The sequence below is a fragment of the Rana temporaria genome, chromosome 6 (assembly GCF_905171775.1).
Source record: "Rana temporaria chromosome 6, aRanTem1.1, whole genome shotgun sequence".
Lineage (NCBI taxonomy): Eukaryota > Metazoa > Chordata > Amphibia > Anura > Ranidae > Rana > Rana temporaria.
In genome coordinates, this window is record NC_053494.1 from 95,892,275 (window position 1) to 96,036,453 (window position 144,179).

Here is a 144,179-nt window from a genome sequence, read left to right on the forward strand (position 1 = left end):
GCTGCCATATTGGCACAGATACTCATTGATGGCCCTCTGCTGCGTGTGCAGCCGCTGCAGCATGGCCAACGTAGAGTTCCACCTGGTGGGCATGTAACAGATTAGGCAGTTCTTGGGCAGGTTGTATTCCCTTTGGAGGTCTGCCAGCCAAGCACTGGCATTATATGACCGTCGGAAATGCACACAGACTTTCCTGGCCTGCTTCAGGACATCCTGTAAGCCCGGGTACCTGCCCAAGAACCGCTGCACCTCCAAATTAAGGACATCAGCAAAACAGGGCACATGGGTCAGTTGTCACTGTCGCAGGGCGGAGAGGATGTTGGTGCCTTTGTCACAAGCCACCATTTCTGGCTTAAGCTGGCGTGGCGTCAACCACCTCTGAGCCTGCCCCTGCAGAGCTGACAGAACCTCTGTCCCAGTGTGGCTCCTGTCCCCCAAGCACACCAGCTCAAGCACCACATGGCATCTCTTTGCCTGCGTAGCCCCTTGAACGCCTATGGAGCACCGCTGGTTCCGAGGACACATCAGCACAGGTGGAGGAGAGAGGTGTGTCACAACCAGTAGTAGCATTTTGGAGACGAGGTGGTGGAACAACCTCCAACAATACTGTACCTTGTCCTGCATCCTTCCCAGCTGCCAGCAGAGTCACCCAATGCGCTGTGAAAGATAGGTAACGTCCCTGTCCATGCCTGCTGGACCATGAGTCAGCGGTAATATGCACCTTACCACTGACCGCCCTGTCCAGCGAGGCATGGACATTGCCTTCCACATGCTGGTAGAGAGATGGAATTGGGGGCAGAATCTACAAACTGAAAAGGCAGCAGTTGAAGTGCTAGCAATTTAGCTAAGCTAGCATTCAACCGCTGGGCATGTGGATGGCTGGGAGAGAACTTCTTTCGGCGATGCGGCAGGGAAATTTGCCTGGTACAATCTGCCATCGGTGTACCGATAGTAGATTGCCCGCATGTCCTAGGCTGTGACACACCTAATTCTACACCTTCAGTCCTATCAGTGCAGGCTTCAGAGAGGACTGAGGGTATAGTGGGGTTGGAGATCCCAGCTGATTAGGGGCAAGGGGTGGTCCGCTTTGTTCTTTAGTGTGGGTCTTTGAGGTACGCTTGCCAACGAACTGCATGGCAGGTCGACATATGTCTGGTCAAGCAAGTGGTGCCCAAGCGGGTGATGTTTTGGCCATGCGAGATATGCTTGAGACATATGTTGCAAATAGCAGCGGTGCGATCTGATGCACTTGTCTCAAAAAAGGCCCACACCAAAGAAGTTTTGGAATAATGCTGAGTCACAGCAGTGCCCTGCATATGCGTAGCTCTGCGTTGTGATGCAGTCGGTGTGCTGCCCTTAAGCTGGCCACTGGAGGCCTGCCTCGTTGGAGATGTGCCTCCTCCACTATCAGGCACCCACATAGTCAGTGACCTCATCATCCCCTCCCTCCTCATCACTGTAGAAAACCTGGCAGTATGCTGAAGCTGGGGGAACATGACTGCCAGATTGCTGTCCTTCTTGGGCACCCCCTCTCTCTGGGCTCACGTTACTGCCTTCCTCTATCTGTGTACCATCATCGGAGCCTTCTAAACGCTGTGCATCCTCATGCATCATGTACCCAATACTGTGGTCAAACTGTTCAGGGGATTCCTCAGGAGGACATGGTGGGGCTAGGGAAGGAGTGACTGATGCCATTGAGCAGAGGGAAGAGGACGCCTTGGCAGCTGCTTTGCCAGACAAAGTACCCTGAGCCTGGGTGAGAGAGGATGAGGACGGCTTGGTCATCCACTCTACCAAGTCTTTGGCATGTTGCAGCTTAACACGGCCAGATGCCGAAAACAAGGACGAGCGTGTCCAATGGCCACGTGCTGATGAGGATGCACCGTGTCCACGACCAGCACTGTTGTCTCTAGACGCAGAGCCTGCTTGCCCTCGTGACTCCGCCTCTCCTTGTTGTCCTTCCAGACATACTAATGGCATGCAGAGGACACGTGCAGTACACACACCTCGTAGCTTTAGGTGCAAACTACAGAGGACATGTGCAGTACACACCAAGTAGCTTTAGGTGCAAACTACAGAGGACATGTGCAGTACACCAGGGCTCAAAATTTCAAGTCCTGAGCTACTAGCCAGGCCTCAAGAGTTACTCGCCACCAGTTGCCCCGACTAACCCCTACCATGCCCCCCCCCTAATCCCGTCCCTAAACCTGCCCTCATAAATTATCTATAAAATGACACTACTTTTACGTTTTTGTTTTGAATAACTTAATTCTGTTTTATGTAGAATTAATTTATAAAAATATTAACAACTTTATCCGTGCCCACCAATGCAGCCTGTGCCCGCCAATGCAGCCTGTGCCCACCATACAGCCTGTGTTCCATGCAGCCTGTGCCCACCATGCAGCCTGTGTCCACCATGCAGCCCATGTCCACTATGCAGCCCATGTCCACTATGCAGCCTGTGCCCAGCAATGCAGCCTGTGCCCTCCATGCAGCCCGTGCCCACCATGCAGCCCGTGTCCACCATGCAGCCTGTGCCCACCATGCAACCTGTGCCCCATGCAGCCTGTGTCCCACCATGCAGCCCATGCCCACCATGCAGCCTACCTGTGGATGGGAAGAGAAGAGAGCCGTCGGCTGGATGATCAGAGAAGGAAACATCACAGCTTTCATTTCAATAGCTGTGTGTTTCCCTGCGGCGCACCATCACATAAGCCCCTCCTCTTGTTCGGAGAACTTTGATACATGTCACCTGTCTTAGCCTGTGCCCACCATGCAGCCTGTGTCCCATGCAGCCTGCGTCCCATGCAGCCTGTGCCCACCATGCAGCCCATGTCCACTATGCAGCCAGGGCCCATGCAGCCTGTGCCCACCATGCAGCCCGTGCCCACCATGCAGCCCATGCTCACCATGCAGCCCGTGCCCACCATGCAACCGGTGCCCCATGCAGCCCGTGTCCCACCATGCAGCCCATGCCCACTATGCAGCCTACCTGTGGATGGGAAGAGAAGAGAGCCGTCGGCTGGATGATCAGAGAAGGAAACATCACAGATTTAATTTCAATAGCTGTGTGTTTCCCTGCGGCGCACCATCACATAAGCCCCTCCTCTTGTTCGGAGAACTGTGATACATGTCACCTGTCTTAGGATTGGACGGTGACCTGTCTATCAAAGTCCGGGAAAAATAGGAGGAGCTTATGTGACGGCGCACGGCGTGGGGAACACACAGCTGTTGAAATAAAAGCTGTGATGTTCCCTGCTCTGATCATCCAGCCGGCGGCTCTCCTCTCTTCCCCTCTGATCCGCTGTGCCCGCCCCCCCCCCCCTGGGCTCCCAAGCAGCCCTTCTCGCCAGCCCTCAAAATCCACTCGCAAAATGCGAGTGGGCGAGTGGATTTTTTGAGGGCTGCAGTACACACACTACGTAGCTTTAGGTGCAAACCAGTGCTTTAACTGGGCGGGAACGCGGCGGTACTCAGTACCGCCACTTCCAAAAATGGCCCTGGAGAGTACCAGCACCTCTCCGTGCGCCCAGTACGTAGGTTTACAGTACCGGAACGCAGCCGGTGGGCTTGTCGAGTTGCGGGCCGGTAATGTGTGTCAGACAGGCAGCGCAGTCACAATAGAAACTGTATGCCGCCCCGCTGCAGCCGACTCACTGCTGCCGAGTGCGCTCCTGGCTCCCTTGCAGCCACTGTGCCCATCAAACGCAGCCACTGTGCCATCACACGCAGCCACTGTGCCATTACACGCAGCCACTGTGCCACCACACGCAGCCACTGTGCCACCATCAATTGTCGCCACTGTGCCCCATCTAATGCAGCCACTGTGCCCATCAAATGCAGCCACTGTGCCCATCACACGCAGCCAAGGGTATTTTCATGTTCAGTATTGGGGGGGGGGGGGGCACCGGCGCCTAATAGAGTACCGGCACCTCTTTTGGCCCACTTAAAGCACTGGTGCAAACTACAGAGGACATGTGCAGTACACACCAAGTAGCTTTAAGTGCAAACTACAGAGGACATGTGCAGTACACACCAAGGAGCTTTAGGTGCAAACTGCAGAGGACACGTGCAGTACACACCAAGTAGCTTTAGGTGCAAACTTCAGAGGACAAAGGCAGTAAACACACTATGTAGCTTTAGGTGCAATCTACAGAGGACACGTGCAGTACACACCAAGTAACTTTAGGTGCTAACTACAGAGGACACAGGCAATACACCACATGAGAATACTGCAGCTAGCACAATCACCTGCCTGCCAGTAAATTAGGAATAGCTGATCTTGCTAAACTATACAGTGTATAAATATATGTACAACAGCTGGGATGCATATATATCCTCTACACAGCGCCATTCACGGATGACTTTTGAAACAATGTAAAATTTTCAAATCGCGACGCGGGAACGACGTCCATACTTAACATTGACTGCGCCTCCTAATAGCAGGAGCAACGTTACGTCGAAAACGACATGCGCAAACGACATAAAAAACTACCGCCGGGCGCACGTACGTTTGTGAATCGGCGTAAGCATGTCATTTGCATACTCTACGCTGAAAACTATGGGAGCGCCACCTAGCGGCCAGCGTGAGAATGCACCCTAAGATACGACGGCGTAAGAGACTTATGCCAGTCGTATCTTAGGCTAATGTCGGCGTATCTAGCTTCCTGAATACAGAAAGTAGATACGCCGGTGCAGCTTAGCAATTACGCGGTGTATCTATGAATAAGCCGGCGTAATTGTTCTGTGAATCTACCCCATTGTAAATAAGTAAGTTTTTCTCCTTTACTGATGGGCACTGATGGTACTGCACTGACGGGCACTGATAAGGCGGCACTGATGGGCACAGATGAGGTGGCACTGATGATGGGCACTAATATGCGGCACGGATAAGCGACATGGATGGGCACAGATAGGCGGCATGGATGGGCACTGATAGGTGGTATGGATGAGCATAGATGGGCACTCTTATGTGGCACTAATGTATGTTGTACTAATGGATGCCAATCAGTGCCTGCCAATTAGTGATGCCCATTGTGGGCACTGATTGGCATCCATTGTGGGCACTGATTGGCATCCATTTTTTGTAAATTTTCATCCCTGGTGGTCTAGGGTGGCATACCTGTAATGGGCATCCCTGGTGGTCCAGTGTGGTCATCTCGGGGAGGGGCTGTGCTGATATTCGTTGAGCACAAACCCCCCCTGTCAGAGGAGCAGCCGATCGGCTCTTCTCTACTCGCGTCTGACAGACGCGAGTGAGGAAAAGCCGATTACCGTATTTTCCTGTTTACATCGTGATCAGCCGTGATTGGACAGATCGGTGTTTCGGGGTGTCACACTGACACCCTGCAACAACGATCGCCGCGGGGGCGCGCAGCGGCTCAATATCCTGAGGACGTCATATGATGTCCAGTCAGGATATTGAAACCACTTTACCGACGTCAATCTGCAATTGGCGGGCGGCAAGTGGTTAACCACCGCCGCAACACACTACACAAGGCCGACCTGCAGGCGGCCTTTTATAGTGTGGGGCGTGTACTAAACCCCCTGAGCCATAATTGGCCAAAGCCACCCTGGCTTTGGCCAATTATGGCTCTCAGTTTTTTGCGCGCTGTGATTGGCCAAGCATGGGGGTCATAGTGCATGCTTGGCCAATCATCAGCCAGCGATGCCGCAGTGAATTATGGGCCGTGACGCGCCACTCGAATTTGGTGCCAACGGCCTCTAACATTCGTATTTCAACGACCAGTCGAACATACGATGTTCGAGTCGACCATGGGTTCGACTCGAACACGAAGCTCATCCCTAGCTGTGGATCTAGAAGGAATGAACCCTGATTGGTCTTTATGGACAATTTTGTGAATAACTTTAGCTAGCCTGGTGGCCGGGGCCCTAGCCAATAGTTTTACATCCCTGGTCAATAACGAGCTGGGCCTGTATGAATCTGGAAAATGCAGTAGCACAATTATCGCTTCATTCATAGACTGGGGCAGACTTCACCTTTCCAGAGCATCCACAAATGGGGCATTAGTGTGTCAGCGTATCATTTGTATACCTCCGCCGGCAAGCCATCCGAGCCTTGCCAGGAGAGGAAAGCGCTAATGCCTCCAGCAACATGTCAACTATGAGAGGAGCATTTAACTGTTCCACATCTGAGGCTGGGAGCCGCGGGACTTGGCATCAGGGCTGGCCCTATGATGGGACCGGGTGGTACCATGGGTACCAGGCAGCACTTTTAGGGGGGCAGCATACTGATGCCCGCCAGCCCGTTCCGCCAGCTCCGCTACCCAAATAAAATTGATGTCCTTTTTTCCCCACAAATAGAGCTTTCTTTTGGTGATATTTGATCACCTCTGCGTTTTTTATTTTTTGTGCTATAAATATATATATTTTTTAACTTTTTGCTATAATAAATATCCCCAAAATTTAGAAAAATAAACTATTTTCTTCAGTTTAGGCCAATATGTATTCTTCTACATATTTTTGGTACCAAAAAAAAAACACAATTAGCGTACATTGATTAGTTTGCGCAAAAGACATTGTGGCCGCCGGCAATTCACAGGTCCCTTTATACTATTGGATACATGTATAGAGCCCATGGCAGATCCTTTTATACGCCTATATGCATGTATAGAGCCATGACAGGCCCTCTTTATACATCTATAGAACCATGACAAGGCCCTTGTTATACTCCTTTATACATGTATAGAGCCATGATGGGTCCTCTTTATACTCCTATATACATTTATAGAGCCATGGCAGGTCCTCTTTATATTCCTTTATATGTAAAGAGTCTCGACATGTCCTTTATATACATGTATAGAGCCATGACAGGTCCTCTTTATACTTCTTTATACATGTATAGAGCCATGACAGGTTCTCTTTATACATGTATAGAGCCATGACAGGCCCTCGTTATACTCCTTTATACATGTATAGAGCCATGTCAAGTACTCTTTATAGTCCTATATACATTTATAGAGCCATGACAGGTCCTCTTGATATTCCTTTACATGTAAAGAGTAATGACAGGTCCTCTATATACATGTATAGAGCCATGACAGGTCCTCTTTATACTCCTATCCATGTATAGAGCAATGACAGGTCCTCTTTATACTCCTTTATACATGTATAGAGCCATGACGGGTCCTCTTTAGTTATCATGATATAAAATAATGAATGTGGGGGCCTTTTTGTTGGCGTGATTTTTTTTTCTAGGGGGGGGCAGCATTTTATTCTTGGTCCCAGGCAGCACAATGTCTTGGGCCGGCACTGCTTGGCATTGATCAAGAAAGGAATCAATTTCATCTAAAGTGGGTGAAACCTTAGAGGAGTAGACATCAGCATAGAAATCTCTAAAGACAGATAAAATACCTGCATGGGTAGAAACCAAATCCCCTGAGGGGCTAGTAATTGCTTCTATATGGGATGATCCCTTTTTTGATCGCACCATCATAGCGAGCATATGGCCTGTACCTTTCCCTTCCTCAAAATATTTCTGTTGGAAGAAGAACCATTTGTTTTCAGCCTTTGTTAAAACCATATGTTTAGCAGTGTGTTGAACTTCCTGCCAAGATCTCTCTTTGTTCAGAGGGGGAGTCAACAAAAGCACTCTGCCCTCTTAACCTCCTGAAGCACGGATTGCTCCCAGGAATTGGCCTAGTAAAAAGGCTTTTAGTGTATCCCAAAAAAAAATGTAGGACTAGCTGAAGGTTTGTTGAAGCGAATAAATGTAACCAGCCTGTCGGAGACAGGGTCAGGGACAGGAAGAATGGTCAGGGACAGTTCTCGCCTTTATAGCGTGAAGATGTTACTAGGGGATGCATTGCCTAGACCGAGGTCAATTCTGGAGAGGCCTCCATGTGTGGCTGAATGACAGGAGGAACACTTCACTTGTGGGTGTTTGAGCCTCCAAACATCCCTCAGCTCTACCCCCCCCCCCCCCCCCTCAAATTGCTTGTTGTCACCCTTATAGAGAATTTGTCTAGGTCTGCATTCAGGTAGTTATTAAAATCACCCACAATAATTGCAGGAATACCTGGGTGGTGTGACAGGAAGGTAGCCAGAGTTTTAAGGACTTCCACTGAGAAGGGGGGTAGTATATACACATTCACAATAATGCATTGTAAGTCATCCAAAGAGTATAGTAAAACTATAAACTGACCATAGGGGTCAATTAATGAGAACATGCATGCAAAAGGAACATTTGTGCCAACCAGCACACTGACACCTCTAGCATAAGAGGAGAAGGCAGAGTGAAACTGAGTACCAAACAGTTTAGCAGAAAACGGGGACTCCTGGCCAGGAGACATATGGGTCTCCTGCACACACACCACAGAGGAACCCAACCGCTTTACCATATGAAGTACTGCCAATTGTTTCACCCTGTCTCCTAGGCCCCTAACATTCCAATAGAATACAAGGGACAGTAAGGTATGAAATAAAAGCACAGCCATATCCGGGAAACATCCTAAAGAGACAAGCAAGCTCCAGCATAGGTTATACCAAAAAAAATTGTGGGCAGTCTCTGAGCAAAAAAGCAGAACCTGTAAAGGAAAAGGTTTGGCAAGTAGTGAGCACGCAGACCAACTGGGTCGCATTAAAAAACAAAAAAAACTGTAATGTCCACAAGGGACTTTGATCCAGGGGGATAAGTTCAGTCCAACAGGCCTCTCGCTGTAGCCAACGGCATATGTGGTGATGATGCCACAACTTGTGAACACAGTCTTCTGCCATGACAGGATTATTAAACTCAAACTGTTCAGATCATTTATAGAGGTTAAGACTTCCATGGTATGAGGTACAGTGAGCTAAAATCAGGTTGCCCTCCATCGTCTGCCCAGTTCAACTTGCAGGAAACGCTCCTCCCTATTCAGCCATTGTAGCTCTAGTGTAGGTTTCTCAAAAAAATGCACTTCATCCCTGGCCACCACACGGAGGCAGGCAGGGTAAAGCAGTACTGTATCTCCAGGGAGCGAAGCCTTTTCTTTACATCATTAAACTGGGCCCGCTGCTTTTGCACTTCTGCCGAAAAGTCCGTAAACGAAGATATTTTGGAATTGTCCATCACAAGGGCATCCCCCATAGTATGTTCCTTAGACAGGATAACATCTCAGTCCTTATAGATGAGCAATTTAAACAAGAATGCTCTGGGGGGATTACCCGGGGGCAGAGGTCTGGTGGGGACCCGGTGAGCACGCTCCACTGCAAACATTGTGGAAAACAAGTCCTTCCCATATTTTTCTAGCAGTCATTGCCCTATGTTTCGAACCGGATTCTTTCCTTCCATCTTCTCAGGAATACCAATGGCCCTAACTTCTGCGAAGTCTGTTTTCCAAATCGCCAAGTCTCGCAGCATGTTTAGCTACCAGCAGCTGCTGAGCGTGTGACTCCCTCTGCATGGGGCCCACTCATCCTCAATAGTGCTGATGCGCCCTTCAATGGCGGCAGTGTGATCTCTCAATTTTTGTATGTCCTGATGCAGAAAGGACATTTCCGCCTCCAGGGTATTAATGGAGTGGTTACAGGACGTAACCGCAGAGAGAATATCCCTTAATGTGGGTTCAGGCCCAGCCGAGCCTGAGGACGTGGCCGCCTGCTGTGTTTGAGTCACAGGTGTATTACTCACTGCCTCCCATGGCAGAACTGGTGCCGTCTGATCCTCCAGCGGCACGGTGTCATCTGCATGAAAATCAGCCAAACAGCAGCAGTTATAAGGATAAAAGCACATTCTAAGCGGTGCTCACACTATGTGCGTCTGACTGCATCCGCTGCCAAGCCACGCCCCCGGCAAGGGATTTTAAAAAGGGATGTTCCCTGGATTGGTTTGTCAGAGAGAGTGATCACCTGTACTCAATCCAGCTATCTAGCAAAGGTGGGGTCAAAAGAGAAGCCAAATTGCAACCCTAAAACCATAGCAGCCACTACTATGACCCCTCAACCTCTTGGTCTGCAGAGAGAAAATCATGTGCTGAGGCAGTCCGAGATGTGAAACCCACGAGACATCCCAGAGTTACTCCCCAGCCACAGCAGATGATGATGATAGACAAAGGTTGCAAGGTTACGGTAGTGAGGGTGAAAGAGGCCCAGGCACAGAAATAGCCAGAAGGGATAACCGCAGGGGTCCCAGAACAACCAACACAATTTTAATTGAGATCCCAATTTTAATAGGTACCCCTACTTTAACAGAGACCCCAACTTCCAGGGGTACCCCCACTTTAAATAAAATGTAAAAGACCGCGCTCTGTGCTATAAGTGTATGTAAATGTAAACTCTAGTGAATCAAAGTCCCAAATGTGAAAATCAATAATTATACAAAACAGTCCCAAAGAAAGTGCTTGTGCTTGAAAAACTTGATGGAAGAATCCGTATTCTAAAAGTGCTCAAACAAGGTGCCCCATATAGATGTGAACTCACCCCTCAAAATGGACCACCTATTTCTAGTATGGTCACATGCGCATGTGGGGAGGCCTCTGTGGATCTCTTTAAGACCGGCATTCCCTGGGGTAAGTGTTCCTCATATGGATAGACATGACAGAAAAAACTTTATTGTGCAAATACAGTTTAAAAGTTTATTGCACATAAAAACAAATCTAGATCAACTCACATGTAAAAGTGACTAAAAGCCTGGCACTCAGTGTGAATGGCAGATAAATTAAATCCAGGAAATCTGCCCATATGTAATGGAGAACCGCTGCCGCAATCATAGCTTGATTTCCAGAAACGAACGTGGGTGGAAGTATGTCGCTATGCCGCAAATCAATCTCGGCGCGTTTCAGCCTATCAAATGGGCCATCTTCAGGAAGTTGTGATTCTAACATTTTGGTTAAGGGCATATTTACCCCTACTCTAGATCACATGTTATATTTTGTCCAATCAGGTGTGAGTACCTTCCATTTACTCGAGAATGCTCACGATCTATTTCTCTGTACTTTTATGTAGACAATCACAATGAAATCTAAAAAAAAAACAATTATATCAAAGAATAAAAAATTTAATACCCCCATATGTTACAGATACGAGACATGAAATGCTCAATGGTGTTAATTAAAATAAGAGTGGCCTATAAGCCCTCTAGTGATGAAAATAATGAGTGAGCCCTGATAATATCTGATATATGTTTGCTATGTCAGTTGTTAAACCATGAGTACAGATGTGAGAGCCATCTGCTGGTCAAGGTATTGAACTGATATGTAGCCATCTAGTGGCCAAATGTGTTAATGATCCAAAATAGCAAAGTATGTTGGAAAAAAGGGGAATAAACAAAGGAAAATTTATAATTTGTGATAAAACAATTGAGGTCCAGCTCAATGTTCAATCCTAACGGTGTCAGAGTCTGGAGCTTCAAAATCCACCTAGATTCATTTTGGGATATTTGTTTTATCATATTCGTGCCCCTCCAATCCCTGTTAATGGTGTCAATGGCATAGAAGGACAGTGCTGACAGGTCACGATTTTGTAACAAATTGAAATGATTTGGGAAACCATTGCGTATATTGGTAATGTGATCTCCAACCCTTATGGCCAGTGTCCAGGATGTGCGCCCCCCGTACTGGTACCCACAGGTACATTCCAGGACATAGGTCACATGTTTGGTATGGCATGTAATAAAACTTTTATTAGGGTATTGATTGGTAGTCTCTGCTGTTTTCTCCTGGCCCCCTGTACTGTGCTGTTCCCTAATGGCCCCCTATACTGTACTGTTCTCTCCTGCCCCCCTATACTGTGCTCTTCCCTCTTGGCCCCCTGTACTGTGCTGTTCTCACCTGGCCCCCTATCCTGTGCTGTTTTCTCCTGTCCCCTATACTGTACTGTTCTTTCCTGGCCCCCTATACTATGCTGTTCCCTCCTGCCACCCTGTACTGTGATGTTCTCATCTGCCCCCCTATATTGTGCTGTTCCCTCCTGGCCCCCTATGTTGTGCTGTTCACTGGCCCCCTGTACTGTGCTGTTCTCCCCTGGCCCCCCTATACTGAGCTGTTCTCTTCTGCCCTCTGTACTGTGCTGTTTTCTTCTGCCTCCCCCCCCCCATACTGCACTGTTTTATCTTGGCTCCCTGTATTGTGCTGTTCTCTCCTGGCCCCCTATAATGTGCTGTTCCCTCCTGCCCCCCTGTTCTGTTCTCTCCTGCCCCCTATTCTGTGCTCTTCCCTCTTGACCCCTTCTACTGTTCTGTGCTCTTCTTGCCCCCTGTACTGTGCTCCTGGCCTGCCTATACTGTTCTGTTCTCTCCTGGCCCCCCTATACTGTGCTGTTCTCTCCTGGCCCCCCTGTACTGTGCTCTTTCCTTCTGGTCCCTTCTACTGTTCTGTGCTCTCCTGGCCCCCTGTACTGTGCTCCTGGTCCCCCTATAGTGTGCCATTTTTTTTCTGGCCCCCTATACTGTGCTGTTCTCTCCTGCCTCCCCCCATTTCTTGCTCATACATCACGGGACACAGAGCCTTAATTACTTAATGGGTTATGTAGTCACCACAGGTGATTGGACACTGGCAAACCCAATTAGAATTGAGTTCCTCCCCTATATAACCCCTCCCAAATGGAGAGTACCTTTTTTTGCCAGTGTCTAAGGTGGTTAGTCACGTTGAACATGGGCTAAGAAGAAAAAAGCTCTTTTGATGGTTTTCTGCGGAGGCCTAGGAGCTATAACCCGATCCATGCCTCGGCTGATATCAAAAGACTAAGATGGGTGGTACCCGGGCCTCGTGTAAAGAAGAAACAAGGTTTGCCTGTAATGTCTCTCTGCATAGGTCTGGGATCCAGGCTTTGGTGTACTAATGTAACTGTGGCACGAAAAGTTACTGGCAGAGTCTTCTACAGGTCCAGGTATGAGGTTCCTCTAAGTGGGAACCCATGGTAAACCTGAAGGTTGGCACAACATTACCCGCCGTGATGGGTGAAGGCTGGATCTGCTATTTCAGCAGCTTTCCTGCGGCGGGGATAAAGGTAAGGGAAGATATTTTTTTTTTAATGTTGTCTTCAGTGAGTAGGATGTCTTACCTGGTTTTCACCACTAGAGGGAGTAAGTTACATACCTGGTGTATTCTTACAAAGCCATCCAGGAACACTCAGAAGCTCAGTGAAGTCGGTCAAATTAAATACCACTCACCTCCGCGGAAGGCTCTGCCACAAAACACGTAACAGGGGTCCCCCGAAGCCCCCCAGTGGTCTGCTCTCCTGCCTCTTTTGCCCTGGCCACAGCCATGATGGTCTGCTCATGTGTCGGGAGCGCGCTTTGACTGTCCCATAGGCAGGGGGAGGGCTGTTGTTGCTTGTGCTCGTGCATGGCACACCTGTGCGCAGGCGCCAAGAGGCTTGTTTTAAAAGCCCAGCACGCCAGAGCCTTCTGTAAGCAGCATGGACACAGAGCTGTGGGCTGTAAGCATTGCAGTGGATTGAACCAGGCAAACCTAAGACTCCTACTTGGCATCAGGTTGTACAGTGAGCTAATATTGTGTATTGTAAGACTATAGCACAACAGTGATTGCATTTTGTTGTAGTACCTCTGCTTTGCAGTAAGGACTATGTCCCCCAGAAGAGGTACAAGGGCTAGTAAAAGAGGCACTAGGAGATCCCCGCTTATGGCTAAGGATTCTGAGCATGCCTGCAGTTTACCATCCCCCCTGTCAGTCTGGTAACGGCCTCAAAGGATGATCATGTGCCCCTGTCTGGTTTTGCAGCTTCTCCTATGGCAGCTCCTGTGTATGTCACTGAGGATGCTTTAAAAGTTGCTTTGGATGACTTAGAAGGAACGATTGCTACTATAATCGCAACCTCCTTAAAAGGGGGCAGAAAACAGGGTAGATCCCCTTTATCTGCTCTGGCTTTCTCATCAGATGAGCATTCTGAGGGTGAAAAATACCTTTCTGGAGATTGGGACCAGGTGCAGTCTGAGGACTCAGAGGATGAGGAGAAGTTCTCTTCTACCTCTCAGTCGCTAAAGACGCAGGTGCAATATTATGCAGAGATGGTGCATGCCACTTACAAATTGCCTCCTGTTGAAGCTTCTATGTCCTCTGTTTCCTCCTTGGAATCTCGGAAATCCCCACAGGCTGCATTCTCCTTTCCAGTTCATCCCTTGCTGGATAAACTGATGTATAATGACTGGGTTCACCTAGATAAACAGTTTTCTCATCCTAAGCAGTTTTCCCTCCTTTATCCTATGGAAGAAGGTTTCACTAAGAAATGGGGGGTAACTGCTAGAGATGCAGCTATTTCTTGTGCAAACAAAAGCCTGACCTGTCCTATAGACAATGCTCAGGGTTTTTAAGGATCCAACTGATAAAAAGCTGGAAACTTTATTGAAAGCCTCCTCCTCTATGGCTGGTGCTGTAGTACAACCTGCAGTTGCAGCGATTGGCATATGGGTTGCTCCCCCAAAATCTATCAAAAGTAAGATCCTTTACTCCGGTTACCTGGAAAATGGTAACCACAGACGCCAGCCTTCTAGGCTGGGGGGCAGTTCTGGAAGAGGCATCTGCCCAGGGGAAGTGGTCCGGAGCCGAAAAGCTCCTACCCATCAACATTCTGGAGATTCGGGCAATTCATCTGGCCCTCAGAGTCTGGTCTTACAGACTGCAGGGTTTTCCTGTTCGGATACAGTCAGACATTGCTACAGCTGTGGCCAATATTAATCACCAAAGGGGCACCAGAAGTCTGGATGCTCAAAGAGAAGTGAATCACATCTTGTCCTGGGCAGAAAGGCATATTCCTTGCCTGTCTGCGGTCTTCATTCCAGGGGTAGAAAATCGGCAGGTGGATTTTTTAAGCCGCCAGCAACTGAGTCCAGGAGAAAGGTCTCTACACCCCGACATATTTCAAGTCATATGTCAGAAACGGGGTACCCCAGATGTGGACCTGTTGGCTTCCAGGTGCAACACAAAACTGAACAACTTTGTGTCAAGGACAAGAGATCCTGTTGCTCAAGTGTCGGATGCCCTGACAATTTCTCTGATTTATGCATTCCCTCCAGTTCCGCTTCTCCCGCGATTCCTTCAGAGAGTCAAGAGGGAAGGAAAGCCAGTGATTTTGGTCGCCCCGGCTTGGCCCAGGAGACCCTGGTATGAAAATCGGTAAAATGGCAGAAGGAAGACCTTGGGTTCTTCCACTACACTCGGACCTACTGTTGCAGGGTCCAATATTCCATCCTGCCTTACAAAGTCTAAATTTGACGATTTGGCGGTTGAGACCCACATTCTGAGAAAACGTGTGCTCTCAGGTCCAGTCCTATTCACTCTGGTTAATGCTAGGAAGCCAACCTTCATCTACTACAGAATCTGGAAAGCATATGTTTCCTGGTGTGAACCCAGAAGATGGCATCCTAGGAAGTATGTCATTAATAGGATTCTTGCCTTTCTTCAGTTGGGCTTAAAAATTAAGTTGGCCTTGAGCACTATCATGGGCCAGATCTCGGCCTTGTCGATATTCTTTCAAAGACCGTTTGCCTCTCATTCCCTAATCTGGGACTTTGTTCAGGGAGCGCTTCGCTTTAATCCGCCGGTTAAGTCTCATGTGTGCCCATGGGATTTGAATTTGGCATTGTCTGTTTTACAGAAACTACCTTTTAAACCAGGGATATGCAATTAGCGGACCTCCAGCTGTTGCAAAACTACAAGTCCTATCATGCCTCTGGGTGTCATGCTTGTGGCTGTCAGTCTTGCTATGCCTCATGGGACTGCAACAGCTGGAGGTCCGCTAATTGCATATCTCTGTTTTAAACCATTACACCATGCTTCTTTAAATCTTTTGACAGAGCACCAGTTTTTTCTTGTAGCCATATCCTCAGCAAGGAGGGTATCAGAATTGGTGGCTCTTTCGTGTAAAGAGCTGTATATGATTATTCATGATGACAGGGTGGTGCTGCATCCTCACCCGACTTTTTTTTACCTAAGGTGGTTTCAGGATTTCATCTGAATCAAGATATACTCCCACCGTCTTTTTTTTTTTCCAGATCCGCAGTCTGGAAGAGAGTCTTACACTCTCTAGATGTTGTAAAAGCGGTAAAAGTTTATCTGCAGTCTACGGCTCAGATACGAAAGACTGACTGTCTGTTTATTCTGCCACAGGGCCCAAGAAAGGGCCAGGCAGCATCGAAATCTACTATTGCATGTTGGATTCGACAAGTCATTATTCAGGCCTATGCTTTAGAAAAGAAGATTTCTCCTTTTCAGGTGAAAGCGCACATGACTAGAGCAGTTGGTGCTTCATGGGCAGTGCATCACCAGGCCTCCATGGTTCAGATCTGTAAGGCTGCTACTTGGTCTTCAGTCCATACATTTGCTAAGTTCTACCAGGTAGATGTGAGAGGGTACGAGGATGCCGCCTTCGGACGTAGTGTACTGCAGTAATTAAGGCTCTGTGTCCAGTGATGCAGTCTCAAGAAAAGGATTTTACAGGTAAGCTGTATTAAAAAATCCTATTACTGTGCTGTTCTCTCCGACCTGTTCTTTTTTTTTTTTTTTTTTTATTATCAGAAAAAAGTTTTATTTGGTTTTGCATAATATCACATACACTGTGTACAAAAGAATGTTTAAGAAAACAGGAGACAATATACAGACCAGTATTTTACACAGACCTGCACCAGGTCAATGGTAGTTTCACAGTATATGAATATCAGAATGCACATCGAATCATCTGAGAACAGGTAGTAAACAATTTTTTTCCTTTTCTTCTCAATCCTCCACTCCCCTTAAACCTCTGCAAGGAACATTAACCAATAGCCCTAGTTTATCAAAGAAAATAAATAAAAATAAGAGAAAAAAACAACAAAAAACAAAAGTAAAACTAGAAACTTATAGGAAGTATAACTGTAATCAATACCCGTTCCCAGAGCCCTGGGAACGTGTAATATCCAATAAAGTCGCCCGGCCCACTACGATCACCTATCTCACTGCAGGAGCTATACAGCTACCAGTTTTATCATATCTATCGGACTCTCCACCAGTTTAACTCGACTCTTAGCCTTGTAGTAATCTGTCCTTGATCAACTGATGGGGTGCCAACCCTGGAATATCTAACCAGGCCTGCCACATTGTATGGAATTTACGTGCTGATATGTTAGTTTCTCCTTTATTAACAGTTTGTTCACCTGGTCAATCTACTGTTGCCTCGTGGGAACCCCCATAATACAGAGCTGAGCTATCAGTCGTCTTGCCACATAAAGTAACCGGATTATTGCTGTGTGAGTGGATGGGGTTAATAGCTCCTCATCCAGGGCTCCCACCAGACACACTACAGGAGTTCTCGGTATGACAAAGGCAAACACCTGAGAAATCAAGTCCAGTAACGGAAGAGTTTGGGACACTTCCAGAACATATGCATGAGGTCTCCGTGATCCCTCATGCATTTTGGACAGAGAGGGTATCTCGAAGTCCCCAGCTGTGAAGTCTGGCTGGGGTTCTGTAAGCCCTGTGCAGCAGGTAGAGGTGTGACAATCTCTGAGAGGCTGGTACCGACACCATGGGGGCGGAGGCTAGACAAAGATTCCATGTCTCCCCATCCATTGACCCCACATCCTCCTCCCATTTACTTCTACATGGCAACTTGGCCGGGTCCTGAAGTTACTGTGCTGTTCTTTCCCGACCCCCTGTACAGTCCCTGACGACAAAAGTCTTGTCGCTTCTCTATTTTGTAGAAACTCCTGCTATTAACCTGACTTTTAATTAATCAATTGGTGTTAGAAATAGCTCATATGAAAAGCTAAAGCCCTGCCAAATGATGTTTAATGCACTGAAATAAATGGGTTTCGCTGAAAAAAGATTTATAATTTAATCAAGACAGAAAGGTCAAATTTTGGCAAGACAAAAGTTTTGTCGCCTATACAGAAATTTAACAACTTTACTGAAAATCCAAAAATATGTCAGCAAATTAAGTAGTGGTGCTGTGAGATCCAAATTTAATATCTTGTATGACTTCCATGAGCTTGAAGGACAGCATCCATGTGGTTTGGCAAGGATTCATACAATTTATTGATGAAGTCATCAGGAATAGCAAAGAAAACAGTCTTGCATGCCTCCCAGAGTTCATCAATATTCTTTGGTTTCGTCTTCCATGCTTCCTCTTTCATCCTACACCACATATGCCTTAATGATGTTCATGTCTGGTGACTGGGCTGGCCAATCCTGGAGCATTTTGATCTTCCTCACCTTAAGGAACTTTGATGTGGAGCTGGAAGTATGCGATGGAGCACCATCCTGCTGCAAAATTTGGCCTTTTTTATGGTTGGGATCATAAGAGGTAGCTAAGATTTCTTGGTATTTTAGACTATTGATGTTGCCTTCCACCCTGCAGATTCCTCGCACACCCCCATACTGGATGTAACCCCAGACCATGATTTTGCCTCCACCAAACTTCACTGTTTTCTGGGTAAATCTCGGCTCCATGCGGGTTCCAGTAGGTCTCCTGCAATATTTGCGGCGACTGTGGTGTAATTCAACAGAAGATTCATCTGAAAAATCCACCTTCTGCCACTTTTCCAGAGTCCATCCTTTTAGCAGGCTGTGGCCCTTGGCAAATGCCACACGGTTTTTCAATTGTCTTTTGTTTAGTGCTGGCTTATGGGCACTGATTCGACCATGGAGGCCATTTCGAGACAGAATCCAACAAACTGTTCTGGTTGACACAGGGACTTCAGGTGACCAGGTCTCGTGGAGCTCTGCTGCAATGGAAAATGGGCTGGCCTTGGATTTTTGAGCCAACAAACGGTCCTCTCGAGCAGTTGTCTTGCGGGGTCGTCTGACCTGGCCTTGTCCAAAACGTCTCTTCAAATCTTTTTTTTTTATCCTCTGAACTTGACGCTGAGACACATTGAAGGTGTCTACCACATTAGCAGTGGATCTGGTCTTCAGCACTTTAGTCTCCATGTGAATCTTAGGCATGTTTGCAGAGGTCTAGTTGCAGTTGAGAAGGTCTAGTGTACTGGTGTTCTTTTTATACACACCTGAGACCTAATTGATCCATTATTAGTCACAGGTGAAGCTCATATAACAAGGCAACAACACTTATGTCTTGGCAAAAATTGACTCCATGGTCTTTACCAAGCTGTGAATATTAGAATACTTTTTGTCAGTTTCGTTTTGCACTGAAACATTATTACAAAAGCTGTTGGGATTAAAATGACCCATTTCTTGTAACAAAATCTTGATTAGAAATATATTTTAGCGGCACTTCAGGTCAATTTGTACACAAGCGACAAGACTTTTGTCAGGGACTGTACTGTGCTGTTCTCTCCTGGCCCCCCTGAATTGTGCTGTTCTCTCCTGGCCCCCCTATACCGTGCTGTTCTCTCCTGCCTCCCCCCTATACTGCGCTGCTTTCTCCTGGCCCCCTATGCTGTGCCGTTTCCTCCTGGCCCCCCTATACCGTGCTGTTCTCTCCTGCCTCCCCCCCTATAATGCACGGTTTTCTCCTGGCCCCCCTATGCTGTGCTGTTCTCTCCTCCCCCCCCTAATACTGTGCTGTTCTCTCCTACCTCCCCCCTATAATGCGCTGTATTCTCCTGGCCCCCTATACTGTACTGTTCTCTCCTGGCCCCCCTATTCAGTGCTGTTCTCTCCTGCCCCCCCTAATACTGTGCTGTTCCCTCCTAGCCCCTGTGTTCTCTCTTGGCCCCCCTATACTGTGCTCTCCTGCCTCCCCCCTATACTGCACTGTTTTCTCCTGGCCCCCTGTACTATACTGTTCTCTCCTGGCCCCCCTATACTGTGCTGTTCTCTCCTGCCTCCCCCCATACTGCGCTGTTCTCTTCTTCCTCCACCCTATTTTGCCTTGTTTTCTCTTGGCCCCCTGTACTGTACTGTTCTCTCCTGTCCCCCCTATAGGGTGCTGTTCTCTCCTTTCCCCTTATACTGTGCTGTTCTCTTCTGGCCCCCCTATACGGTGCTGTTCTCTCCTTTCCCCTTATACTGCGCTGTTCTCTTCTGGCCCCCTCTATACTGTGCTGTTCTCTCCCGACCCCCTGTACTGTGCCGTTCTCTCCTGGGCCCCCTGTACTGTTCTGTGCTGTTCTCTCCTGCCTCACCCCAATACTGTGCTTTTCTCTCCTGGCCCTCCTATACATTGCTGTTCTCTCCTGCCCCCCCCTATACTGTGCTGTTTTCTCCCGGCCCCCTGTACTGTACTGTTCTCTCCTGGCCCCCCCTATACGGTGCTGTTCTCTCCTGGCCCCCATATACTGTGCTGTTCTCTCCTGCCCCCTTAATACTGTGCTGTTCCCTCCTGGCCCCCTGTGCTGTTCTCTCCTGGCCCCCCTATACGGTGCTGTTCTCTCCTGGCTCCCCTATACGGTGCTGTTCTCTCCTTCCCCCCAATACTGTGCTGTTCACTCCTAACCCCCTATACTGTGCTGTTCTCTCCTGCCTCCCCCTATAATGTGCTGTATTCTCCTGCCCCCCTATATGGTGCTATTCTCTCCTGTCCCCCCTAATACTGTGCTGTTCCCTCCTGGCCCCCTGTGTTGTTATCTCTTGGCCCCCCTATTCTGTGCTGTTCTCTCCTGCCTCCCCCCTATACTGCACTGTTTTCTCCTGGCCCCCTGTACTGTTCTCTCCTGGCCCCCCCCCTATACGGTGCTGTTCTCTCCTGGCCCACTATATTGTGCTGTTCTGTCCTGCCTGGCCCCCTGTGCTGTTCTCTCCTGGCCCCCCTATACTGTGCTGTTCTCTCCTGGCCCCCCTATACTGTGCTGTTCTCTCCTGCCCCCCCATACTGCGCTGTTCTCTTCTGCCTCCCCCCTATAATGCGCTGTATTCTCTTGGCCCCCTGTACTGTACTGTTCTCTCATGTCCCCCTATACGGTGCTATTCCCTCCTTTCACCCTATTCTATGCTGTGCTCTTCTGGCCCCCCTATACTGTACTGTTCTCTCCTGCCTCCCCCAAAAACTGCACTGTTTTCTCCTGGCCCCCTGTAATGTACTCTCCTGCCCCCTTTACTGTGCTGTTCTCTCCTGGCCCCCCTATACTGTTCTCTCCTGCCTCCTATACAGTGTTTTCCTCTCCTGGCCCCCTGTACTGTGCTGTTCTCTCCTGGCCCCCATACTGTTCCCCCCTAAACTGTGCTGTTCTCTCCTGCCCCCCCCCGTACTATGCTGTTCTGTCCTGCACCCCGCCATACAGTGCTTTTCTCTGTTGTCCCCCCATACTGTTCCCTCCTGCTCCCCCTGAACTGTGCTGTGCTCTCCTACACACACCCCCACATACTGTGCTGTTCCCTTCTGGCCCCCCTGTACTGTGCTATGCTTTCTTGGCCGCCCTATATTGTTCCCTTTTGGATCCACTGTGCTCTGTGCTGCTGACCCTCTGTACACAGATTATCTCAAGTTTGATCCAAAATTGAGCGTCTGTTCAAAAGAGAAAGCACACGTTTCACTTTAGAGGGAAGTTTCAATATTTATTCGTTTAATGCTATTTCTAAGAATAATTGTACAGCTCACTGATGTTCCGTGAGCTGTAGACATGAAAATTATTTCAGGGGTTCCACAAGATCTAGAACATAATACAAAGCATATAGAAAGGCAGTATGGGCTAGATTCAGGTAGCCCTGCGTAACATTGTGCTGGCGTAACGTATCTTCGATACATTACGCCGCCGTAAATTAGGGCGCAAGTTACGTATTCATAAAGAACTTGCGCCCTAAGTTACGGTGGCGTAACGTATGTGGGCCGGCGTAAGCCTGCCTAATTCAAATGGGGATGATGTGGGCGTGTTATTTAAATTATGGTTGACCCCGCGTATTTTACGTTTTTTTACGAACGGCGCCGTTCGTGAAAGAATCCCAGTGCGCATGTTCGAAATTCCGCCGCAAATCGTCATTGCTTTCGACGTGAACGTAAATTACGTCCAGCCCTATTCGCGAACGACTTACGCAAGCAACGTAAAAAATTAAAAATTCGACGCGGGAACGACGTCCATACTTAACATTGCGTACGCCTCATAGAAGCAGGATCAACGTTATGCCGGAAAAGCCTTACGCAAACAACGTAAAAAATTCCGCCGGGCACACGTACGTTTGTGAATCGGCGTATCTAGGTAATTTGCATATTCTACGCCGAAAACGACAGAAGTGCCACCTAGCGGCCAGCGTAAATATGCACCCTAAGATACGACGGCGTAAGAGACTTACGCCAGTCGGATCTTAGCCTAATTTCGGCGTATCTTGCTTTCTAAATACAGAAAGAAGATACGCCGGCACAGCCTTGAATTTACGCGGCGTATCTATAGATACGCCGGCGTAAATCATTGCTGAATCTAGCCCAAAATTCCTGCAATGTACACAGTGGGTGGTTAAATCAGCTTAGGGAGTCTCCAAAACAAGACATTCAGATGATATAGTAGATCCAGATAGGTGCATTTTTGTTCACTGCAGTGGAGAAATACAACACCGTTCACGGCTAGTAAAAGTGAAAGTGTTTCTGAGCTTACATCTACAGGTTAAACAATTATATACATATGAATATGCATAAAATATGGGCCTGTGTTAAGTGTATTCTAGGCGTGATATAGGTGTGATCGTATAGTTTAGTACAATCGATGTCCATATCTTCTTAGTAGCAAGGGAACAGTTAAATTGGTGTATACATCATGTCACAAAATAGATTTCAGCATTATTTGGTCGGTTCAGACTGGTTTTGATTAGGGATGAGCTTTGAGTTCGACTCGAACATTGCCTGTTCGGCGAGCAACGAACAATTTGGGGTGTTCGCGGCAAATTCGAAAAGCAGCGGAACACCCTGTTAAAGTCTATGGGAGAAATCTAAAGTGTTAATTTTAAAGGCTAATATGCAAGTTATTGTCCTAAAAAGTGTTTGGGGACCTGGGTCCTTCCCCAGGGGACATGTATCAGTGCAAAAAAATGTTTTAAAATTGGCCGTTCTTTCGGGAGCAGTGAATTTAATAATGCTTAGAGTGAAACAATGAAAGTGAAATATTCCTTAAAATTTCGTACCTGTACTTAGAACTGTCCCTGCACAAAGTGTAATTTCTGAAAGAAAAAAAGTCATTTAAAACCGGACTCGCGGCTATAATGAATTGTCGGCTCCCGGCAATTCAGAGAGAATTCATTCATTAAAAAAGCGTGGGGGTCCCCCCAAATTCAATTACCAGGCCCTTCAGGTCTGGTATGGATATTAAGGGGAACCCTGCCATCAATTTAAAAAAAAAATGACGTGGGGTTCCCCCCAAATATCCATTCCAGACCCTTCAGGTCTGGTGTGGATTTTAAGGGGAACTCCACCCCAAATTTTTTTAAAAAAATGGAGTGGAGTTCCCCCAAAAATCCACACCAGACCCCTTATCCGAACACGTTAACCTGGCGGGCCGACAGAGTGCAGCCCCCCCTCTCCTGAACCGTACCAGGCTACATGCCCTCAACATGGGGAGGATGTTGCCATGTTGATGGGGAAAACTGCCTCATCCCCACAATCCTGGCCGGTGGTTGTGGGGGTCTGCGGGCGGGGGGCTTATCAGAATCTGGAAGACCCCTTTAACAAAGGGGACCCCCAGATCCTGGCCCCCCCCATGTGAATTGGTAATGGGGTACATTGTACCCCTACTATTTTACGAAGGAAGTGTAAATAGTTGTAGAAACACACACACACACACACACACCGTAGAAAAAGTCCTTTATTAATAATAATAATAATAATAATAAAAAAAACAGTGGTGGTAATCCACTCGGTCCTGGGTCCCTGCTCCAACGTTGTCGGTATACAGCGAAGGGTGATCTCCTCTCCGGTTCAGCGATGAGAAGATCGTTCGGGATCCAGAGCGCAGCATTGCCGGCCGCCTCTCTCCACCGGAGGCAGCCCGGCTAATGACGCGGCTGAAGCTGTGACATTTCTTTTATTGGTGAGGTGGGCCACCCTTCACGTGACCCCACCCCCTCTGATGCAAGGGGGAAGCCAGGCTTCCCCAGTGACGTAGCAGAAGGTGCGTCAGAGGGGGACGGGGTCACGTGACAGGTGGCCCCGCCTCACCAATAAAATAAATCTCACAGCTTCAGCCGCGTCATTCGCCGGGCTGTGTCCAGCGAAAAGAGGAGGCAGACGATGCTGCGCTCTGGATCCCGGATGATCTTCTCATTGCTGGACCGGAGAGGAGATCACCCGTCGCTGGATACCGTCAACGTTGGAGCAGGGAGCCGGGACCGAGTGGATTACCACCGCTGGATTTTTATTTATTTTTTTATTAATAAAGGACTTTTTTTCTACGGTGTGTGTGTTTTTTATAACTATTTACACTTCCTTCGTGAAATGGTAGGGGTACAATGTACCCCATTACCAATTCACATAGGGGGGGCCAGGATCTGGGGGTCCCCTTTCTTAAAGGAGTCTTCCAGATTCTGATAAGCCCCCCGCCCGCAGACCCCCACAACCACCGGCCAGGGTTGTGGGGATGGGGCCCTTGTCCCCATCAACATGGGGACATCCTCCCCATGTTGAGGGCATGTGGCCTGGTACGGTTCAGGAGAGGGGGGCCGCACTCTGTCCCTCCCTCTTTTCTGCGGCCGGCGAGGTTAACGTGCTCGGATAAGGGGTCTGGTGTGTATTTTTGGGGGAACTCCACGCCATTTTTTTTAAAAAATGTGGTGTGGAGTTCCCCTTAAAATCCACACCAGACCTGAAGGATCTGGAATGGATATTTGGGGGAAACCCCCACGTCATTTTTTTTTTTTTAAATTGACGAGGGGTTCCCCTTAATATCCATACCAGACCTGAAGGGCCTGGTAATTGAATTTGGGGGGACCCCCATGCTTTTTTTTTATTTTTTATGAATGAATTCTCTCTGAATTGCCGGGAGCCGACAATTCATTATAGCCGCGAGTCCGGTTTTAAATGACTTTTTTTCTTTCAGAAATGACACTTTGTGCAGTGACAGTTCTAAGTACAGGAAAAATGTGCTATTTCACAGGCTTACTTTACACCCCCCCTAGGTACAAAATTTAAAGGAATATTTCACTTTTATCATTATTAAATTCACTGCTCCCGAAAAAAATGCAGTTTTTAAAACTTTTTTTGCATTGATACATGTCCCCTGGGGCAGGACACAGGTCCCCAAACACTTTTTAGGACAATAACTTGCATATTAGCCTTTAAAATCAGCACTTTAGATTTCAAATGTTCGAGTCCCATAGACTTTAGTGGGGTTCTAAAGTTCACACGAACGTTTGGTGTGTTCGCAGGTTCTGGTGCGAACAGGGGGGTGTTCGTCTCATCCCTAGTTTTGATAAGCAAGTTATTTTGACCAGCTTTTTGGGTTTTTATCAGTAGTTTGTGTCGTCACATATCCAGTAGTTCAAATTTCCCAGGAATTGAAACAAAACAAGGAAACGCCTAGGGAAAGTAAAAAAAAAAAGTGCATTACCAATTCTTAAAGTGATATATATTTTCTCACTTTAAGGATTGGTAATGCACTTTTTTATATATATATATATATATATATATATATATATATATATACACACACACATATACATACATACACTAACTCAACATTATCAGACCCCTATAATTCTACTAATTTCCCTCCTCTTGATCCCTATAAAGGGGTCACTACCATATTTTTCCTACCTAGTATGATACCAGAGGGTTTACAGTACTACTTCACATTTAAGTGGAGCAAAGTTCGCATTACCCATCTCGACATCATACGAATCTGCTAATCTGACTATCTGATAACACTCAATCTCTTCCTTGGGTTCACCTTCCTCAGTTCTCACTGCCATTGTAGTAATCTTTGTATTCCACATTTAGCACGCCTGAAAAAAATAAAAAACAAGCACTCCTATAATGATAATTCATGTGAGGACAAAAAAAAAACTATCTTACCATTTCTAAACAAACTGTAATCTGAGTTTGTCATATTTCCTATCATAATGCCATATTGTATACCCTTTTTCTTTACTAAACAAGGGGATATTCCCAAGGGCCTTAAGTAACATGGGTGGTATTTCTAGACATACTGGGATTTTGGGCAGCTTTATATTGCTTAAACTCAAAATAAAAGTAAATGGGTACTAGGTGTGTGCATTTTTTTGAACTGTCTGGCCTATGTGAACACATTTAGTAATTACTCAAGTTACTCCTTATGCCTGTTAGCATGTGTAATTAGTACAGGTGATATTCCTCTATAGCCTTTACTGCTCATCTTTTGAAAATAGCTGTACTTTCTTGCAATGGCTGGCATGTATCCACGTCACTTTACAACTAGCTGTAGCAGTTCTCAGGAGCACTTGGAAGGGTCCTTTAAACTTTGGTCCCAAATGTACTTTCACATGTTCTTTTACTGCTTTTAGGACCCAGTCACCTGGCTTTAAATCATGTGTTCCAGTTACTTAATATGGAATTGAATCAAAAACAAACATCACGGTTAGTTGCTTGTATTAGACAAATACATCAAAACAAAATCATTATACATTACAGCAGTCTGATGTGGAAAATAAAACCCTGTCTTAGGTGGGCCCCCAAACAAAATCTCATAAGGGCTCAAGTTCTCTGACCTATACGTAGGGGTAATCCTGATGTTGTAAAGAACCATAGACAACAGTTATGGCCATTGTTTCTTTACTGACCCTTCTTCCCCTTTCCTGCATGAAGTTTAGCTAGCCTGTCTTTAATGATTCCACTATATTTTTCTACCTTTCCTGAAGAGAAGATGACCTTTCCTGAACTCTGAGGATGATAGAGGCATGAAAGGCCTGTTCAATTCCCAAGTCCTTGCATATAATTTGTATGATCTGGCCAGTGAAATGTGTTCCCCTGTCACTCACTATGTTTCTTTGCTGTTTTGGCATTTGCTTTAGCCACCGGGCAGGCTTCTATTCAGCTTGAAAACATGTCTATGCACACCAAAACATATTTATATTGGTCAGATTTGGGCAATTGGATGTAATCAATCTGAAGTCTTTGGAAAGGGAAAAGTGGCTTGGCCAAATGTCTTTGTGTTACTCGGTCGGTTTTCCTGGGTTATTTTTAGTACAAATTATGCATCCCTCAACAAAGTCTTGACATGCGTTTCTGGAGTATTAAATAAACCAACCAGCCTTGTTTATGTTTCTCTCCATTGCCTTAGGGCCTACATCACCAGGGTCATGGGCTAGTTGCATGATCATCTTCTCTGTTTGAGGTGGGACACATATTCCATTTTCCTTGCACAAGAGTCCATCTTGGTCCTTCTTTGCTCCGACCCTTTCCATAATTTCATCAATCGGTTGCAGATTCTTGCAATTTCTTAATCAGTTCCTGTGCTTTCTGTGTTTTTTCTCTTCCTTTTCTTCAATCTGTTACAGGCTTCTTCTTATTCCTTTTCAAAATCAGTGATTAGGGTCATGATTGCTTCCATTGGTGTTTCAAAGGTCTTTCTGGCAGTATATGCCTTGACTGTCAGGATGGCTACTTCCTTTGGAAGGGCTTCAAAAAGTTCTTGAACATATTTATAGTTTTGAATTGGTTCTTCTGCAGCAGTTGTGAATCCTCTGTTCTTCCTTATGGGTCCATAATCCATGGACTACTCTGAGGCCCCGTACACACGACCGAGTTTCTCAGCCGAATTCAGCCAGAAACTCGATCGGAGCTGGATTCTGCCGAGAAACTCGGTCGTGTGTACACTTTTCAGCGAGGAAGCCGACGAGGAACTCGTCGGGCCAAATAGAGAACATGTTCTCTACTTCCTCGTTGTTCAATGAGGAAAGTCGGCCCGCCGAGACCCTCGGCGCCTTTAACACTGAACTCGACGAGGAACTCGATGTGTTTGGCACGTCGAGTTCCTCGGACGTGTGTACGGGGCCTGAGAGTATACTTGCCATCATTGTAGATGTTGGCCGTTTGATCCTTTGCGTGAACCCTCTGCAAACAGGATCAGATCAGAATTTTCCAAAGGATTGTCCTTTACTGGGGAGATTTACTGCATGTCGTCTTCCATGAGTTTTAAGCAGATGTGGTCACCATCCTCTTCTTTTTTTTTATTTTTATAAATTCTTTATTTTATATATTTTTATTTCTCAGTGGCTCTTCCAAAGGTAAGTACAGCTTACATATCATGATACATAATTTTACACTTTGATACACCTTTTACATTATTATTCGTTATTCTCCCTAACCACCAATCCACAATCCCCGTTCCTAACTAATAGCTATACCATTACGTCTTCCTAATCTCCTAGACCTGGCTTGCTCCTAGCACCCCTTCCTCCCATGTCCCAAATAACCCCCCCCCCCCCCCAAAAAAAGAAAAAGAAAAAAAAAACCTCCCCCCCTCAAGGATTTTTCTCCCTATATTTCACAAACCTGTCTGTACTTCTCTTCTTGCTCTCTTATTCCCATGGTCAGGTTCTCCATATGCTGGATTTCTGTTACTCTACCCAGCCATTGTTGTCTTGTCGGCGAAGACGTACTTTTCCACAAAATTGGAATGCAAGCCCTTGCTGCCGTCAATAAATGCCTAAGCAGGGAATTTTTAAACCTTGCCATGGAAACAGGGAAATCATACAATAGGTAGGTAGCTGGATTGTCTGCCAAATCCACCTCAGTGATTTCTTTTACCGTCTCCGCCACCATTTCCCAAAATTCTTTCAATTTGGAGCATTCCCAAAATAGATGTATCATAGTACCCTCTGCTACTCCGCATCGCCAACACTGATCTGACACTTCTGGAAATATTTGTTTTAATGCTACAGGGGTTTTATACCATCTGGTTAAAATTTTGTACCCCCCCTCCTGGTATCTGGTAGCTAACGAAGCCATATGTGTGTGAACTTAAATATTTTTGTTTTCTGAGTATCTGAGAATTTGGTTCCCAGCTTACTTTCCCATGCTACTATAAATGGTAATTCTTTTGGAGCTTCTGACTCTACTACCAAACTATACATTGATGCCAGACCATGTCTCAACCGTTCTCCTTTTAAACAAAGTTCCTCAAAATCCGATATGTCTCTAGTCATTATGCTTTGTGATTTCATGGCTCTAATGGCAGCTTTTAATTGAAGTTGTCTAATTGGGTCCAATTCCCTCCTAACTGCGTCTTCCATTTCTCCACCCGACAGTCTTTGATTCTCACTTTCAAAATGTATTAGTCTACTCATTCCTAGTCGTCTTAAATTATTAAAATGTAGATCTGTAAGGCCTATCTCAAATCTGGGGTTTCCAAGGACCGGTGTCAATGGGCTTGGGTGTTTCGAAATTCTAGTTTTCCTAAATATCCTTTTGATAGCTCGTACGGTGGCTCCTATTGTTGGATGTTTCTTCACCCCTTGTGGAACGTCAGCCTCCTGTATCCACACCATTCCCTCCAGGGGGATATTGGTAATTTTTTGTTCCATAAGGAGCCATGGTTTTTCCTTCTGACCACCCTTGCCATTGTCGTGCGACGTCATTTAGCGCAATGCACGTCGGGTAATTTACCCGACGGAGCATGCGCAGTACGTTCGGTGCGGGACAGCGCCTAATTTAAATGGTGCCCGCCCCATTTGAATTGGGTGGGCTTGCGCCGAGCGCATTTACGTTACCCTGCCGCAAGTTTACAGGTAAGAGTTTTGAGAATCAGGCACTTACGTTGTAAACCTGCGGCGGTATAACGTAAATCAGATACATTACGCTGCCGTGGAGCAACGTAATTGTATCTAAATCTGGCCCATAACTAGGACATGTTGTAGGATCCTTCCCTTCTTTAGAGATAACTGCTATATGTGCTCCCAGTGTTTCTCTAAGCATCGGCTGCCCCTCTTTTATTGAATTGAAGGCCGACAGAAACTTTGGAGACAATTTTTCAAAAAAAGTTTTGTAATACAGTAAGGTGTACCCATCTGGGCCTGGAGATTTACCTGGTTTTATTTCTTTAATTACCTCTAAGTCCTCGTACAGACGAGGGGATATCCGCTGGAAACGGTCCGCCGGACCGTTTCCAGCGGATAAATCCTCTGGCGGATTTGGATCTGATGGCTGTACACACCATCAGATCGAAATCCCCGCGGAATACATCGTGCGCGACCCTGGAAGGTAAATACTTCCACGCATGCGTCGAATCATTACGACGCATGCGAGGGATGGGAGCGGACGGACTGATCCGGTGAGTCTGTACAGACGACCGGATCAGTCCGCTGGACTGGATTCCATCGGATAGATTTCTTAGCATGCTAAGAAATTTTTATCCGCTGGGAATCTGTCGGCTGGATTTTTATCCGCTGGGAAATGTCCGCTAGGCCGTACACACGACCGGATCTATCTGCTGGAACTGATCCGCGGATCAATCCCAGCGGATCGATCCGGTCGTGTGTACGGGGCCTAAGAGTTCCTCTGATGTAATCGGCCCCTCTATACTATCCGCAATTTCTTCTGGGATTCTAGGCATTCCTGACGCCTTTAGATATTCTTTTATTCTGTCCTCTCTTCTCTGAGTCTTTGCTGATGTAGCTTGACACTCCAATTGATACAAGCCGCTATAATATTCTCTAAAAGCTTTCACTATTAACTGCGATGAACTAACTAGGATATCTCCTTGAGTTTTTATTTTTTCAATGTGATTTTTTGCTCTTGTTTCTCTCAGCGCGTTTGCCAACATCCTGCTTGGCTTGTTCCCATATTCATAGTATGCCCTTCGGCATCGAGTTAATTTGGCCTTTGCCTTATCCATAAGTATCAGATTCAATTTATCTCGGAGGGACAATAGTCTTTCTTCAATCTCTACTCTTTGTGCTTTCTTATGTTCATTTTCTAGAATTCGGTTCTCCCCAAGCAGGTTATCTAACTTTTCGCTGAGAGATCTCTTTCGGTGTGCTCCTAATGAGATAAGAATTCCTCTCAAATAGCACTATGTGCCTCCCATCTACATAGCGGCGATGTTTCGTCGTCAACGTTCATTAAAAAAAACGTTTCTATGTCCTGATTTACCTTACTCTCGTATTCTGGCTCTTTGATTAGCGTTTCATTAATCCTCCAGTTCCACTCCCTAGGACCCACTACCCCCCATTCGATGGAGCAGTTGACTGAAGCATGATCTGAAATCGTAAATGATCCCATTGTAGTTTCTCTTAAGTTTAACAATGTATTTTGATCCAAGAATATATAGTCAATTCTTGTGTATGTTTTGTATTTTGATGAGTAGAAACTGTAGTCTCGCTCATGGACATGTAGGGTCCTCCAACAATCTATTAGCTGTAAATCTTGTAAGATTTTCCGTACCTTTCTCAACTTTGTATTGGATATGTTATAGGACCCCCTAGAGCAGGGGTGTCAAACTGGCGGCCCTCCAGATGTTGCAAAACTACAAGTCCCATGAGGCATTGCAAGGCTAACAGTTACAAGCATGACTCTCACAGGCAGAGGCATGATGGGACTTGTAGTTTCGGAACAGCTGGAGGGCCGCCAGTTTGACACCCCTGCCCTAGAGGAATCTAAACTGGGATCCAACACCATATTCAAGTCCCCTCCCATAATTAGGACCCTCTCTTTGTTTTGATTTACCACGTCCGCATATTTCTCCAATGCGGATACAGGGTCTTCATTTGGGAGGTAGATATTTACTAAAGTAATCTTTTGTTCATTTAATGTCCCCTTTACCATGAGGAAGCGTCCTTCCTCATCAGCCACTACCTTAGATTCTTTCCATATTATCCTTTTGGCCAGCAAAATTGCTACTCCGTTGGCTTTTGAAGTCTGGGACGCAGCTAAATATACTGTCGGGAATCTTTGGCTTCTCATCTTTGGGATGTTATCCTTTCTAAAGTGTGTTTCTTGTAGGAAGACAATTTGTGATTTTAATCTCCCCAATTCCATAAATAATTTAGATATTTTTTCTGGGATATTTAGCCCTTTCACATTGTAAGTGGTAATCTTTATTCTATTCATCTTGATTCCCTTTTTTCCTTTTCCTTCCCTATTCTCCTCGCACCCCCCTTAATCTACCCCAAAGTTTAGGACCTCCCACGTTAGCATGAGACAGGGAACAATGGGGGGCGGAGAAAAGGGAGACACCCACCCCTCAGAAAAAAAAAAACCTGTATCTCAGATTCTAGTCCTCTGTCCAAGTATTCTTACGTCTCCCCCTGTGGTACCCACTAATCTTGTGGGGCCCCGCTATTAATAGGAGAGAAAAAAATAAAAATTTCCCTCCACTAAGAGGAGAGGCGCTCTAATGGGGATAAGTACAAGAGCATCGCGGAGAGTCTCACCTTCTGCCTATCTAGGTGCACCCTGTCTATATTCATCTGATCCATTCCCCCCTCCTTATGTCTCCCCCCCCCCCCCAGAGCCCGAAGGCCATATGGGGGGGGGGGAGGGGGGGGGGAGCAGAGCTCCCCACTGCCCCATTCTGTCTGGATAGAGAGAGCAGTTTTCACAACAATATACACATACTATAATAAACAGAATTTATACAGAATTATAATCAAAAGAAGAGCCAAAAAAAAGCAAAAACAAAAACAAGGAGAGACCCCCCTCGTACAAAAAAAAAGAGCCTTCCACCACTAGCTCCGAGGGGTCTCCCCTTGTCCCTAATCATCACCCTTTTTCTTTCCTTTACTAATTCTAGTTTTGCATTCATTCATTCCTACATTTATCACTTAGGTTGTTACAATTTTTACTTTGGTAACCTAGTTACATAGTTTCCCTCTCTTCCCTTATTGTCCAAGCCCCCAACCCTATTCTCCCCCCCCCTTATCCCTATCTAAGCCCCTCTCCCTTAGTGCCACCATATCAGGTGTCTAGCTCTTTAACCCTTAACCCCTTACTACCTTAGCTCTGGGTCACACTCTTCACTGCCCCTTATCATTCCCCATACCAGTGACAAAGAAAAAAAAAAAGATAAACAACACATCCCAAAATAAAATAGAATTCCGTAATGCCCTCTAGGGGCCTCCCAGTGTCGAGTGTTTGTTATTACAATCAGTGTATTATGTGTGTATATGTGTTATGTGTATTATATGTTTTAAGTCCCTATTGTCCATATTATCCCTGTTGTCCCTATTATCTATTATTAAGGTGAGTATATATGTGTATTAATTATATCTATTAGTTTTATCTTTTCTACCTATGTGAGGTAATGTTTCACTTCTAAGTATAACTGTATAAGTGTAGAAATAAATAAATAATGATAACAATAAAATAATAAATACTAATTAAAAAAAAAATGTAATACCCCCCCCCCCCCCCCCCTAAAAAAAATATTTACATTAATTAATTATTATTAAATATTTAAGACTAAGCCTAAACAGACATATCACAAAACAAAAACGTGCAAACACCCCCTCCTCCCTAATGGAGGACCCATCCCTAAGAGAAAAAAAACACACACTTCCTCCCTCCCTCCCCCTCCCCCCTCTAAACTCCTAAACCCAAGGTTTAGGGAAGTGTGTGTCCAGTCTGTATCCTTTTTGGGCCGTTAAGCCATTAAGCATTTGTCCTGTTGGGCACCCTAGAGAAAAAAAAAATTGCTATTTCCATTTATTCCATGCCCAGCCGCCCAGCCTCTCATTTATATTTCTAAGAGACCAAAATATCTCCGGATACTAGCAAAAAAATAAAAAATAAATAAAAAAAGGGGAAGGTTGCCAAGGGGCCTCCAAAAAAAAAAATTGTTTAGGAGCTGGTGTAGGAATAATGACTCTTCTTTTATTAGTCTCCTATGTATTGAATTCCAAAGTTCCTAACTTGCATTTTTACTTTCAGTCTCCTCTAGTGCAGGGACCCTTGAAATTGGGCTATGTAATCCTATGTCAATTCTATGTCCACCAACTCTAACTCCGTTCTCCATCCGCCGACTAATCATTTTGGGGGTTTCTCCATTGCTACCGATACCTCCAGCCAGTTGGGGACCTCTATTGGCTCTGCACTCAAAAATTCAAAAAATTTAGGGAGCTGCGAGGGGTCTCTTAGATAATAACTCCTTCCTTTTTTACAATTACGGCTAATGGGAACCCCCAACTGTAAATGGCCCCCTTATTACGTATATAATGCAGTAAAGGTTTTAGCAGACGTCGTCTAGCTTTAGTTTGCCAACATAGGTCTGAAAATATCTGAATGTCCGCGTCCTCCCAAGCTACTACTCCCTCTTTCCATGCAGCTCTAAGAATCTCCTCATTTATTCTATAAAAATGTACCCTGCATAGCACATTTCGAGGGTTAATCTGGTCTGGGTTCCGTAATGTGGGGACTTTATGCACTCTATCCAGTTCCAACAATGTATCCGGAGGGTTCTTTAAGACTGTATTAAAAATGGCAATAACCGCTTCTCTTAATGCCGGTCCCTCAAAATTCTCAGGTATCCCCTTAATGCGTAGATTGTTTCTTCTGCTTCTATTCTCAGCCTCTTCTGCAGATAATTGCAACCTAATCATATGTTGTTGCTGAATTACTAATTTTTCCTCCAGTGCTACCAATCTAGCGTCTGTAAAATGTTGTTGCTCCAGACCCCCCACTTTCTGTTCCACCACCACCACTTTTGTACCCACCTTTTCTTCCATCTCCTCCTTTAATATACCTGTTATACTTTTTACCATTTCCTGGATATCCTCTTTGGTTGGAAGAGCCTGAATAAGCCTGCTAAGGTGGCTAATATCTGGGGTAGCTTCTTTCTCTCTCCCCCCTTGTTTATTAAATGAGCTCTTCAATCCCAGAACCAATTTCCTGCGGTTTAAACATTTCTCTACCCTGTTCAGAGGCCCTTGTCTCCATGTCCAAGACAGTTAATAGGGTCAATGCCTCCCCAGGAACTTGTAAGGTGCAACTAGGTAATTGCAATGCTTCTAGTGGTGGTTTCAAGGTTAACTGTACCTCAGTCAGGTGTTGTGTAGTGATTCTCGTCTGCTCATGTACCTTTACCGGCATCACTGTAGGTTCTGCCACCAGGGCTTGCGCTGGACCTCCTGTACTCTCCTCTTCCTCCGTTGCTACCAGGGATATCAGGGACGTTTTAACCGTCGCAGCCCTTGCCGTCAGTAGCTGTGCTGTTCCCGGATCCAAACCTCCGGTCCGCTTTCCGCTCTCCCCCGCTAGGCTTGTTACAGAAGCAGTTGTAACTACCGCAGCTGGGAAGGAGTTCTCTACCAATGACTTTCTCCTCGACTCTCCCGTCTCCGCTTGAGGTGCCTGGGGTGCTTCGTCCCTTCTCACCGTCATGTACCGGGTGATGTACGTGTGAGTAGGCGTGTGCACTCCCCTGGTGTTTCTGCCAACACTTCGTCCTCGCCGAGACATCGGCTGTAGCGCGCGGCTTTTCCCCCAACTCGCGGCGGGGGAGGGGGGGGATCTCCGTCTGCTGCTCTCCTGGATGAGTGCACCTCGGGCTCCGCTAGGCTCTCCTAGGTAGCGTGTTCACACCGCCATGCTCCCATCACTCACCCCCCCGTCACCATCCTCTTCAAGGTTTTCTTTATCGCTCTAGGAAAATGCTGGCAGGATTGATTGTAGTACATCTTTTCACGTCTATTTCTCCCAATCCAAGCACGATTGTAAAAGCATATGTTCCCTTTTGTACCCTTCCTTTAAACTAGTCCCCAAATTGTATATTGACAAAATTAGATCTAAATTGACGCCACTTTTGACCATGCCATCTACAGGTACTTCTGTAGCACCACAGAACTCTAGATATAAGAAAAATAATAATACACAGATCCCATTGGCTGGTACAGCCCATGGTGGTTCAAACAATCAAGCCTCTAATTCACCCAGGACCCTCTGAACTATAACCCCCCTTCCTGTAAGTAGCATTGAGTTTAAAGTGTTTGTTATGGCACTTATATAAGACTATTCCAGCCACTCACTGTGTGAGTTGTTTTTAAAAACAAGTGTTCTAAATACTGAATTTCAGCTGTCTTCAGGCCAGTCACATGACTAGCATCTGCTTTATAGGTCCGATGGATGTGTTCTGCGGGAGGGGCCATTTTCTCCCTCTGACGTCAGCCAGGGAGATCACGTGGCCACTCGTATCCTCCCCAGAAGCCATGCATCGGAGCCGCAAGTGAAGTGACCGGCCTGAAGACAGCTGAAATTCTGTATTTAGAACACTTTTTTTAAAAACAAATTAAACAGTGTGCTATGCCAGCCTCTAATAGAGGGTCTGGCAGTGATAAATGTAAGTCTTTCTTTTTACAATAATAGCAGCGGGGGGCGGGGCCGGAGACAGATTGAGAGGAAGATGACAAGCGGGAAAAGGGGGGGGGGGGAGGAGAGCAGAGCAGGCAGTGTATGACGGAGGGAGGCACTTTGACCACGGTGATCAGGGCGGAGCAGCCCTGGTTATCGTGGTCTGTTTAGGGAGGGTATATACACAGGAAGTGGCAGATTTAGAGTTTTTTTTTTTACAGTTTAGCACTGTGCTGTGTAATCTACTTTAAACACTTAAGACCCGGACCATTATGCAGCTAAAGGACCTTGCCCCTTTTTGCGATTCGGCACTGCGTCGCTTTAACTGACAATTGCGCGGTTGTGCGTCGTGGCTCCCAAACAAAATTAGCGTAATTTTTTTCCCACAAATAGAGCTTTCTTTTGGTGGTATTTGATCACCAATGCGGTTTTTATTTTTTGCGCTATAAAAATAGTGTGACATTTTTGAAAAAATTGCAATATTTTTTACTTTTTGCTATAATAAATATCCCCAAAAAAGATATAAAAAATAGGATTTTTTGTACTCACCGTAAAATCCTTTTCTCTGAAGTCCATGGACGGACACAGCTCCTTAAATCTTGACAAGTGGGTTATGTTCCCTGTTTACAGGAGAGGACTAGGCAGAAACATGTTAAATAGTTAAATACATGTTACATTAACAGAGTTGAACAGCCCCGCCCAGGGGGCGGTCCCTCCAGACATAACCCTCCTCACTGCAGCTTGCAGCCTCAGTTCGTAACAAGCAGTACAAACCTAAAAAGGAGGGGTGGGAGCTGTGTCCGTCCATGGACTTCAGAGAAAAGGATTTTACGGTGAGTACAAAAAATCCTATTTTCTCTTATCGTCCATGGACGGACACAGCTCCTTAAATCTTGACAAGTGGGACGTCCCCAAGCAGTGTCAAAAAAACGAGGGGTGGGAAATATATCAGTAAAAAACAATTTTAACTTCACCCCAAAACAAGCAGAGCTCCTCAACGGAGGAGGTACAACTTTAAACAGCCGCCGGCAAAAACTAGCGGCTGAAAAAAACATCATAAGATGCACTCACATCAACCATGTAAATTCTGGAAAAAGTGTGAACGGACGAGCAAATCGCCGCCTCGCACACCTGTGAGACCGACGCATGATGTCGGAAAACAAAACAAAACCCAGGAAGCACCAATTGCCCTGGTCGAAAGTGCCGTGACCGGAAAGGGGGGCCCGCCCCTTAGGAGCATAGGCCTGTATGACGGCCTGCCTGATCCACCGAGAAATGGTGGTCGACGAGACCGCCAGGCCCTTTTGTGGACCAGACACCGACACAAAAGAGAGTCAGAAGCTCCGAAATGGAGCCGTAGTAGGCTGGTATACCCGCAAAGCGCGTACCACGCCTAAAGTATGAAAGGCCGAAACCTCCTTCGGAAGAAAGGAAGGTCGCGGGCGCACCATCACCTAATCCTTATGGGGGATCAAGCATGGCGGCTTGCAAGACAAGACCGCCAACTCAGAAACCCCTCTAACAGAGGTAAAGGCCACTAAAGGGGCCACCTTCTGAGATAGTGTCAAGAGAAAATCTCTCTGATGTTTCCAAAAGGAAGGTTCCTGAAGAAACGAGAGCACCAGAGTCAAAACTCATGGGGGGAAGAGATGGGCCAAGAGGGGAAAGTATAGGACAAACCCCTTGCATGCAAAAAAAGGGGACCCACCAGGGAACGGGCCACAAAAAGGCCACTAAAAGAACACAGCCAAGGCTGAAATCGGCCCCCAAACGGTGCTTTAAGCAATCTTTTAGATCCAATCCAAGCTTTAAAAACAGCAGGACCCTGGACACCGAGAGTACGCCCGTGGACGTCACTCCATCCCTTCGCACCAAGAGAGGTGCGACGGTAGATCCTCCGGAAGAAGACTACGGTGCCCTGTTGAGATGACCGAGTCAGACAGACCCTGGTCACCTAAAGTCTGGCTTCCAATAACCATGTTGAGCAAGTCAGTGACTGTACAACAGGAGGAAGTATGGGACCTTGAGACAGGAACCTCCTGCCCTGGCAAGCGCCAGGGTGCCTCTGCTACCAGGCGCCCGATATCAGCGTACCAAGGACGCCAAGGTCAATCTGGAGCGATTAGAATCATCGGGATCTCCTCAGCATCCACTCTGTGGAGCGGCCGAGGAAGCAACTACCATGGAGGAATGGCAAAAAATCACCAATACAGACAACACAGGGCCACCAGCGCGACTGACGCGTCTGTACAAGATCACTAGACCTGGCCACTAACTTTGACACCCTTGCGGCGGGGACAAGCTGCCAGGAGATCCATGCCATGTGAGGCTCACCTCCTGCAAGGAAGCCGAAACACCCCAAGCACAAAGACCAGTCGCCCTGGTCCAGCATCTGGCGACTCCAGTAGTCCGCCTGCCGGCATACCTGAAGGTAGACTGAAGCCACGGCCGTGGCGTTGTCCGGCTGAAACCAGATCGGTCGACCACAAGGAGAAGCATAGCCTGATCGCCTAAAATAGTAGGACAATGAACAGTAGACAGCACCTGGTATTCCCAGGCGGTCTCCCACCAGGCACTAGCCAGGCCCGACCCTGGGTAGCTACCGAGACCAGACACATTCAAGGAGGTGTGGTCATAGGTCCACGCAAGTCCAGCGACTCAGGGCCGACTGGACCCCCAAGTTTTGTGAACCCCCAGGTTCACAACCCGTGAGCTGGCCTCCGTCGTAAACACCGACCACTGGAAGGAAGAAACAAGTTCCCGGACCGAAGAGTCGGGAATCTCTGTCACCAACTCAGAGAGACTCTGACTAAGTGGCACACAGGAATCTAATGATTTCAGAGACAAGAGATTTTTACCACCTGGACAGTAGTTCCCCTGGAAAACCAGGGTGTGGAACTGGGCATACAGTACTGCCTTGAAGGAGGCTACCCACAGACCCCGAACCAGCAGGCGCCCGGAGAGAAGACCGATTGCGTGATGCCAATACCTTCACCGCAGACTGAAGAGTCTGCAATTTCTCCAGGGGAATAAGGACCTTTGCCACTGAGGAGTCTGGATCAACACTAGATACTCCAACGCTGAGTCGGAACCTAGCATGCCCATGATTTGAACCCTGGGTCGCACACATGGAGGGCAGGCTTGCTGCCACTGAGCTACACTTTCTGGCCTAAACGTTTAACGTCCACCCGAATCTTCGGAGGGTCTGAATGGGAATAACCCATCCACTAGGTCGGAGACAGAAGCTGCTCTCAGAAGAAAGTCGTCCAAGTAGCCAATGAGGCAAAGCCTCGCTGTCCCAACAAAATTCAAATAAGTGCAAGCTCCTAGCTGAAAACCCATGGTGCTGACGCCAGATCAAAAGGGAGGGCCACAGGCTGACAGAGCCCCTTCTCTCATCACGAAGCACAGAAAAAAACACTGTGACATGTGCAAAACAGGACATGCATGTATGCGTCCCTGATGTCCGAGGACATCCCCCGGATGAAGCGCAGCTACCACCGAACAAATGGATTCCATGCAGAACTACCCGACGTTCACAAAGGTATTTAGGGCCCGAGGCCCATAGAAAACCCCAAAACTCTCGTCCTGCAGGAAAGGTAAAATTACCTCGCAGCTTAGCAAATCCCACACTGCCCAAGGCAGACCGACGGGCCGGGAGAGGAAGACACAAGGACAGAACTTTGTTCTGTGGATAGGAGGAAACCCTATCTAGTACTCCGAAGAGACCACCTCGCAGACCCACTAGTCAGAGAGCAGGGAGGTTTCACTGAATTGTGAACCTGCAAGCCGCCCCTCCCACCTAGAGACAGGGAGGGAAGGCTATATACATTGGCAGGATTTGGGTGCCGGCGTGATCGGCTTATGCACCCAGGAACAGATTAGTCCCCCAGCTGGGCCTTTGACGGCCTGGGAGGGTTGCCCCTGAATAATACACACACATAGTGTGTATGTATATTATGTAGGTGTATGCACACATGTCTTTGGAGGAAACCGGAGTACCCGGAGGAAACCCACGCAGACACAGAGAGCGACAATGCAAGCTCCAGGCAGATTGGCATCAGTGTGTGGATTCAAACCAATGACTCTTTTGCTGCCAAGTAATGGAGTTAAGCACTACACCACCGTGTGCATAAAACCATTCTGAAACAGACGCCCTGGATAACAAGGGCGCAGCATTCAATGAAGCATCACAGACATATATGAGGCCCAGGACCAGCTGGTCCGCTAGGCTAATAACCTCAGGAGAGATTGCAAAATGCTCACTCTGAGTTGTATACAGCACTAGGGGTCAGGACTACTCCAGGATGGCCGCCGAGCGTTCAGAACGCGGCCACAGGAAAACGGCCGGCACAATGTAAGCTGCCCCATAGCGCGGCTACGACAAAATGGGCGCCAATGGGAGTTTTCAATGTAATTGAAAAACCTCCCAAAAAATGGCGCCAGCGTCGACTGAGACCCCTGTAGTGGCCACAATAGGCCCGCAAGCCAGACCCCAGCATGGTAAACATGGAACGGGTCAGTACTTCGGATCTTCTATCAGTCAGATCCATACAAGCGGGGGTTCCCGCCTGGCGGTGAGGGACTACAAAAGCACTCAGCGGCTTTCCTCATTCCGCATCTCAGAAATTATCAAAGAAGGGCACAGAAGGAAAAAAACCTACACAGCGGTCTGATTTGTGTGATCCAAAAAAGACCGAGCCCTCGGCGGAAACCCAGCTGCACTATGCAGCTTAGGAGAGTCCCTTGCAGCAGTAAAAAGCGCACCCATAAATGCCTTATTCTGCCTTTTTTTTTTTTAACTAGGTACCTGGTCCATGGCTCCATAACAGAGCATTCCCCAGGGGATAACGGGGGAAGGGGGCACTCTTTTACCGCCCGCCCGCAGTCCACCCCCACCCTGGCACAAACTGTGTCCAGGACTAACAATAAAAACTCTGTGGGAATCCCAGGTGCCAACACCTGCTGCCACCACCAGCATGTGGGGGAAGGACCCAGATACTGACTCCAATATTTACATAGTGTGTATTATAATATGCACACCTGTCCATACAAATAGACAAAAGCTCCTAGAGCCCTATTCAGGGCCTCTCACCCACTTGCTGCGCTGACCAGGGGTAACCAGGGGACTCCCTCAGGAGGAGACTGCCCAGCGCTGCCTGTGAGGAAAAGAACCGTGAGGTAACTTTTGCAGGGACCTGTGTTTAAACAGGAAAAGCCTCCTAGGGCTGTTTTATTCAAGGATAAGACACAGATACAGCATAAAAAGCAAAACCGTTACAGGTGTCACCAATCAGTCAGCGTCTGCTGAAGTATAATCATAAACATCTGTGCTCATCACAGGGCTTTTTACCTCATAGGAAAGCCCAATACAAAAAAGAAAAAACACAGGCCAGATAACACAGTCCCCTCAGGAAGGCCCCCTCCCCCCCTGACAGCGGCAATGTTAGCAATGCAGCAAGGGAAAGGAGCAGGGAAGTAAGGGGAAGGGACCCCCGAACCCCAGGAATGCCCAGCCGTACCAACCCACCGAAGCAGGAGGGACTGTACTTACCCGTCCAAGCGAGGACTCGCTGACGCATTCCTGACAGAACTACAACCGAAATGGAGGTAGCTGTCGGCCCGGTCCACTGTGAGTGAGACAACACCACAGCCCAGTCATATGTGGACCTCGGAGCAAAGCTCACCGGCCACCCCAGGAGTCATGGGGTATGGCGTGGCAGACCAAGCCTCTTTGCAAAGGTGTGCCCACGCTTGCTGGTCGGACTGAGTAGACTACAAGGATCTATATTATCCAGCCTGTCTCTCAGCCGACAGTTGAAAGAAGATTCTTCAAGAAAAAGTAAAATAAAATAAAATAAAATAAAATTTCTCCTCAGGGCGCTGGGCCCAAAGGGAGCCATACGTCCTTCTCCTTTGCTAGGCAGAACGAAACTGAGGCTGCAAGCTGCAGTGAGGAGGGTTATGTCTGGAGGGACCGCCCCCTGGGCGGGGCTGTTCAACTCTGTTAATGTAACATGTATTTAACTATTTAACATGTTTCTGCCTAGTCCTCTCCTGTAAACAGGGAACATAACCCACTTGTCAAGATTTAAGGAGCTGTGTCCGTCCATGGACGATAAGAGAAAACATTTTTTTCCTCAGTTTAGGCCGATACGTATTATTCTACCTATTTTTGGTAAAAAAAAAAAAATCGCAATAAGCGTTTAACGATTGGTTTGCGCAAAATTTATAGCGTTTCCAAAATAGGGGATAGTTTTATGGCATTTTTATTAATATTTTTTTTTTTTTTTACTACTAATGGCGGCGATCAGCAATTTTTTTTTCATGACTGCGACATTATGGCAGACACATCGGACAATTTTGACACATTTTTGGGACCATTGTCATTTTCACAGCTAAAAATGCATTGATTACTGTGAAAATGACAATTGCAGTTTGGGAGTTAACCACTAGGGGGCGCTGAAGGGGTTAAGTGTGACCTCATATGTGTTTTTAATTGTAGGGGGGCGGGGCTGGACATGTGACGTCATTGATCATCTTTCCCTATATCAGGGAACAGACGATCAATAAAACTGCCACTGTGAAGAACGGGGAAGGTGTGTTTACACACACCTCTCCCTGTTCTTCAGCTCCTGTGATCGATAGCGGGACACTGGTGGCTATCGGATCCGCGGGTCCTGCGGCCGCGGAGCTTCGGACCGGGTCGCGGGCGCGCGACCCACGGCTGGGCACTTAAAGGGGACGTACAGGTACGTGCTTGTGCCCAGCCGTGCCATTCTGCTGACGTATATGTGCAAGAGGCGGTCCTTAAGTGGTTAAAGAACTTTTGTTTTTTACCACTGTCCTAAAGTGTATCTGCGTTCGGCAGTGGTTAAGGGACCAGGATCTAAATATATTTTTTTTGGGTTAACAAATGCTTTAATGTTACTAAAGTAAATAGGCAAAATGACAACATGTGACGCCTTAAAAACACATGACATAGATCCCCAATCAGTTGCCCTATCCTCATGTCCATCTAAGAGATTCTTCTGATCATCTACTGTTGCACCAACCTCTTTCAAAAGTCTTGGTCATGTAAATACCACTCACAACCCAGAGATTCCTTTAGAGTATCTGCTCTGCAACCTCCTAAAAAGTAAATAGATATATTTTTACGGATTTGTGGATCAATGAACTCGCAACACTAAGATACTCTTGAACAGCGCATGGATTTGTATGATTGCATGGACTTTGTTCACTAAAAAGCTTTTAAAAAAAGCACAGGGCAAGTCTAGGGATGCACTTCTGTTCTCAAAACCTAAGAAAAAGGACTCCAACATGGTTAGATTTAGAACTACTTATTCAGACCAACATGGACACATACATCAAATTATGCAGAAACACTGGCATTTACTTTCAGCAGACCCAATACTCAACAAGTACTTAGGGGCCCACCCGGAGATTACCTTTAGATGTTCAGCTTTAATCAGGGACCGTCTGGTGCAGAGTCAATTTACAAAATCTTTCAATAAGCAATGAGATAGACCAGGGCTTCTTCAATGTGGGTCTTGTGACTATTGCCACTGCTTCCCAATGGACAAACTCATAGAATCCGCCATCAAATAACTTTCCAAACCAAAGGAATTATCCTTTGCCAGTGTGGAGCATTCTACATTGGCAAAATTAACAGACCCCTGTGGAAAAGGATAAAAGGCTACATGTGGTATCCTCAACACGATCATTGTGATGGATCAGACAATAGTCTAAGTTGGTGAAGTAAAATGTGAAAAATATATACATAAAACTATTTTTCAGAAATAAAAAAAATTATAATTGGCATGTGCGTATGTATTCACCCCATTTGTTATGAAGTCCATAAAAAGCTCTGGTGTAACCAATTACCTTCAGAAGTCACATAATTTGTGAAATAATGTCCAGCTGTGTGCAATCTAAGTGTCACATGATGTGTCATTACATATACACACATTTTTGAAAGGCCCCAGAGGCAGCAACACCTAAGCAAGAGGCACCACTAACCAAACACTGCCATGAAGACCAAGGAACTCTCCAAACAAGTAAGGGACAATGTTGTTAAGAAGTACAAGTCAGGGTTAGGTTATAAAATAATATCCAAATATTTGATGATCACTAGGAGCACCATCAAATCTATCATAACCAAATAGAAAGAACATGGCACAACAGCAAACCTGCCAAGAGATGGCTGCACACCAAAACTCACAACCGGGCAAGGAAGGCATTAATCAGAGAGGCAGCACAGAGACCTAAGGTAACCCTGGAGGAGCTGCAGAGTTCCACAGCAGAGACTGGAGTATCTATACATAGGACGACAATAAGCCGTACGCTCCATAGAGTTTGGCTTTATGGTGGAGTGGCCAGAAGAAAACTATTTAGCAAAAAACAAAATGGTACGTTTTGAGTTTGCGAAAAGGCATGTGAGAAACTCCCAAAATGTAGAGGAAGGTGCTCTGGTCTGATGAGACTTAAATTGAACTTTTTGGCCATCAAAGAAAACACTATGTCTGGCGCAAACCCAACACATCACATCACCCAAATAACACCATCCTGACAGTGAAACATGGTGGTGGCAACATCATGCTGTGGGGATGTTTTTCATCAGTCGGGACTGGGAAACTGGTTAGATTTGAGGGAAAGATGGATGGTGCTAAATACAGGGATATTCTTGAGCAAAACCTGTACCACTCTGTCTGATTTGAGGCTAGGACGGAGGTTCACCTTTCAGCAGTACAATGACCCCAAACACATTGCTAAAGCAACACTTGAATGGTTTAAGGGGAAACATGTAAATGTTGGAATGGCCTAGTCAAAGCCCAGACCTCAATCCAATAGAAAATCTGTGGTCAGACTTAAAGATTGCTTTTCACAAGCGCAACCCACCCAACTTGAAGGAGCTGGAGCAGTTTTGCAAGGAGGAATGGGCAAAAATCCTAGTGGTAAGATGTGGCAAGCTCATAGAGCCTTATTCAAAGCAACTTGGAGCTGTGATAGCTGCAAAAGGTGGCTCTACAAAGTATTGACTTTAGGGGGGTGAATAATTATGCACATTGACTTTTTCTGTTATTTTGTCCTATTTGTTGTTCGCTTCATAATAAAAAAAAACATCTTCAAAGTTGTGGGCATGTTCTGTAAATTAAATGGTGCAAATCCTCAAACAGTCCATGTTAATATCAGGTTGTGAGGCGACAAAACAAAAAACAAAAGGCCAAGGGGGGTGAATACTTTTGCAAGGCACTGTATGATATTCACTGCAATTATTTTTATTTATAATTTGAGTTTTTTTATAGAAACATTATATCACTGTATGTAACATTGTGGATTGTACTAAGAAGGAGAGCATAGTACAGAATTATATTTTGTTATATTACTGCTTGTACAAACCAAGATCATGTTGCCTCATGGATTAATCTTCTAACACTGGTTAATTAATAATAATTAAAAAGAGTCTTTTGCACTGTAATTCAGTGATAATTCAGTGATAATAATAGGATTTTTGTACTCACCATAAAATCCTTTTCTCTGAAGTTCATGAATGGACACAGCTCCAAATAATCTTGACAGTAGGGTTATGTTCCGTCTATTAGGAGAGGACTAGGCAGACATGTTAAATAGTTAAAAAACATGTAACACAGCAAAGCCGAACAGCACCGCCCAGGGGGCGGACCCTCTTGTCATAACCCCTCACCCTGCAGTCAGCAGCTCAGTTCATAAAAAAGCAGTACAAACTTAAAAAAGGATGGGTGGGTGCTGTGTCAGTCCATGAACTTTTGATGATGATTTTACGGTGAGTACAAAAATCGTACTTTCTCTTTCGTTTATGGACGGACACAGCTCCAAATAATCTTGACAGTAGGGATGTCCCCAAGCAGTGTCAAAAAACGAGGGGTGGGCACAGCAAGCAAACCAACTTCCACCCAAAAACAAAACAGTGCTCTTTAACAGAGGAGTTGCACCCTTAAACAGCCACCTGCAAAACTTTGAGGCCAAAGCAAGCATCCGCAGATGCATGCACATCAACCTTGTAAAATTTAGTAAAGGTGTGAATGGACGACTAGGTTGCCACCTGTGAGACAGATGCTTGATTATAGAAGGCCCAGGAGGCACCTATTGCCCTGGTTGAATGCGCCGTGACAGGAAAGGGAGGATCCCGCCCCTGGAGGGCATAAGCCTGAATCACGATCTGTCTGATCCACCGAGAAATGGTGGCCGACGAGATACAAATAGTGTCACGATACAAGCAGTGAGTCTGACCTCCGAAACAGAGCCATACTGTAGCAGAGAGATATACTCGCAGAGCTCAGACAACATCCAAGGAATGTAGAGCAACCTTTTTGGGATGCGATGGCCGAGGACACAGGGATGGAAGCATTATGTCCTCATTAAGATGAAAGGCTGAAACAACTTTCGGAAGAAAAGAAGGCTGCGGGTGTAACACCGCCTTATCCTTGTGGAGGATCAAGTAGCGGGGACTTGCAAGACAAGGCTGCCAATTCAGAAACCCTCCTGACTGATGTAATAGCCACCAGAAAGGCCACCTTCTGAGAGAGTATCAAAAGGGGAATCTCTCTGATGTTCTCAAAAGGAGTTTTCTGAAGTGCTGAGAGCACCAGATTCAAATTCCACGGGGGTAGTGGTGGCCGAACCGGAGGGGCCACATGTCGAACCCCTTGCACAAACGTTTTTACCAGTGGATGAGCTGCCAAGGGTCATTGAAAGCCAAGGCTGAAATCTTCCCCTTTATGGTGCTTAGGGCAAGCGTTTGATCCACCCTACGCTGTAAAAACAGCAGGATCCTGGAAACCGAATAAGCCCGTGGGCGCCACTCCATCTCCTCACACATGGAGATGTAGGCCTTCCATGTGCGATGATAGATATTCCGAGAAAAAGACTTCCGTGCCCTCAGCATGGTGGAAATTACAGAATCAGACAGACCCCGGTCCCTCAGTACCTGACTTTCAACAGCCATGCCGTCAAAGCCAGCGACTGTAAAGCAGGATGAAGTATAGGACTTGCGACAGAAGGTCCTCCCGTATTTGCAGTCGCCAAGGGACATCCGCCACCAGGCGTACAAGGTGACGTAGTACCACATCGTTGAGGGCCTTGAGATCCAGGATTGGACAGACCCCATCCTTTTTTGGGACTACAAACAGATTGTAGAATCCTTGAAACCTTTCCGTCAGTGGCACGGGTACTATTACCCCGAAACTTAACAGGTCCTGCACTGCCCCCAATAGGATGTTCCGACGAGCCGGAAGATGATGAAGGTTTGAGGGAAAGAATCTGTTTGGTGGACAAGAAAGAAACTATCTTGTACCCTGATGAAACCACTTCGCAAACCCACTGGTCGGAAAGCAGGGAAGTCTATCGAGCTGCAAACTCGCAAAGGCGATACCCCACCTGAGAGTTGGGCGGGGGCAAACCTTCGTGCTGTCGCAGATTTGTTTGCAGGCTTGTTTTGCTTGCGAATCCAGGGACGCTTTTGTCCCTCAGCTGGCCCCTTGTCAGCCTGGGAACGCTTACCTGCGTTGACAAATTATCTTGACAAATTAACAACCTCTGGGGGTCTGAGTCTCGATGCCCCACGAAAGAACTGTCGTATCAGTGGGTGAATTGCCCATGCTGTTCCCGAAAAGGCTGACAGAGCCGACACTTGCACTCTAAGAGAACTAACAGACAAAGGAAGATCCAGGCCAGACTGGAGAAATCAGAGAATGTCTTGGACTCCAGGGTCTTCCTGCCGAAGTAGAGAAGTTAACAAACTTGGCCCATATTCTACTGTAGACTCTGTTGGTGTTAGGCTTTCTGGAACTCAGAACACCCAGAGACTTTTGAAGGATGGGGGGTACTCATGTGCCAGCGTCACTAATGACTCTTGGGTCTAGGGTCACCCTGTGCCCCTTTTGGGCATAGGGTGACTGATAAATGATAATTCATGTATTGCAGGAGATCTGGACATATTAGTTTGATTTCATGCTGACCCACAACAGCTCAATAGGCTCCTGCAAGACATTCCATTGTCCATTGTGTGATGCTAATACTGTTTTGTGTCCATTGTGCTAATTAGGTCTGCTCCTAAGACCTTTCATTATGCATGCTAATCACACTGTTAAGATGTGAAATGTGACTTGTCAAGCTGTATGCGGAGACAGGCTGTCTGGATAATGACTAATAATTAACTCAACTGAATGTCATTGTCTAAGAGAAGGTGTATTGAAGCCCCCCCATTGTGTGATGTGTGGGTGGAGTGTGTCTTTGTCCCTGTGATTAACTGTAACATGCTTGTACTGTATATAAGAAAGCTAAGATACCATTAAAGGTTCATTCATAAATTTTTAAACCAGTAACAGAGCTTGTCGGTTTCGTTATTCTGGGGAATGGAACGGATCGGGTCGTGTCTGATGTCTGTCGGATAAGCTGTCGTGGTTGATGGAATGGGAATATCGTAAACGGTGGTGACCGTTACAAGGGGTGCAGGGTCGCCCCCTGAGAAAGAAGGTCCGGTCTGAGAGGGAGAGGCAACAGGTCCCGGAAGCTCATCTGGTTCAGGAGGGGAAACCACGGCCTGCTCGGCCAGTAGGGTGTTATTGTCACCACTTCGACTGTCTCCAATTGAAGGAATTTTAGAATGATCAGATGTGGAGGGAAGGCATACGCCCAGTTGAAGTTCCATTTACTCGTATAAGCATCTACTCCGAAAGCTTGACTGCAACGGACTTGAGTGTAGTATTTGTTGAGTTTGTGGTTGCAGGGGGATGCAAACAGATCCACCTCGGGATCGATTCCCAACGATAGGATCCACTTCAAGGTCTGTGTATGCAGTGACCATTCATTGTTGTCTAGATTGCTGCGAGACAAGAAGTTCGCTTGAATGTTCTGCTCCCCTGGAATGAAGACAGATTGAGCAGGTTCCTTTCAGCCCAGGTCATGATGGGCTCGACCTCTTGGAGAAGGGCGGAACTCCGAGTGCCCCCTTGTCTCTTCACATACGCCACAGCTGTGGTGTTGTCCATCTTGAGTAGGACCGATTTCCCTTTCAGGAGATGGGAAAAGGATTGAAGGGCACACCATGCCGCACAAAGTTCCAGAACGTTTGAACCTGGAATGTGGAGCCGGGCATCCCACTTGCCTTGTGCCAGTTCTTGACCACAATGGGCCCCCAGCCCGCATTGCTGGCATCGGAAGTAACAGGCACCCATTGGATGGGAACAAGAGAGTGGCATGTCAACAGGTTTTTGCATTGGAGCCACCAAAGGAGACTGTTCTTCATCAATTGAGTTATCCGAATCCACTGACTGATGTCTTCCGACCTCCATTGCTAAAGGAAGCCCGCCTGAAAAGGGCGAAGCCTCCACATTGCCCACTTTACCATGGGGGCTGTGGCCACCATTGTGCTGATTATCTTTAGGCACTGTGAAGCCCTCAGGTGTGAGGAGTCTAGGGAGATTCTTTCCCGAATGACCGGGATTTTTTCTTCTGGAAGAGAGATGGTGTTCGCTATAGTGTTGAAGTGGGCGCCTAGGTAGATTAGACACTGGGTCGGCTCTAGCTGATTTTTCTCCCAGTTTAGAAGCCATCCGAACTCCGCAAGTGTTGAAATTACTTGTTCTTTGTGAAGTAGAAGCTGTTGTCTGTCTTGAGATAGTACTAACAGGTCGTCCAGGTAATGGTACAGTCGGACCCCTTTCGTTCTGATAAGAGATACTACTGCCAACAGAACCTTTGAAAACACTCTTGGAGAAGTCGTCAATCCGAACGGAAGACATATAAACTGCAAGTGCTCTTGTCCGACCTGGAACCCGCAGATACTTGTGGAATACCTCTGCCACATGAAAATACACGTCCTTTAGGTCTATTGAAATGAACCAGTCGCCTGGTTGGACTATTTTTTGGATGGTCGAAAGTGATTCCATCTTGAATTTCTCATGCCTTATGAATTTGTTGAGGAACGTAAGGTCTATCACCGAGCGCCAGGAGCCATTCTTTTTCTGCACTAGAAAGAGGGGTGAGTATACTCCCTGGAATTCCTCACTCTTCGGTACGGGCACTACTGCCCCTTGATCTTTCAGAGCATTTACATATGACAGCAGGACTTGTCGTTTTTCTTCTGATCGAGGTAGTGACGTGGACATTGGTCTGTGGGGAGGAATCTTGGTGAAGGACCATGTGTGGTCTGTGGAGACCGTTTTGATGGTCCAATAATCTGAGATGGAGGCCACCCAGACATGCCGGAAAAGACGTAAACGAGCCCCTACCCGACCCGCCTGGGCGGGCCCAATCTCAAAAGGATTTAGTTGGCTTGCGTCCACCAGGTGTTTGTTTCTTGGCATGGAGGAGCTCAGCTATGAGGAAAGATTAGAAGAACTAAATCTATTCACTCTTGAGAAGAGGAGAATTAGGGGGGATATGATCAACATGTACAAATATATAAGAGGTCCATACAGTGTACTTGGTGTTGAGTTATTCACTTTACGGTCAACACAGAGGACAAGGGGGCACTCTTTACGTCTAGAGGAAAAGAGATTTCACCTCCAAATACGGAAAGGTTTTTTCACAGTAAGAGCTGTGAAAATGTGGAACAGACTCCCTCCAGAGGTGGTTCTGGCCAGCTCAGTAGATTGCTTTAAGAAAGGCCTGGATTCTTTCCTAAATGTACATAAAATAACTGAGTACTAAGATTTGTAGGTAAAGTTGATCCAGGGTAAATCCGATTGCCTCTTGGGGGATCAGGAGGGAATTTTTTCCCCTGCTGTAGCAAATTGGATCATGCTCTGCTGGGGTTTTTTGCCTTCCTCTGGATCAACTGTGGGTATAGAGTTGGGTGTATGGGATTGTATTGTGTTTTTTATTTTGTTTGTTTATTTTTTTTGTGGTTGAACTGGATGGACTTGTGTCTTTTTTCAACCTGACTAACTATGTAACTATGTAACTATGTCCTCTATTCTAATTCCAGCTTCTCCTGAAATCCCGTCTGGGTTTATAGGAGCGCCCTTCCCTCAAGCGTTCTGTACTGCGTCTACGCTGAGGTCTTCTCTGGTTAAACAGTCGCCTGTCCTGGGAAAGGAACCCAGACTTCCCGCCTGTGGCTTTTGAAATAGCACTATCCAGTTTGTTACCAAACAAGGATGACCCTTTGAAGGGAATTTTACACCATGCCTGCTTAGAGGCTGGGTTAGCAAGCCAGGGGCGCAGCCATAATGCCTGTTTGGATGTGACTGAAGATAACATAGATCTAGCCAGCAGGCGAATGAGGTCAATAGATGCCTCCCCCAAAAAGGCAACTGCCAATTTAAGTTCTTGCACTGCTGAACCTTGTGCTAGATCTTCGGAGACTCCTTTCAGAACGGAATCCACGTTTTCTACCCAGGCCTCCATAGCTTTGGAAGTAACTGCAAAGGCCAGGGCTGGTTTGCAGGCCATTTCGGCCAGGCTATAGATCCTTTTGAGATCTTGGTCAATTTTGCGTTCCAGGCCATCTTTGAAAGATACCGTATCTTCTAGTGGAAGGGTGAGATGCTTTGCTAGGCGCATTACTGCCGCATCCACAAGGGGAGCATTTTCCAGATGTTTTACATCTTCAGCTTTAAAGGGATAGAGTTTTGAAGTTTTGTTTAGCATTGAAACTTTCTTATTTCTGCTCTATTCTTCCTCAAAAAAATGTCTAAGTTCAGAGGGCAGCGGAAAGTTGGAACGTTCTTTCCCTAATTGTTTGAAAAGCTTCCTCTGTTTTTCTGGGGGAGCAGCAGTATCCTCCAATTTTAGGGTCTCCTTGACCGCCTTGATTAGTGGGGAGACTATGGCCTCGTACACACGATAGAATAGCCAGGGGACAATGGTCTGAAGGACCGCTTTCATCGGTCAAAACCGATCGTGTGTGGGCCCCATAGGTTATTTAACCTTCGGTTAAAAAAATAGGAACGTGCTTTAAAATTTAACCGATGGACGCCTAACCGATAGGTCAAAACCGAACGTTCGTATGCAAAAGCATCGATTAAAAACCCACGCATGCTCAGAATCAAGTCAACGCATGCTTGGAAGCATTGAACTTCGTTTTTTTCAGCACGTCGTTGCGTTTTACGTCACCGCGTTTTGACACAATCGGTTATTTAACCTATGGTGTGTAGGCGTGACAACCATCAGTCCGCTTCATCGGTTAACCTAAGACAAAGGTGCTTCAGACCGTTGTCCTCTGGCTATCCTATCGTGTGTACGAGGCCTAAGGCGTAGTCGAAACCCACAGTAAGCTCATCTCCCTCCATCTCACTATGCAAGGATTTATGGGAGGAATCAAAGGGCTGGAATTGGCCGGGATCTTCCTGGACCTCGTCAGCCAGAGAGCCAAACAAGGTGGTGGACTGGCTCCTTGTGTGGGAGGTGTCTAGTTCACTCTGGAACCGATCTCCATCGATACCACAAAAAATATCATTGGTGCTTTGCGGAACAGCACATCGCCCAATGATATCATCCCCACCAAACTGCTGAAGGAATGTGCCGACATCCTGGCACCACCCATCACACAGCTTATAAACCAGTCATTTAAGGAAGGCACAGTGCCATCCCTGTTGAAAGAGGGCACAATCCAGCCCATCTTGAAAAAACCTAACCTGGATCCCAAGGACCCAACTCACCGCCGTCCCATAACAGGCCTAAATGTTCTCTCCAAGATAATGGAGAAAGTAGTGGTACAACAGCTGCAACAGCATCTAGATACCCACAATCTACTGGATCCATTACAATCAGGCTTCCGTCCCGGACACGGGACAGAAACGGCCTTACTCAAAATATGGGACGATGCCCTCGAGGCCGCAGACGAGGGAGAATCTTGTCTCCTGGTTCTGCTGGACCTAAGCGCAGCCTTTGACACGGTAGACCACAAACTGTTACTGATGCGACTAGCCAAGGTAGCAGAAGTCGCAGAAGGTGATTTACCATGGTTTTCTTCCTTTCTTGAAAACCGATCACAAACAGTTAAATTGGGTTCTTTCACGTCGGAAAAGCGCACGGTGTCATGTGGAGTCCCCCAAGGATCCCCCCTGTCACCGGTGCTTTTCAACATCTATCTTCGCCCTCTCTTTGATATTATCAGTAGCCAAGAACTACTCTATCACTCTTATGCAGACGATACGCAACTGTATTTTCGCATCTGCAACAAAAAGGATCATCATCCCAGTTTAGAGAAATGTCTCTCTTTGATAGAAAACTGGATGACAAAGAGTTATCTTAAACTCAACAGTTCAAAAACAGAACTCCTTATGTTTCACGCCAGCCGAAAGAGTCAACTGGCAACAACCTGGACACCCCCGCCCATTCTGGGCCAAATCATCACCCCTAGCTCCAAAGTCAAAAGTCTCGGGGTCATCTTCGACACCTTCATGACAATGGACGCACAAATAGGGTCAGTAGTCAGCGGAGCGCACCATCTGTTGCGCCTACTACGCAGACTTATTCCATTTATCCCCAAAGAAGACGTAGCAGTCGTGGTGGGAACAATCGTGAATTCCAGACTGGACTATGCTAACGCCCTGTACCTCGGACTCCCAAAGTACCAAATCTCCGTCGTTCAGAATACGGCCGCCAGACTGGTGACTGGGAAAAAAAAATGGGAATCAATCTCACCTTCGTTGAGAACCCTTCACTGGCTGCCAGTAAAAGACAGAATTGCATTTAAAGCACTCTGCCTGACACATAAGTGCATCCATGGGAAGGCTCCGCAATATCTTTGCGACAAGATAGAACCTCACAATTCGAATCGCGTTCTGCGATCCACCGACCAAAATCTGGTCAGGGTACCAAAAACCAAATATAAGTCCAAAGGAGAAAGAAGGTTTGCTTTTCAGGGTCCTAGACTATGGAACGCTTTACCAACCAGCATTCGGTTGGAGGAAAACCACCTGACTTTCAGAAGACAGATCAAAACTCTGCTCTTTTGATGTCATGAGACACGAACAACTAGCGCCCAGAAGCGATTCAGTTCGCATGCGCCGCGCTTTATAAGTTTTTCATTCATTCATTCATGGACTGTTGCACCACACGTTTTACAAGAGACTCAAGGTTTTGTTTTTCTGTCTCTTTCTCACCAACCCTTTGGGCATAACATGGGTCGCATAGCAATTTGCCCTCCGGGACTCTGGTCTTACATCCCCAGCAGGCTCTATAGTCAGAGCGACTATCGCGGTGGTGGTAGCGGTGATGAGGATGAATGGGAGCATCTCCTATACTTAGAGGGGGAATGTGAACGTCCCCTGTGATGATGGGTCCCAGACGGAGTCTCGCGTCTGGACCTGGAAGATTAATGGTGTTGCGGCCTGGCAAGGTCCCGTTTGTCCCGTGACTGATGTCCTGAACAAGCTGGGATTTAAAAAAAATCATTCAAGACAGGAAGGGGAAAGAAGGTAACCAGAATACCAGTTAGCGCCCTCAAAAGAATAGTCTTAATACCATCCCCCACCCTCAACCGCGGGAGGGCTGGCCGCCCGGCGGTGGAGAAGCGTCCATGGCAAGGAGAGACCAGGTTCGGAAGCTATGAACTATCAGGCTAAAAAAAAAAAGCAATAATAAAAAAGACCATGTTACCTATTATCATACCTGAAAAGCAAGACTGCTGCTACTTTTTTTTTTTTCTTCATTTAAATTTAAATTCTAATCCCCTTTAAGAAGGAGTACTTCCTAGAGGCCACAGCCTACCTTGCTTGACGTGGTCCCAGGCTCCGGGAAGCTGCCGTTTGCATGCCCACAGGTATCCCACCTGTATAGGGCTCTCAGCAGCTTTAAATCCCCCGCCGGATGACGTCACGGCCGGTCTCCGTTGCGCACTTGCGCCGAGAAGACCGGCTCAACTGGGCCTGTGCGGCCTCTGACCCCTTCGCCGCATCGCGGAAACCAAGCATCGGTTTCACCGTGGTTTTTCGCATGCGCGGACGTACGGCCACCCAGGGACCAGGAAGACAAGGGGCGTCCTGGAACGCAGAAGCGTTCCACATACACGAGGGGCTAAATAAACAACACGGGGCACACATAGATTAAATGAACAAACGAACACACAAAAACACTCTGCCATGCAAAGAGAGAGAAAAAAAATATGAATTCTTCAGACCTTGCCAGCCAGTCCTACGTCCAATCCAGTACCCTGGGCCACATCCATTCAACCATAGGGTTAACAACTGCCCGAAACCACTCGCCCGCTCTTAGCTGGGCCATGGGCGCACTGCAGCAAATGGTACCGCCTGGACAGAAAATCCTGAATGCACAGAATCGCATGATAATGGTCCATGTGAGGAGGACAAAAAAAGGACACAGTCCATGGAGGTGAGCTCAAATTTATGGGTAGGGGGTCCTATAGCAGTAGAGAGGAGGCAGGGTTAACCCACACGTAGGCCCCTTTCAGACTGGGGCGGGAGCCGCGGTGGCGGTATAACGCCGCTAAAAATAGCGGCGCTATACTGCCAGGATTGCCGCGGGAATCAGCCGCTAGCGGTGCGGTATTAACCCCTGCTAGCGGCCGATAAAGGGTTAATACCACCCGCAATGTGCCTCTATAGAGACACATTGCAGGCGGTATTGACGCGGTTTCCCATTGTTTTTAATGAGAAGGAGCGGTATACATGCCGCACAGCTTTTTTTTAAGGCAGGATGTGAATAAATTAAATTAAACACTTAATTGGGTTCCACAAATTCCAGAGATAGGATACAGCTGCTTGGAAGACAGATGAACCAAAAACCTATTTAAACACAGCAATAAATGGATTCATAAAGGGCCCTCATAATGTAAAAAAAAAATAATAATAGATTGAATTAAAAAGAATTGAAAAGAAAATATCTTGACAATATGTATGAGCCCAAATAGGATTTCTGGTATAACAAATGTCTCCAGTTAGCTATGCATCCACATGTGAAAAAATAAAACAACCAAAAATTGTGTATGTGTGCATAAAATATATGCGCACTGTATATAGTACAATCAAATGAAAATTGAGCATAAATGTGGGCACATAAATATGTGCAGTCGTGGATTTATTTTTGTGTATAAATGTGAAGCGTTTAACCAAAAAGATTATACTATGTATTTCATGAAAACATAATATATACATGTGACCAACAAAACTAATACACAACAAACACAATAATAAAACTATAATATTGTATTAAAATTTCACTTTATGGTGGTTGTAAGACCACAACGTACAAAATTGACGAAAGTATCAATGTTATGTTTTCCTTTAGGAACTATCTGTATATCTATATATCTATGGCTAAATGAGAAAAACTCATATATTCATTTTGGCCAAAGTGCAGAACAAACATGTACTTGGCAAATAAGTGTACGGTAAAAACAGAACTCTCATACACTCTGTGGCCATCTGTCTATTGCTAAAGATAATAATATGTAAAGTCTAGGGGAAGAGCAACAATATGGTAACTGTAACAATAAAAGATACCATGTAGCCCGGATTAGCTATTGATGACCAGTAAATTTAATATACTAAAAAGTTTTTAATAAAAAAATATATTTTTAATCATGTAATTTTTATCCCAATCATGCGTCCAGAATCTTGTGAATGAGCATATAAATGTTGTTGCATCTATGTAAAAAAAGAGAGAGACTCAAAACTCTTGTCGCAAATCTAAGTTGCAGTCATGTTCTAACATATGACTGCGCTATCAACCTAGAATGACATGTTGCAATGATCGTGAGTGGGCGCTGAGTGAGACTAATACACACAACCGTTTTTCGGGATGTAAAAAATAAAAAAATTTTTTTTAGGTCATTGACCACTGGGCACTTAAACCCCCTTAATAACCAGACCAATTTTCAGCTTTCGGTGCTCTCACAATTTGAATGACAATTACTCAGTCATACAACATTGTACCCAAATTTAATTTTCGTCCTTTTTTCACACAAACAGAGCTTTCTTTTGGTGGTATTTATTCACCATTGGGTTTTTTATTTTTTGCGCTAGAGGAGAAAAAACACTGAAAATTCTGTAAAAAAAAAAAGAATTTTTCTTTGTTTCTGTTATAAAATTTAGCAAATTAATATTTTTTCTTTATTCTTTTGCATAATGTGAAAGATGAAGTTACGGCGAGTAAATAGATACTAGGGGTGCAACGGATCAAAAAACTCACGGATCGGATCAATCCTCGGGTCAGGAGTCACGGATCGGATCATTTTCGGATCAGTAAAAAAAAAAACAGAAGACAAAACAAAAGTTTTGTCTTTTTACATTTTTTTTATTATTATTATTTTTTTTTTTTACTGCTAATGGCGGCGATCAGCGATTTTTTTCGTGACCGTGACATTATGGCGGACACATCGGACAATTTTGGGACCATTACAGTGGGAAAAATGGCAATTACAGTGTTACTGTTTTACTAGTGTGGGGGCAATGTTGGCTATGGCTATTAATAGCCATAGCCAACATTGCCCCCACACTAGTAAAACAGTAACACTGTAATTGTAATTTTTCCCACTGTAATAATAGTCATAGCCAACATTGCCCCCACACTAGTAAACAGTAACACTGTGTGTATAACCATTTTTCCCACTGATTACAGTGGGAAAAATGGCTATACACACAGTGTTACTGTTTACTATGGTGGGGGCAATGTTGGCTATGACTATTATTACAGTGGCAAACATGGTAATTACAGTGTTACTGTTTTACTAGACCGAGTACATCAGTACAGTGAGTTGGCTAATGGCTATTAAGCCATTAGCCAACTCACTGTACTGATGTACTCGGTCCGTCTCACTGTACTCAGGTTGCATGCAGAGTCAGCGGCGCAGTGCGCTCTTGCAAAATAGAAAAAATCCACGAGCAGAGGGAGGGGTGATGACGTCAGCGCGCACCGCCGCCGAGTGTACCAAGATGGCCGACCGCTCCGGAGCTAGGCCGAAGCCGCGGTCTTTCCTAAGGCCGCGGCGGCGGTGCGTTCCGCGGATCGCATACTGTTCCGATCCGAACAGGTGAGGATGGCGTAGCGCGTCTCGCGCATGCGCAGTAGGGAATCGGGCAGTGAAGCCACTTCCTGATTCCCTCACCGAGGATGGCAGTGACGTCGGCAGAGAGACGAGCGATTGCTCGTCTTCTGCTGCCGACGTCACTGGACTCCAGGACGGGTAAGTGTCCATTTATTAAAAGTCAGCTTTGCTTTAACTCTGTTATTCCAAGATTATTCTACATAGAGAGGAAAGATTCGACATAGAGAGAAAAGATTCTACATTATAGAGACAGTGTTGGGGTAGACCATTCGACATGAACGACGAAGATTCAACAAAGCAGAAAAAAACATACAAACGTTGAATCTGTCATTGAAGGCTTATGATGTCTGTCGAAAGTTCTAAGAAGATTCGACAAGCAGCTAAACTGTACGACGCCGCAATCGTACATTACATCAAATGCTCGGCCATAGGCTATAGAAAAACTCATGTTAGTTGACTAGTAATAATAATTTATAAATATAATTATTACTAGTGTCATGCAACATTAAAATTCTTCTATAGCTTGTAGGCGGAACATTCGACCGGAAATGTACGATTGCGGCGTCGTACAGTTTAGCTGCTTCGTCGAATCTTCATAGAACATTCGAAAGAACCCATAAGCCTTCAATGACAGATTCAACCTTCATTAATTCGGATTTTTAAGACATTTTTTAACTAAACAAAATAAATAAAAACGAATTTCGGACGAAAAACGAAATTCCGAAACAAAATATTTCAGTGTGCACATGTCTACTCATCAATAGTCCTACTATGAAAGAAAATGCATTGAAAAGAAAGTGAAAGCATTTGGAGCAATTAGGAAAAACCTTTAAAAATGCCTTCCCCAACATCCATTATACACTCAACCCAATTTATAGTTAGAGAGATGCAGATTATTTGGAAGAGAGAGGTGTTGTGTTCTTAAAGGGGTTGTAAAGGTAAAAACATGTTTCCCTAAATAGCTTCCTTTACCTTAGTGCAGTCCTCCTTCACTTGCCTAATTTTTCGATTTTGCTTTTAAATGTCCTTATTTCTTCTGAGAAATCCTCACTTCCTGTTCTTCTGTCTAACTACACACAGTAATGCAAGGCTTTCTCCCTGGTGTGGAGAAAGCCTCTTGAGGGGGGAGGGGGCGAGCAGGAGGGTCAGGACGCTCTCTACTTTGCAGATAGAGAAAGGAGCTGTGTGTTATGGACGTCCTGACTCTCCTGCTCGCCCCCTCCCCACTCAAGAGGCTTGCATTTCTGTGTGTAGTTACAGACAGAAGAACAGGAAGTGAGGATTTCTCATAAGAAATAAGGACATTTAAAAGCAAAATCGAAGGACGAGGTCAGTGAAGGACTGCACTAAGGTAAAGGAAGCTATTTAGGGAAGATTTTTATTTACCTTTACAACCCCTTTAAGTGTTACATAAATTGCATTTTCCTACAGTAAAACACATTTTACAGCTGAAAAAAAAAATACACGTATGGGCAGGTCTTTAAGAATTACTCATATGGCCAGAAGGTTTACACAAACATATGTAACATGTAGAACAAATCACATAAGATTACAATTATATGATTCCTTCCAAGTTCAAAGTCTGATCTCTGGCATAACCATATACTCTGCATACCATACCATATTTACCACAGTAAATATGTTTCACATGTTATCTACAAGTACATTTGTATGAACAAAAGTCATACCACCCTCCGCAGCTTTATCCCGCACACTAACATACTGGTTGTCTTTAATATAAAAACGCAGAGGTTTGTGTGTCCACTCTCCTGCATAACCAATGCCAATCCTTGCGCAAGATACAATGTCCTCCTCCATGACTTCTGACCCCGCCTCTAACCATGCGCTCTGGTCACTGGCTAGATCCCGGCGGTCAAAACTTTTATTAATATCCAAAGCCTGACAGAGTTTTGAGGGTCCATTACAAAGTTCTTTGTCTTTCAATGACTTTGATGCATTTCTTCGAATACTTCTAAAGCTTCTCATTTCATCAAGGCCTTCTATAGGCTCTAGAGATCTTAAAAGAACTGCTGCACCATCTCCTGTAGGTAAAACAAAAAATAAAATAGTAAAAAACTCAGGTTCATCTCCAAGAAAAGCCTTATTGTCCACCCCTCCCTTTCAAAGCTCCTTTGTTTTTTTTTAAATACCTTTAAAACTAAATGTTTTACTCACCTAAGACCACCATCTGAGTCCCTCATCAGTTTCAGGTGCAGGGGGCCATAAGCCAGTGCTACAGATGCGTCACACTGGCTGGCTCCCTCATGCTGAAGTCACTACTATGACCCCCCTTCTGGATCAAGAGAGAACCCCACCCCTAGATAGTCAAAAGAAAGTGCCCATGTCATGTAGGCAGTGTCATGGGCACCCAAAGAAGGGCCTCAACTGTAAACAAAAGGACAGAGAAGACTAGAGTGTTACGTGACCACAGATTTAAATAAGTTAAAAAAGGGCATCATGATCCAAATCCTCACATTACGGATCACCTGTTTGTCTTTAAACTTATTGTGCTCATGAGGGGAAGTGCTTAAATTACATGTGCTGAAAGTATCTTATGTCACATAAATCAAACACAAACTAACATTGCTCCTTGCAAAGAAGAACATACCTTTCCCGCTACCTGTGTAACTGAAAAACACTGATCAAAAACAGTTGCTCACTGAAGCTTCTTCAAAAATCAACACACCCTGCACGCTGTTGTTCCTCCCACTGATCCTCATGTCACTACAGGATACAGAAGTTAGGTAGGGTTAAACTGGCTAGCTACAGGTTTTGCATTTTGCTGGCAATCCACAAGTTTTTTTTTTTGAACAGACGATCAGTCTTCCTTATCTGAGCCGTAGCTTGCAGATAAACCCTTACCGCTCTTACAACATCCAGAGAGTGTAGACTCTCTTCCTCCGCAGCCTGCGGATTTGGAAAAAAAGATAGTAGGACTATATCTTGGTTCAGATGAAAACCTGAAACCACCTTAGGTAAGAAATTCGGGTGAGGCCGTAGCACCACCCTGTCTTAATGAATAATCATATACGGTTCTTTACAAGAAAGAGCCACCGAGGATATGGCTACAAGAAAAAACAGTTTCTGTGTCAACAGACTTAGAGAAACCTGGTGTATAGGTTCAAAAGGTAACTTCTGTAAAACAGACAATACCAAATTCAAATCCCATGGGCACACGGGAGACTTAATCGGCGGATTTAACCACAGTGCACCCTGAACAAAAGCCCTAACTAGGGAATGAGAAGCAAGCGGTTTTTGAAAAATTACCGACAAAGCCGAGATTTGGTAGTGCTCAAGGCCAACCTCATATCTAAGCCCAACTGAAGAAAGCCAAGAATCCTATTAATGGCAAACTTCCTAGGATGCCACTTTCTGGGTTCACACCAGGAAACATATGCCTTCCAGATTCTGTAGTAGATGAGCCTGGAGGCCGGCTTCCTTGCATTAACCAGGGTGGATAGGACTGGTCCTGAGAGCCCACGTTTATTCAGAATGTGGGTCTCAACAGTCAAACCGTCAAATTTAGACTTTGTAAGGCAGGATGGAATATTGGACCCTGTGAGAATAGGTCTGGGCGTAATGGATGAATCCAAGGTCTTCCTACTGCCATCCTTACGACTTCTGCGTACCGGGGTCTCCTGGACCAAGCCGGCGCGACCAAAATCACTGTCTTTCCTTCCTTCTTGACCCTCTGAAGGAATTGTGGGAGGAGCGGTACTGGAATGAAGACCGCAGATAGGCGAGGAATATGCCTTTCTGCCCAGGCCAAGTGAATTGCCCGAATCTCCAGAATGTTGATGGGTTGGAGCTTTTCGGCCCCAGACCACTTTCCCTGGGCAGATGCTTCTTCTAGCACTGCCCCCCAGCCTAGAAGACTGGCATCTGTGGTTACCCCCTTCCAGGTACCTGGAGTGAAGGATTTCCCTTCCGACAGGTTTTGGGGGAGCAACCACCAATTGAGGCTCTGGTGAACCCCTGGAGATAAGACCATAGGAAGATCCAGGGCCTGAACATCCTTGTTCCAAGCTGAGAGAATCCTGCCCTGTAACGGTCTTGAGTGAAACTGGGAGTAAGGGACAGCTTCGAATGAGGCTACCATCTTCCCCAACAATCTCATGCAATAACAGATGGAAGGCCTTCTCTTTGCCTTTACCACTCAGACCAAGTCTCATATGGCTTTTGCCTTTGGCTTGGGAAGGAATACCTTGCTTAGTGATGTGTCTATAATCATGCCCAAGTACTCTAGCCTTTTTTGAGGCTGCAAGGAAGATTTCTCCAAATTGAGGACCCAGCCTACGTACTCTAAATATTCCACTGTGCTGTGCACATTGTGGCCCAAGCAAGCGGTGGACTGATCTATGATCAACAGATCGTCCAGGTAGGCTGTTATCGCTATGCCTCGTGACCTTAGCCTTGCCAGGGCTGGGGCCAGTATCTTTGTGAACACTCGAGGTTCTGTAGCCAGCCCGAAAGGAACGGCCACAAACTGAAAGTGGCGCTGATCCACCGCAAACCTTAGAAATATTTGGTGAGCGGGAAATATTGGCACATGAAGATATGCATCTCTGATGTCTATTGATGCCAGAAATTCTCCTCCCTGGAGGGTGGAAACAAATGAACGGACAGACTCCATGCAAAAGGAGCGAATGTTCGGAAACTTAGTCAGGCTTTTCAGATCTAGGATAGGTCTGACATCCCTGTTTGGTTTTGGAACCGTGAAAGGGTTTGAGTAGAACCCTGATCCTCTGGGACTAACTCTATGATTGCGCCTTGGGACAACAGGCGTTCCAAGTCCTAAAACAAAGGCCTTCTTTTTTCTGGATCTTTGGAAACTCTTGATCTCAGAAAACGGGGTGGCGAAAGTTCTCTAAATTCCAGCTTGTAGCCTGAGGACACTGTGAAGATGACCCACTTGTCCCGAACTTCGTCCTGCCAGGCGTTTGCAAATTGCAGCAGCCTTCCCCCCACTCGGCCGAGCGGGGGCGTCCCTTCATAGGGAAGTTTTGGGGTTCTTTTCTGCCCTTGGGCTTGGTTCTGGGCCTTTCCCCTAGTGTTAGACTGGGGAGGCCGTCGCCACTGCTTGGAAAATTAGGTTACTCATCTGATGAGAGAGCCAGAACAGATGAAGGGGATCTACCCCGTTTTCTGCTATCTTTCAAGGAGGTTGCGATTATAGTGGCAATCCTTCCTTCTAAGCCATCCAAAGCAACTTTTAAAGCGTCCTCAGTGACATATACAGGAGCTGCCATCGGAGAAGCTGCAGAACCAGACAGGGGCACATGATCATCCTGTAAGGCTGCTATCAGACTGACAGAGGGGGATGGTAATCTGCATGCAAGAATCCTTAGCCATAAGCAGGGATTTTCTGGTGCCTCTTTTACTATGCCTTGTACCTCTTCTCTGGGACATAGGGCCAGATTAACAGAAAAAGTACGCCGGAGTATCTGCTGATACTCCGGCGTACTTTCAAATTTGCCGCGTCGTATCTTTTTTTGTAATTCACAAAAAAGATACGACGGCTTTTGGCCAAGATCCGACAGGCGTACGGCTTCGTACGCCTTCGGATCTTAGGTGTAATTTTCTGGCGGCCGCTGGGTGGAGTTTGCGTCTTTTTCCAGCGTTGGGTATGCAAATTAGCTGATTACGGCGATCCACGAAGATACACGCGTTCGTCGCAATCTCTTACGTCGTCGCTAGTCGTTTTTTCCCGTCGTAAAGTTAAGAGTGCTATTTAGATGGTGTAGAAATTACACCATCCATGTTAAAGTATGGCCGTCGTTCCCGCGTCGAATTTAAACATTTTTTTTTTGAGTAAGACATCCGGAAATACGAAAGTACGTTACGCACGTCGCCGTTCAAAAAACATGTTGGGGCGCCGTAATTTCACGCAAAGCACGGCGGGAAATTTCCAAACGGAGCATGCGCAGAACGTTCAGCGCGGGAACGCGCCTAATTTAAATGGTACACGCCCCATTTGAATTAGGCAGGCTTGCGCCGGACAGATTTACATTACGCCGCCGCAAGTTTACAGGCAAGTGCTTTGTGAATCAGGCACTTACGCCGAAAACTTGCGGCGGCGTAACGTAAAGGGGATACGTTACGCCGCCGTAATTATTCCTGAATCTGGCCCATAGTCCTTACTGCAAAGCAAAGGTACTATCCACAAAAAATGCAATCACTGTTGTGCTATAGCAGGGGTGTCAAACTCAATTTCATTGTGGGCCGCATCAGCATTATGATTGCCCTCAAAAGGGTTGGTTGTATCTGTTAGGCCTCGTACACACGACCGAACATGTCTGCTGAAACTGGTCCGCGGACCAGTTTCAGCAGACATGTTCGGTCGTGTGTACGGCCGACCGGACAATTTTCCGGCGGATCGGACAGGTTTACAGCAGACGAATGTTTCTTAGCATGCTAGGAAACATGTCCGCTGGAAGCCTGTCCGTCGGACATGTTCGGTCGTCTGTACGACTTACCGGACATGTCCGCTCGGCCGAAAGCCCTCGCATGCGTCAAAGTGATTCGACGCATGCGTGGAAGCATTGACCTTCCAGGGTCGCACACGTCATCGTCGAGGCGACGTCACCGCGTATCCTGTATGCGCGGATTTCGGTTTGATGGTGTGTACAACCATCAGACCGAAATCTCCGAGCGGACATGTCCGATGAAAACGGTCCGCGGACCGTTTTCATCAGACATGTCCCCTCGTGTGTACGAGGCCTTAAGGCTCGTACACACGATAGATTAAACCGATGAAAACGGTCTGATGGACCGTTTTCATCGGCCCAAACCGATCGTGTGTGGGCGCCATTGCTTTTTTTTAACCAAAGGTTAAATAACCTAACTTGCTTTAAAATTTAACCGATGGATTGCTAACCAATAGGTCAAAATCGATCGTTAGTATGTAAAACAATTGGTTAAAAACCTGCGCATGCTCAGAATCCAGTCGACGCATGCTTGGAAGCATTGAACTTTGTTTTTTCCAGCAAGTCGTTGTGTTTTACGTCACCGCGTTCTGACACGATCGGTTATTTAACCTATGGTGTGTACGCGTGACGGACCATCAGTCAGCTTCAACCGTTAACCCAAGACAACTGTCCTTCAGACCATTTTCATCGGATGGACTGATCGTGTGTACAAGGCTTAAGATTAGATGCCCAGTACATCCCCTCCCCTTACATTAGATGTCAAGAGCCACTCCACCATCAGAAGTTGAGTCCCCCACTCTCCCTTACATCACAGTGCACCCCCCGTTCCTTATGCTGCTGCTGGGATGAAGCTGGATGCATTGCTTAAAAGCAGAAAGTAACGGTCTGGAGGAGGACCAGAGGAGGGCTGGAGTTCTCTTGCAGCTGCCAGACAGGTGTAAGGGCCACATAAAATGGCCTGGAGGGCCGGATTCGGCCCGCGGGCCTTGTGTTTGACACCTATGTGCTATAGTCTTACAATACACAAATATCAGCTTACCAAGTAGGAATCTTAGGTTTGCCTGGTTCAATCCACAGGGATGCTTACAGCCCACAGTTCTGTTTCCATGCCGCTTTACAGAAGGCTTCTGGTGTGCTGGGCTTTAAATCAGCCTCTTGGCGCCTGCACACAGGTGCACAGTGTCTGCGCACAGGCACGAGCAACAACTGCCCTCCCCCTCTCCATCTGCCCATAGAAAATATAAAGTGCGCTACTGGCGCGCGCAAGCCGACCATCATGGCAGCACCCAGGGCGAAGAGGAAAGGGATCACTGGGGGCTTCATTGGGGGGGACCCCTGTATGCGTTTGTGGCAGAGCTTGCAGCGGAGGAGGCGAGTGGCGTTTTAACTGATCGACTTCACTGAGCGTGTCCTGGATGGCTATGTAAGAATACACCAGGTATGCATTACTCCCTCCAGTGGTGAAAACCAGGAAAGACATCCTACTCACAGAAGAGAGAGCGCGAAGAAATAAACAAAGATGGGAGGAGGACATAGGCCCTATAACAACGGAACAATGGGAACGACTATTGGAGTTGGGTACATCAGTGTCACTCTCCCTGTCACAGAGAGTATCCCACCTATTTTTAGAACACAGAGTATACTATACCCCAAAGAGGTTGTACATGTTTGGAAGGAAACCAGATGACAAATGCCCTAGGTGTCAAAATACAGGAGACCTTATACACATGATGTGGAAATGCCCAAAACTATACAGATACTGGGTTAAGGTATTAGATATCATAAAATCAACCTTTAGGATAGCTCTGGAACCGGAGGCCAGAGTATGCCTATTGGGTTGTATAGAAGAATGAGCAAAGGGGCATTACAGCAGCGGTTATAAGGTGCCTCTTCCAGGCTAGAAAATTGATAGCCCAAAACTGGCAATCACAGATTGCACCTACATAAGTGGAATGGGTCAATGTGATAAACTCGACGATATGGAAGGAAACATCAGTTTTAACATGAAGGGGTAACTTTAATAAATTTAAAATGCTGTGGGAGCCCTGGCTGAGCAGAATGGGATGCCCGCCCTAGAGGGGGAAAAGAAGTGAGGGCTAGAAGCCAGAGATTAGCTGGATGAGAGAGAGAGAGTAAACAGAGAGAGAGAGCTGTACCTGCTAGATAAAAGGGGGAGGGAGAGAGAGAGGGGAAAGAAGGAAAAAGTTTACACTGCAGGAGCGATAGAGGTCGTGTGTGAGGTACAAATAAGATAATGGGGGAAAAGGGGGGGGTGGGTTATGGGGATGGCAAGCACTTTAAAATAAAAATAATGTGTTTTATGTATAAAGATGTACTGTAGGTGACCGCGATATTGTGTCAATCTCGCTCCCTTTCTCTGTGAGATTGACCACCTACGAGCCCCGTCGCGGGACCCAGCGCCGAGCTGGCTCGCCACGATGGGAAAAAGCCGTCATAGAAGCGACGGGGATCCGACTTGGATTCCTGCCAATTCTAGCCGCGGCGTTTGGTATGAATCATGAGGGGGAACTCCACGCCAAATTTTAAATAAAAAAACGGCATGGGTTCCCCCCCAGGGGTATACTAGGCCCTTAGGTCTGGTATGGACTGTAAGGAGAACCCCCTACGCCAAAAAACCGGCGTGGGGGTCCCCACACAATCCATACCAGACCCGTATCCAAGCATGCCGCCTGGCCGGTCAGGAAGGGAGTGGGGACGAGCGAGCACCCCCCCCCCCTCCTGAGCAATACCAGGCCACATGCCCTCAACATGGGGGGTGTTGGGTGCTCTGGGGCAGGGGGAGCCCTGCGGCCCCCCCCACCCCAAAGTACCCTGTTCCCATGTTGATAAGGACAGGGCCTCTTCCCGACAACCCTGGCCGATGGTTGTCGGGGTCTGCGGGCAGGGGGCTTATCGGAATCTGGGAGCCCTCTTTAAGAACTGGGGAGCGCCAAGACGACAGCAGAGAAGATGGAAGAAGACCCCCCCCCGGAGAGTGGAGAAGACCCCCCGGAGCTGACTAATAAATAATTTTAAAACCCTGTTGTGTGTTTATTTTATTGACACTTTGCCTCCAGGTGAATGGGTAGGGGTACGATGTACCCCATATTCATTCACCTAGGGTGGGGGGCTGGTATCTGGGGGCCCCCTTATTAAAGGGGGCTCCCAGATTCCGATATAAGCCCCCCGCCCGCAGACCCCGACAACCAATGGCCAGGGTTGACGGAAAGAGGCCCTGTCCCTTTCAACATGGGGTCAGGGTACTTTGGGGTGGGGGGCCGCAGGGCGCCCCCCTGCCCCAGAGCACCCAACCCCCCCATGTTGAGGGCATTCGGCCTGGTACGGCTTAGGAGGGGGGGGGCGCTCGCACGTTCCCACTCCCTTCCTGACTGGCCAGGCGGCGTGCTTGGATACGTGTCTGGTATGGATTGTGGGGGGACCCCCACGCCGTTTTTTCAGCGTAGGGGTTCTCATTACAATCCATACCAGAACTAAGGGCCTTGTATGCCCCTGGGAGGGGAACCCATGCCGTTTTTAATTTAAAATTTGTCGTGGAGTTCCCCCCCATGATCCCCGTCGCTTCTATGACGCGCTCGCTGGAATATGCTTTTTCTATTCCAGCGAGTGCGAGATGTCGGCACCATGTCGCAGAGAATCAGCGCAATGCCGTCGTGCTGGAAAAACATTCTCGGCGACAGGAATTGTATCTAATTTAAATAGGAGTCTTTTTGTATTGAAGAAAACAATAAAGAATATACAATAAAAAAAAATTATCCCCTCGTACCTTATCCATGCCGCAGGAAAGCTACTAAGAAGTAGTTCCAGCTTTCACCCATCACGGCGGGTAAGTTGTGCCAACCTTCAGGTTTACCAAGGGTTCCATTAGAGAAACCTCATACCTGGCCCTGTAGAATACTCTGCCAGTAACTTTTCGTGCCACATTTGCATTAGTACACCAAAGCCTGGATCCCAGAGCCCAGACCTCCGCAGAGAGATATTACAGGCAAAACTTTTTTCTTCTTTACACAAGGCCCGGGTACCACCCATCTTAGGCTTTTGATAGCAGCCCAAGGTATGGATCCGGTTAAAGGCTCCTAGGCCTCTGCAGAAAGACCATCAAAAGAGCTTTTTCTTCTTAGCACATGTTCAACATGACCAACCACCTTAGACACTGGCAAAAAAAACTGAGGTACTCTCCATTTGGGAGGGGATATATAGGGGAGGAACTCAATTCTAATTGGGTTAACCAGTGTCCAATCACCTGTGGTGACTACATAACCCATTAAAGGGATTTGTAAAGGAAATGTTTTGCTTATCTTAATAGCTTCCTTTACCTTAATGCAGTGCTGTTTTCATGTCCTCATTGTTCGTTTTTGCTCTCCAGTTGCTGTAATTCTTCTCTGATCTCCACACTCCCTGGTTGTCTGTTTCCTGATGACCACAGTACTGGGAGCTTTCTCTCTGTGGTCACTAATCAAGGAGGTGTGATTACTGTCTGTCTAAAACCCCACAGCACCAATCAGTTTCGTTTTCCAAACCATCACTGCCCTTTATTGGTTCTGTGGCTCTGTACATCACAGAGGCAGGAAACATGCAAAAACGAAACTAGAAACTGCAGGTACATTATATGATTGATTTTTAGCTATTTTTAAAAGGAATCAGTTAACCATTATGGCCCGGATTCTTAAAGCACTTACGCCGACGTATCTACTGATACGCCGCGTAAGTGCACGGATGCGCCGTCGTATCTATGCGCCTGATTCTGCTATTAAGATACGCCTGAATTTTGGCTTCATACGACCGACGCAAGTTTCCTACGTCGTCGTATCTTGGGCGCATATTTACGCTGTCCGCAAGGGGCTCTTCCATTGATTTACGCGTCAAATATGCAAATGACCAAGATACGCCGTTTCACGAACGTACTTGCGCCCGTCGCAGTAGTATACGCCGTTTACGTAAGGCGTACGTCCGGCGTAAAGTTATTCCACCTATAGGAGGCGCATCCCATGCAAAAGGTATGGACGATGGAACAGCCGTCGTATTTTACGTCATTTACGTAGGACTACGTGAATAGGGCTGGGATTAGGTTACGTTCAGTGATTCGACTTATCTTAGGCGTTAGGTCGGACGTGATTCTGAGCATGCGCACTGGGAAGCGCCCACGGGACGGCGCATGCGCCGTTGGTTCGGCCATTCATTTGCATGGGGTCATTGTTCATTTAAATGGATCACGCCCACTTCCTTCCTACTTTGAATTAGGGGGGCTTACGCCGGCCAATTTACGTTACACCGGCGCAACGTTGGGAGCAAGTGCTTTGTAAATACTGTTCTTGCCTCACTGATTTACATTGGCGTAACGCATATGAGATGCACTACGCCGGTCTTAAGATGCGCCGTTCTACGTGAATCCGGGCCTATGTCTCTATACCCTGTAAACAGTAATTTCAGCAAAAAAAAAAATTATTTTACAACTCCTTTAAGTAATTAAGGCTCTGTGTCCCATGATGTATGAGCAAGAAAAAGTAGTACTTCTACAGCTACACTAAGCTAGATGTTGAAGGAGGATCAAGACTAGTAGCCTGTTCATTTATAAAGAAGATTAGAGGACCAGCAAAAAAAGGGAATTTAGCTAAAACTTGAGAAATCATATCTTTTATGGCACTGGTCTCCAAACTGTGGCTCAGGGGCTGGATGTGGCCCTTTGCTTGCCTTTATCTGACCCTTGGGGTACTATTACACCATCTGACACCAATGATGGGGCACCATTCCCCCTACTGACACGCTCAATGGGGCACTATTTTGAATTTTAAAACCAATTAAGGGGCACTGATGCTGGGGCATTTTCTACACCCACTAGCCACCGTCCACCCTTCCAATAAGAGAGACCTGGAGCAGTTTGCAAAGGAAGAGTGGTCCAAAATTCCGGGTGAGAGGTGTAAGAAGCTTATTGATGGTTATAGGAAGCAACTGATTTCAGTTATTTTTTCCAAAGGGTGTGCAACCAAATATTAGGTTAAGGGTGCCAAAAATTTTAAGCAGCCCATTTTTGGAGTTTTGTGGGACATTATGTCCAAAATTCCTAGGGTGCCAACAATTTTGAGCATGACTGTATATTATACAAGATTTATATATTATTGTGAAGGTGCAAAACAATGGCCCAAATGCACGTCTCAGCGCCACAAAACCAGGATGTCTCTGAGCTGACAATTGTCAATAGAATGGATGAGCACAATCTATAAAACAACCAATATCACAATTTTAGCAAAAGGATATGGCAATGAAAGCAGCTATTTAAAGTCCAAAAATGAGAAACTCATGGAACACATAAAATATTGAAATATATCAAATTGAAACTAAAAAGTCCAAATGATAAAACAGCGCTTATTATAGTTGGTTAAATGCCCAACTGCATAGAGGCATTTGCGTGATGACGATGCAACAAAATATTCTACAGTGATGGGTGCTTGTAACAATAGGTACATGGTGAATCCTACACCACCTCCCAATCTTCACCCCTTCGGGGTACAAACTCACCAGAAAGCCAATAAATTGAGCCTTAAGAGGTAACTGTCACTGGAATATCCGTCGGCACTGCCAGGTTCAGCGTAGGTTAAAAGACACATAAAAGACGGTATCGAACTACTAGAAAAAAGGAAGGATATAGTGGTGAGACCAGCTGACAAATGAGGGGGGGTAGTGATCCTAACTAAGGAATTTTACCAGGATCAATTGCTGAATATGCTGATGGATGAAGCAACCTATCAAAGGCTAGATAAAGACCCCCACTCCACAATATGAAACACATTTGAAAACACTAGTGGAAATGGGATATCGTACATGGGCCCTCTCCATTAAGGAAAGTAAATACCTGGTACCCAGCAGTGCGAGAATACCTACCATCTACACTTTACCCAAAATTCATAAAGACTTGACCCTTCCACCGGCAAGGCCTATAGTGAATGGTATAGGATCCATTACATCCCGTATGTGCCAATATCTTGACCACTTCCTTCAGAACAGTGTCACCCGCACAAGAGCCTATTTAAAGGACACCAAAGAGTTATCGTCTATCTGGTAACAGCTGATGTAGCGTCACTCTACACGATTATTCAACATGATGACGCCCTTTTGGCCCTAAATTGGGCACTAAGCCAAAAAGATGATTTAGCTCATGTCCAGAAGGTCTTTCTCCGCAATGCCCTAGAATTTTGTCTAGGACACAACTACTTCTGGTATGACGGAACCTTTTACTCACAGAAGAGAGGCGTTGCAATGGGGGCTAAATTTGCCCCCAGTATAGCCAATCTCTTCATGGCTGAGTGGGAAGACAAGACCGTCTTTTGTATGAAAAGAGATGAACTGATGTTGTATCGTAGATATATAGATGACCAGTTTTTCGTTTGGACGGGCTCCTTAAAGTGGAGGTTCACCCTATAAAAAATTTCTAACACTACATCCAGCCCAGTCCTGCATATAAAATGACACTGACCTTTTTTTTTTTCTTTGCCGTAGATAGCGCTTAGCCGTGGAATTCACCGCGGCTTCCAGGTAGGGAATCCCGCGGGCGTTCCTATTGTGATGCCAATTGATTGACATGCTAAACAACGGCGCACAGAGCGTGTCACGACTTCCCGAAAGAAGGTCGGCTCGGCTCTATTCGGCGCCTGCGCACCGGCGCCTAATAGAGCCGAGCCGACTGGAGCTTCTTTCGGGAAGTCGTGACACGCTGTGTGCGCCGTCGTTTAGCATGTCAATCAATTGGCATGACAATAGGAACGCCCACTCCCGCGGGATTCCCTACCCGGAAGCCGTGGTGAATTCCACGGCTAAACGCTGACATTCTCAAAAAGAAATTTATGGAAAAAGGCTACTGTGAAAATCAACTGGATACAATTATTGAAGATCTACTCTATACCATTGGTCACTTACTCAGATGCTATAATTCCTTCTCTGATTAAAACCAACCACGAATGGAGTTTCATCTCAGAATACCATTCCCAATTCAAAGAAGTAGAAAGGATTTTTTCCTCCCACTGGCATATACTACTTTTGGATAAGGTTCTCAAAAATGTGATTCCTGGCAAACCATGTTTCATTTACAGGAAGGCCCCAATTTATGGAGACAGAATTGTCAAAAAAGTTCTCGATCCCCCAAGTAAACCAGTCTCCTTCTGGGACAAGGATGGGTTCTATGCTTGCAGGAAATGTCACCCATGCAGAGAAGTAGATAGACCTGTAAGAGCATTGGAAAACTTCACGTCTATAATTAATAACGTCACTTTTCCAATTAAGGACTTTGGGCCAGATTCACAGAAGAGATACGACAGCGTATCTCCTGATACGCCGTCGTATCTCTGTGTTCCGGCCGTCCTAACTATGCGACTGATTCATAGAATCAGTTACGCATAGATAGCCATAAGATCCGACAGGTGTAATTGAATTACACCGTCGGATCTTAAGGATGCAATTCTAGGCCGGCCGCTAGGTGGCGAGGCCATTGCGGTCAGCGTAGAATATGCAAATGACTAGTTACAGCGATTCCCGAACGTCCGCTTTGCCCGTCGATCTAACTTTACGTAGTTTCCGTCGAGTTACGCCGCGTAAAATTAGGGCTGAGCCCTAGGTGTTCTAAGCCATGTTAAGTATGGCTGTCGTTCCCGCGTCGAAATTTTAAAAATCACGTCGTTTGCGTAAGTCGTCGGGGAATGGCGCTGGACGCCATTTACATTAACGTCTAAACAAATGACGTCCGTGCGACGTCATTTAGCGCAATGCACGTCGGGTAATTTACCCGACGGAGCATGCGCAGTACGTTCGGCGCGGGAACGCGCCTAATTTAAATGGTGCCCGCCCCACTTGAATTAGGCGGCTTTGCGCCGAACGGATTTACGTTACACCGCCGCAAGTTTACAGGTAAGAGCTTTGTGAATCAGGCACTTACGCTGTAAACCTGTGGCGGTGTAACGTAAATGGGATACGTTACGCTGCCGTGGAGCAACGTAAATGTATCAGAATCTGGCCCTATATCACCTGAAATACCACCTACGTGGTATATATACTGGAATGTCCATGCAAGCTTCTCTATGTAGGTAGCACAAAAAGACAACTCAAAGTAAGGATTGCAGAGCATGTTGCGAATATCAAAATTGGTTATAAAGACCACAACGTTTCTTTGCATTTTAAACTGTATCATGACAAGAATCCAGCAGGTCTCAGATTCTGGGGGGCAGACCACCTCAAACCATCATGGAGGGGATCCAACCGTGTGAGAGAGTTGTCCAAACTTGAGACCCAGTGGATACACTCTGTCGACACTTTGGCCCCCAAGGGGTTAAATGTCGACCTTGACATCAATTGCTTTATCAGTGACTACTAATGCTACCTCCATTTTATTTGCCTCACATTTATATTCTTCTCAATGAAGTTATAAATATAAAATTATTTCCTATATAACATTTTGTTTGATGCTCTACTTGACCTTAACTTCCAACTTTTTATATTTTTTTCCTCCCAACAAATACCATTTAATATACAATATTTAATCTATTTAAAAGTATATTTTACATATATTTTTTATACAATTTATCTTATTTGTGGTTATTTTAATAATACTACAGTCCATGCCTCTTTAGGCGTTCTATGCAGATGGACAGTATTACACGCTTGTTTTTATGTATTTGCTTTCATATATTTTAATATGTGGAATGGCTTCAGGTATCCCATATAATATATATGTATGGTAACAGATACACGCTCGCTGTATTACAGATTTTAATTGTGAGTGATGCATTTTTGTTGTATGCTTGCTTTTACTGTTTACTTCATTGTTCTGATTGGTTATCTTTGATCCCAGAAGCAATTCATATAGCCATATTTTACATTACTCCTGCTATTCTCCTATAGCAATATTATTGATTTAACTGCCGGGATCAGGAGTGTTCCGCTGTGTTCTTCCCCATCCTGAGCTAGTATGTGCAAACTAGGATCGCAATGTGCTGTTTGTTAATATCCCCAGTCCTGTGCTGAAAAAGCCTGCCCTTTTAGGGATTCACCAATCGGAGCACTCGTATGGGTCTCTTTTGTCCAATGGGCAGTAAGGAGGGCTGATATAACACGCACATCCACGCCGAGTAGCTGTGCCCTCTGTTGAAGTCAATCGAGTGACGAAACCGGTCAGGGCGGGACTACTACGGCGATCCAAAAACCGGAAGTGACGAGTGCGCTTCACCGTTGGTTTCCTCAGACCAGGAAGGAGTTCTAGCGCTGTGGCAACAACACATTAATTTTTCGATATGCTCATCAACACTATACTAACGGTACGTGCATTTGGAGCTGGGTTTTTTTACTGTGTAAATGGGTACTCTTTTATCTATATTAAAAGCGAGATTACACTATGCTGGTGCCTTCTTGTTTTTTATATATCCATATGGATTATTAACCTACGCTGACCCTGGCAGTGCTGACGGATATTCCAGTGACAGTTACCTCTTAAAGCTCAATTTATTGGCTTTCTGGTGAGTTTGTACCCCGAAGGGGAGAGTGCCTCACTTGTGGTGAAGATTGGGAGGTGGTGTAGGATTCATCATGTACCTATTGTTACAAGCACCCATCACTGTAGAATATTTTGTTGCATCGTCATCACGCAAATGCCTCTATGCAGTTGGGCATTTAACCAACTATGATAAGCACTGTTTTATCATTTGGACTTTTTCGTTTCAGTTTGATATATTTCAAGATTTATATATTGCCAACAATCTGTGCAGAGCTTTACAAAGTAAAGGGAAAGATAATGCAATAATCTAAAAAGGAGGGGAAAGTGATACAGAGTGTGGAGCTGATGGAGAATATAGAATTATAATTTTTAGGGGATGTGGAAAAGGCTTCCCAGAAGAGATGAGTATTTAGGGATCATCTAAAGACAAACGGATTAGGAAATAGCTGGACAGATTGGGGTGTGGAGTTACAGAAGACAGAGAAGCTATAGAGACAAGCATGAGAGAAAGTACAAAAGAACTGGCCACTGATCTGTTAGTAAGGTGGATGAGTCTAATAGCAGCATTCGTGTTAGAATGAAGGAGGGATAGCCTGTGTAAAGTTAAGTCAAGAAAAATGGTTTTGCAACAGTGGAAGCAAGAGATCAATCAGGGGGTAAATTAGTATCTTTCAGGTGTTGTTAAGAGGGGAGGGGTGAATTTTGGGCATGTAACAGAGATAAGTTGAAAAAGATTTGGACAGCGATTGGATGTGGAACCTAAAGAAGAGGTCAGAGTCCATGAATACACCTAGCACTCTTGCATTAGTGGAGGGACTGAAAGTTGTGCTATTGATCTTGATGGAAGTGTCAAGCAGTAGACATGGAGGACAAGAAAAGACAACTTACCCTTACTGGAAACATTCATACAGAAGTATACACCATAAATCTGATACACGTAAATCGTCCCAGGTTTCATGTACATTGCAATATTTCTCTCTGTCCGCTTGCCACCTCTGGAATGTGAAGCTTCATCTTCACCTCCTAAATAGGACTCAGTCTCAACAATCTTGGCACGAAGTTCTGATCCATCTGGCAGCTTACGAACCAAAATCTAAAAAACAAGAGTTGCAAATAAGGAAATAAATCTTGCTCTACATTAAATTAAAGTAGAATACAGTTAGTCAGTTAGGCCATTCGGGGAGACAGAAGGCTGGTGTCTTTCTTTAGGAGACAGAGAACATGTCTTTCTGCTAACAGAGAAGGCTCAAAACATTACACACCAGGTAGATTTTTCTAGGTGAGTTGTATGCTTTGTTCCTGGGCTTGTTTAACCTGAGCTTTACTACTAATACTAAGGAATAAAAAAAATTCAGACAGACTTTGCAAAAAAACTAATATGTCAGCCAATACTACACTAATAAAGATCAATAAACAGATTCCATTTCTGATGAGTAAAATCTGTAAAAAAGAGGGATAAAACTGTCCTCAGGCCCGGACTAGGAAAAAAAATAGGCCCAGGCATTTTAGACTGAGGACCGGGGGGGGGGGTTAGGAGATATGTCGGTAGACATTCGTGGGGTTGGCTGGTTTCAGTCCTGCATAGACACTGTGATATAAAGGGCACTGCACTGTAAAGGGGCACCTTTTTACAGTGCAGTCCCCTTTATATTACAGTGTCTCAGTCCTATTGTGGCCATATAACGGCTAGTACTGTCTGTCTCCTATTGTGCCCACACTGCCCTGGGCAGCGTGGCTCTCTCTGGTGGTGGTGCGGTGCATCGTGCCTCTCTTTCTCTGGTGGTACAGTACAGCGTGGCTTTCGTGGCTCTCTGGTGGTGCGGTACAGCGCGGCTCTCTGGTGGTGCAGGTACAGCGTGGCTCTCTATGGTTGGTGCGGGTACAGTGTTGCTCTCTCTGGTGGTGCGGTACAGAGTGTCTTTCTCTGGTGGTACGGCACAGTGTGGCTCTCTCTGGTGGTGTGGGTACAGCGTGGCTCGCTCTCTCTCTGGTGGTGTGGTACAACGTGGATCTCTCTGGTGGTATGGAACAGCATGGCTCTCTCTCTCTCTGGTGGTACGGTGCAGCGTGGGTGGGGTCAGTCCTCCATACTGCAATGTGCAGGGACACTGTGACAAAAAAGGGGACTGCACTGTAAAGGGGCACCCTTTTACAGTACAGTCCCCTTTATATTACAGTGTCTCAGTCTTATTGTGGCCATATAATGCTAGTACTGTCTGTCTCCTATTGTGCCCACACTGCCCAGTGGCATTGACCTTCTCTCTCTGGTGGTCCTGGACAGCATGGTGCTCTCTTTCTGGTGGTGCAGTACAGCGTTGCTCTCTCTGGTGGTACGTTACAGTATGGCTCTCTGGTTGTGCGGCACAGCGTGTGTCTCTCTGGTGGTGCGGTGTAGCGTGGCTCTCTCTCTCTGGTGGTGCAGTGCAGCATGGCACTCTCTGGTGGTACGGTACAGCGTGGCTCTCTCTGGTGGTACGGTACAGGGTGGTCCTCTCTCTGGTGGTACAGTGCAGTGTGGCTCTCTCTCTGGTGGTACGGTGCAGCGTGGCTCTCTCTCTGGTGGTGTGGTGCAGTGTGTCTCTCTCTTGTGTGCGGTGCAGCGTGCCTGTTTCTCTGGTGGTACAGTACAGCGTGGCTTTCTGGTGGTGCAGTACATCGTGGCTCTCTGGTGGTGCAGGTACAGCGTGGTTCTCTCTTTATGGTGGTATGGGTACAGCGTTGCTCTCTCTGGTGGTGCAGTACAGGGTGGCTCTCTCTGGTGGTATGTACAGTGTGTCTCTCTCTGGTGGTGCGGGTACAGCGTGGATCTCTCTCTCTCTCTGGTGGTGCGGTACAGCGTGGCTCTCTCTGGTGGTATGGTACAGTGTGTTTCTCTCTCTCTCTGGTGCGGTGCAGCGTGGCTCTCTCTCTCTGGTGGTGCGGTACAGCGTGGCTCTCTCTCTGGTGGTGCGGTGCAGCATGGCTCTCTCTCTCTGGTTGTGTGGTGCAGCGTGGCGCTTTGGTGGTGCGGGTACAGTGTGGCGCTCTCTCTCTGGTGGTGTGGGTACAGCGTGGCTCTATCTGGTGGTGCCGGGGCTATTAGTTCCCCCAGCACAGTCCTCTTTCTTTTTCCATGTCTCCCTGCTGACATCAATTGGGCCTCCTATCTCTGGGACTACATTTCCCATGATGCCCCACTAGTTATTTCTGATTGGCCCTCCGCTGTGGCCAATTGGAAGGGAAGCATGACATTTTCTTTTCTCCCGTGCTACCGACAAGCTCGACATGAGAAAGGGGAAGGGAGGTACATCCTGACAGCGGCCCGCAGCTCCCCCCCTTACCCCACTATGCGAATGGACACCTATGGCTGGCTGGGGGCTGAGAGCGGTACTGTCAGCGCAGCTCTGAGGCTGAGCTGTGTGTGAGAGACACACAGTTCAGCCCATGCAGCCGCTAGTTCCGCCGGAGAAGGCACAGGCAAGGCCGCATAGCGGTAGGCGAGCGGCGGCCGTGACCTGTGTTAACCCTGTACAGGCCGCAGTCACCCCTCACCTCCCGCTGTGCGGCCTGATCATCACGGCGGCCCTGGCCCCGGCCCACCAGGCAAATGCCAGATTTGCCCTATGTCCAGTCCGGGCCTAACTGTCCTACTCGCACACCAACATTTTTCCAGGAAATGTAGGTGTGTGTTTTTTATAATCTATATTTAAAGCAGGACATGGGGGGAAAACATTTTTTTTCATAGTTTTAATGCTGCTTTCTTACCTTTCTAGAATAGGTAGTCCATCTTCTGATTGCCTCTGTAGTTTTTGAGAAACAGCCTGTGAATTTTTTAAATAATGGGGTTGATTGCACTACCATGCAAAACTAAATCTGTAGCTTTAGTTGCAGTAGACCCGAAGATTAACATTTCTGCATGCAAAATTAATTGATAAGCAAATGGGTTAATATATGCCCCCCAATTTATTAGCTCCAAATGCTTTAATCACAGCTGACTCAAGGCAAAGGCTATCCATAAAACAGGTGGTTGCTACAATAAGGCAAATTACCAGCAACATAATATGATAGCTGTACTTTCATCAACAATTCAGCTTTTGAAATTCTTACACTATGAGTGTACATATCTACATTCATAGCATATATTCCCATCGCCATTCTTATCTTGGAGCAAAATATACTATCTGCTAAAGAACACCGGGATGCTAGAACATTTTCTTTTTTTATAGAGGCATTTAAAGCGGGGGTTCACCCTAAAAAAAAAATTCTAACATTACATTCAGCTCACTACCGACATTGACAGTATGCAGATCTTTTTTTTTTTTTGCCGTACATACCGTTTTTTTCGTTGTTTTCCCCCCGGCTTCCGGGTAGTGAATCCCGCGGGAGTGGGCGTTCCTATGCATAGGCTAAATGATTAAATTATGACAAAAGCTTCCCCTCAGCGCATACGGCCGCGTCACGAGTTGCTGAATTTATGTTAGTCTGCCATCAAGGAGCTTACAATCTAGGGTCCCGGACTCCCTAACTTACATGCATACATACATGCAGACACATACTGAGGCCAATTTGGAGCTTCAAGATATATATATTTAATTTTTTTTGTATGGATTGCATAATAAATACATTTTTGCAAGATGTCAGCAAAAGAAAGTATTGTTTGTCCTTAAATAGACATATATCACTTTGTTTTATTGATTCAATCAGCCCAGAAATGCAAAATTGTATCTAGTCTATAGGCAGTGTAAGGCGGGGTTGCTGTCCCTGGCAGGAGAACACATTGATTATTGCTAGTGGCTATAGCTGCCGGCATGTAAAAATTAGACATGCTGGCTGTACCCGAGTCGATGGATGGATCAACTTGGGTACAATCAGCCTGTCCATAGATGATTCGAATCTCAGACGGTCCCTGCTGAACCAAGATTCTACCCATCTACGACCGGCATAAACGTGTGATAGGGGTGTAATTAAACAGATCTAAACACCATCAGCTGGAGATAAGAAGTCACTAAAAATGCAAACAAGGAGAATTATACACCATAGTGCTAAAAGACTATGGGGTCGATTTGCTTAAAGCACTTTGCACTCTACAAAGGAATTTGCTCCAGAACAAGTAAATGAGGTGAAGCTTCACCTTGCAAAGAATACCCATTCACATTAAAAGGAAAACAAAACAATAACATCACTTTTTCTTGCACATGATTGGATGATGGAGGTCAGCAGAGCTTCCCCTCATTTTCTGACGCAAATTCCCTTGGAGAGTGCAACTGCACTTGAAAAGTGCACAATCTACTTGCCTTTAGTAAATCATCCCCTATAATATCTGAAAGTGATTACCTGTCCTAAGAAAGATTTAGCCAAATCAATGCACGACTTTTCATAAAAGTCAGATGAAAGGCAAGTTTTCTTATTTAGGAAGTATTTGCTAGCGGTAGAATCCTTCTCTCTCTGAATTGTAGATTCTTCACTTGCTTTAAATATTTTTTGATTTTTTAACGTCTGTATTTGTTTTCTTTTTGTAGCCATTCTAAAAAAAAAAAAGGAAAGTGGCAATTACAAAATTAATAACCAATTACAAGATAAGAACACAAATACAAGGAGTTTAAGCTTGATAGATAGTTTTTGCAATTATTGGGATAATATGCATAAATAATTTATTACTGGCAGATTCTTTGAGTGTAATTTATCAAAACTGGAGCAGACAGAATCTGGAACAGCGTTTCATCGCAACCAATCAGCTTTTAGCTTTCATTTTTAAAGGGTAACTGCACAGTGTCTGAGTAAGGGCTCATTTACACTTGCTTCGGCTTCACACATTAACGGCTAGTTTAAACTTGCTTCAAAATAAGGCTTCGGACACGCTTTGTTAAAGCTCTCGGAATGCTAGTCAAAGCTCCTGTCACCAAATAAAATGGTTACAGTCCTTTTTACACTTTTGCTTTGCTTTACTTATAAATTATACCCATGTAGCTTTAGTGGTGCTTCAAAGCTTGCATAAAAGTCTATGGCAAAGCTCGTTTGAAGCCCCACCAAAGCCTCATCGAAGCCCCATCGAAGCTCCACCAAAGCCCCGTCGAAACTCCACCGAAGCCTTATCGAAGCACCAAGCAAAAGCAAGGTGTATACAGGACTGTAAACTAACCATTTTATTTAGTGACAGGAGCTTTTACTGGCATTCAGAAAGCTTTAACAAAGTGTGTCTGAAGCCATGTTTTGAAGCAAGTGTAAACTAGCCCTAAATGTAGTGGAGCAGGTTTTTGTTTCTCAGCCTGTCAGACACTGACATTGAGTTTAGCAATATCACAAAAACAAACATATTTAATCAGACTAGAAAGTGATTAGTCTGAAAAAATATATAAAGAGGGTATAACCTGGAGACATTAAATATACTAATGGCAAACAAAGAAATCCTTGATCAATAGTCTAAAAATGATAATTTTTCAAAAGTCTAACTGAATCCATTTAATGTGCTGGTCTCAGAAAAAGCTCATCATTCATCCATGAACAAATTTTGAAATTTCTGAATGGAAAAGATCTCTAAGAGCCCTTTCACACATAGGGGGTTATTCACGAAAGGCAAATCCACTTTGCACTACAAGTGCAAACTACAAGTGCAAACTACAAGTGCAAAGTGCACTTGAAATTGCGCTGAAAGTGCACTTGGAAGTGCAGTTGTTGTAAAACTGAGGGGTAGATCTGAAATGAAGGAAGCTCTGCTGATTTTAACATCCAATCATGTGAAAGCTAAAATGCAGTTTTTTTTCCTTGCATGTCCCCCTCAGATCTACAGCGACTGCACTTCCAAGTACACTTTGTACCTTGTAGTGCAAAGTGGATTTGTCTTTAGTAAATAACCCCCATAGCGTTGGCGGTAAAATAGCGATAAAACGCTGTTATTTTGCTGCCGGATTTGCGGCCGCTAGCGGGGCGCTTTTAACCCCCCGTTAGCGGCCGAGAAAGGGTTAAAACTGCCCGCAATGCGCCGCTTCAGGAAGGAAGGCAGTGCTGCCCATTGATTTCAATGGACATGAACACATTAGCAGTGGTGAGTTCACCGCTGCTAATGTGCTCCAAAGAAGCTGCTGGCAGGACTTTTTCTGATGCCCTGCCAGCGCACCGCTCCAGTGTAAAAGCAAAAGCTTTCACACTGTGAGGAGCAGCTGTTTAAGGGGGAATTGCAGGCGCTATTTTTAACGCTATAGCGCCTGCAAAACGCTCTCAGTGTGAAAGGAGTCTAACTGTCAGAATGCTAGCGCGCCACAAACTGTTGAAGTCTGAATAAATAGGCCCCTTTCACACAGACGGATAGAATGGTGCTTTTAGCTGCGGATTCTCAATTTATCTACCGCAGCTAAAAGCACACAATGCTTACCTTTGGCCTCATTCACACACTGCATTTAGCTGTGGTTTGGTTACATGGGGTTTGGTGCAGATAGAAAAAATAAAATTGACTGCGTCCAGGAACGATTTGCCGCGCTCGCTCGTCCACATCCCCTTTCCTGACTAGCCTGCATGCTCGAAAAAGAGTCTGGTATGGCTTTGGGGGGACCCCCATGCCATTTTTTATTTAAAATTTGGCGTGGAGTTCCCCCTCATGATTCATACCAAACACAGTGTCTGGTATTGGCGGGGATAGAAGTCGGATCCCTGTTCATTATCGTGCTGCAGCTAAACGCAACCGCATGTAAACGCAGATAATCGCACTGTACAAATGCAGTTGATCGCTGTGCATGGAGTCTTGAATTTCACAGAAAATAAACATGCTTTTAACTGCGGCAGAACAGCCGTTCGTGTGAAAGGGGCCTTAGTGGCCTGTGAGCATCTGACTCTCCTTGGTGGCCCTCCGCACATGATGAATTTTTTGTTTTGAAACACTGCACTACACTGTATTAGATACTGTGTACACCGCCTGAAGTGTATTAGAAACTGTACACCCCTGAATGCACTGTATATATAGGCTACACTAAATGCAGAGTATATATATATACAGGGAGTGCAGAATTATTAGGCAAGTTGTATTTTTGAGGATTCATTTTATTATTGAACAACAACCATGTTCTCAATGAACCCAAACAACTCATTAATATCAAAGCTGAATATTTTTGGAAGTAGTTTTTAGTTTGTTTTTAGTTTTAGCTATTTTAGGGGGATATCTGTGTGTGCAGGTGACTATTACTGTGCATAATTATTAGGCAACTTAACAAAAAACAAATATATACCCATTTCAATTATTTATTTTTACCAGTGAAACCAATATAACATCTCAACATTCACAAATATACATTTCTGACATTCAAAAACAAAACAAAAACAAATCAGTGACCAATATAGCCACCTTTCTTTGCAAGGACACTCAAAAGCCTGCCATCCATGGATTCTGTCAGTGTTTTGATCTGTTCACCATCAACATTGCGTGCAGCAGCAACCACAGCCTCCCAGACACTGTTCAGGGAGGTGTACTGTTTTCCCTCCTTGTAAATCTCACATTTGATGATGGACCACAGGTTCTCAATGGGGTTCAGATCAGGTGAACAAGGAGGCCATGTCATTAGTTTTTCTTCTTTTATACCCTTTCTTGCCAGCCACGCTGTGGAGTACTTGGACGCGTGTGATGGAGCATTGTCCTGCATGAAAATCATGTTTTTCTTGAAGGATGCAGACTTCTTCCTGTACCACTGCTTGAAGAAGGTGTCTTCCAGAAACTGGCAGTAGGACTGGGAGTTGAGCTTGACTCCATCCTCAACCCGAAAAGGCCCCACAAGCTCATCTTTGATGATACCAGCCCAAACCAGTACTCCACCTCCACCTTGCTGGCGTCTGAGTCGGACTGGAGCTCTCTGCCCTTTACCAATCCAGCCACGGGCCCATCCATCTGGCCCATCAAGACTCACTCTCATTTCATCAGTCCATAAAACCTTAGAAAAATCAGTCTTGAGATATTTCTTGGCCCAGTCTTGACGTTTCAGCTTGTGTGTCTTGTTCAGTGGTGGTCGTCTTTCAGCCTTTCTTACCTTGGCCATGTCTCTGAGTATTGCACACCTTGTGCTTTTGGCCACTCCAGTGATGTTGCAGCTCTGAAATATGGCCAAACTGGTGGCAAGTGGCATCTTGGCAGCTGCACGCTTGACTTTTCTCAGTTCATGGGCAGTTATTTTGCGCCTTGGTTTTTCCACACGCTTCTTGCGACCCTGTTGACTATTTTGAATGAAACGCTTGATTGTTCGATGATCACGCTTCAGAAGCTTTGCAATTTTAAGAGTGCTGCATCCCTCTGCAAGATATCTCACTATTTTTGACTTTTCTGAGCCTGTCAAGTCCTTCTTTTGACCCATTTTGCCAAAGGTAAGGAAGTTGCCTAATAATTATGCACACCTAAAATAGGGTGTTGATGTCATTAGACCACACCCCTTCTCATTACAGAGATGCACATCACCTAATATGCTTAATTGGTAGTAGGCTTTCGAGCCTATACAGCTTGGAGTAAGACAACATGCATAAAGAGGATGATGTGGTCAAAATACTAATTTGCCTAATAATTCTGCACTCCCTGTGTATATATATATATATATATATATATATATATATATATATATATATATATATATATATATATATACACATACACACACACACACACACAATTTTAGGGGGGGGAAAAAGGGTGGAACTCCACTTTGACTGCAGACTTTCGGCTTTAATTTGAGGGTATTTACATCCAAATCAGGTGAACGGTGTAGGAATAACAGTTTGTATATGTGCCTCCCATTTTTTAAGGGACCAAAAGTAATGGGACAGATTAACAATCATAAATCAAACTCTCACTTTTTAATACTTGGTTGCAAATCCTTTGCAGTCAATTACAGCCTGAAGTCTGGAACGTATAGACATCACCAGACGCTGGGTTTCACCCCTGGTGATGCTCTGCCAGTCCTCTACTGCAACTGTCTTCAGTTTCTGCTTATTCTTGGGGCATTTTCCCTTCAGTTTATGTCTTCAGCAAGTGAAATGCATGCTCAATCGGATTCAGGCCATTGCATAACATTCCACTTATTTCCCTTAAAGAACTCTTTGGTTGCTTTCACAGTATGCTTCGGGTCATTGTCCATCTGCACTGTGAAGCGCCGTCCAATGAGTTCTGAAGCATTTGGCTGAATATGAGCAGATAATATTGCCCGAAACACTTCAGAATTCATCCTGCTGCTTTTGTCAGCAGTCACATCATCAATAAATACAAGAGAACCAGTTCCATTGGTAGCCATACATGCCCACGCCATGACACTACCACCACCATGCTTCACTGATGAGGTGGTATACTTTGAATCATGAGCAGCTCCTTTCCTTTTCCATACTCTTCTATTCCAATCGCTCTGGTACAAGTTGATCTTGGTCTCATCTGTCCATAGGATGTTGTTCCAGAACTGTGAAGGCTTTTTTAGATGTTGTTTGGCAAACTCCAATCTGGCCTTCCTGTTTTTGAGGCTCACCAATGGTTTACATCTTGTGGTGAACCCTCTGTATTCACTCTGGTGAAGTCTTCTCTTGATTGTTGACTTTGACACACATAGACCTACCTCCTGGAGAGTGTTCTTGATCTGGCCAACTGTTGTGAAGGGTGTTTTCTTCACCAGGGAAAGAATTTCTTCGGTCACCCACCACAGTTGTTTTCCATGGTCTTCCGGGTATTTTGGTGTTGCTGAGCCCACTGATGCGTTCTTTCTTTTTAAGGATGTTCCAAACAGTTCATTTGGCCATGCCTAATGTTTTTGCTTTTTCTCTGATGGGTTTGTTTTATTTTTTACAGCCTAATGATGGCTTGCTTCACTGATAGTGACAGCTCTTTGGATCTCATATTGAGAGTTGACAGCAACAGATTCCAAATGCAAATAGCACACTTGAAATGAACTCTGGACCTTTTATCTTCTCCTTGTAAATGGGATAATGAGGGAATAACACACACCTGGCCATGGAACAGCTGAGCAGCCAATCGTCCCATTATTTTTGGCCCCTAAAAAGTGGGAGGCACATATACAAACTATTTTAATTCCTACACCATTCACCTGATTTGGATGTAAATACCCTCAAATTAAAGCTGAAAATCTGCAGTTAAAGTACATCTTGTTTGTTTCATTTCAAATCCATTGTGGTGGTGTATAGAGCCAAAAAAGTTGAATTGTGTCAATGTCCCAATATTTATGGACCTGACCTGTATATATATATATATATATATATATATATATATATATATATATATATATATATATATATATATATATATATATATATATATATATATATATATATATATATATATATATATATAATAACTATATTGCGCTTATCCTAAATATCTAAAAAGGGTAGGCAGCCAACTCAGCAAAAGGATATATCGTGAAAAAATGTGTAAATAAAGTGCAGCGCCAATTATGGAGCCCACAACAAAGTGGGTTTCAGATACTATACAAAAAAGGGGAGCAACACCCTTAAAATAGTATATCGTATACCTAATCAAATGTGACAACACACTGTGAGGTAATATTGAGAGTGTCTGGACAACAACTCTCATATAGGTGAATAAATTAGATATGTGAATAAATAAATATCGTTATACTATTCATAAATAATCAGAAACAGTGAACATACACCAAAATATTAGTGAGTACTGTGATGTTCAAGGATTTCACCTTGGACACAAAATATACTTCAAAATAAGTGTCCATAAACATAAATTTATGTGGGAAGGGTCTCCCTGAGGTCAACGTGGAAGGTTCCCCTCAAAGGTGCAATTTTTATGAACTCAGGAAAGAAGGATGAAATACCCTTACTGGATAGAGTAGACCCACAACACACCATACCGGGCGGTACCAGTGTACCCAATGGGTCCTATCCATCTCCATACTGCGTAACCTGTATGAATTTCTAAAATTTTCATTTTTACGTTTTTTTGGTTGATGTGGATTTGGATGTGATTGCTTTGGACTTCAGTGTTGATATTTTGAATGTTTACCATTCAATTTTAAACATTTTTACACTATGAGGAGTTGTCCTCTCCATTTTTTTCTTTCTTTCTCCATTTGGAGTTTATCTGCTTGAAACACAGTTGAATCCGTCCATTGGAATTCGGATTGGAGTGAGGTATCTGGTGGTATCCGTATCTAGCTGTCCATCGAGGAGATCAACACCTAGCGGAAGCAGGAAGTTGGACCGTGACAGAGACCAGATTGGGCAATCGGCCTATTACGCATTGGTGACCTACCGCTGTATGGCATGTTGTGGATCTACTCCATCCGGTACGGGTATTTCATCCTTCTTTCCTGAGTTCATGAAAATTGCACCTTTGAGGGGAACCTTCCACGTTGACCTTACAGAGACCCTTCCCACATAAATTTATGTTTATGGACACTTATTTTGAAGTATATTTTGTGTCCAAGGTGAAATCCTTGAACATCACAGTACTCACTAATATTTTGGTGTATGTTCACTGTTTCTAATTATTTATGAATAGTATAACGATATTTATTCATTCACGTATCTAATTTATTCACCTATATGAGAGTTGTTGTCCAGACACTCTTAATATTACCTCAAAGTGTGTTGTCACATTTGATTAGGTATACGGTATACTATTTTAAGGGTGTTACTCCCCTTTTTTGCATAGTATCTGAAACCCACTTTGCTGTGGGCTCCATAATTGGCGCTGCACTTAATTTACATTATAGATATAGGCTCTATCTGCTGAGAGAGCCATAAACAGACAAACGAACACCTGTGGGTGGATTCAGGTAGGGGCGCACAAAACTAGGTCGGCGTAGCCTAGCGTGTTTACACTACGCCGCCTTAAGTAAGAGAGGCAAGTACATGATTCACAAAGTACTTGCCTCCTTACTTAGGGCGGCGTAGTGTAAATGCGGCGGGCGTAAGGGCGCCTAATTCAAATGGGTTGGGGGGGCGTGTTTAATGGTAATGAGGCTTGACCTCACGTTTTTTACGTTTTTTTGTCACTGTGCATGCGCCGGGCGACTACATTTCCCAGTGTGCATTGCGGTTACATACGCCGCACGGGCCTATTGATTTCGACGTGGACGTAAACAACGTAAATCCCATTTCGCGGACGACTTACGCAAACGACGTTAAAATTTCAAATCTCGCGGCGGGAACGGCGCCCATACTTTAACATTGTTATTCCACCTAATAGGTGGAATAACTTTAGGCCTCCTAAGGCCTTACGGAAACGGCGTAAATTGACTGCGGCGGCCGGGCGTACATTCGTGAATCGGCGTACAAACTTATTTACATAATCTACGCCGACCGCAATGGAAGCGCTACCTAGCGGCCACCTGAAAAATTGCAATCTAAGATAGGACGGCGCAAGCCGTCGTATCTTAGATATGTTTAATCGTATCTCTGTTTGAGCCTACGCTTAAACATAAGTCGGCGTAGATTCTAAGTTAGGCCGGCTTATCTACTGATAAGTCAGCCTAACTCTTACTGAATCTACCTACTGATGTTTAACTCGAACCTCTGGCTTATCCCTAGTTGTGGGTTGAAATCTCACTGCTCATCACATAATTTCCTATGAATGCTGTTGCACCAGGGAGACTGTATCTCCCGTGATTCTAACACTTATGCAGAGCTAGGGGGCAGGAAAAGCTAAGCGATTCAGATAGGGGGTTTCCACACTACTGGCAGTGCTGGTGTGATCATGCTGCGTTTTCAAGACTATTATGATTATTACTTTTATGCAGGATTTACAGTGCTCAGCATAAATGAGTATACCCCTTTTAACCACTTCAGCCCTGGAAGAATTGGCTGCCCAATGACCGGGCCATTTTTTGCGATTCAGCAATGCGTCACTTTAACTGGCAATTTCAACGTTGCACAAACAAACAAAATTTATGTCCTTTTTTTCCCACAAGTAGAGCTTTCTTTTGGTGGTATTTGATCACCTCTGTGGTTTTTATTATTTGCGCTATAAACAAACAAAAAAAAAGCGCCACTTTTAATTTCAACGTTGCACAAACAAACAAAATGTATGTCCTTTTTTTCCCACAAGTAGAGCTTTCTTTTGGTGGTATTTGATCACCTCTGTGGTTTTTATTATTTGCGCTATAAACAAACAAAAAAAAAGCGCCACTTTAAAAAAAAAAAAAAAAATGTTTTACTTTTTGCTATAATAAATATCCCCAAAAAATATATAAAATGTATTTTATAGGTTTAGGCCGATATGTATTCTTTTACATATTTTTGGTAAAAAAAAAAAAAAAAAAATAAAAAAAAAAAATCGCAATAAGCATATATTGAAAAGTTATAGCGTCTACAAAAAAAAAGGGATGTTTTATGGCATTTTTATTATATTTTTTTTTTTACTAGTAATGGCGGTGATCTGCGATTTTTATCATGACTGCGATATTGCGGAAGACACATCCAACACTTTTGACACTATTTTGGTACGTTGCTTTGCCTGCCCGTGCAATTCTGCCAATGTACGTTAGGCAGTCGGCAAGTGGTTAAAAATATATTTTAATCAATATCTCAATGAGCACAAGAACAATTTCCCAAATTTTTACAAAACTGTTCTATAGAACATTTGTTTAGCTAAATTACATGAAAGTAAGGTTAAAGCGGGGGTTCACCCAAAAAAAAAAAAATGTTAACATTACATTCAGCCGAGTTGTCAGAATGACAATCGGCTGTTTTTTTTTATTTTATCCCTGTACATAACCGTATTTTCACCGCCGCTTCCGGGTATGTCTTCTGCGGGACTGGGCGTTCCTAATTGATTGACAGGCTTCCGACCGTCGCATACTGCGCATCATGAGTTGCCGAAAGAAGCCGAACGTCGGTGCGCAGGCGCCGTATAGAGCCGACTCGCGGTCCGGCTTCTTTCGGCAACTCGTGACGCGCTGTATGCGACTGTCGGAAGCCTGTCAATCAATTAGGAATGCCCAGTCCCGCAGAAGACATACCCGGAAGCGGCGGTGAAAATACGGTATGTACGGGGATAAAATAAAAAAAAAACAGCCGATTGTCATTCTGACAACTCGGCTGAATGTAATGTTAAATTTTTTTTTTGGGGTGAACCCCCGCTTTAATAATATAACTTAGATTACAAAAACTTCAGTTTTACTCAAATTAGTTGATGCAAAAATAAAATACTCCCCAAAACAAAAAAACTATTATCAAATTCACTGTATTATGCAGATGTGAGGCTGCAACTTCATCGGTTTGAATGTTCATCCGCTGACACCCGTAATCACATAGGGACCCATGTATGTCCCGTTTTCATCCGCAAACGGACGGATGAAAATGTGGACATACGGTCCGCTAGTGTGAAAGGGCCCTAAGACTTTTATTGGGGCATATTCATTTTTGTAACATGGTCTTGAATAAATTTGTTAGGAAAAAATAGTATTTTTGTACTCACCGTAAAATCCATTTCTCGGAGTTCATGGACGGACATAGCAGCATTTGACCTTAGGGTATTATATCCTTCCTTCCAGGAGAGACTAGGCAGAAAACAGCACTTTAAGTGTTAAAACACTTTCCTCAGTACAGCTCCTCCCAGGGGGCGTGGTCCCTCGGGTATAACCCACTCTCTGACTCAGCAGCTCCAGTTCGTAACAAGCAGGACAAACAAAAGGAGGGGTGGGTGCTGTGTCCGTCCATGAACTCAGAGAAATGGATTTCATGGCGAGTACAAAAATCCTATTTTCTCTTCCATTCATGGACGGACACAGCAGCATTTGACCTTAGGGACATCCCCAAGCAGTGTAAAAAAAATTTGAGGGGTGGGAAAACAACACAGCAAACCAAGCTACACCCCAAACAAAACCGGAGTTTGAAAAGCCGAAACGACCTTTGGGAGAAAAGATGGCTGCGGCCACAGCACCACCTTATCCTTGTGGATGACCAAGTAGGGAGCCTTGCAGGACAAGGCCGCCAGTTCAGACACCCTTCTGACTGAGGTAATTGCTACCAGAAAAAACACCTTCTGTGATAGAGTCAACAAAGGGATCTTTCGAATGTCCTCAAAGGGAGCGTCTTGAAGCACCGAGAGGACTAAATTCAGGTCCCATGGGGGCAGTGGAGGACGCACAGGAGGGGCCACATGCCGGACCCCCTGCACAAACGTACGCACCAGGGAGTGCGCCGCCAAGGGACGCTGAAAGTAAACAGCTAGAGCCGAAATCTAATGCCGCATACACACCATCACTTTATGTGATGAAAAAAAACGACACTTTCTGTGAAGTAAAAAATGACGTTTTTGAAACTTCAATTTTCAAAGACGAAGTTGCCTACACACCATCGTTTTCTCACAATGATCTTGCAAAGTGAGGTTACGTTCCACCACGTTTTACCATTGAAGCTTGCTTCATAAGTAGCTTCTGGGCATGCGTGGATGAAAAAACATCTTAGAAAACGACGTTTTTTGCTACACACGGTCAATTTCTGTGAAGTAAAAAGTGCACTTTTGAAAAACGACATAAAATTGAAGCATGCTTCAATTTTTTTTGGTTGTTTTTTACAAGACATAAAACGACGTTTTCCACCACACACAGTCAATTAAAGTGACGTTTTTAAAAACGTCATTTTTTTTCATCACATAAAGTGATGGTGTGTACGCGGCATGACTCTTAACCGTACTTAAGGCGAGAGACTGATCCACTCCACACTGTAAGAACAGCAGAATCCGGGACACCACGTATGTACGGGGATGCCATTTCATCTCTTCACACATAGAGATGTAGGCCTTCCATGTACGATGGTAAATCTTTCGTGAAGTAGACTTCCGTGCACGCAGCATTGTAGAGATCACCGAGCCTGACAGGCCACGGTCCTTCAGTACCTGGCTCTCAACAGCCACGCCATTAAAGCCAGCGACTGTAAAGCAGAGTGGAAGATCGGACCCTGCGACAGAAGATCTTCTCTCAGGGGTAGACGCCAAGGGACGTCTGCCACCAGACGCACCAGGTCCGCGTACCAGGAGCGGCGCGGCCAATCCTGGGCGATCAGGATTGTTGGAATCCCCTCGGCTTCCACTCTGCGCAGCAGGCGAGGAAGAAGCTTCAGAGGAGGGAAGGCGTAGATTAGGCGATAGTGACCCCAAGGTGCCACCAACGCGTCTGACGCGTCCGCCCATGGGTCCTTTGACCTGGCCACGAACCGTGACACCTACCGATTGAGACGGGACGCCAGGAGGTCCACGTCTGGAGTGCCCCACTTTCGGCACAGACTCTGAAACACCTCCGGGTGAAGTGACCACTCTCCTTGGTCTAGTGTTTGGCGACTTAGGTAGTCGGCTTGCCAATTCTGTACTCCCGGAATGTACACGGCCGACAGAGCCGGAACGGACCTTTCGGCCCACCGAATGATGTGCGTGACTTCCATCGCTGCAACTGAGCTCCGTGTGCCTCCCTGATGATTGACGTACACCACGGCCGTGGCGTTGTCGGACTGGATCCTGACCGGACGGTCCTGCAGATCCAGGGACCACCTGGCAAGGCACAACTTGATTGCTCGGAGCTCCAGTACATTGATTGGAAGGCAGGACTCCTCCTGAGTCCAGTGCCCCTGGGCTGACTGGGTGCCCCAAACACCCCCCCCAACCAGAGAGGCTGGCATCCGTCGTGACCACTGTCCAATGGCACGGCAGAAACGACTTCCCGGTCCAAAGCACCGGAGACCTCAGCCACCACACCAGGGAGGACTTAACCAGTTGACTCATCCGAATCTGATAATCCAGAGATGAAGGGAGCTTGTCCCATCGAGACAGAATTTCCTTCTGTAGCACCCGGGTGTGGAATTGGGCATACGGGACTGCCTCGAAAGAGGCCACCATCAGACCCAGAACCCTTATGCAGAATCGAAGAGATGACCACTTCTGGGTCGACAACCGCTGCACCGCAGATTGTAGTGTCTGAAGTTTCTCCGTTGGGAGAAAAACTCTCGCCTCCGAGGAATCCAGTACTAGCCCTAGGTATTCCAGCCGCTGAGACGGTACCAACACTGACTTCGGGATATTCAGAAGCCAGCCGAACTCTCGGAGAGTCTGACACGTGATGGACACATCCTCTTCTAACTCTGAGCTTGAGGAAGCTCTCAGGAGAAGGTCGTCCAGGTATCCTACGATAGCGATCCCGCGCTGCCTCAGCAGGGCTAGAATCGGGGCGAGCACCTTGGTGAAGACCCGTGGTGCAGAGGCCAGGCCGAACGGGAGGGCCACAAATTGAAAGTGGTCCTCTCCGATCGCAAAGCGCAGAAATCTCTAGTGCTTTGTGCATATAAAGCGCTGCGCAAACTATTGGCGCTATATAAATCCTGTATAATGATAATAATAAAAATATGGGAACATGTAGGTATGCGTCCCTGATGTCCAAGGACGCCATAAAGTCCCCCTGATGGAGCGCTGCTACTACCGAGCGAATCGACTCCATCCTGAATTTTTGCACTTTGACAAAACATTTTAGGGCCTTGAGGTCCAGGATTGGACGAACCCCTTCATTCTTGGGGACTACAAACAGATTGGAGTAAAACCCCTGAAACCATTCCATCGAGGGAACCGACACAATCACTCCCCTGACCAGTAGATCCTGGAAGTCCCTGACAGATCCTTACGGCGATCCGGAGGAAGCAAGGAAAAAATCTGTTTGGTGGACAAGAGAGAAACTATGGGGTAGATCCACAAAGAAATTACGCCAGCGTATCTACTGATACGCCGGCGTAATTTCAAAATTCCCGCGTCGTATCTTTGTTTTGAATCCTCAAAACAAGATACAACGGCATCTCGGCTAGATCCGACAGGCGTACGTCTTCGTACGCCGTCGGATCTTAGATGCAATTTTTCGGCGTCCGCTAGGTGGCGTTCCCGTCGTAATCCGCGTCGAGTATGCAAATTAGCTATTTCCGACGATCCACGAACGTACGACCGGCCGTCGCATTTTTTTACGTCGTTTTCGTTCGGCTTTTTCCGGCGTATAGTTAAAGCCGCTATATGGTGGCGTACTCAATGTTAAGTATGGCCGTCGTTCCCCCTTCGCATTTTGAATTTTTTACGTCGTTTGCGTAAGTCGTCCGTGAATGGGGCTGGACGCCATTTACGCTCACGTCGAAAAAAATGACGTCCTTGCGACGTCATTTGGAGCAATGCACCCTGGGATATTTTAGGGACGGCGCATGCGCAGTACGTTCGGCGCGGGGACGCGATTCATTTAAATGAAACACGCCCCCTACCCGCCGAATTTGAATTCCGCGCCATTACGCAGCGAGAGATACACTACGCCGCCGTAACTTACGGTGCAAATTCTTTCAGGATTCAAACCAATGCAAAGTAAGTTACAGCGGCGTAGCGTATCTTACATACACTGCGCCCGGCGCAGATGTATGTGGATCTGCCCTTATATCTTGTACCCCGAGGAAACTACCTTGCAAACCCAGCGGTCGGAAAGAAGAGACCTCCACCGAGCCGCAAATTTGCGAAGCCGGCCACCCACCCGAGACGCGGGCGGGGGCAGACCTTCATGCGGAAGCAGGTTTGTCCACAGGCTTGCGGTACCAGGTGCGCTGCTGCCCTGCAGCGGGAGTCTTAGCGCCTTGAAAACTTTTTCCGGCCGCACTGGGCGGGCGAAAAAAAAAACTTGGAGGTAGTAAAGGAGGGCCCTTGCTTACGGAGAGGCTCCTTGCCCTTCCCAGACTGTGGGAGCAGTGTGCTCTTGCCACCTGTGGCATCCTTTATGATGTCATCCGGGGACGCCCCAAAAAGCTGTTCACCCTTAAAGGGTAAATCCACCAAAGCCTTCTTTGAGGACTGGTCCGCCGACCAACACTTCAGCCACACAAGGCGACGTAGTACCACCGCGTAGGCAGAGGCCCTGGAGAGCAAAGGGAACGTATCCAGGGCCGACTCACAGACAAACTTCAGGCCCTGAACCAACTGTTCAGCCAGGTCTACACAGGTCTCAGAAGCATTCTGCGCCTCCAGCTCCTGTAACAAGACCTTTGCCTGTGCAGTACCAGAGCCCCGGCCAAAACCAATCTCACTGCCGAACCCACTACTGTGAAAAGAGAGCGGGCCACAGCCTCCGCTCTCCTATCTGCGGGGTCCTTAAAGACGGGAGCCCCTTCCACAGGCAACGTGGTGGCTTTGCTTAGTCTGGACACAGGGGGGGTCCACTGACGGAGGAGAGACCCACTTTTTTAAAAAGTCTTCCTCAAAGGGATAACGGGTCGCAAAGGATTTTGGAACAGCAAAATCTTTCTGCGGCTTATCCCATTCCTTGTACAACAATTTGTCCAGATATGGAACACAAGGAAACACTTTTGTGGTGCGGGGTGGCTTGTGGAACCCGAAAGAGACCGGCACATCCGATGCCTCCGCCAAATCCTCAAGTTTTTGAGTAGGCCGCACCGCAGTGATAAGAGCTCCAACAAATTCCTTATCATGCGCTGACCCTGAAGCAGAGTCATCCTCACTGTCCACGTGGGCTAAGCCTGCATCATCTGAGTGAGTGAGTGAGAAACTTATATAGCGCAACACATGCAAACTGAATCGCCTCTGACATGACAGAACCAGAGCCAGACGCAATAGCAAGGCCTGATTCTGTGTCAGAGACATCCCCAGAAGCAGGTGCAGGGAGGGGGCGCTTTTTACCCCCCTTCTGGCCACTTGTCGCTTCAATCCTGGCGAGAAACGCCTCAAGGACTGCCGTCATCGCCTCTACAGAGACGGTCGGGGCAGGGGCACTAAGGGTTAACTCAGGCATGGTTGGGGTAGAAGCCTCTTCCTCAAAGGGAGCGTCTTCCATGTTGACCCACCGCTTATGCCTCCTTAGTACTGCAAGGCAGACACCCACCGGTCACCCTCCTGGCTGCAAAACAGAGAGCAGAGGGCCCCCAGGGAACTCACTACCCTCCCGGTTGTAGTGTTAGCTGAAGCGCTGACAAGTGCTGGCTGCGCTGTCCCTCAGGAAGTGATTTGCAGGCTTTTTCTGCGCTATTTCAGGCACTAGAGGCCAAGACGTTTCCAAGATGGCTGCCGTATGCACAAAACAGAGAGCAGAGGGCCCCCAGGGAACTCACTACCCTCCCGGTTGTAGTGTTAGCTGAAGCGCTGACAAGTGCTGGCTGCGCTTTCCCTCAGGAAGTGATTTGCAGGCTTTTTCTGCGCTATTTCAGGCACTAGAGGCCAAGACGTTTCCAAGATGGCCGCCGTATGCAGGAAAAAACAGCATCCGGGCCACAAGAAAATGGCCGCCGACCTATGCAAACCGCGTCCGCGGCAAAATGGCGGCCATACACGCGTTTAAACACAGTGACACAGCAGAAAGACACAGCCCAGCACATACAGCAACTCCCCCAACAAAAAAACAACAGCACCTCACAGTACACGGTCCCCGGTAGTGACAGAAAACCCAGGAGGGTCCCCCCTTACAGCCGCCACCCAGCATGGAGGAGGGAGAGGAAGGGAGAGAGGAAAGCAGGGCGGACCCTCATTCGACCTCCCCAGGGAAGCACCAGCTATACCACCTTGCCAGGGCAAGGGGCCACTACTTACCCATCCTGCGACCTGGCTGGAGGCATTCCGGACAGAACCAACTTCCGCTAAATGGCATGGCTGTCGGCCAGACACACTGTGACAAAGCCATAGGGACCGGTCATATGTGTGCCCTGGAACATGTAGTTCCCCAGCCACCCCTGGAGCAACGGGGCATGTAGTGGACGACCCAGAGCTGAGCTGAGGGCCGGCACACGCTCGATGGCCGAGCATGGGGGGACTACAAGGATCAAGATCCAGCCTGTCACCCATTCGGCAGTTGATAGTAGAATCTCAGGATTCAAAAATGCAGGAACAAAACAAGATAAAAGCGAAAAAAAAAAAATCGCAAAAAAATTCCAGAATACATGGACTCCAGAAGGCCATGTCTACTCCTGACACTAGGCAGAACAAAACTGCTGAGTCAGAGAGTGGGTTATACCCGAGGGACCACGCCCCCTGGGACTGTACTGAGGAAAGTGTTTTAACACTTAAAGTGCTGTTTTCTGCCTAGTCTCTCCTGGAAGGAAGGATATAATACCCTAAGGTCAAATGCTGCTGTGTCCGTCCATGAACGGAAGAGAAATACATTTGGTGTGTACAAATTAACAAATCTTGGTTGCAATCAATGGCCCACATTTGTGGAAGTATATTGTAGTATAATGTCCCATAGAAAATGTTGATTCTGAAAGAAAAGTAAAAGGTTTTCTGACAAATCTTTTGGGGTGTACTCATTTATGCTGAGCACTGTATATAGCATCAACAGTTTGCACAGTGCTTTACAATATAAAGGGAGGCAGTTATAACAAGAGGGTTAAGAGTGCCCTGCTCATAAGAGCTTACATTCTAATAGAGTGGGGCAAATGGTTCAAACGGTTATAACTGTGAGGGATGAGTTGATGGAAGTATTAAAAGTTCAGTTCAGTTGGATAGGCTTCCCTGAAGAGGATCGCCTAAATGTGAACATAGTAGGAGACAGCCGGACAGACTGAGATAGAGAGTTCCAGAGGACGGGAGTGGCTCTGGAGAAATTCATGGGAGAAGAAAACAAGAAAGCTTGAGAGCATGAAGTTTTGGGAGGAGGACTGTTTGGGTGATATTTGGAGACAAGATTGGTGATGCAGCTCAGGCAAAGCTGTGAATAGCTTTGTATGTTTTTGTTAGCAGTTTAATTTAATATCGCTGGGCAATCAGAAGCCAGTGGAAGGATTGGCAGAGAGGGGTGGTAGACACTGACCAGTTGGTAAGGTTGATAAGTCTGGCAGCAGCATTCATTACAGACAGAAGAAGAGATACCCTGTGTAGAGATGGTTACAATAGTCAAAGGCCCCGTACACACGGCCGAGGAACTCGACGTGCCAAACACATCGAGTTCCTCGGCCAGTTCAGCCCTGAAGCCGCCGAGGACCTCGGCGGGCCGAGTTCTCCCATAGAACAACGAGGAAATAGAGAACATGTTCTCTATTTCCTCGCCGAGGTCCTCGTCGGCTTCCTCGGCCGAAAGTGTACACACGGCCGGGTTTCTCGGCAGAATTCAGCCAGAAACTCGGTCGGAAGCTGAATTCTGCCGAGGAAACTGGTCGTGTGTACGGGGCCAAAGGGGTGAATTTTAAAGAGATGTTACAGAGATGAAGTCTACAGTCTGCTGATAGTGACAGGATCTGGGGCTGAAAGAACAAGTCAGAGTCTAGGATTACACCTCACACCCTCCCTGGCTTGAGGGAAGGGACTGATAGTTGTTTAATTAATATTAATGGAAAAATTGAAGGGAGAAGGGCAGGGGGCAACATTACAACTCGGTTTTACAAAGATTTGGTTTGCGGAAGTGATGTGACATCCATGCTGATGTCATTTAGTAAGTCAGTAATGTGAGAGGAGACTTAACCACTTCCCATCCAGCCACCTGTACATAGCTGGACTTTCAGTGTTATACTGGCAGGATGCCTGCAGCTACAGGAATCACCCCAGTATCGTATCGAGCCAGCGGTCGGCTTTCTTGTAACAACAATTGGAGAGGCTCACCAGCAGATCGGTTTCTATTACAAGCAGTGGGAGGGGACGGCCCCCCTCCCATGGCTCTCTCTGGCTCTGCTGTCCCATTGGCTTTGATTGGCTGTTCGTAATAGTAACCCGGAAGTGATGACATGCCATAACATCACTTCCGGTTTACTCAGAAACCATCTGTGGAAAATCGAAAGCATTCAAAAATAGATCTTGTGTAGAGGAGGTCACATGCTTATTGCTGTCACAAGGATGTTAACATACCCTGTGACAGCAATAAAAGTGTTAAAAAAAATCAAATAAAGCAAAGCAAAAAATTATAGCAACAAAACCCCCCCAAAAAATAATTGAAGTGCCCCCATCCTCTTGTGCTTGCGAGCAAAGGCAAATGCGTGCTTTGGTCCCGCACACACGCAAGCGGCGATCGTCCCACACATGTAAGGTATCATCGCAAATGTCTGATTATGAGCAGTAATTCTAGCACCAGACCTCTTATTTACATTTAAAGTGGTTGCTGTTAAAGTGGCTGCTTTTGCACGGGCGTGCACAATTTCAAAGCATGATATGTTTTGTATCTAGGATAAAAAAAAAAGTAAAAAAAAAAAATCACACCTCCTCAATTCTCAAGCCACACTGCTCTACACTACACAGCAGGACAGTTAGATGAGTCTTAGGCCCCTTTCACACTGGGGCGGGAGGTGCGGTGGCGGTAAAGCGCTGCTATTTTTAGTGGCACTTTACCGCTAATTTCGCAGCGCTATTTGGCCGCTAGCGGGAGTGGTTTTACCCCTGCTAGCGGCCGAGAAAGGGTTAAAAGAGGCGCATTGCCGGCGGTATACCCGCGCTGTCCCATTGATTTCAATGGGCAGGAGCGGTATACACACGGCTCCTTCACCGCTCCAAAGATGCGGCTAACAGGACTTTTTTTTTCTGTCCTGCCTGCGCACTGCTCCAGTGTGAAAGCCCTCAGGCTATTTTTAGCACAATAGCGCCTGCAAACCGCTCCAGTGTGAAAGGGGTCTTAGAAATGTAAAGCATGCATTTACAAAATGTTTACTTCATTCTATGTAGTCTACTTTCATTAACCACTTCAATACCGCACGCTGTCATATGATGTCCACAAAGGGGATCTCTTATCCAGGGTGGACGTCATATGACGTCCTGTACTTTGTGCGGTGATATCTGAATGATGCCTGCACCTAGAGGCATCATTCAGATGATCGGCATCCGCCGGATGTAAAGCATAGAGATAGAGATGACTGGTGACCAGATGGTCACCAGTCATCTCTATGACCGTCGGAGGCCCGGGCGCGATGTGATGACGTCACGCCCGGGTACCCGTAAGTAAACAAACCGCAATTGCGGCTAGCAAGAATGAGATCTGTGAATTTTTTTTACAATCTCGTTCTTTCCAGCCTGGAGGAGAGATGTGGGGTCGCATTGACCCCGCATCTCTCCTTAAAGAGGACCTGTCACACACTATTCCTATTACAAGGGATGTTTACACGATCGAAAAAAAAAAGTGTAAAAAATAAATAAATACGTAAAATAAAAAATAAATAATAAAAAAAAAATTAAAACGCCCCTGTCCCTGGTAGCTCGCGCTCAGAAGCGAACGCACACGTAAGTCCCACCCACAGGGCCGGCGCTAGCAATAGGCAGATCAGGTGGCTGCCTAGAGCGCCAGATTAGGGGGAGCCCCAAAATCCGGATCCCCAGCCACTCGCTGGGATTCAGATTATTAAAATCCCACCAGGACCGTCGGTTGCGCCTGTGAATACAGATGGACCGCTCTATCCCCAGCCTGCAGTAGCGGCGCGGCGGCGGCAGTGAGAAGATGGTCTGAGGGAAGAGAGCTGGGATGAGAAGCAGCCGGCCGGAAGTGCCGCATGATCGGGGGCGGATGAGATGGGAGCCCTCAGCCCTGTGGCTGCATGTAGTGTAATCACGGCGGGCTTGCCGTGATATCCGCTCCCCCCTCCTCCTGGGCGCTCGGGGATCTGGTTTGAAAGGACAGGCAGGGGCAGCGCCACTCTCCTGGACCCGGAGTAAAGTAATCACCGCCGCTGGCTCAGGTATAGTGGAAGGCACAGGCAGCGCTCCGTGCTGTAGCCTGCACCCAGTCACAAAAAAGCAAACACTGACTCTGCTTCTTACTCTGCATGGATTCTGTTAAGTTAATAGTGCATTGCACTGTGTACACAGGGGGGAACTGATATGTGGGGGGGCAGACGTGCAGGGGGGGTACTGGTGTGTGTGTGGGGGGGGCAGACATGCAGAGGGGGTACTGATATGTGTGGGGGGGCAGACATGCAGGGGGGGTACTGATGTGTGTGGGGGGGGGCAGACATGCAGGGGGGGGTACTGATGTGTGTGGGGGGGGGGGGGGCAGACATGCAGGGGGGGTACTGATGTGTGTGGGGGGGCAGACATGCAGGGGGGGTACTGATATGTGTGTGGGGGGGGACAGATGTGCAGGGAGGTACTGATATGTGTGTGGGGGGGGGACAGATGTGCAGGGAGGTACTGATATGTGCGTGTGTGGGGGACAGGGACGGACGGGGGGCGGCTTAGGCAGACGTGCAGGGGGTTACTGGTGTGTGTGTGTGGGGGGCAGACATGCAGGGGGGGTACTGATATGTGTGGGGGGGCAGACATGCAGGGGGGGTACTGATGTGTGTGGGGGGGGGCAGACATGCAGGGGGGGTACTGATGTGTGTGGGGGAGGGCAGACATGCAGGGGGGGTACTGATATGTGTGTGGGGGGGGGACAGGGACGGACGTGCAGGGGGGTACTGATATGTGTTTGGGGGGGCAGATGTGCAGGGGGGTACTGAATGTGTGCGGGGGGGGGGGGGGCGTGCAGGCCCGGGGGGTACTGATATTTGTTTTGCGGGGGCAGACGTGCAGGGGGGTACTGATATGTGTGTGTGGGGGATGGGGACGGACGTGCAGGGGGATACTGATATGTGTGGGGGGGGGGGCAGATGTGCAGGGGGGTACTGAATGTGTGTGCAGGGGGGTACTGATATGTGTTTGGGGAGGGCAGACGTGCATGGGGTACTGATATGTGTGGGGGGCAGATGTGCAGGGGGGTACAGATGGACAGATGTGTGTGTGTGTGTGTGTGGGGGGGGGGGGGGGGCGATGTGCAGGGGGGTACAGAGGGGAACAGATGTGTGTGTGTGTGTGTGTGTGTGTGTGTGTGTGTGTGTGTGTGTGTGTGTGTGTGTGTGTAAGGGACAGGCGTGCAGGGGGTACAAAGGGGAAACAGATATGTGTGTAGGGGGGACAGGTGTGCAAGGGGGTTACAGAGGGGTAGCAGATGTGTGTGGGGGACAGATGTACAGGGGGAGGGGGTGTGTGCAGAGGGGAACAGGCTTCTTACTCTGCATGGATTCTGTTAAGTTAATAGTGCATTGCACTGTGTACACAGGGGGGAACTGATATGTGGGGGGGCGGCTTAGGCAGACGTGCAGGGGGGTACTGGTGTGTGTGGGGGGGCAGACATGCAGAGGGGGTACTGATATGTGTGGGGGGGCAGACATGCAGGGGGGGTACTGATGTGTGTGGGGGGGGGGGCAGACATGCAGGGGGGGGGTACTGATGTGTGTGGGGGGAGGCAGACATGCAGGGGGGTACTGATGTGTGTGGGGGGGCAGACATGCAGGGGGGGTACTGATGTGTGTGGGGGGGGGGCAGACATGCAGGGGGCATACTGATGTGTGTGGGGGGGCAGACATGCAGGGGGGGTACTGATATGTGTGTGGGGAGGGGACAGATGTGCAGGGAGGTACTGATATGTGTGTGTGTGGGGGACAGGGACGGACGGGGGGCGGCTTAGGCAGACGTGCAGGGGGTTACTGGTGTGTGTGTGGGGGGGCAGACATGCAGGGGGGGTACTGATGTGTGTGGGGGGGGCAGACATGCAGGGGGGGTACTGATATGTGTGTGTGGGGGGGGGGGGGACAGGGACGGATGTGCAGGGGGGTACTGATATGTGTTTGGGGGGGCAGATGTGCAGGGGGGTACTGAATGTGTGCGGGGGGGGGGGCGTGCAGGCCCGGGGGGTACTAATATGTGTTTTGGGGGGGCAGACGTGCAGGGGGGTACTGATATGTGTGTGTGGGGGACGGACGTGCAGGGGGGTACTGATATGTGTGGGGGGGGCAGATGTGCAGGGGGGTACTGAATGTGTGTGCAGGGGGGTACTGATATGTGTTTGGGGGGGGCCGACGTGCAGGGGGTACTGATATGTGTGGGGGGCAGATGTCCAGGGGGGTACAGATGTGTGTGTGTGGGGGGGGGGCGATGTGCAGGGGGGTACAGATGTGTGTGTGGAAGGGACAGGCGTGCAGGGGGTACAAAGGGGAAACAGATATGTGTGTAGGGGGGACAGGTGTGCAAGGGGGTTACAGAGGGGTAGCAGATGTGTGTGGGGGACAGATGTACAGGGGGAGGGGGTGTGTGCAGAGGGGAACAGGCATGCAGAGTGATACAGTGATGGGGTGAGAAGGTCCAGAAGCACAGGTGCAAACCTGTGGACCACTATTAAAGAAATGGGTCACGCTAATTTTTTAGCGAGGGGCGGAGTCAATGTGTGTGTGTGTGTGAGGGGGGGGGGGCGTCAAAATTAGGTTTCGCCTAGGGTGTCAAAAATCCTTGCACCAGCCCTGCCCACCCATGTATGTAAACGTCGTTCAAACCACACATGCGTGCGTTAGAGCGTGTGCAACAATTCTAGCACCAGACCTTCTCTGTAACTCTAAACTGGTAACCTGTAAAAAAAAAAAAAAAAATCGTCGCCTATGGAGATTTTCAAGTAACGAAGTTTGGCGCCATTCCATGAGTGTGCTCAATTTTAAAGCATGACATGTTAGGTATCTATTTACTCGGCGTAACATCATCTTTCATATTTTACAAAAAAATTGGGCTAACTTTACTGTTTTGTTATTTTTTAATTCATGAAACCATTTTTTTTCCAAAAAAAAGGCGGTTGAAAAATCATTGCGCAAATACCATGCAAGATAAAAAGTTGCAATGACCGCCATTTTATTCCCTAGGGTGTCTGCTAAAAAAACATATACAATGTTTGGGGGTTCTGAGTAAAATTCTAGCAAAAGAATGATGATTTGTACATGTAGGAGAGAAGTGCCAGAATAGGCCCGGTATGGAGGTGGGTTTTAAAGCCTGGTATTGAAGGGGTTAAATATGTAATTCTCTCTCCTCTGAGTATCACTACCCCTCCACCCACAACAGCAGATAAACTAATTGATCAGAGACTGTAGTCATACTAAAGGAAATGATTTGAAACTTATACCCATGGGGTCACAGACAAGAACACATTTATAGTTCAGCAAGAAAGGCATTGAGGGGTAGACTTCCTCCAGTGGGGTCACAGAAACAGGATGTCTCCTTACAGTGGCGTCACAGAAAAAGGAAGACTTTCCAGTGGGGGTCACAGAATCAGGAAGTCTCCCTCCAGTGAGGTCACAGAAACAGGAAGTAAGGAGAAGTCTCCCGAGGAAAATGTTCCATAAAGACCTTGCGAAGACACGCATATAGGGACATAAATGTACGTATGTGTATATGTGAGTTTAAATGACTGCACTCAAATGTTCTATTTTTATTTTACGGCTCTGTACTCATTGTTGTATAAGAAAAGACAGCCAAATACTCCCAGCGCTCAGTGGTCTTCGCCAGAGGGAAAGCCAACCAATATGACATCACAAACACGGTCCAATGCCTGGTGGATGCAGCCCTCCTCGGATAGGGATGTCCCATGTAAAACTACAAAAACATAGAAGGGGAGTGCGCAAATCCCTAGTGCATTATCTGAGTGAAAACTGAATTTATTGATCTAAAAAGCAACCAATAAAATGCATACTCACAAAGGTGAATAAGTATACAGCAAGAACATGGAAGGATAACATGAGGTAGAACATCCAAGTGTTTCTGCGGCCTCACATATGCACACTAAACGCGTTTCAGGGGTGCTTCCCTTTCTTCACAGCTGTGCTTACCAGCACAACCAAATGCCTCATGTTTAACCCCTTCAATACAGGGCACTTATACACCTTCCTGCCCAGACCAATTTTCAGCACTATCGCATTTTTAATGACAGTTGCGCGGTCATGCGACGCTGTACCCAAACAACATTTTTATCAAAAAATTTAATTTCTTTTCTTTGTTACTGTTACAAAACTTTGTAAATAAGTACGTTCTCTCCTTCACTGGTGGGCACTGAGGCAGTACTGATTGGCACTGATGAGTTGGCACTTATATGCAGCACTGATAGGTGGCACTGATAAGCAGCACCGATGGGAACTCATAGGTGGCACTGGAGGACACATATAGGCGGCACTGATAGGCAACACAGATCGGAGGTGCTGGCAGGCATCACTGATGGGCACAAAGTGCCATCACTAATGGGCAATGATTGCTATCCATGGTGGACTTGTGGGCTTACCTGGTGGTCATGGGTGGGCATCCTTGGTGGCCATGGGTGGGAATCATTGGTGGCATCCCTGGTGGTCCTGGGTGGGCGTCCTGGGGGGGGGGGCTGCACTGATAATAAATCAGTGCAGACCCCTCCCCCCCATCAGGATATCAGCTGATCGGCTCTCCTCTACTCACGTTTGTCAGCGCAAGTAGAGGAAAAGCCGATACACGGCTTTTCCTGTTTACACTGTGGATTGGACACAGCTGATCATGTGGTAAAGAGCCCCTGTCAGAGGCTATTTACCTAGATCGGAGATACAGTGTGTCAAACTGACACACCACCGATCGCCGCGCCCCCATGGGCATGCGATTGTGGCTTGTCCTGCTGGACATCATATCAGTGTTGCCAACCTACCAGATTGAAATTTACTGGCACGACACCCAAAATTTACTGGCGCAGCCATGTTTTTACTGGCATTTCAAAAAAGTTACTAAATTACATTTTTAGGTCCAAATTTCCGTATTTAGGCTACAAACAAGTATGCTAGGCAAATAGCAATGTGATTTAAGGTAGATATTAAGGTAAAAAAACATATTTTTGCTATTTTTGATAAAATAAAGGGCAAATTATTTAGTCAAATCACCCCCTGCCTCCATCCCCCTCTGCCACCAACACCCCCTGCCTTCACCCCCCTCTGCGGTGCCAAAATCTCCCCCTGCCTCCAATCACCCCCTGCCACCAACACCCCCTGCCTTCACCCCCCTCTGCGGTGCCACAATCTCCCCCTGCCTCCAATCTCCCTCTGCCTCCAATCACCCCCTGCCTCCATCGTCCCCTGCCTCCATCCCCCTCTGCTGTGCCACCAACAACCCCTGTCTCCATCCCTCACCCTCTGCGGTGCCACCATCCCCCTCTGTGGTGCCACCAACACCTCCTGCCTCCAATCTCCCCCTGCCTCCATTGCCCCCTGCCTCCATCCCCCTCTGCGGTGCCACTGCAGCCACCATCACTCCCTGCCTCCAATCTCCATGCACAGTTCCAAGCTGAACCGATCTCGGCTTTTTTTACTGGCACATTCAGGCAAACACAGACATTTACGAACAGGGGAAAAAAGTGCCCGTTTTTACGAACTGTCAGAAAAAATACAGACGGTTGGCAACACTGCATCATATGATGCCCAGTCAGGATAACTGAACCTCTTCCCAGCCGTCATTCTGCTATAGGCCAGGCGGGAGGTGATTAAATGTAACAAAGCACACCAAGGTTCGCCCCCAACCACAAGGGCTTTACCCTTCCTGTTGCTTGGGTAGGACCTCAGTGTGCTTTGCTGCATTTAAACATGAGGCATTTGGCTACGCTGGCAGCTCTTAAAACATGTTAGTGTACCCATGTGAGGCCACAGAAACACTTGGATGCTCTACCTCATTTCACCCTTCCATGTACTTGCTGTATACTTATTCACCTTTGTAAGTATGTGTTTTATTGGTCGCTTTTTATTCTAATAAATTGCTGGTTTATGGAAGTGACAGAACACATTTGGCATTAGTGAGCCCAATAACATGAAGAGGTGTGGAATGTTCTTCACAGCCCTACATACTAACTCTATGAGCTTGCCATCCCCATTGACATGGTACAAACACTTGTATTTGCTTTTCTTTCATACACATGTGATAAGCCAGACCAGAGGTCTCCCCTCCGCTGTTACAAGTCACTCCCTCACGTATCACATTAGAAGGTCTTTGTGGTACAACGGGCTGCCCCTCCCCCTCACACCACATACAACAAAGGTGAACGGAGCCCGTAGCTCTGTCACAGAACAGTCAGTGCCCCGTATTACCTGAACCGCCTCTTCTCAAGCAGCTTGCTCGCAGTGAAGTGATTTCACCTATAGGAGGCGGACGTTGTCCAGATTGTGCGGGCTGAGTTTAGTGGAATAAAGTTTATTGCTAGCAAAAAAAAAAAATGCTTTACAACAAACTTTATTATTCATTCACAAAACAGGCAGGATGTTCAACAATGTAGTAATGTGCGGATGTCACAAATCCTCCTATCAGAATGTGTGCAGACATTTAAAGGCACATGATAGGAAACGCAGAAATGTTATTTGCAAGCATTATATATCCAGAGTTCACAACTGGTTCTCATTTGGAGTAAGGTGACCAGATTTTTTTAATTAAAGCGGGGGTTCACCCTTAGAGGGCACTTTTTCCCCTTAGATTCCTGCTCGTTTTCTCTAGGGGAATCGGCTATTTGTTTTAAAATATGTGCAGTACTTACCCGTTTACGAGATGCATCTTCTCCGTCGCTTCCGGGTATGGGCTGCGGGAATGGGCGTTCCTTCTTGATTGACAGTCTTCCGAGAGGCTTCCGACGGTCGCATCCATCGCGTCACGATTTTCCGAAAGAAGCCGAACGTCGGTGCGCAGGCGCAGTATAGAGCCGCACCGACGTTCGGCTTCTTTCGGCTACGAGTGACGCGATGGATGCGACCGTCGGAAGCCTCTCGGAAGACTGTCAATCAAGAAGGAACGCCCGCTCCCGAAGACCCATACCCGGAAGCGACGGAAGAAGATGCATCTCGAAAACGGGTAAGTACTGCTCATATTTTAATACAAATAGCCGATTCCCCTAGACCGAACGAGCAGGAATCTAAGGGGAGAAAAAAAAAATTTAACAAATGGGTGAACTCCCGCTTTAAATCCAGGGACATATTATTATTTTTTACTAGTAATGGCGGCAATCAGCGACTCTCTGCCCATCGCCACCGCTGCCCGCCTCACAGCCTGTCAAGTCTTACTCTCTGGGCAAAAATAGGAGGAAAAATATATGGACAGCCGCACACCAAAAAAACCCTATAAGGTTGCCTTTAATGGTGAAAAGGATAAAAGCACTACAAAACACAGCAGACAGTGGGATGTACAGCTAACGCTTTTTGCACCAAGATCTAGTGCTTAGTCATAGCTCCGGCTACCCACCCAGTAGTAGCCCCGGCTACTACTGGGTGGGGAGCGGAGAAAGATCACTCCGCCAGGGAAGGCAAGGAGAGAAACAGGCAGGCGGTTGGCCGGGACTTGAGCCAAGGCAGAAGAACATGCAAGCCAAGCTGAATGGGCATGCACCCGAAACTGAAGAAATATTCCCTCCGCTCCGACCAGCACATGCTCATCAGAAAGGGGCACAGATAATGGGGGGAAAAAAACACCCCCCTAAGCTAATAGCAGCGGCAGAGCGTGAGTGTGTAATTTAGATTTTTTTTTTAATTCTGCAATGACAATCTTTGAAATTGTCCCAGCCCCTGTTCAAATCCAATCCGGGGACAAAACCGGGGACAGACTTGGTCCGGTGACAGTGTTCTCAATCCGGGGACTGTCCCCGGAAACCGGGGATGTCTGGTCACCCTAATTTGGAGGGACTGTCCATTTTTCTTTGTCACCAAGTCTCCCCCCAGCAGTGGTGAGCTCAGGTGTCTTAGTACTAGGATCAGAACCTCCCTGACCTCTGGGATTGCCAACAAGGGGTTTGCCACCAAGTACTAAGTCATGTTCTGTGAAGGGGTCAAATACTTATTTCACTCATTAAAATGCAAATCAATTCATAACTTTTTTGAAAAGTGTTTTTCTGGATTTTGTTGTTATTGTTCTGCCTCTCGTTGTTAAAATAAACCTACCATTAAAATTATAGACTGATAATTTATTTGTCAGTGGGCAAACAGACAAAATCAGCAGGGGGTCAAATACTTTTTTTCCCTCATTGTATATGTAGCTGTCGGACAGGGAATGCCTGAGTTGTAGATGATTGGCCCATACAGGTGACAGCTCATTGGCAGGCTCGCCCACATGGGTTTGGATCCTAGTCCAAGCATGCCCAAGTGTATCACCACTCCTCAGTTATCCCTCTTTTTGGTTTGATGTAAAGACTTTGGAATATCTACTATTTAACTACAAAGGGCTCATTAACAGGTCCTCGTAGGCTAGTCATGCAGCTTGTGTTTATGCACTGGAAGTGACAGATATTCCTTGCAGCCACCACCAGCAGCCTGTTTAAAATCAATGAAAGGCTGACAGATGCAGCAGCTGTATGGGTCTTTGCACACATCTGAGTGTTTACATCTGTACAAGCCAGATGCATGGTCCTGGATAGAGATGGAGTGTGTCTTGGGGCCATGCATCCATCTCTGTATAAGTGCTCAGATGTGTAGGAAGATCCATACAGATGCTGCTGTTTTTAATCACTACAAGTATTTGAAATGTAAGTAGTGTAAATTAATATCCTCTGTACAGCTGCACTCAGACTGGGTAGGGGAGAGGCAGGATGGAGAGACTATCAGGTGTGCTGATAGTTGGATAGAAGACCTAGGTTCAGTGGCAGTGCATCCATAGAGGGCACAGGAGCGCCGGCTAGGATGAACACGTGTCCCGCATTGCCCGGGACAGTCCCCCATTTTGCAGGCCTGTCCCGGGCACATTCATTCCAGAACAATACTAGGGTGACCATGTGTCCCGGATTGCCCGGGACAGTGCCGCATTTTGCAGGTCTGTCCCAGGCACATTCATTCCAGGACAATACAGTGTCCCGGAATGAAACTGACACAGCCAACCCCGGGCCAATCCGATGCCCCCAAAAAAGGCTGCCACATCACCGCTTTACTCATTGATAGTACTTGTCCTGGCCGGGAATAACTGGAGGAGCACAATCCCACCCCCTACTTGTGATTGGAGAAATCATAAATCCTGCCTCTTGTGTCCAATCACTGTGCTGTGATTCGTTACAGCACAAGCTGATTTTTGGGAATCAGGATCTGTGGATCTGTTTACACACACAGATCCACAGTCCTGCCGTGATTGTGGACATCGCGGCCGCCGGGCACGCACACCGGGCCCCGCACGATGCCGCGGGCGTGCTCACGCCCCTTAGACGGCTGGGAAGCCCATGACGTCATATGACGTCCACCGAGGATGGGAGATCCCATCTGTGGAAGTCATATGACTATGGACGGTAGGGAAATGGTTAAAGTGGTTGTAAACCCTCTCATATACCCAGTGATGTGACTGGCCTCAGGGGATTCACAGAGATGAAATTAATTCTCCTACATCAGTTTTACGTGTTTATTTGCAATCTTCTCTTCTCTACATCCCTTCAAAAGTGCAGAATTGTGATAAATTCCTTCTTCATCTGTCAGCAGCACAGAGGAGGGGGCTACAGTTAGTGTGTGAGAGCTGATTGGAGGAAAGGAACGGAGGAAGATACTGAATAGACAAGCTGTGTGCTGAGCTATCTCCCCTGTCACTAATTAATTTCATGTGTCGGGAAAACTCCACCCATTCTAAAAGAATATTGGAGCACTAATTAACGATCCTCCTCTCCAGAGGTCACCTGGGATGCCTTCAAGGCTTATACTAGGGGCCACTATATTTCTGCCATTAAATCTGTCAAAACGAATCAGCAGGCCCTTTACAGTGCACCTACAGTCTGGAGTTCAGAATAGAACGAATAAATATGCCTCAGATCCCTCAATAATGAACTTTGACTTACTATAGGCCTCTAAGAGGGCACTACATATCTAGAAGGGGTCACTAGACTGTCAGTTCACAATGCTAAACAACAATTCTTTGGGGACAAAAATGGCAAACTTATGCCTTGTACACACGATCGGAATTTCCGATCGAAAAAGTCAGACGGACTTAGAAAGAGAACATGTTCTCTTTTTTTCCGATGGAAAAAAATTCTATCGGAAATTCCGTTCATCTGTGTGGAACTCCGATGGAGAAAAAAAACATGCATGCTCAGAATAAGAGACGGAAGCGCTCGGACTGGTAAAACTAGTGTTAATGGAGATAGCACATTCGTCATGCTGCAAATTATTGTATCGTTTAATGCACAGGTGTCAAACACAAGGCCCGCGGGCTGAATCCGGCCCTCAAGGCCATTTCATGTGGCCCTCGCACAGGGATGGACTGGCCATTGGGACTACAGGGAGTTTCCCGGTGGGCCGATGGCTCGGTGGGCCGGCTGGAACTTCTTTGCCCCGGGTGAAATAATGTCTAGCTTCCCCACTGGTACTGCCTATAAGAGTACCAGTACCAGCCATTCTACTCTAATAAAGTAGAATGGCTAGTGAAGGGGGAGAGGGGGCTTGGGTGGCCGGGGGGGTGCGGGAGTTGTCCGGCCACCATGGGAGAGACCTGTCAAAGTGGGCCAGTCTGGATGAAGTCCAGGGCCATATTTTTGTCCCAGTCCATCCCTGCCCTCGCACCTCTCCTGCAACTGCAGGAGAGCTCCAGCCCTCTTCTGGTCCTCCTACAGACCCTTACTTTCTGCTTTCAAGCAATGCACCCAGCTTCTTCCCATCAGCAGCATAAGAAAAGAGGCTGCACTGTGATGTAAGGGAGAGTGTGGGACTCAACTTCTGATGGTAGGGTGGCTCTTGACATCTAATATAAAGGGGAGGAGATGCGCTGGACATCCAATCTTACAGATACTTTTGAGGGCAATCAAAATGCTAATGCAGCCCACGATGAAATTGAGTTTGACACCTCTGATTTAATGCAACGCATTGCTTTATTCTTTCTAATGCTACAATAAAGAAGTTATTTTGCTGCTGATATTCACACAGAGTTCTGACAAATGTGTTTCTTCATTGTTTCTTGTGATCTCATGAATATTCATATTTGATTTTAAAGCTAGATCTTCATAATAATGGTTTTAATTTTTATATTTGTTTGTGATTTGTTTGTGATTTTAATCAAGATGTTTTTTGGGTTTTTAATATTTTCTCGTGATCTCCAAATTTTATTTTTGGTTAAGTTACCACAACAACATTATTACCTTGTATTTTTTTTTACCTCAAGGAGGTTGGTTGGTGTCCCTTGTTAATTTGACATTGTATTTATGAAATGTACCTGCCTACTCACAAACAAACTGACCTTTTTTAAGAAAAACACATAGGCAAGTATCTTAAGAAAATCAAATATCCATTTATTCTGGGTAACAAAATAAAGAGGAAGGCAATGATGGAGAAAGTGCTTGAATTTGCAAAGCCTTTTGGACCCCAAGGCAGACATCAAGTGTGTAGAAAATAAAATTGGTATCTTGAGGAGTCCATATAATAGGGAGCACAATCTGGTCCACAAATCCCAGAAATCAGGAGCAGCAGCAGAAGACATATATGTACCCAGTCTGTGGTACTACAGCAGACTGCGTCTTCTGTCAGACCAGACTGAAGCCAGGCAATCACTTTCTTTTCTTCCCTGCAGCATTCCCTCCATGCTTCCCTGCAGTTTCCCCCTCCACGGCTCCCTGCAACGTTCCCTCTATGCCTCACTGCATGCTTCTTTGTAGGCTGTGGCTCTGGTGGTGGACTAGTGGCAGGAGGAGAAGGATGGGTGAGATCACATAGATGAGTGGTCTCAGTCAGCTGGCCCCTCACCGCCTTCTGAAGGGCCTGACCAATAATCCCCTCACAGAGGATGCGTTGGCCCTCCTCCACGTTTACTAGTCTTGTGGTCACATAGCAGCCATAGGCCTCTTCAGCGTCGGAGGGAGCTCTGAGGACATCAGTTGCCTCCCTAATGAGTCTCAGTGGTGCCTCCTCTGTGTGACTCACCTTCCTGGGCCTTTTGGTTCTAAGGCAGAGGGGGGCCACCTATGATTGGGTGCTACCACTGGGCCCGGCCACCTCCTGCCTGACACTGCGCCTGGCCATCTGCTGGTGCCACTGGGCCCGGCCTCCTCCTGGCTGACACTCACCCCTGCCTCCTCCTGGCTGCCACATTCCAGAGCCTCGTCCTGGCTAAGGTCTTTCTGTGTATGAAAAAGGGACATAGTTTTACTTTTTGGTTCATTAATCACACACAATTTTCAGCTCATGACTGTTGCAAATTGAATGTAAATAAATAGAAAAGACTCTCATTCTGACCCCAGCATTTTTCATTATTGTCCCAATCTTTTTTGGGTTCTACTGTCTATTGATATGTAAAAAAAAATTTGATTAATCATTAATTTGTCAATACTAACATCTAGTTCCCAACAATAATTATAGGACAATAAATAAGTTTAAAAATACTATACCTGGTTCCAGATGTTCAGATCCGGTTCCTCCAGGATGTCCTGGCCAGGTTGCTCCTCATCACCCGCTGCTGTCGTGGAGGGAAAGGTGTAGGGAAGGCTGGAGGGAAGGCTGGAAAGTGATTCCCTGGCTTCAAGTTGGTTCGTCCAGAAAACGCAGTCTATTGAAATACCACAGCCTGGGCACATACACTTTTGATGCTGCTACTCCTGATTTACAAGATTTGAGGATTTTATTGTGATCCTTTTTATACATATTCCTCAAGTTCGCAATTTTATTAACCAACATCTCCATGTCTGCCTCAGGAGTCCATGTCTGCACACATTCTAGCAATTTCTCCATTGTTGCCCTCCTTACTGCTCGGTTATGATACATATCATGCTTCAGCTCCCATAAATTTCTCATCTCCCTGTATTTGTCAATAAAAGCTGACAGGAATTCTGGGTCCTTAAATGCCTGCATATTTTCTGCAAAATAAAACACAAGACAAAAACACTAGGTCAGTCTAAACTGTCATAATCTTATCCCAATATAGGCCTCAATCTTGAAGCAGTATAGGCCACTGATACCCCAAGTTTAAATTTTACCTTCGTTAGGACGCTTGTAACTTCCGTTCCTCCTTCCTCCGCACACAGAACGTAGTTACGACACATGCGTGTTAGCTTTATATACACTGCGCATGCATAAAAATCCGCCCGCGTCGCCCGCCCCTGATGTTCATTCTAGTATATTTCACAACCCTTCTCTTTTGGCGCGCAGTGGGAGACAACATGGCGGAGACACAGCAGGTGCATGTTATATATAGTAACGACAAGGAAAGCCCGGAGCCAGAAACGTCCCGATGAGATATAAGGCCACAAATATGTCGTTTGCAGAGATGGCGGAGATGGTGGACATCTTGACATCTTGAGGAGGAGCGACTATAATGGGAAGCATGCGCCGTACACCAACCCAAATGTGAGAAAGGCCAAGATCATGACTAAAGTTGTGAGGAGTCTGCACAGACATTTCGGGGATGACGATCCAAGGAGCAGCTGAGAAAACGATGGTCAGACCTGAAACTGAGAGAGCAGGATCAATACAGGAGGATCAAGAAAGTCCTGGCAAAAAGTAAGTATTTCTCGTGTGTTATTGTTATTTTTATTATTACTTGCGTGTTTGTTCCATGTGCTTTTATTGACTGGTTGGACAATTTAAAATGGCAACTTTCAGGTTAGTGATCAAAGTAATTGGTCGCAGTAAACATCGTTTGCCCACAAAAATGGGGGTTATTCAATGTTTTTGGCAGATACAGGTTAAAAACATTTGGTCAGGCCTATGTGTATAAAAATAAAGTTTAGAACATTGTTGTCTAGATGTGTTTGTAACTAGAATGAAATGCAAACTTTATTCAGTGTAAAGGAGAGGACATCTGGACTCAGGAGCACTAGTGTGGGACACCAGAACAACCTTTTTAGGGTGTCTCACACAGGTTCTCCAGTGGATACTTGGGGTGTCTCCATGTGTGAAAATTAGCCAAAAAAGGAAAGTTTTCAAGATTTGATAAGGGAAAAAATCATGTCTTCAGCTTGGAACTTTGCCAAAACACATAATTGTACCACACTTCCAAGCAATGTTTCATATTCCTAATTTTGGCTTTAAAATTTTTATTGTAATTTTGCAAGGCAAATTTTAAAAATGCACACAAAGGCCCAGATTCTCGTAGATTGACGTAAAAATGGGCGGGCGGAACGTATTTGATTTACGTTACGCCGCCGCAAGTTTTTCAGGCAAGTGCTTTATTCACAAAGCACTTGCGTGTAAAGTTGCGGAGGCGCAACGTAAATCACCCGGCAGAATTCAAATTCGGCGGGTAGGGGGCGTGTTTCATTTAAATGTTTCATTTAAATGAAGTGCGTCCCCGTGCCGAATGAACTGCGCATGCGCCGTCCCTAAAATATCCCGGTGTGCATTGCTCTAAAGGACGTCATTGGTTTTGACGTGGACGTAAATTACGTCCAGCACCATTCACGGACGACTTACGCAAACAACGTAAATTTATAAATTTTGACGCGGGAACGACGGCCATACTTAACATTGGTTGCGCCTCATATAGCAGGGGCAACTTTACGCCGGGAAAAGCCTAACGTAAACGTCGTAACTTTACTGCGTTGGCCGCGCGTACGTTCGGGAATTCGCGTATCTAGCTAATTTGCATACTCGACGGGGAAATCGACGGAAGCGCCACCTAGCGGGCCTAAAAAAATTGCAGTTAAGATCCGACAGCGTAAGAGACTTACGCCTGTCGGATCTAATGGATATCTATGCGTAACTGATTCTAAGAATCAGTCGCATAGATACGACGGCCCAGATTAGGACTTACGACGACGTACATGGCGCTGCGCCGTCGTAAGCCCTTTGAGAATCTGGGCCAGTGTGTCAACATGTGCTATCTCCCATCAGGGGAGATCAATGTACGTGTTTTGTGGGTGCAACCCCTTCATCACAAATCAAGTAGATGAGAGGAAGGGATGCACCCCCAAAACACATCCATTGATCACCCATGATGGGAGATAGCACATGTTGACATTAGGCATGGGATCAGGAGGGAAATCCCCATTGCCACACAATTTGTGTGCATCTTAAAAATTTGGTTTGTCCAGGGGTGACATCACCCCATCTGATGTGGGCAAGATCAGCGCATTTTTCACATACTACAATATCTGATATTGCCTTCAGTTTTTCAATGTTGAACTTTGTAAGTTCCAGAGTTGTAAATGTTTTATGGTTTGAAACATGCCTGTTTATGCAAAAGCCAAAGATTTTTTTTGTAAAACTTAGATTAAAAAATATGTTTAAATTTACCCTGAAATTTTATAACGCACACGTGAATGTGCAAAAATCGTTTTCTAATCAACAATGTGTGGCTTCTTCTTTCAATGCTCAATACCAGTTTTTGTAGTAAGTTAGTGTTTACAGTGACAATGGGGGTTATTTGCTAACGCTATAGGAGAACCTATGAGACAGCTAAAAGAAACACAAGCAATAAAGAAAATTTAAGATTTTAACAGATTTTAAACCAAAAAAAAATTGTCTGGCATAGCAATAGCCCCCCTACCCGTAAAATACTCCACATAATTCTGCCGCACTTCACGGGTGGGGGGGGGGGTGGTTCTAGCTGAGTTTGGGCCCTCCAAAAAAAGCCTCTGCCACTCTGTCTGAATTTAATGAGAGCAAAAACATCTGTAGACATTTTAGGGGGGGAGAAGGAAAAGCACTACAATGGAGCTAACAGAATATATTGTTAAGTGACTAGGATAGGTGTGAATGAGCCCTGGATAGCATGAAGGGAAATATGCATGTAGGCCAAAAAGGAGCATTAAAAGCTTACAGCATGCATTGGGACAAAGGGGACATTCACAGCATATTACAATCATGGTAATTAGGAAATGATGAATGAAATACAATACATTAGCATGCATTAAATACATAGAATGTGATGTTAAAGGAGAAAACTTATCTTAATATAGTCCTTCTGCAGGACTTGGATGTTGGAAGAACAGGTCTCTGGTATAATGATCCCCAGAGCCTAGGGGGAGATGCCTGACGAGAACTTCAGGTCCTGCAGACTTCTCCCAGTCGCCAGGTATCTCAACGTGGCCTCGTGATATAGGGGGACAACAAATCCAACAGACGGTGAAAAATGGGGTCCGTCATCCGGAGATAATTCCTGAAGTCATTCCTGGATCTCCCACATCAGAGACATATGAGAGAATTGTAAAAGAGTGGTACTACTGCGCTACCATGTGAAAAATTACAAATAGAAAAATAACCCAGCAAAAAACATTAAATGATATAAGCTGCGTATCATATAGGTGAACCAAACCAGAAAATATGTAAAAATGAATAAAGATAGCGCTAACATCAACTAGTGCAAGGTGAGTACAATAAATGCTATTATGGTAATCAATAGTGAATGATAAAACATAAGAAACAACAACACTCTTGAAAAACCGTCTATCCAAAAACTGACAGTGAGTCCATAATGGGTTAATGGAATAGACCCATATGAAGACCTGCAGGCAATCAGCCGGCGTTTCCTTCTCACTGCTTCAGATAGATAGAACCGACCTTCATGCAGATTCAGCCAGAAGCTCCACGATATATAGGGAAGAGAACAAGAGAGAGAGGACAAGCCTCCTAGTGCAATATTGTATGACAAGGAGGGGGGGACAGGAACTACACCGATGGTGTGTGCACTCACAGATCCGCCGATTGCCACAGGCTCAAAGACAGGTTGCCGCTCAGTGTGATAAGTCCTCACTCGGATCGTTGTCCCATCACATAGGCTCCTCCCCTACGCGTTACGTCACTCGTCACGTGACTTAGTCATGGGTTGCTACATGACTGTGAGAGACGGCTGAGCTTATATCAGAGCCACTGCGTGTCAATGTAAACAGGAAGTGAAACCAACGGAGGGAGCTGACATCTGCATCATTGCTGGCAAACTTGAACACTGTGCAATACATGTGGTTTAAGTGTTCTAACATATGTATGTAGTTTAATACAATTTTTAATACAAAAAATATTAAAAAACGTTGCTATGTCATAATGATAATGCCTCACATTATTCTAATTCGGTGACATAGGAAAGATGTGTGGAGAGGAAACCCTCTTAAAAAATATATAAAAATACACATCGCCCCCTAGATGTAGTGAATGAGTACTACATGCAAATATGCACTGATCATACATCTTGAAGGGGTATAACAAATTACAAAAAATTCACCCTCTATAGAGGTAATACTGTATAACTTTGTTATAAAAAAAAAAAAAAAAAAGTTATACAGTATTACCTCTATAGAGGGTGATTTTTTTGTAATTTGTTATACCCCTTCAAGATGTATGATCAGTGCATATTTGCATGTAGTAGATTTTGGAAATCACACCTCCCACAGGTGAGGCCATCTCTGCAGATGTTTTACAGGAATTCCACGATTACTATCAATGCCTCTATGATTCTACATTATTGCCCGATTTTTAACCCTCAATCCCTAGCCCCTCTTCTTGACCCTGTTGCTCTTGACTGGCCCTCAGATGAGCAAAGACAACACCTGGTGTGTTCTTTTACTTCGGACAAAGTCTTTACTGTTATTCAATCCCTTCCTGTGAGTAAATCTCTGGGCCCTGATGCCTTCCTACTGAGTTTTACAAAACTCATAGCGATATATTGGCCCCTATTTTAGCCTCCCTATTTACACATTGCTTAACTGATGGCGCCCTTCCTTCCTCACACGTAATCCTTATTTACAAATCCCCTAAAGACCCAAAATCCTGTGCCTCTTATTGACCCATTGCTCTCATTAATAATGATTTAAAGATTATTACTAAATTCCTCAAGATTAGAATTAATCCCATCCTCTCCTCTATTATTGACCAAGACCAAACTGTTTGTGGCCCACAAGTCTACCAACATAAACCTAAGTAGACTGTTTACAAATATTCATGCCTATCATAATACAGGTTCTAGAGTGGTTGCCTCATTAGACATAGAAAAGGCGTTTGACACCATGGAGTGGTCTTTCCTGTGGGAGACCCTTAGGAGAATGGGGTTCCCCATGTTTTTTTTTCATTGGTTACAAAGAATCTACAAATCTCAGACTACTGCCATTAGATTGGGAGGCCTTCTATCGCCCTCATTCCGACTGTTCCGAGGTACCCAGCAGAGCTGGCCTCTCTCTCTCTGGCTCTTCTTGCCATTGACATGGAACCTGTGGCGGAATCACTCAGAGTGTCGCCCCTTATTAAGAGCTTACGGTTGGCGTGGCTGGAGGAGAGGGTAGCTCTGTACACAGACAACCTCCTTCTGTTCCTCAGTGATGCAAATTCCTCCCTATAAGGAGCTTTACAAGTCCTAAACTCTTTGAACTCAAAGTAAACTGGTCTAAATCCCAACTATTTGCTATTGACAGGCTAAAAATAGCATGGCATTAGACAAACAGTTTCATTGGGTGGAGGAATTTACATACCTGGGGGTAGTGGTCTCCTGGGAAATTGCCAACTACATCCCGCTGAACCTTACGCCGGTTTTCCAACATGTCAGGATCAAACTGAAAGCATTGGAGAACTTTCCCCTGTCCCTCCCTAGGACGAGTTAACCTCATAAAAATAAAATTTTTCCCCAAATTCAACTATTTATTCCGCAATTCTCTACAATAGATACCCAAACCCTTTTTTACACAGCTGCATGGCATGATCTCCTCCTCCTTTTTTTTGGGGACCCCGCCAAGTCAAGCCTAAGCTTTTTAAGCTGGGCTTCTCTTCTGGGTCACAGGAGTGCAATTAGTTTTGCACTCTTGTGACCCGTTTTCAGTCAAGGCAGCACGTCATCACGACTTCCAAGTCTGGATCGACCAGCTGCCTTGATTGATTGCAGTCTCAGCAAGATGCTAAGACGGTCGCTCCCCGCCCCTCCGCGGCTCAGAGCTCTAATGAGCACGGAGAAGTAGAGCAGAAGCGATGTTGACTGACAGAATTGCTCTGCTTGGGGAGGAGTGGGAAGCAAGCCATTGGCGGTGTTTGGCGGTGTTTGGTGGCTCGGTTCTCATGCAGACATGGCGGGGGACAGATGCAGCATTGGTCTGATGCTGCATCCACCAAGGTAAGTATGATTAGAAAAAAATAATTATCTTTTAATGCGTACTGTGTTGCAAGGCAGCCTAACACTACCTGATTGTCAAAAAAAAAAAATTGGTCACTGTGGCCTGGTGGTTGAATCCAGACCTATCTAACTCATTGTTAGGACCTGGGCTTGAACCTGGGACCTCTTCTGTGTCTGGCATTGACTCTTCCCATTGAGCTGTCTGATCTGCTGGATAAACCAATCTGATCCATTAGACTACTCTGCTTGGTGTCTTGATTGCCTTGAACCTTGAACCCCTTGCTCCTCCCATGAACTTCCTATATAAGCCTTATCTCAGCACTTCCTCTTTGCCAGGTTATTGTGCCTTCCCAGCCAGTGCCTTGCTATTTGTCTGCCCGGCTGCCATCTGTATTTGCTACCACTCGTGATTGACCCTTGGCTTGTTCCTTGACTACTCTATTGCCTGATCCCAACCTGCAACCACTTGTGATTGACCTCTTGGCTTGTTTATTGACCATGCTGCTGTTTAACCGTTATCTGCTTATCCGCTACTGGACCCCAGCTTGTTCACCTCCTGGTGGGTCGATCTTTGTCTTTTATCCTTGCCTTATGTGCCTGTGACTGCACTGTTATGGTTATTATGTGCATTGTTTTGTACGGTACAAAAAACAAAACAAAAAAAGAGTAAAAAAAACAAAAAAACTGAAAGGATGAGCGTCTCTGGATGGATGCTGGAGTTGACCGAAAATCATACAATCGCGCAAAGACTTGCCCGCCCTGCCTCCTGATGCGTTTTGTCGCGTAATCGTGACTTAATCATAGGTTAAGAGTTAAAGTGTGAGGTGGTGGTACACTTTCTTCAAAGTCTTTGTTTTTTTGGAGCACTGCAAGATTGTCTACTATAAAGTTCACTTTGAAGATTACTGCACTAAAGGAAACTCGTTGTGCATTGTTATCAACATTACAAAAATATTTTCAGGGACACTTTTTTTTTACAAGTGCTATATTTAGCATCCTCTATACATCACAGTAGTAATTACAACATTAAATGAGTATTAATAATGGGCAGAACAAATATGAGGACTGAGAAGATTTCCTTTAGTTGAAGAGGCATAGGGGAGAAGTGTGGATGATATAAAAGTGGGAAGTATGTGCAGGTGAGGGAGAGGAATGTGGAGGGTATAACAGTGGGCACTATGTACAGGAGAGTAGTGTGAAAAGAGTAGTGTGGAGGGTAATACTGTGGGCATAGGACCCCCATATTTTGACCAATCATGTAATAGGCCTTCAGCTACATACCCCCCGTCTCTGTGGCCCCCTGTCGCGGAGCAACGACCCTCAAAATCAATACATTTTTTTTCTTATTTTTTTGGGCAAATGGGCCTATCTTTAGGTAAGGGGCCTGGAGCTGCAGCTCCAATAACCCCTATGTTAATCCGGCCCTGCCCATCAATGCAGGTGAGCTAAAAGCCACTATCAAAGAAACCTGGGCTTCCATAACACCTAAGCAGTGCCACAGGCTGATCGGCTCCATGCCATGCTGCATTGATGCAGTAATTCATGCAAAAGGAGCCCGACCAAGTACCACCTGAAGTGCAAAGTGGAACTCTGGTCTCCAGTTCTGCTTCACTGCTGACCTAGTGACTCCATTAGTCCAGCCTCCTAAACCCTCAACAGCACAAGCTGTTCAGGTCTGTGAGTATTCGAGGCTTTGCTTTACAGTCTACTTGCTTACCACCACAGGTGCAACATGTCTTCTATATCAAGGAAAGTCCTGCTGCTATGGGTGATCTCAGCCCATAATCTGCTTATGATTCTGGGGAAAATTACACTATGGTTATAGGGTCTTTACTTGCAGAGTCTACTTTAACTTACTAATTTCTACTCTCTCACTGAACTTCTATGTTCTCTAGGGACTTTCTAGCCCAGCCATTGGACCATCCCATCCATAGCAATTCTTTGTGCACTATGGTGCCATCTCCACCAAAGTCTGTCTCCTACCCTTCTGCAGGGCCGGATCAACATAGGGGCTATTGGAGCTGCAGCTCCAGGCCCCTTCCCCAAGATAGGCGAGCCTAAAAAAATTAAAATAAATCCCCCCCCCCCAAAAAAAAAAGATTGACTTTGATGTTTGTAGTTCGGCGACCAGGGGTCACAGAGACTCCAAATTTAGGGGGTATGTAGCTGAGGACCTACCTCACCACTGGTCAAAATGGGGCTGCTATCACTTATGGTTCAGGAGATACAGGGTTGCTTGCACAGCCTGTCAAAGCTACATACAGAGCAACCAGTTTACATACAAGCTGACACACTCTGCAGCAGACTGAGAGGATGAGCTCACAGTGCTTATAATAATGATTTGTATATTACTTATGATAATTAACCCCTTACCACCCAGGCCAATTCTGACACTTCTCTCCTACATGTAAAAATCATCATATTTTTCTTGCTAGAAAATTACTCAGAACCCTCAAACATTGTATATATTGTTTTAGCAGACACCCTATGGAATAAAATGGTGGTCTTTGCAACTTTGTATGTTACACGGCATTTGCTCAGTAATTTTTCAAACTTGTTTTTTTTTTTTTGGAAAGGAATTGTTCCATTTAATGAAAAAAAGTTAGGCTGGTTGTACTCAAGTCGATTAATAGATTGACTTGTGTAAAACCATACATAGATTGACTATGGCTGGTCTCTGCTTAATTGGCTTAATTTCAATCCATGTATGGCCCACTTAACCACCACACAGTCCCTAAACATCCTTCCACAAACCTTTACATTTTTCCTTCCCAGATTCCTTCATCCTCCTCACCTGTACATAGTGCCCACTGTCATACTTTCCACACTTCTCTCCTGTACATATTGCTCACTGTCAAACCCTCCACACTCCTCTCCTATACATAGTGCCTGCTGTCATACCCTACATACTCCTCTCCTGTACATAGTGCCTGCTGTCATAAACTTCTCCCCTATACATAGTGCCCACTGCCATACCCCCCACACTCCTCTCCTGTACAAGCTACTCACTGTCCTACCCTCCACACTTATCTCCTGTACATAGTAACCACTGTCATACCCTCCACACTCCTCTCCTGTACATACTGCTAACTGTCTTGCCCTACACACTCATCTCATGTACATACTGCTCAGTATCATACCGTCCACACACTCCTCTCCTTTATCTACTGCCCACTGTCATACCCTCCACACTCCTCTTCTGTACATACTACCCACTGTCATATCCTCCCCACTTTTCTTTTGCACATACTGCTCACTATCATACCCTCCACACTCCCCCTGTACATACTGCCAACTATCTTTCTCTCCACATTCCTCTCCTGTACATACTGCCCCCATCATTCCCTCCACACTACTGAACTGTACATACTGCCCACTGCCATACCCTCCACACTCCTCTGCGGTACATACTACCATCTGTCATACCCCCCACACTCCTCTCCTGTACATACTGCCCACTGGCATACCTTCCACACTGCCCACTTGCATACCTTCCAGGAAGTGAGAATAATTGTAGTCTTGTTGGGGCCAGAGACACGGTAACCACATAACATGTGTAATGAGAAGAAAACTCACATAGTGTGATAACGTACCAAGTAGTATTTAATAAAAAGATTAAAAATTAACACTCACATTTGGAAGAACTTAACAGGCATATCATCATAAAGTGCAAGAGCGATGTGTGTGTGAAGGGTCCAACCGACGCGTTACAACTAAACAGTCATCTCATTACACATGTTATGTGGTTACCGTGTCTCTGGCCCCAACAAGACTACAATTATTCTTACTTCCTAATGTTTAATGGAATTTGCGGTGTCAACTGATATATGGATTCAGGACCAGCTGGACCTATCTTGCTGATTGGTTATACAAGCCTATTTTGATTTGGGTGATATATACCTCTCCAAGTCAATACCATCTGGTAAGCCTCCTCCTTACATTGGTGGTGGTGTTTCTATTCTTTCACAGAGTGGGTTATATCCATGAGGGATTCTTCACTTTAACTTTGCAGTTTTTTTCTACACTTTTGGACTGTTATTTGTGTTTGGTCACAACAGAAGACTGCTTTGTTTTGATTTATTCTGTTTAAGCTTTTTCACTGACTTAATTTAGTCACGTGGTGTCACTGAAATTAAGATTTCATGTACATGTATTTTTTGCAACATTTGACATGTGTTGCTAATTGATTTATTCACACAAACCCTTTTTTCATATTTACCACTTTAAAAGGGATACCACCACTAGGGTTGAAGGTATACATACTTTTGGGGACTTCACTAATAGAAAGTTTAATTACCTGGTTTGGCCCTCCTTCCTGTGTTGACAGTAACTCTGTTCTGTCTAACCATGTCAGAATTGATTGAACTTCTCAACCTTCCTTGAGAATGCTCTCCTTTTACAAGGCTCTGTTTCGCCTTCTGGGCCTCTCCATCCTGTACTTTTATTTCTGGGACATGGATTTATGCTTTTTCACTGGAGGGCTTTGTGTGACCTTGGACTATCAGCAGAAAGTTCACACTGCAAACCTGCTGCACACACTCCCTTTGGGAGATAGCACAGGTCTGCAGGTCCATGTGGGTTTAAATTATATGGAGTCAGGTCCTCCTGCAGTGGATGTTTCATATCCTCTAGCGAAAGTTCCTCAAATATATTCCCTGTTGCCCTTTAGCAGGTGATTATTCTTAGATCTCTGTCTAGGACTTCTTTCCCTCGTTCCACAACTGTTGAAATGTTGCTGTGTCTCGTTATTATGTCCCAGATCAGGTAGACAGGCCCTGCCGGGGATATTTCCATGTCTGGTTCTAGTGACACCGCTGCATGTCCTTGTGGACAGATCTGCCCATCCTACTATTTCCTTGTGTTGCTACTCTAGTATGGGGTAGTTGTCTTCCCACTCGTGTCTATTTTTGCGGGAGATACTTCTTGCACCCTTCTTTGTCAGTCTGTCTCCAAAAGTGGTTTTTATTGCATTCTCTCCAAATCCTTAGGTTCTTGATCATTCCATTGATGTATTATGCTGGATAGTCCACGTAGCGCTACCCCCGCAGGAGCTGCTGGTGTGTTGCCCAGGTCTTCCCCCTTATTACTCCACAGCCAGTCACAAGGTTTTTCCCACAGCCAGGTGCACACTCACTTCCACTCGTTATTCCAATGACCAATCTAGGTTTTTTTTGTTTTATTGGAGAACTTGGATAGGTACAGATATAGTGGGATACTTCCAAATTAAACTATTTACACCAAGAACTCTTATTTCCTTTCCTAGGTAAACTTGGCTGAAGTCTTTGCAAAAGGCAGATAAAGACATCTCCACGGCAGCAGCAGACTGGTTGTAGAACTGAGCAATATCCCTTTGTAAAGTAATGGACAGTCCTGGACAAAGTTCTAAGAACACAAGGTAGTGTTCCCCTTTGTGTGGGCCCTCAGGAGCACACGAGGGGGATTAACAGTCTCCTTGGGGTGTCTGTACTCACAAGGCTCCTGATGCACCACCGGCAGCCTTCTCTCTCCTAGATCCCAGACCAGATGCACTATCCCTCTGTCATCTATGGTAGGACCAGGTTAAGCCACATAGGCTTCAGGCCCTCAGTTTGCCCACCTGAAGCCACATGGCAGCAAGTGTCGGAGAAGACCGGGCCTCTCCCCCAGCCTGGTGCAATCCTCTGCTAGGAAAGACCAGGAGCCCATATGCTCCGTATAATTTTTTTAAGTTTATTAATTTCTTGCTGACCAGCCAGAATCATTATACTGCGGTTGGCATGGCTGTGCGAAGCGCCGTAGGTATACATCGGCTACTTTTAAGAGCTATAGGGGGCAGAGGGCGCATGCCTGTGGCGTTATGTCAGTGGGCCAGAACGGGCATATGTCATTGCAAACAGACAGACCCTTGCTCTGTCAGGGAAGCAGAGAGAGTGCTGCTGTTCCTAGTGATCAGGAACAGCGATCTCTCTCTACTTCAAGTGTATAAATGCCAATGGTCCCAAAAAAGTGTCAAGTGTCCGATCTGCCTGCCGCTCCTGCTAAAAATCCCTGATCACTGCCATTACTAGTACAAAAAAAAAAAAAAATTATAATAAAAATGCCATAAATATATCCCCTATTTTGTAGACGCTATGGCCCAGATTCACAGAGATCGGCGTATCTCTGTGCAGGCGTAACGTATCTCATTTACGTTATGCCGCCGCAAGTTTTTCAGGCAAGTGCTTTATTCACAAAGTACTTGCGTGTAAAGTTGCGGCGGCGTAACGTAAATCACCCAGCGGAATTCAAATTCGGCGGGTAGGGGGCGTGTATCATTTAAATGATGGGCGTCCCCGCGCCGAACGAACTGCGCATGCGCGTCCCTAAAATATCCCAGCGTGCATTGCTCTAAATGACGTTGCAAGTACGTCATTGGTTTTGACGTGGACGTAAATTACGTCCAGCACCATTCACGGACGACTTACGCAAACAACGTAATTTTATACATTTTCGACGTGGGAACGACGGCCATACTTAACATTGACTGCGCCTCATAGACCCAGGGGCAACTTTACGCCGGGAAAAGCCTAACGTAAACGTCGTAACTTTACTGCGTCGGCCGCACGTACGTTCGGGAATTAGCGTATCTAGCTACTTTGCATACTCGACGGGGAAATCGACGGAAGCGCCACCTAGCGGGCAAAAAAAAAGTTGCAGTTAAGATCCGACGGCGTAAGAGACTTACGCCTGTCGGATCTACTGAATATCTATGCGTAACTGATTCTATAAATCAGTCGCATAGATACGACGGCGCAAGGCAGAGATACGACGGCGTATCTGGAGATGCGCCGCCGTATCTCTTTTGTGAATCTGGGCCTATAACTTTTGCGCAAAGCAATCAATATCGTTTTTTTGCGATACATATGGGCCTAAACTGATAAAGACATTTTTATTTTTGGGGATATTTATTATAGCAAATAGTAAACAATATTGTTTTTTTTATTTTTTATTTATATCACAAAAAAATAAAACCGCAGAGGTGATCAAATACCACCAAAATAAAGCTCTATTTGTGGGAGAAAAACACAAATTTCGACTTTTAAACATGAAGATTAAAAATGTACACCAGTGATCACATGTCCTGAAGTAAAAGATTTAGCAAACATAAATTTTGTTTGGGTATAATGTTGCAAGATCACGTAATTAAGGTTATAAGTTTTTGCATATGTGGAACATATACTACTGCGCTGACCCCATATAAAAATTCATTAATACTGTGAATAATTTGCTTAAATCACATGCATAAGAAAATATTTATATATAATAAGAAAATGCATGTGATTTAAGCAAATTATTCACGGTATTAATGAATTTTTATATGGGGTCAGCGCAGTAGTATATGTTCCACATATGCAAACACTTATAATTTTATATCACTGCACCTCCTGGAGGTGCATATAGCAACTGCAGCAGACCTAGTAAATTATTAGATAAACTTTGTTGCGCCGGTGCCACAACACAAACTAAGATCATGTAATTATCAGTTAAAGCGATGCAGTGCCGTATCTAAAAAACTAGCCTGGTCAGGGAGTAGGTAAATCCTTTCGGGACTGAAGTGGTTAAGAGACACCGGTTCTGTCTCTCAGTTTTTTTGTTTTTTTTTTGGTTCTAAGTACTGCTTGCTCACAAAACTGAAGCATAATGCTTAAATGCAGGGTTATACTGTGGTTGGTTTTTTCTGTATTGCCATGGTCCAATCCTCCTACTGGTGGCAGCATACAACCTAATTGTTTTAGAATTACTGAATTCTTGTGTTCCTCTATGCGCTCCATGGTCATAATAATAAGAAAAAAAAATACTGTAAGTACAAAAATCTTATTTTAAAGTTTATTTATATATATATATATATATATATATATATATATATATATATATATATATATATATATATATATATATATATATATATATATATAATATTATTAAGCAAACTTCTAAAAGGCTAAGTGAATTTGAAGTGAGCAGTTTGGAGACCCCTCTTGGATAAACAAACACCCCACTGAATCAGTGGTCATATTCCTCTTGGTTATATTACCATCTAGTGGTCATTTATAATATTACACCTATCACAGCAATATTATTATTCCCTCATTCAATCCCAGCTTATTACTTTATTTGAATAGGTATTTTGCATGTTTAAATGTGCTTATTTAATAAGCTGTCAGCTTTCTTTTAGGTAAAAACAACACATTTTGATGTCTTCTTGACTTTTGATATACCAGTTTGGCTGTAGTCCTAAGCTTGTTACAACTGTGTTCTTATGTGGTATGTTAAAAAAAGAATTAAAATACCTAAATTGTGTAGTTAAATGTCTGTAAAGATTGGTGAAAAAGGGGTATTTGTTACCTTACTCATTGCACTTAACTTATTCTTGTAAAAGGGTATATTTCAAACACTTGTTGCCGCAGTTCAAGATGCCAGATACATATAGGATTTTCAGCTGTGGATGAGGCGGAAGAAATGCCTGTGCCCACCGCATGCAAAATAGAGAGGAACACACTGGCATCAACAGACACCACATGGCAGCTGTTCCCACTATTTTAGCAAACATCCATTAAATCCATTCATCTACTAGACTGGCCGCAGACTGAATATGTAGGTAAAGTGCATTTCCGCGTTTGCAGCCAAATTGAGATAACATCAACTCTATGATGTTCACATTACTGTAGCATTACTTTAAGAAATACAAAATTGCTGCTTACCTTTTTAAGTGCTTAAAAATACTACTTGGCTTACCTTTGTATGTAATCTTAAGAATGGGAGCTGAGGAGTTAATGTTTATCATATTTAACCCTATCTGCACTATGTTGGCAGATATTGTTTTCAGTACTGTCTGTCCTAAGGGTTAATGATCTCATAGCTTGGGTGGTGCATGTTATGTTAATGCACTTGAAAAAAAACTGTACCTCACTTTGCTCCTTTATCTTCACATTGCCAACTATTTCAAGCAATAGAAGTTGCCCATTGTGTTCCAGTATGTATAATCCTGCTCCAAACAAATGACTACAAACTTAAAGTGAAAGTTCAGGCAAAATCTAACTAACGTTAAACCTGCCCTCTGCCACATTCTAGTCCTAATCTATCTAACCCTGTAACCACAAATTGCTATACTTCCCTATTCTGCAGCCGATCCTGTCCGGTCCCATCATCAGCTGTCAGAGGTGGCTTCAGTGTGGAGGTGGGTGCAGGAGAGGCAGCCGACAATTAGGGTTGCCACCTCATCCCTTTAAAACAGAACACATATGAATTACACAGGTTCTGTGGCTGATTAAGGTGGTAATTGAACTCAAGTGGAGCCTTATCTAAATTAAATTAGCCTCAGAACCTGTGGAATTCATATGTGTTCTGTTTTAAAGGGATGAGGTGGCAACCCTACCGACAATGGAAGCCCCATAGTAAGTCTTTGGGTTGCGTCACTTCCCAGCCGTTGTTGGTCCTCTCCTGCACACAGCTTCAGCCGCTGGAAACCGGACCAGATTGGCTGCAGAATAGGTAAGTACAGCAATTTTTGCTTTACAGGGTTAGATAGATTAGATCCAGAATGTGGCAGAGAGCAGGTTTAGAGTTAGTTAGTTTTTGCCTGGACTTACACTTTAAGAAATATTTTGTAAAAAATTATTTTAAGGTATGCTGTGTGAATGAGAACATATAAACAGTAGGGGTTTCTTAAATTTGACTACAAAGTTGGAAATACACTTTATGTCAGGGGTGCCCAACCTTTTGAACAGCAAGGGCCACTTAAGTGACTTGGTAACCGGTCACGGGCCACAATGAGCGGAGCAGGGGGGGTGGCAGCCGACTTGGCTCTATAGAGCCCACTAAGCACTACTCTCAGCACACCAAACTCGCAGGTAATAGAAGTCTATGGCTCAGTGCAGGTAACCCACAGGTGCACTTCTCTGCACCTGTGGACCAGTAACCACTGCAGAATAGATATGCCCATATATACACTGTTATTTTAGTAATAAATGTACCTTTAATAACAGTATTCTATTCTATTGTATTCCATCCCAGAGCAGGAGGTCCCAGGCCACATCAGAGGGCTCCGCGGGCCCCTGGTTGGGCCTCCTTGCTTTAAAGGAGTTGTAAAGGAAACATTTTTTTTTGCTGAAATGACTGTTTACAGGGTATAGAGCAGGGATTGACAAATCCCGGGCGCCAGGGATTTGTGAGCTGGTGCCATCTGGTGGTGAGCCGTTGGTATTACAAGTTATTACCACCAGATGTGAGCTGGCGCCATCTGGTGGTGGCCGTTGGTATTACAAGTTAAGCATTACAAGTTAAACAGCAATTCTAATGTAATTTTACACTATTTTCACTGCCATCTTCTTCCCTCTAATTAGAACCCCCAAACATTATATATATTTTTTATCCTAACACCCTAGAGAATAAAATGGCGATCGTTGCAATACTTTCTGTCACGCCGTATTTGCGCAGCGGTCTTACAAGCGCACTTTTTTGGGAAAAAATTACACTTTTTTTAATTAAAAAATAAAACAGTAAAGTTATCCCCATTTTTTTTAATATTATGAAAGATAATGTTACGCAGAGTAAATTCATACCCAACATGTCACGCTTCAAAATTGCGTTTGAACACCGTTTACATATGCGGGCGCTGCTCACGTATGTGTTCGCTTCTGCGCGCAAGCTCGTCGGGAAGGGGTGCGTTTTCTGGCTCCTAACTTTTTTAGCTGGCTCCTAGATTCCAAGCAAATTTGTCAACCCCTGGTATAGAGACATAATAGTTAACTGATTCCTTTTAAAAATGATTAAAAATAGATAAAAATCAATCATATAATGTACCTGAAGTTTCTAGTTTCGTTTTTGCATGTTGTTTCCTGCTTTTGCGGTACAGAGCCAATACAGGGCAGTGATGGTTTGGAAAACAAAACTGATTGGTGCTGTGGGGTTTTAGACACACAGTAATCACACCTCCTTGATTAGTGACCACAGAGAGAAAGCTCCCAGTACTGTGGTTATCAGGAAACAGATAACCAGGAAGTGTGGAGATCAGAGAAGAATTACAGCAACTTGAGAACAAAAACGAACAATGAGGACATGAAAACGGCACTGGATTAAGGTAAAGGAAGCTATTAAGATAAAAAAAAAAATTCCTTTACAAACCCTTTAAGTAATCTTCACATTCACAGGGAAAGCTTTGGGAACCACCTAATTCAATCTAGCTAGGGCACTGCTAAATCTTTTACTTCAGGCCATGTGATCACTCGCTTTCATCAGTGTACATATTTAGTCTTGATGTTTGAAAGACAAAATTTGTGTCTTTGTCTCTTGATCTAATGGTATCTAGGGTCATTCAGACTTTTTTTTTTTTTTTCAAAATGTTTTATTTATCCATTCTTTATTTGTCCTCCAAAACAAATGAAAAACACGATTATAAGGGCACAGTCAGAGCATAACAAAATTCTTCTGGTTAATTCAAGTTTAAAGGGTAACTCCACTTTTGCAGCAAAAAAAATGCAAATAAAATAAATAATATAGTATAAACAATTGTGACTCAAGTCATATAGTAATTGAATGTTATTAAGAACTACCTTTCCTTTTCAATCTTCAGCTCTATAATTTTCTGTAAAATGCAATGCAATATGGCTACCTGGAGGTAAAAATGATAATACTCCTGTGCCCTGCTATGTGAAATACTAACACAAAAACTATTTGTGGATCGCGCACACCTCCCACACTTTCATGTATATAAAATAACAATATAAATCAATTGGTGCCGTGCTCCACACTATACTTGATATCCACTATCGTATAATCACATGTGAAACTTTATATATAAGGAATAAATTGTGACTATCATTAAACATTTACCTGTATACATGCAAGTGGATAAAATATTAAACAGTAATTCCTCATGTAAACATAAACAAAATGTGAAATAATGTCCTTGATGTCACTATCCACAGTGATAGACATAAATTAAACAGTCTGCAGTAAAGTTAGCTACTTTGTGATCTTCCAATTGCACTCCACTACTCAGTGCTCAACCGTGCTTCACTCTGTGTTTAACCCTTCACCGGATGTGCTCTCACCTCAGTTAATTGATCAGACACATTGATATGGTCTAAATACGCTTTTGGCCCTCCATGTGGGACCTAAAGTGATCCTTCCAGGAAAACAATATCACAGACGTCTTACTTGCTTAGCCGCTCAGCCGTATAAACATATAAAGAATATAGTGCTTCCCCCTGAGAAAACCACGTCACCCTGTGGCACAATGCGTAGGGAAGGGGCTTTATTTTTAAAAACCCCAAGGTTTATTTCATAAAAACACCTCCAGATAAAACACTTATGCCGCGTACACACGATCAGTTAAACCGATGAGAATGGTGGGCGCCATCGGTTATTTAACCATCGGTTTAAAAAAAGCCAACTTGCTTTAAATTTAACCGATGGATTCCTAACAGATAGGTCAAAACTGATCGTTAGTAGGCACGAACCATCGGTTAAAAATCCACGCATGCTCAGACTATATTAGGGGACGGGAGCGCTCGTTCTGGTAAAACTCGCGTTCGTTTTGGAAATGGCACATTCTACATTTTTAAAATTAGTGCCTCGTTTATTGCAGCGCATTTTTTATTGTTCGAATAAAGACGTTGTTTTGCTGATGGTATTTAGACAGAGTTCTCCCATACTGACTTATTTTATTTCTATGTGATCTATGTGATCTCATGAATATTTATTTTTTTGTTTAAAAAAGCCAGATCTCCAAATTAATTTTTTCACTCCACATTTTTTTTTATTTCATGTTTTTTTTTCAAGTTATCACAACAATGTTTTTTATTTCTTTGGAGAAATTTCATTTTTTTTGTTATCAAGTTATCACAACATCCCCCCCCCCCCCCTCAAGGAGGTTGTGTCCTTTGTTAATTACACATTGTATTTAGAAAATGTTTGATGGCTATTCACAAGAAAAACACACTAGACTAGTATTTAACTTAAATTAAATCTCCATTTATTCGGGATAAAAAAAAAATCAACATGAAGGGCAACAATTGACCAATCAGCCAAATATATGCAGACTTTGGACACCAAAGGCACATTCCACCATGATAAACAACAAAATCAATAACATCAGGAGTCCCTCTAATTTGGGTCACAATGTGCTGCCCAAATCCCAGATATCAGAAGCAGCAGCAGATGTCATACATGACCCCAAGCTGTGGTACTACAACATCCTCAGTTTTCTGGCAAATCAGCTTGAAGCTAGGGAATCACGTTCTGGTCTTCCTTGCAGCGTTCCTTCCACGGCTCCCTGCAGCGTTCCTTCCACGGCTCCCTCCACGGCCCCTTGCAGGTGGTGACAATGTGGCAGCAGGAGGAGGAGACTGGGCCGGCGTCACTGAATTGTGTGGTCTTAGTCAGCAGGCACCTTCTTCCCCTCTTTATCACAGATGCTATCAGATCCTGGGCCAGGCCCCTTTGTCGCTGCTCCATTGCTTGCAGCTCGTTTGCAATGTATGAGCTGTAGCCCTCAACAGGGTTAAAGGGGGCCCTCGTGATTTCAGCTGCCTCCCTAATAACGCGCAGAGACTCCTCCTCCAGCTGGGACATGCGTTTTTTTTTTTGTTGGGCGCATCTGGAGGGGAGGCACCTGTGATACAGTGCTGCCACTGGGCTTGGGCACCTGCTGACTGCCACTTGGCCCAGCCTCCTCCTGTCTGCCTTTCACCCCTTCCTCCTCCTGGCTGACACATTCCGGAGCCTCCTCCTCCTCTTGGCTGTTCTCTTCCTGTGTATAAAAAAGGGACCTGGTTTTATTTTCTGCTTCATCAATCACACACATTTTCAAGCTCATCACTGTTTTTTTTTTTTGGAAATTGAACAGACTCTCATTCTGACCCCTGCAGTTGGCATCCCTGACACAATTTTTTCTGCCCACGACTTTTGTTTGTGTTTACAAGCTTTCATTTTGTTTCAAAAATCATCTTGTTAAACCAACAATAATTTGCGGCCAGGAAATATGTTGGAAACTACTATACCTGACTGAAGATGTGCAGATCTGGCTCCTCAATGTCAGCCAGCTCCTCGGCACACTCTGCAGGGGTGGGGGGAACAGTGGAAAGAACGCTGGAGGGAACACTGGAGGGAAGGGTGGAAGGAAGACTCGAAAGTGATTCCCGGGCCTCGATCTGATCATCCAGAAAAGTGAGGTGTTTATAGTACCACAGCTTGGGCTCCTGTACTTCATCTGCTGCTGCTCCTGACTTCTGAGAAGCACAGACTTGTTTAAAACGCTTTTTGTAAGCATTCCTGATGTTATTGATTTTCTTGGTGATCATGGTGGAAGTGACCTCTGGTATCCAGGTCTGCATATAAGTGACCAATTGGTCAATTATTGCCCTTCGGACGTTGTTATTATGATAAGATGGGTTTCTGACCTTCCACAGGCACTTGAGCTCCCTATACTTCTCAATGAAGCGCAAAAAGTTTTCTGGCTTATTTAGTGTTTGCATCTTCGATCAATTTCTAGAAGAGAAAACCAAAAACATATAAACACTAGGTCAGCTTTACATTGACAGAATCTTATCACAATCTTTTGACCTTTAAACACAGTGTCTACTGCTGCCACTAAAATGCTGCCCAGCTCTGCCCCATTGTTGTGTAATGATGATTTAACTGCAGACCCTGTGTTTACATTTAAATAAATAAGTGACATTAAAATATGCAAAAGTAATGAGAGCATTCATCAACGCACCATTCATGTGTAGATATCATGCCCCTCAGCATTGATGAGATGATACACTGCTTAATAATCTCTGTCCAACAATCACAATCATTGCCTGATCTGATACACAGTAAAATAAGGAGGTTTTGGAGTCTCACATATATATATTGGAGATGTCTCCGAGCAGATGGAGAGCATGGGGGGCCCAAAATTAAATTGCTCAAGCGTCCAATCAACATAAACCCCCATCCCATGGCTCAAGTCTATATAGGCCTCTGCTGGCCCCATTGTAATTTTTACCTTTGTTTAAGTCGGTCATCTCTTCCGCTCGTCCAGACTCCGCATAACCAACGTAGTCACGTCGTTCTCCTTATATACCCCGCGCATGCGTGAAACGCCGCCCTCTTCACCCACCCATGACGGACCTTTTCCTCTATTCCACGCCCCTAATCATTGTGAAACGACAATATGGCGGTGTCACAGGTGCGTGGTATATCCCGCCCCGACGACAAAAGCCCGGAGGCGGGAACGTCCCGATCCAGGCCCAGACGCTACAAAGCCACGAATATGTCACTTGAAGAGATGGTGGAGATGGCACACATACTGAGGAGGAAAGATTATGATGGCGATCATGGCCCATACCACACCCCTAATCGGAGGAAGGCTCAAATAATGGACAAAGTGGCGAGGAATCTTACAATAAATTTGGGGTCAGGAGGTCCAAGGAGCAGCTCTGTAAAAGGTGGTCTGACCTAAAAATTGCAGGAGCCATAGCAGTATAGGAAGATCAGGAACATTGTTGACAAAAGTAGGTATTTTGCATGTGTTTGTTGCAATTATCTTTATTATATCTTTGCATGTTTTTATCCATGTGCTTGTTTGGCCTGGTTGTACTTTTGAACATGGCAAGTTTCAGGTTAAAACTGGCCAAAGTGTAGTATTTTCCGTTCGTAGTAAACATCGTTCCACTAAAAATCCGATGTTTTCCGCAGATCCAGGAAAAGCACACGTGGTCATGCCTATTTGGCGTAAACCAACGTTTATAAACATTGGCCCAGATTCAAGAAGCACTTGCGCCCGCGCAACCATAGGTTACGCAGCGCAAGTGCTTACTTGCTCCGGTGTAACGAGTGCTCCTGATTCAGGAACCTTGTTACACCGACTGCAGGCTAAAATCTGCGTGGCATAAGGCTCTTATGCCTCGCAGATTTTAGGCTGCATTCTTGCGGGGGCCGCTAGGGGGCGCTCCCATTGTGTATCAGCGTGTAGTATGCAAATTGCATACTACCACTGATTCACAAGCTTCCGCGGAGTTTCCGTACGGCTACTTTTAGCGCAAGGCTGCCCCTTCTAATAGTAGGGGCAGCCAATGCTAAAGTATATCCGGCCTTCCCGCGCCGTGAAATTTGAATTTCACGGCGTTTGCGTAAGTGAAACGTGAATGGCGCTGGACGCCATTCACGTTCACTTAGAAGCAAATGACAACCTTGCGACGTCATTTGCCGCAATGCACGTCGGGAAAGTTTCCCGACGGAGCATGCGCTGTACGCTCGGCGCGCCTAATTTAAATGATTCCCGCGATTCATTTAACTTGCGCGCGCTTACGCTGGGCATATTTGCCGGCGCGCCCTCGCAATTCACGGAGCTACTGCTCCGTGAATCGAGGGCAGCGCAAAATATTTGCGGGGCGCAGGGCAAAATCGTTGCCCTGCTCCCCCGCAAATATCGCGCAATTCTACTTGAATCTGGGCCATTGTTGTCAAGATGATGTGTTTGTTCGACCTTACTAGAATGTGAAATGCAAACCGGATTCATTCACACAGTGTAAAGGAGAGAATAATAAGCATCTGTTTACACATCTGGACTCAGGAGCACCTGTGTGTCCCCCATAAATCACCTTTTTATTAGGGTCTCACACAAAGGATACTTTTGGGGTGCCTCCATGTGTGTCACTTTGACAAAAAGCGTCAGTATTCCAGCTTGGGGTAACGCCGAAAAACAAAAGTGATGTTTTTAGGAATGATCCCAAACAGACAATTGTACCCCACTTCCAAGCAATGTTTTCTATTTCTGCCCTCCAATATCTGTGTGCTGAGTATACCTTTTTTTTTTTCATTTGATTAGGGGAAAGAAAAGGACATAATTCGGAGGAGGCAAGGAAGCACAGACATGAAAAACACCACCAACCTCAGCATGTGGAGGAGGTGGATGTGGAAGAAGGAGAGTTGGAACAAGGAGGTGTGGAACAAGGAGGTGTGGAACAAGGAGGGGTGGAAGAAATAGAAGTGGAAGAAGGGGAGGTGGAAGAAGGGGAGGTGGAGATTATCAGCACAACAGGTCAGTGTCTGTCACCACAGCTTCACAGGGAAGAAGAGATGTAGGTAGGCCTGCACATTTCTAAAAAAACACTTTTTTTTTTTTTTAGGGGATGAACATGGTGGTATCACAGCATCTACTAGGACACCTTTCTCCAGTGCTAGTGCCAAAATCGTGATACAAGAAATAATGGAATGCAGTCATTGAACAAAAATATAAAAACATCATTGACATGATGGGCCGTATAGTAGAATCCACTAGCCAAAATTTGAAGATGCACACAGTGGGGCTGATTTACTATTATCAATGCGCTGTACTGGTTCATGGCTTAATTTGTTGCGCCGGATGAATCCTTAATTAGGCGCATGAACCAGCGGGCGCAATGCAAGTAATATGTAAAGCCGCGCCAAACTCCCTTTAGAAGTCTATTGGAGAACTCAAAAGTGTTAATTTTAAAGGTTAATAAGCAAGTTTTTGTCCTAAAAAGTGTCTGGGAACCTGAGTCCTGCCCCAGGGGACATGGATCAATGATTTTTTTTTTAACCACTTAAGGACCGGACCAATATGCCGCTAAATGACCCAAGGGGTTTTTACAATTCGGCACTGCGTCGCTTTAACAGACAATTGCGCGGTCGTGCGAAGTGGCTCCCAAACAAAATTTGCATCCTTTTCTTCCCACAAATATAGCTTTCTTTTGGTGGTATTTGATCGCCTCTGCGATTTTTATTTTTTGCGCTCTATACAAAAATAGAGCGACATTTTTGAAAAAAAAAAAATATTTTTTACTTTTTGTTATAGGAAAAATCAAACTAAATTTTAGTCAAACATTTAGGCCAAAATGTATTCAGCCACATGTCTTTAGTAAAAAAAAAATCGCAATAAAAAAAAAAGCGTGGGGTCCCCGCAAATTTAATTACCAGGCCCTTCAGGTCTGGTATGGAAATTAAGGGGAACCCCGCAGTAAAAAGAAAAAATGACGTGAGGTTCCACCCAAATATCCATACCAGGCCCTTCAGGTCTGGTATGGATTTTAAGGGGAACTCCACCCCAAATTTAAAAAAAATGCCGTGGAGTTCCCCCAAAAATCCACACCAGACCCTTTATCTGAGCATGTAACCTGGCCGGTCGCAGAAAAGAGGGGGGGACAGAGTGCGGCCCCCCCTCTCCTGAACCGTACCAGGCCACATGCCCTCAACATGGGGAGGGTGTCCCCATGTTGATGGGGACAAGGGCCTCATCCCCACAACCCTTGCCTGGTGGTTGTGGGGGTCTGCGGGCAGGGGGCTTATCGAAATCTGGAAGACCCCTTTAACAAAGGGGACCCCCAGATCCCAGCCCCCCCTGTGTGAAATGGTAATGGGGTACATTGTACCTCTACCATTTCACCCAAAAAAAGTGTAAAAAATGACAATAGCCGTTTTTTGACAATTCCTTTATTAATATCTTCTTTCCGCGCTTCTTCTTCTTTTCTGCTTTCATTCAGGTTTCTTCCTCCATCTTCTGCTTCTTCCTCTGCTTCTTTCTTGGGTCTTCTCTTCTGCATCTTGACCGGCGTCTTCTTCCATCTTCTTCTCCTTCCGTTGGCCTTCTCATCCGCATCTTGCTTCTTCCCCAGACGCTGCGATTGAAATTGAAGTTCCCGCTGTGTGACGCTCCTGTGACCCCCGCCCCCCTCTGACGCCACGGGCAAACTCATAAGAAAGTCCCCGTGTGGTACATGTGCGTCAGAGGGGGGCGGGGTCACATGAGCGTCACACGGTGGCGACTTCAATTTCAAGCGCAGCGTCCGGGGAAGAAGAAGCAAGATGCGGATGAGAAGAAGATGGAAGAAGACGCCGGTCAAGATGCGGACGAGAAGACCCAAGAAAGAAGCAGAGGAAGAAGCAGAAGATGGAGGAAGAAACCCGAATGAAAGCAGAAAAGAAGAAGATGGAAGAAGAAGAAGCGCGGAAAGAAGATATTAATAAATGAATTGTCAAAAACCGGCTATTGTAATTTTTCACATTTTTGACACTTTTTTTGGTGAAATGGTAGAGGTACAATGTACCCTTATTACCATTTCACACATCTGGGGGTCTTCCAGATTTCGATAAGCCCCCTGCCCGCAGACCCCCACAACCACCGGCCAGGGTTGTGGGGATGAGGCCCTCCTCCCATCCTCCCCATGTTAAGGGCATGTGGCCTGGTACGGTTCAGGAGAGGGGGGCGCACTCTGCCCCCCCTCTTTTCTGCGGCCGGCCAGGTTAACATGCTCGGATAAGGGCCTGGTGTGGATTTTTGAGGGAACTCCACGCCATTTTTTTTAATTTGGGGTGGAGTTCCCCTTAAAATCCATACCAGACCTAAAGGGCCTGGTATGGATATTTGGGGGGAACCCCACATCATTTTTTTATTTTTTACGGCGGGGTTCTCCTTAATATCCATACCAGACCTGAAGGGCCTTGTAATTGAATTTGGGGGGACCCCCACGCTTTTTTTTAATGAGCAATGACTGTATTCTTTATAGCCATGATTACTTTTAAATTACTTTTTTTTTCACTTCAGAAATTACATCTTGTACAGGGACAGTTCTAAGCACGGGAAACATGCACTACTTCACAGGCATGATATCCCCCCCCTCCCCCCCTGTATGAAATTTAATCGAATATTTCACTTTTTTCGTTTCACTTTAACCACTTCCATACCGCGCCTATTCTGGCACTTCTCTCCTTCATGTAAAAATTTTGTTCCTGGAAAATTACATAGGACCCTGAAACATTATATATAGTTTTTTAGCAGACACCCTATGGAATAAAGGGGCGGTCATTATATTTTTTTTATTTCCAATGGTATTTGCGCAATAATTTTTCAAACGCCTTTTTTTTTTGCCAAAAAAAAAGGTTTCATGAATTAAAAAATAACAAAGCAGTAAAGTTAGCCCAATTTGTAGGGATAATGTGAAAGATGATGTTACATCGAGTAAATAGATACCTAACTTGTCACGCTTTAATATTGTGCACACTCATGGAATAGCGCCAAACTTCGGGACTTAAAAATCTCCATAGGCGACGCTTCAATTTTTTTTTCAGGTTACCAGTTCAGAGTTAAAGAGAAGGTCTAGTGCTAAAATTATTGCTCTCGCTCTAACGCACGCGTCAATACCTCACATGAACGGTGTTTACATATGTGGGCGGGACTTACATGCGTGTTCGCTTCTGAGTGCGAGCTACTAGGGACAGGGGCGTTTTAATTTTCTTTGGTTTGTTTGTTCTTTTTTTTTTTCGTAATATTTTTCTTTTTGCACTTTTTTGTCCCTTTTTTTTTTTGGATCACTTTTATTCCTATTACAAGGAATGTAAACATCCCTTGTAATAGGACTAGTGTGTGACAGGTCCTCTTTATGGAGAGAGGCGGGGTCAATAAGACCCCACATCTGTCCTCCAGGCTGGAAAGCATGAGATCGGGAAAAAAAAACTGATCTCATCCTTTCAGCCACGATCATGTTCGTTCAGCACAGTGGTGTAGTGGATAGTACTTTCACCTAGCAGCAAAAAGGGTCGCTGGTTCGAATCCCGCCCGTGACACCATCTGCCTGAAGTTTGCATGTTCTCCCTGTGCCTGCGTGGGTTTCCTCCCACAATCTAAAAACATGCTGTAAATCGGATCCGGTATAAATAAGCCCTAATAAGCAGTAGTATATTTAGGTTTTGTGCTGCCCTAGGCCTGACTAAACTTCTGCACCTCCTAATAGAAAAATGACCCACCCCTTCCTGTCAAGACCACACCCTGTTTTTTTTAGGACCCGCCCAGAAATTTTCAGGGGGGTACATACACACTAGTTCTGGGGGGGGGGGGGCACTGGATTGCCTTAATTTGCATAGTTTTTCTCTCACTTCCTGTTTGGCTATGGGGCAGAAAGTGAAGGCAAATCTCCCCAATTGGACAGGGATGGTACAAAATAAACTGACAGGGCCTATAACCCTCCCTCACTGTATCCAAAATGAAAGAAAAAAGTGTTGATTATAGTTCTACTTTAAGCACAAATTTCTGATACTTTTATTGAGAGGACTAAGAAAATATAACCATGCCAATAGGCCAGGATACAGCGGGCCAGATTCACATAGAATTGCGGCGGCGTAACGTATCGCATTTACGTTACACCGCCGCAAGTTTTACGGGCAAGTGCTTGATTCACAAAGCACTTGCCTGTAAACTTGCGGCGGCGTAGCGTAAATCCGTCCGGTGCAAGCCCGCCTAATTCAAATGGGGCGTGTATCATTTAAATTAGGAGCGTTCCCGCGCCGAACGTACTGCGCATGCTCCGTTTTAAAATTTCCCGCCGTGCTTTGCGCGAAATGACGTCGCACCGACGTAATTTTTTGAACGGCGACGTGCGTTACGTCCTTTCCTATTCACGGACGACTTACGCAAAAAAAAAAAAAATTTAAATTCGACGCGGGAACAACGGCCATACTTTGAACATGGCAAGTCTAAATTTAAGCCAAGAAATAGCAGCTGTAACTTTACGCCGGGAAAAGCCGACTAGCGACGACGTAAGAGAATGCGACGACCGCGCGTAACTTCGTGGATCGCCGTAAACAGCTAATTAGCATACCCGACCCGGAAAACTACGCGAACTCCACCCAGCGGGCGCCAAAGTATTACACCTACGATCCGAAGGCGTACGAAGCCGTACGCCTGTCGGATCGAAGCCAGAGGCCGTCGTATCTTGGTTTGAGGATATAAACTAAAGATACAACGCGGCAAATTTGAAAATACGCCGGCGTATCAGTAGATACGCCGGCGTATTTCAGCTGTGAATCTGGCACAGCGTTGCTAATATGTATGAATGTGTGTTAGGGCCCCCCACAAACACCACCCAATGTTAAATAAAAAATTATTAATTTGCAAGTAAGTATCATCTGCTCATTTTTTGTGATGTCTGCACCCCTGATAGGGTTAAGACACCTCACAAATGTTGTCACTTTCTAATTCAAATTCATTCACTTCCTGTCATATAGCCAAACAGGAAGTGAGGGTAAAACCTTACTAATGTCTTTTCTTGGGGACACAGAGATCAATCTAAATAGTTTCCCATTATGTAAATTGCACTCTAGCATTTTGCTGTGTACACCCCAAATTATTAGGGATCTTGGACTTTGGGGTCCATTTACTAAAGGCAAATCAACTTTGTACTACAAGTGGACAAGCAAGGAAGAAAAGAACAAAAAAATAATTGCTTCTACAGGATTGGATGTTAAAACCATCAGTGCTTCCTCTCTGATTTTCAGCGACTACGCTTCTACTGCAGAGTGGCTTTGCCTTTACTAAACCCCAAACTAGCTAATCATTTGGGGTGTACACAGCAGTGCTGGAGTGCAATTTGCTTAATGGGGACACTAGATTGACCTGTGTGTCCCCAAGAAAACACATTGGTAGGGTTTTAACCTCACTTCCTGTTCAGCTGTGTGACAGGAAGTGAAGCCAATTTTAAGAAAAGGGACACAAAGCCCAACCCAAAAAACACAAACAGGGGTTCTAACACTCACTTGGCTTCCCTCTAACACCCACAATTAGAATAGGATTGCTTTGCGCTAGATTTAAGCACAGTGCTGTAAATCAGCACTTCAAGCCTGTCCGCCAACACACACCCCCACCCCCCAACAGGCCATGTTTGCAGGTTTTCCTTCATCTTGCACATGTGCTTTAAAAGACAGTCTGGACAGCAATTCTTGATAAGATAAATCCACAAAACATGTCCTGTCAGGGGTACTTGAGGGCTGAGAACCACTGCACTAAAAAGGAAACAATACTTACCGCTCTGTATTTTTCCTTTCCTGGTGACTAAACATGGCAGCAAACATTTCATGCATACACACTAGGAAAGGAGCTTCGAGACAAATCACAACTGATTGGCCTAACTAGTCAGCCCGATTTCAGCTGCAGCTGTCAAAATCTGTAGCATGAAAAAGTAACAAAAAACAAAATTTGAAAGTAATTTTATTGGTCAACAAAACAAGGAAAGCCAAAAAAAATTAAAAATAAACAAAAATAAATAAATATAAAAAATAAAAATAAACATAGGTTCATTTGAGACAGTAAACAGAATATGGTTTATGCTTTGGAAATAATACAATAAAGCCACAGACACAGGATTGAAACATTAGTCACAACATCTTGAGAAATATTTTGCAAAATATTGCAGCTCAGACATCAAAGTGAACACCGGAAAAAAAAACATACATTGACAAAAAAACCTTGATCAAAAACATATCTGTTTTGCAAAGACATTCTTGCCAGCCGGCCCCACACAACCTGCCCTCTTCTCATGGCAGCTAGCAAATGCTCTAGACACGCTTTATATAACATAGGCTTGTGTGCTGATGATGCAATTGAAAACACATGGACAAAGTTCAGTCTCTACTTTGGGTGAACTTGTAAGTGGTTACACCTGTTAAGGATGTCCTTAAATTACTAACCCAAAAAACACGCTCTATGAGCATGCTCAGAGACATCCAAGTGTTGTTCACACACAAAAATCAACATTAAAAAAATCCCTGGGCATGCTCAGTTCACCAGAAATGCAGAGGCAGAAAAATAAACAAAGCTGCAATTGCGGCTGAAAGCATGAGATCTCAGTTTTTTCCCCCCAATCTCATGCTTTCCAGCCTGAAGGACAGATGTGAGGTCTTATTGAATTATTACGTAAAAAAAAAAATAATAATAATTAAAACGCCCTGTCCCTAGTAGCTCGCACTCAGAAGCGAACATGCATGTAAGTCCCGCCCACATATTTAAACGCACTAAAACCACACATGTGAGGTATTGACGCGTGTGTTAGAGCGAGAGCAATACTTTTAGCACTAGACCTCCTCTGTAACTCTAAACTGGTAACCTGTAAAAAAAAAACAAGCGTCGCCTATGGAGATTTTAAAGTCCTGAAGTTTGGCGCCATTCCATGAGTGTGTGCAATAGTAAAGCATGACAAGTTAGGTATCTATTTTCTCGGTGTAACATCGTCTTTCACATTATCACAAAAAATTGGGCTAACTTTACTGTTTTCTTATTTTTTGACCACTTGAGCCCCGGACTATATTGCTGGTCAATGACCGGGCCACTTTTTGCGATTCGGCACTGCGTCGTTTTAACTGACAATTGCGACGTGGGACGTGGCTCCCAAACAAAATTGGCGTCCTTTTTTTCCCACAAATAGAGCTTGCTTTTGGTGGTATTTGACCACCTTTTTATTTTTTGTGCTATAAACAAAAATAGAGCGACAATTTAAAAAAAAAAAAATATTTTTTACTTTTTGCTATAATAAATATCCCCAAAAATCTATAAAAATAACTATTTTTTTCCTCGGTTTAGGCCGATACATATTCTTCTACATATTTTTAGTTAAAAAAAATCGCAAAATGCGCAAAAGTTATAGCGTCTACAAAATGGGGGTTAGTTTTATGGCATTTTTCTTACTATTTTTTTTTTACTAGTAATGGCGGCGATCTTTATCGGTACTGCGACCTTATTGCGGACACTTTTGACACATTTTT

At 45.6% G+C, this 144,179-nt stretch overlaps 1 protein-coding gene across 1 annotated transcript; it reads right to left on the reverse strand.

The window, feature by feature from the left end:
* Positions 1 to 59,391: 59,391 nt before the first annotated feature.
* Positions 59,392 to 106,847, reverse strand: MPG (N-methylpurine DNA glycosylase). The gene is made up of 4 exons (XM_040357019.1): positions 106,760 to 106,847; positions 80,291 to 80,480; positions 75,866 to 76,070; positions 59,392 to 60,099 (listed from the first exon to the last, which is right to left on the reverse strand). The coding sequence occupies exons 2-4, from the start codon at positions 80,477 to 80,479 to the stop codon at positions 59,702 to 59,704; spliced, it is 792 nt and encodes a 263-aa protein (XP_040212953.1). The 5' UTR covers position 80,480; positions 106,760 to 106,847; the 3' UTR covers positions 59,392 to 59,701.
* Between the last annotated feature and the right edge of the window lie 37,332 nt (positions 106,848 to 144,179).

Bases quoted from the DNA above. Each gene is read 5' to 3' on its own strand.
- MPG (XM_040357019.1), bottom strand. From the start codon at position 80,479: ATGGCTACAAAAAGAAAACAAATACAGACGTTAAAAAATCAAAAAATA. The intron at 76,071-80,290 runs GTAATCACTTTC...CTTGTTTTTTAG, and splicing joins CTAAATCTTTCTTAGGACAG to ATTTTGGTTCGTAAGCTGCC. The intron at 60,100-75,865 runs GTAAGTTGTCTT...TTTTACCTACAG, and splicing joins TATGAATGTTTCCAGTAAGG to GAGATGGTGCAGCAGTTCTT.